General features: G+C 33.2%; 3 protein-coding genes and 1 long non-coding RNA gene across 5 annotated transcripts in view; 2 read left to right on the forward strand and 2 right to left on the reverse strand.

Annotated features, from left to right (window-relative positions):
• Positions 1–3224: 3224 nt before the first annotated feature.
• Positions 3225–4313, reverse strand: LOC132750007 (sporozoite surface protein 2-like). Its single transcript, XM_060739960.1, has 2 exons — positions 4295–4313; positions 3225–3541 (listed from the first exon to the last, which is right to left on the reverse strand). Exons 1-2 carry the CDS (start codon positions 4311–4313, stop codon positions 3225–3227), a joined length of 336 nt encoding a protein of 111 aa, XP_060595943.1.
• On the reverse strand, positions 3807–115598 carry LOC132749981 (mRNA-decapping enzyme 1B-like). 2 transcript variants are annotated; one of them, XM_060739931.1, is made up of 11 exons: positions 115453–115598; positions 107477–107517; positions 29129–29256; positions 26078–26141; positions 18852–19020; positions 18443–18566; positions 17169–17298; positions 13156–13858; positions 9821–9935; positions 9343–9452; positions 3807–8676 (listed from the first exon to the last, which is right to left on the reverse strand). In XM_060739931.1, exons 1-11 carry the CDS (start codon positions 115570–115572, stop codon positions 8599–8601), a joined length of 1782 nt encoding a protein of 593 aa, XP_060595914.1. In that variant the 5' UTR covers positions 115573–115598; the 3' UTR covers positions 3807–8598. The 2 variants fall into 2 exon arrangements, with proteins under 2 accessions (XP_060595914.1, XP_060595922.1); XM_060739939.1 differs by lacking the exons at positions 107477–107517; positions 115453–115598 and adding an exon at positions 52333–53051.
• LOC132749974 (uncharacterized) lies at positions 66838–67702 on the forward strand. Its single transcript, XR_009628484.1, has 2 exons — positions 66838–66974; positions 67398–67702. It is a non-coding gene; the product is annotated as an uncharacterized LOC132749974 (long non-coding RNA).
• A 3919-nt stretch (positions 115599–119517) lies between the features above and the next one.
• Positions 119518–144179, forward strand: part of LOC132749996 (muscle calcium channel subunit alpha-1-like) — a 122525-nt gene continuing 97863 nt past the window's right edge. Inside the window, 3 exon segments of the mRNA XM_060739949.1 lie at positions 119518–119842; positions 139721–140081; positions 141833–141938. Coding sequence (XP_060595932.1) covers positions 119803–119842; positions 139721–140081; positions 141833–141938 — 507 coding nt within the window. The 5' untranslated portion in view covers positions 119518–119802.

The following is a 144179-nucleotide window of genomic DNA, read 5'->3' on the forward strand; positions in this document are numbered from 1 at the left end:
GTTCATTTCAAATGTCATGAAGTGGGCATTAGATTAACAAAATGACCTTTAACCTTTAATGGTGACCTCATAAAAAATCCTCCCTATTAGGATTCCATATTCTATCACAATGCTTTGGCTACCTCCACAAACTTCCAAGATTTCATATTTTACTTCCAAGGTCTTAAAATAAATCGATTCAACTGTATCCCTTCTGGCTTTGTTTTGATAGGCTATCAACATCTTTACATAGCTCTCTTTTACAAATATTCACAGCTCTTTGGATCTGCCTTGTGGACTTCAAATTTCTATTAACTTTTGGGAATAAACACATGTTGCCAGTTTTGAAAAGGACAGCATCCATTAATAAGTTACCTATGGCCTTGACATAACAACAGTCCTTACATACAAATGTGATAGCTTTGATATAGACAGTATCCTGTATTAACCAATGCTTTAGCCTTGACATTGACAGCACTGCTTAGAAATAAATGCTTTAGCTTAGCCATGGAGAGCATGCCTTAATTACAAATGCTCTGACCTTGACATATTTAACATTCCTTAGATACCCATGCTTTGACCTTCCAATGCTTTAACCTTGACATACAAGCATTTCTTAGTTACCAATTCTAAAGTTAAGACATGAAGATCATTACCTAGTTACAAATGTTTTTAATGCTTTGACCTTGACATATTGATCATCACTTAGATAGGTACGCTTTGTCCTTGACATCAATAACATTTGTTGGTTACCAATGCTTTAACCTTGACATAAACAGGATATCTTAGAAACCAATGCTTTAGCTTAGACATGCCATTAAGAGCATGCCAGAATTACAAATGCTTTAATCTTGACATATATTGCTCCTTAGATACCAATGCTTTAACCTTGACATAAATAATGTTCTTAGTTACAAATGCTTTGGCTTTCTCTTTTCACAAATATAAACACAATTAGATCCCCTTAATTCTCAATCTCTTACTTACATCTATCATCTTTCCCCAATTTAACAACTATTCTCAATCTCTTACTTACATCTATAATCTTTCCCCAATTTAACAACTATCAAAACATATCATAGATAAACTCTTACTGATCAATACATAGAAAAAATATATCATTTCAGTTAATCCTCCATGAGGAACATATTTATCTTTCACAGTGGAAGCATTCTTGTCCTATTTTCACCATGACTGAATGCTTAACTTATTTCTTCCCCAAAATAATGGAATAAATATCAATTTTCAGGAAACCCAATGTGGTAGGCTATAACTATTCTGATATTTATTTCAATCAAGAGAACTTTTTCTTGGAACTTAAGTTACACTTGATTCATGTGAAAAAGAAATAACATAACAATTATGGTAAAATGAGAAAGAATGAAGAAAACTGACAAACTCATACTACTAAGTTTTGATGGGATATTAATTGATTTGTAAATCGCTTACCAAGAAATTTTGCTCAAAATTGTACAAAAAACAAGAGCTGTTTATAAGACACCATGCTCAACTTTTCTCAGTGCCTGACAGTATGAAAAGGGGCTTAATCTGTAAAAATGTTATGGGACCTGAACTAATCATGTTAGATAATCAAGTGTGTGAAGTTTCGACCCATTTCCTTCAGTAGTTTTAGAGATACCAAACTGCACATAAAAACTTAACCAGAGTGTGACAGTAATGCCGACACTGGTGTAGATTCAATAACTCTCCTAACTTTTGAATAGTGGAACTTTAAACATTTATGTCAGCAAAGATTTAATCACATCTAATTTAAAATAAATAATTTTGAGTGAAATTATGCTATTTTGAGTGAAATTATGCTATCCTATCATTTCGGAATTACACATGTGTAATCATGTGATTTCTGTTTTGAAAAAAAATCTTTGCATGACAAAATATTTGGAAATAACAAATAAATGTGTGAAGTTTCAAAGATCAGTGGGTAAAGTGCAACTCTGTCAGCCGAGTCTTACTATTCTCTAGTCAGGCTAACACAGCAAAGCTAACAATTAAAGTAATAAACTGGAGAAAATTCAAATCAACTTGCCCTATTTTCTTTCCTTAAAGTATAAAACTATATACCATATTTTGCATCTTTTTAATACCAATAAAAGGTACTGATCATGTTTTATACTAAAAACAAATTTTAAAGGATAATTTCTTATTTTTCAAAAGGAATAACAACAAAAATATTTCATTTTTTTTGTTTGTTTTCAGAGAAATGTCAACTATCCAAATATATATTATGCATTTATAATCAAATGAAACAAAAAATATCTTGTTAAATGAACTGATACTCCCAAATCTTGCTTTGACATAGATAAAAACACAGCCTAACTAAGAACAAAAGTAGGACTAGCTATCTTTAGCCTTGGTGTCCTTGACCTAATTAATTTGAAAAAAAAAAATCAAAAAAATCAAAGGCTAGAGGTCTAAGGTATTATTCAGTAAAATATGTGCTAGAGTTATGTGTCTTGAAGAGTTACTTTAACTAATGATCCTGAATATATACATGTACCAACTACTTCAGACATCAGTCAGTAAATGAAGGGACATAAAAAGACATCTAAGTAAATGTGAAGGAAGTATGGGAACAAGGAAAAACCAGTTTCTATCATGCTCCAATAAAAATCCTGGGAGCACAATGACTAATCAAAACACATACCACTGTGACCACAATCATGTAGTTCAAGATCTTAAATACTTTTATGTTAAACTTAAACAAAAATATAATATCATACTGATGAACAATTTAATAAACATTTGTATGATATTACTGTAATTCATATATCAGTGTGCCAAAACATGTTATGACACAAATCAACTTGTTGCAACACCCAAAACTACACACCATCAGATCAAATTCCAGTCACGTATATAATAATTCAGATTTCGTAATAACCTATTTTTCAACATCACTCAAGGGTGTACAAACATCTTTTATTTACTGAATTTGTATTTGCACAAATCACCATATTATTGCACCAATCCACTTGTAATTACCTCCATCCCTTTAATGTACAATATTTATCCCTCAAACACAGAAGGAAGACTCCTTTATATACTAATAACTATCTCATTTATCCCTTCCCATATACTGATTATACAATTGACTTGACAATTCTTTTTTTAAACCCTTACCCTAAAATTTTTGTAATAGATTTACCCTGCCTAGAATTTAGAAAAGTCCATTCAAAGTTGAAGGGATTTCAGTATCAAAATACAAAAATTGAGCTGCCAACAGGTTAGAGACCAGTCAGACTGCATGAATGTTCAGACTGGCCTGGTTCTATACTAGACTGGCCTTTCTCTATATTAGGCTGGCTTGGCTCTGTATTAGGCTGGCCTGGCTCTTTACTAGACTGGCCTTTCTCTATATTAGGCTGGCTTGGCTCTGTATTAGGCTGGCCTGGCTCTATACTAGACTGGCCTTTCTCTATATTAGGCTGGCCTGGCTGTATATTAGGCTGGCCTTTCTCTGTATTAGGCTGGCCTGGCTGTATATTAGGCTGGCCTGGCTGTATATTAGGCTGGCCTTTCTCTATATTAGGCTGGCCTGGCTCTGTATAAGGCTGGCCTGGCTGTATATTAGACTGGCCTGGCTCTTTACTGGTGTCAAAGGCTTGTCACATTTGGTTTCAGCTTGTTACGGGTTAAGTCCACTTTAAATTTCAGGCATTTTATGCTCAACTTTTGACAATATTCTACAACCTATAGTATAGCCTGTAAGTGTTCAGACACCACAGAAATGTGTAGCTCTAGACTGGTGGCTAAAAGCCAGTTACTGTCCCCGCTAGAGCTCACACAATAAATAACAACACAACATAAAACAATCTCATTATTAAAAACACAACATCACATAGCAGACGTACAAACATAATATTCAACCCCTTAACCTCCTGAATTTATATAATGGATTTGCCCAGCTTTCAATTTGGAACAGTCCAATTAAAGCTTAAAGGGATTTCAACATCAAAATATAAAGATTGAGCTACCAACAGTATAGAGCCTGATCAGACTATACGGAAGTTCAGGCTGGCCTGGCTCTATACTGGTGGCAAAGGCTAATCACTTTTGATTCCAGCAGGTTAAGGGTTAAGTTTATTCATCACGTTATTCAAATACACATTCAAAAACTAATCTGACACATCTGTGTATTTCTTGCTGATCATCTGTATCAAAATCATCCCAAGGTAAGGATAATGATAAATTTCATGTCAAACCTTACTTTGAGACCACCTCCAAATTAAGACCAAACAAATAAAACTTTACGGCACCTAAACTCACTATCTCCATTTTTCAACTTCTTTGTTACCTTCCATACATCTTGCCATTTTTCAGTACTCAGTTAGATAAAGTACAATTTGGCTGCATACCATAATGCAACATAATTTCAATAAATATCACCTTATTAAACAAATTTTCACAATAAACAAGGATATAGCTTGTAGCACAACCATACAAAGCACCAATGAACATCATATCAATTTAATTTCCTCCATCTTTAAAAGCACCATTTCTGGCACGAAACAGTCAAATACTTTTGTCAATGATATAAATGCACAAAAGATTTCACAAATTGTCTCTTTTTTATAAGCATATATCCCTTTTTCAAATCTTGAAGATTTTTTTTTATATCAGTGTTAAGGTTATATACCTATGTATACCTCTTTTGTTGTAAGAATGTTCTTTATTTAATGTAAGAATGTCCTTCATTTAATGTCAGGACAAATATCATCAATGTCACTTGTCTCTTCTTATAAGCATATACAAATGTATCCCTTTTCATCTGTATAATTGACATTCATATCCCTTTATCAATGTCAATATAGAATATCAGGATAAAATTCTTTTATAGTAGATCAGTAGACTTGAATATCCCTTCATGAATGTCAGGGTGATGTACCTGGATATTCTTCAATAAATGTCAGTTTAAGAGACTAGAATGTCCCTTAATGAATGTCCGGGTAATATACCCTTGAATACTTCATTTAATGTCATATACCAGGCAATACATCATCTTATTTCTGGGCTGTAGACTTACATATCTTTGTATGGATGTCCGGGTAATATACCCTGGAATACTTCATCTAATGATATATGACTTGAATATTGCTGCAGGTATGTCAGGATAAAATACCTGAATATACTTAAATCAATGTCAGTTCAATAGACTGGAATATTCCATTATCAATAACAGGGAAATAGTTCTATTCTTGTTATCATGGCAAGACCACACTCATAGTTTCCCATTTCAAGTCTTTTTCGTGGCAAAATCATACAAATAGTTTCCCATTTCATGTCTATTTCATGACAAAGTCATACTCAACATTTACCATCAAGCCTAATTCATGGCAAAAATCTTACTCAAAGTTTCACATTTCAAGTTTTAATCGACATGAAAAAAAAAATACTCAGCATATCCCATCAAGCTTAACTCATGGCAAAATCATGCTCATAATTTCCAATTTGAAGCCTTATTTATGGCAAAATCATATTCTTAGTTTCCCATTTCAAGTCTTTTTCATGGCAAACTCATACTCATATTTTCCAATTTCAAGTCTTATTCATGGCAAAATCATACTCATTGTTCAATTCATGGCAAAATCATACTCATAGTTTCTCATATTAAGTCAATAGACTAAACATCTCTTACACAAATCTGAAAAAATCAAAAGATACTTTAAACAACCTTAACCTGAACAACAAGCTTCCAACATTGAAGTTTCAGGACCAGATATCATCATAATAACAAATACAAAAGCAAGACTAAATAATTTTGTACATAAATATAAGGTTATGAATCATCATGAAAATAATGCCATGAATCATTATGAATATAATAATGCAACAAATCATCATAAATACAATGTCATAAACCATCATAAATATAAGAAAATGAATCATTATAAATATAAGATCATGAATCATCATAAAAACAACATCATGAATCATCATAAATATAAGATCATAAATCATCATCAATTAAGATCATGAACCATCATAAATATGATAACTATACAATCATGAACCATCATAAATATAAGATCATAAATCATCATCAATTAAGATCATGAACCATCATAAATATAAGATCATAACATCATGAATCATCATAAACTTATCATCATATCAATCATAAATGAGGGTTGATAAAAATACACAAACTTTGTGATATCATAAAAAAAAGAATAATATAAAACAACAATAAATAAAACACTTTGTATTTCATAATGCATTTGATAAAATCATGTGGACACTTAATAATCTAAGAAGTAACAATGTCGAGAAAATTCACATTGAAATCATCTTCAATTACTTCCCTTTACACAAGATGAATAAAGATATTTTATGATAAGTCATGACAAGTTACCAAAAACAACAACAACAACAACAACAACAACTTCATGTTATTTAATGAGCATACAATTAACTAAATGTTCTGAATTATTTACACAAAATTTACTAATTCAATGCTAATTTACATATCACAAAATAAAGCATCAATATTAAATAGAAACACATTTTTGTGTGAACCTTGATTGCTTACTGACATCTGTTTTGTTTTATACAGAATTTATTTTAGATTGTGTAGGAAGCTATAAGCTTATAGACACACTTTCGAATCCGTTCCTGGAACCAAACAGTACAAGCAATGAGTATAAAGTTTCTTGCTCAAGGAAACAACGGCTTGCTCCTGACATGGTTCGAACCCATGCAGCTAGCAATCATTAGATTACTAGTCTGACGCGTTAAGAACTCCACAATGCCGCGACACCTGTATTAAAAGCCCATATAAACTAAAAGCTTAAACCTTAGTGCACTTATGGGATAACTCCTATTAAAATTGTATAGAAGTTACCCGGTAACTGTACCAAGGCGACAAAAAAATGACCTTGGTCTGACTGACTGATTTAATAACAACATAGAATTCATATTTTTTTTGACCAAGTCTTAAAATTGGGACAGAAGTCTTAAGAGTAAATTTTATTCCTGATAGGTATAAATGATCATAAATGTTTGGGTAAAAAAGTTTTCATATTTTATTGCAGATGGTCACATAACTTTACTTCGAGCCCAGTATTAAAACAAGAGCCTGAAAAATAGAAGGAATTTTAAAGTTCGCAAAGGGGAATAATTCACTGGAAATCAATGCTAGAGTTATGGGTCTTGGTCATTTACCTAAAGCTATTACACTGAACGAACATGTGTGAAGTTTCCAAGATAATCTTTTTTTATCAGTGGCTTCTTATTTCTTCCACTATAAAAATTCTATCATTAGGGTTTGCAATAAAATTTTTGGTCACACTTTATACTGGGAATAGATCAGACCAGCACATTTTTTTTGAACTTGGCACATTTCTTTTTTTATCATATACAAACACACTGTGGGGTTTTCACTAAAACTGACAATATTAAAGGAAACACAATAGAACTGCATGCTGTTGTTACCACTTTTGACAAAAAAAATCTAAATTAAAAAGGGGGATAACTAAGAAATCTATCACTTTCAGAATTATGCCCCTTACCTCACATCTGCACCTTGTCATGATAAGCAAGTAATCCAAGTTTCATGTAGGCACCCAATGTTTGAGTACTGGGCTACATTAAAGTTTTTTTGCACGATAACACCTCCACCACCGCAATCGATCATAATCGCTCGACTTTTTATTTTTTTCAAACAGATGAGCTAAAAAGAGCCACATAACATAAACATCTATTGAACTGTTCATCAATATTTATCTAACTTTGGCAAACCAAACATGAGGCCATACTTATAGCTTAAGATAATAAAAAACATCAACAATAAAATACAATTATTACTAAAAAAAAATGTACAAAATGGCACTTTACAAATACCAGGAGGCATGTAAAAATACATAGGACTTACTACATAATACTATATCTAGAACACAAATGATAAATATATAACAAATTGAACACAATTGTCACAAATCTGAAGCACTATATCATGCTTTAAAACATTTATAGTTCAAGGAACATAACTCTTCTTTGCCCAATGAGACTAGGTTGCCTTAGTATGTAAAGGTCAAAGTTCATTTCATACTAAGGACAGTAACTCTAATGAATTTGCCTTAAAGGCTTAATATCTCCAATAAAAGGGGAGATCACTTTGTAATGTAGAGATCAGTCTGTATTGATAAGGTAGATAACTCTGTTGAGCAGACATGTCCATGAAAAGGGAGGTAACTTTAAGTAGTATGTATTCAGGGGATATCACTCTGTAAGTTTTAACACAAAAATTAGTTTGTGTATATAAACAGGAAATCACTCTGTAAGGTTTAACAGAACACAAATCCTCAAAAAGTAAATATATAACAAAGAATCATATTCATCCATCCTAGAAGTCCAGATAATTCATAAATTGTAAGGGAAGTAACTCTTCAAAAAGTGCAGGGATGTTAAAGATAAGTCATGCAGATTGGTATGATAAATGTGCAAACACTTTGGCAATAAATGACCACAAGTTTTCACACAACAAATTGATTTTTTCTAAAATATGCATTGGTAGCCAGCGGGTATTTTCTCCAGCGGGTACAAGATTGTCATTTTCTTTGGATCACAAGACGTTGTAGTGGTGGTGTCCATGTTCTACTGCTATGATTTTTGTCCCGAGAGTTCTTGTAGACTTTTAAGGTAAGCTTCGTGAATAGTACTGATAAAACTGCTGTCGTTCTGAAAAAAATAAGAAAAATGAATGCTACTGTCACTAAATACCCTTATAACAAATGTCCAGTCTCATCAAAGTGAACATTTACATTAAAATCCCTTAAATAGTTTAGTCGTCTTTATTTAGATATCATCTTTCTCGCAAAAACTTAACTGAAGTGAGACAGTGACTGTGACTCCAATTCTTCGAATAGTGGAGCTAAAAATGACACAATTATTGTTATGATAAACCAACTCCATGCTAACATGAAGGCTGATACTAGCTAAGGTGTTGTTGCCATGTCCAACTTGTAAAAGTCACTGACTTTGAGAATCACATTCCCCTCACAGTTATAGGCTTAGGGCTTTGTGTTCTTTCATGTGAGGAAGCTATCCAGCCACCTTACAAATGGTTGCAAATCATGCTGGTGTCCGGGCAACTTGGGTATACCTACATCAGTTACGCTGAAAACTTGCCATTTGACATTTTTGTCAGTCGACATGTTTGCCAGTAGACATCAAATTTTACTGGTTCAATGTTAATTAAAACTAAACCGACCAATTTTCTACAATAAAACCAGTTGAGATAGACCTCAGGTGCCCTAACATAGATTATTTCTGGCACATGTTGAGCACTTGTTTGAAGATAAACTTATAGTTTGTAAAAGAACCCCTAAAACAAATGAAACTCACCTTTAATAAATACAAGAGAGCTTGTTGTAACTGCTCCTTTGTTAATGCAGCTACAGGTAACATGTCTGAATCCTTGCTGTGGTCAACTTTCTCCTCAAATGATGATCTTTCTACAATACATAATCAAGAGACATATATTACTGGTATCAATTACAGATTGAAGGCCATTTGTCACAATTTGATTCAGCCTAATAATTAAAGGGCTGGAAAACTGCTAGGGGAGGGAGGCTGCTAGGAAACCAGTATAGGTCATATGGGGACTTTCCACTTTTACTGTTGGAGGAAGACCTCAGGTGCACTTCCATGCATTATTTCGGGCACCAGAGTAGTAGAACCACTGACGTTCCATAAACTACCTGGATAGCTACCTCACTTGGCTTCGCTGTCTGCCCTCTATATTGATGGCAAAGGCAAATCACTTTGGTTCTAGCAAGGCAATGGTTAAATGCATTAACAAGACATAAACGGAAGTACCAACCTGAAACACTGGTAGCAGGTGGAGTTTTCCGCACTGATGATGTTAGGAAAGCCATAGGTGATAGTAATTCTGTTGTAAGTGAGGCCGCAGCAGCAGCAAAGTTTGGATTCATTGGCTGAAATGAACAAATACAACATTAATGTTGAAAAAGTGCAAAATATAATTTTAAAACCTTGCTCTGTATCAGGCTAAAATTGCATAAAAACTTTTTTTGTAAGTATAGAAAGTTTGCATGAGCAGCATCTTGCCATTCCTTGTGGTGTAAAAATAGACTTTTTTTTCAGAATCATTTTGTTAAACCTGTCATAATGTCAATAATATTAGCAGTAACTCTTTATTTGCTGAATTTGTGTAATGAATTTGGAATGATCCAATCAAAGATTTAGGGAGTTCCGTATTATAAAACCAACAATTGAGCTACCCAACAGTATAGAGCCTGGTCACACTGCACAGGCAGATATACAGGCTGAGTGGCCCTTTACCAGTGGCAATGTCTTATACCACCTTTTTTCCCCAGCATGTTAAGGAATAAAACAAATTAACAGTTAGTTTTGGTAACAGAGTAATTGACATTAACTTTTTCATATTACCAACAACAAATGACCCCCGACATTCAAGTTACGACCTTGTGCCTTGTTTTATGACATCATTTCTCTGACATCACCAGGTAACTCCACAAAAACCAAAAACAGAAAACTTGCTAGAATCGGCTCAAATAAATTCTCTAAAATTTATCCAAAAAAATTTGGTGTTTTTAATCTCTTTCCATTAAATTATCAACAAAAAAAGAAAAGAACGTGCAAAGTGAGATGTTTATAATCAAATCTGCGTAGCATCTGTTATCATCTTGGATAAAAACTATAATTATGTACCTAATCACCTTACAACATTCTGACATCTGACATGCTAAAAGAGAAATTTTATATCTAATGAATTCATCCTGTTTATATGCTATAAACAAAACATTGCCACCTACTGGTATAGCATAAAATGTGCAAGAACTCAACATTAGTTAAACATCTCTCTTACATGCAAAAAAAATCAAATTAAACAGGAAATTCCTGACAAAAACTGCATTATCGTTAAAATATTTAGAGACTCTTCAATGCTTGAACTTTGCTTGAATCTAATGACCTTGGAACTTGGTCTATTCTCTTGCATCTAATTGTCTATTGTAACTTGACATTTTTTATTAAGTGCTAGCCTTTTTTGGTTTTATTTCTATTTTCCACACTAATAACATTAATGGTGTCATGACTGAGTAGTTTAAGCGTTAGACTAATGATCTAAGGATCGGGTTCAAATCCCATCAGGGTTATGCCATTGTTTCTTTGGCAAGGAACTTTATATTGATTGCTTAGTACTGGGTAGTTCCTAGAAAGTATTCAAGTATGTGTCTATAAGCTTATAGCTTCCTATGCTATCAAAACTCAAATAAATTCAGTATAAACGTATTATAAGAAAACCATTATACTAAAACAGAGCAGAGATAAGGTTATCAATATCTGTTCAGATCAAAGGTGCTCCTTTTCAGTTTCGTTCTATATCTCAAAACTAGGAAATGCCAGGAAGGATATAGAGCTCAAACACTTGTTCAAAATTTTTAACACATATATTAATCTAAACTCACTCCAAAACAAGACAAAGACATAGATTAAATTTTTTCAACAGCAAATATTTATCTTAACCCACTCCCAAACCCAAACTGGTTCTTAAAATAAAAATTGATCAAAAAAACAATGCCAAGTCATTATTCCCTAATATTTTTTTCTCACAGACCAGTGGTCAACTTTGTTTGGTCGAAATATTGAAAATTCAATTATTAACATGATTTCCAAAAATATGATAAGAACCCCTCTAACAATATTGAAAACAATAAAGATTAACATTTACAAATTATCATGAATTACTCACAGCTGCACTTTTAATATTCTTGTGAAATTTGCAGATTATAGATCTTGTGAGGTTTATTTATATATATAAATATCAGCATTTTCGTTGATTGGCCAAACACCAAATGTCATATTTTCACGTACCATCTTGATATTGCAGTAAGTGTATGCACGTGTTAACGAATATCTTAGATTAAAAGGCTTTCTTTTTTTTTTTGCTAAGATTAAAGTACATTCTTGATGGGCAAAGTAATGGATGAAGCATAAAATTGTCCTTGTTTATTTCTAACTCTTGAATTAAATAAAATTCTCTACATATTTGTTAGTAGTATCTTTGGGAAAAATTACATGAGTTGAGGAAAATTAAACTATGAATGGACCCAGTCGGAAAAGGGACATTTGCTTCCTCAGACAATCATTCCCCCTTGCACCCCCGAACATTTCCCTTGCACCCTTATTTATTTTGAAAGGGTGAACATTGCCACCCCACCCCCAAATGTTGAAGGGCCAACATTTGCAAAATAAGGGGGCAAATGTCCGAGGGAACACAAGGCATAGAACTGACTCAGCACTATTCTTCAATTTAGAATGGAGATCTAACTATTTAAACAGGGAGAAAGACCTGTAAAATGGCGATGCAATACATTATTTTCAACATCATGCTTAATCAGATTTATTTAACTTGTGTAGTGGTTACACCATGCTACAAACTCTTGACTATTTAGACAAGATTGTGTTTTTCCATGTATTAGTGACCCCAAAATAATGGCCAATATTACACTCCAGAGGCAGTGTAACTAAACAACTGAGTTTTGGGCCATGTAGTTTTTGACATGAAGATGTATAATCCAATAGAAATTATTTTTAGCTCAAGTGACCTTCTTATGTATCAAACCATAACCATTTATAGAACACATGTACAAGACAACCTTATTAGATCACATATATTTGTTTAGTTGAAGCCTACATGAAGAAATATTGTTTACTGAAATTGACAATTATACTGGATGACAAATGATGAGGCTATTGGGTTTTAAACTCAAATTTAGTATCATAGCCATCAGGCTAGTTAAAAAAACACAAAAATTTGTATGATGGTCATCAGGCTATTAAACAAACTCAAATTTAGTGTAATGGCCATCAGGCTATTTAAAGAAAACCCCACAAATTTAGTATGATGGCCATCAGGTTTTTAATCAAACACAAATTTAGTATAATGACCATTAGGCTATTATACAAATCATATTCAGTATTAATTAAACAAACTCTTTAGTATAATAGCCATCAGGCTTATAAACAAACTCAAATTTAGTATGATGGCCATCAAGCTATTAAACAAAACCTAAATTTAATAAGATGGCCATCACGCTCTTAAACAAACACAACTTTTAGAATTTTCAAAAATATTCTTAAACTTTGATGAATGAAAATATATCAACCCACCTTGTCCATTACAAGAGATGATGAAGATGTTGTTGTTGTTGTGACTGTTGCTGATGATGAAATTGATGATGATATTAACAATGATGATGATTGTAAAAGATCTGCTGGGGTCAATAACGGCGCTGATTTTAATACTGAAGATGGGTCCACTTTTTGTCTTGGTACCAACTCAATATCGTCCTTTGGTGACTTCCTACTCCGAAACATTGTTTCGGGAGAAAGTTTCTTTGATGAGGGCATGGATTGAGCATTCATTGACTGACTAGACGGTACAGAACCACTAAACATAGGTAATATATTCCCAGACAATATCTGAGGAACTTGTCCTTTTTCACTTTGTAAAACTGTTTCAGCGTAAGAAGCACTTTTAGGTCTTCCTCCTCCGCCACTATACATGTCCATGGGAGATTTTCTAGCTTGAGGAGACGGACCTCTGTATGCCGGATGATTCGGAGGGGGTTGCGTTAAATCGGGAATTCCTGGAGTAAGTTGGGCGAGTTTAATCCCTGCATCATCGCCAGGTCCGTCGCCACCAGGAATTTGCTGACGTTCAATGTCCTCAACCATCGAGCCTGTCGACATGATGTGTTTCAGAAGTGGCGGCAGATCGTCGCTCTCACTTTTGTTTCTGTCGACAGAAATCTGCCTGCTGGGAGCTGTTGCGGACCTCACTTTTTGTTCAAGGCTACTTGTCTGGAAATAGCTGAAATAAAGAGATTAAAATCAAGTTACTTCAAGAAAAGAAGAACATTTCAAGTCTAAGAAAAGAAAAGAAGCCATCTATATTTATTTGAGTGCAATTCAAATAATGACTACATCTCTATTTTCACATAATTACACCAACAAAAACATAAAACTGCTAATATCAGTAACAGTTTAGCTAACAACAAATGTCTGTCTCTCCTGACAAATATTCTTAGCGTTTTGTTTTTAATTTTGATGAAGTATCTCAGTATACTATAATAACATGGAAGATGACTACTTAAGTAGATTGTCATTTCAATTAAGCAAGCACTTATTTGCTAAATCACAAAGAACAAGAGAGCCATGATGGTCCTAGATCGCTCTTTTAAGATACATTGCTAGAAAAGGGCAAAGGTGGTTTCGGAGGTATGATAGAAATTGTGGAAATTGATGACAGACAACACTCTTACATCACAACAGCACTTTATGCTCAGGTGAGCTAATAAGAAAAGTAATGAAAAAGTGATAATTTTAATACATTAATATATATTTTTTTTTTGACGGTGCATTTTAAAATCTCAACATTCAATGGTCTATTGATGCATAAGGTAGATAACAAAGGTAGGTGTTTTAACCTTGTTAACTCTTCCCACACTAAACATCTTCGGAATAAAATCATTTATCTTTATAATCGAAAATTTCAAAATATTAACTAACCAAATAGCAAACAGTGCAGGTCATGATCACACAGCACAAATGTGCCAGTTGATCTTTGTCTGCACTGGTCACATAGGTAGATTCAGTTGCCGCCAGTAGGCTGAGGGTTAAACTAAATTTCGAAAACACTGACAATAACTTTTCAATTCCCTAAAAACATAGATTAAGATTCAAAGAAAAGTAAAATAGATAAAACCAATCTCTTGATTTTCTGGTTTTAGTGTAAGCTGAAAACAATTTCAAACATATTTTCACAAGTCTAACCTAAGAAACATAAACTTTCAAGATTTTTTTTTGCACCTCTCTTTTTTTTGGTATTTTTTTTTAGTTTGATTTCTTTGAGTACTAGTAAAAAACCACACACACATCACGTCAGGTAAACTTTAAAGATTTTTTTTTGCATCTTCTCTCTTTTTTTTTTTTGGTTTGATTTCTTTAAGTACAAGTAAAAAACACACACACACACACATCACGTCAGGTGCTTAGTGTACACATTCAATGCTATAATGCACATCTCTAATGTGGCATTTTTTCACCTCCTATCTTGACATACAAGAAGTTCAAGCAGATCTATGTTACAATTACAGACACCATCTCCCGTGTGCTTTTTATACTTTTTTTTACGATAATATATATCTGGTAGCTATTATGCACTTCACTGCATGAGACAAGATACCGGTAATTTTTTCTTATCCGAAAAAATGACAAATCTTTTTCTTTCTTTAGCTCTTTTATGAAGATAGTTACAACAACTATGGAATGTTAATATATAAATGATTAAATAAATCAAAATGTGAGAAGGTTTTGTTTTTTTTAAAGTAATTGATTATAATATTTGCTTTTGTTGATTTTAAGTCTCAGGGACAATGTGAAAGGTCTTAAAAATCATGGCGACTTTGCAACTTTATTTGTGGAGGAAGACCTCAGGTGCATCTTCCAGAATTATTTTTCTTTTATGCACAAACAGACACCTGTGTAAAGCCATTGACCTAGTTTCGTAATATGAAGTCAAAGACTGTGATACGAAGTATAGTATCATTTAAGATATAAATGAATTCCTGAAAAAAAAAATGGTTACCATATGATACTGTAACACTTAAATAAGCTGTGGGTAACACAATGATATTTTAATAAATGGTCATTATAATCTTTCCCATCCTATATTTGCATAATATAAATCTTCTGCTTTTATTTTTTTTCCAATGTGAATATGAGGGGTTTTGATGTCTACATTCTCCTCAAATAAGAAATTTTGACCTTGAAGGTCAAGGTCATTAGGCAATTATGTCATATTTCAAAATGAGGCTTTTGCCTTGAGATATGCAGACTGATCAAACTCTTAATATAATAGCACTGGCAAGATTTTGCCAAAGAATCTGAAACAGTACGTGTTAAACATAGGTCTAACTGAAATTCAAATCTCCGACACCTAATCAAAATTGTCAAATTTCAGAAAAGAATTAGACAATAAAAATTTCAATCCTAAATAAAGTTGTGAATTTCTATATACACAACAATTAAACGTATAAATTCACAATTCTCATTTTAAAACAGAATGAACAAAGATTTATATTTTCCCCCCATAATATCTGTGAACCAATTAATCAATTCTTTACCCTACATTCTATAAAACAGGAATAGTTTTTTTAAAATCAGTTTCCAAAAACCTGATCCAGATTTCCACTATGTCTGGTTAAAGTCTTAACTCTGCCAGATTACAACCATTGGACAAGTGCCTAGATTACATGTTCTTGCATTAAATATGTCCGTTATAAATGAGGCATTATAGTAACATGCAACTTTACTGGGATAAAAGTTATAAAAAAATGTTTTTATCTTTTATAATAATTTATAATGTCATTCAGAGAAACCAATATATTGTAAATGGGTCTGAAAACCTACATGATTTTTATCTATCATTTCTAACCAATCCCTATAACCTCCACCTCTCTCTCCCCCCCCCCCCCCCCCCCCCTCTGAAAAAAAAAAAAAAAAAATCTATGGGTCATTGAAATAAATCTTTATCCTTGAAGCTCTGCTACTCCAGAACAGTGAAACTCAAATCATTTTAAATAATTTGGTCACATGATAATAGTTCAAACATTCAGACAACTTTCTAAATTTTCATGAACATGATCAAGGATCTGGAGGTGGGATGATATAAATTTATTGCATTTTTATTATATTAGAATTTTACTGCTTACTCCAAAATGTTCTTGCGGGATCACATAGCAAAACTTATCTGAAAATTTATTGTCTGAAAACTGCATTCAACCTTTACTTTATCTATAACTGCTTTAAAAAAGAACTAAAGATCCTCCTCTATAACTGTAAAACAATACCAAAGTCTATGTTATGTTGTTTTTTAAATACATGTATATAATATTAAAATTAGTTTATTCTTAGTGTTTACTTGCAATATAGGCTTTTCAATTCATTCAACATTTCTCAAAAATTGCCTTGCCTATAAATAATTCGTAACTTTTGTTGAAGTAACGGGTATTCAAACTTAAAACACCACCAGACCAATGCCCCTGGCTTCAAGTAGGGAAGCTCTTATATTTTTAGTATAATAAATCTATAGTAACAGGCCTATTATCAAGCTAAAATACCTTTCCATTTGTGCTTGACTTGCTGACGGTGTTTTCTGGGTACTGGTTCCCTGCTGTAAACTAGCAGTGCGAAACAAAGCATCCAAAGTTATGATACCGGTACCAGGCGTCACACTTCCAACAGCATCTTCTAAAATAAACAACAAAGAAATAAAATCTCAACTAAGCTGTCTCCTGTTTTATTTGGTGGAGATAGACACAAGAAATTCTGATGTATTACTATTTTTAGATACCAAATACCAGTTTGAAGACGTATGAGAAAAATATAACTAAATTTTTGATCGAGCTTCTAGATTCTTGACAAGGAAACACTTGATTTTCAACCTATAAATCTAGAACTTCTGATTTTAACATGAGAATGCAAATATTTTATATTATATACATGCATATTACACAGTACAGGCTAGCCTTCTCATTGTGCAGGCTAGCCTTTCTCATTGTGCAGGCTAGCCTTTCTCATTGTACAGGCTAGCCTTACTCATTGTGCAGGCCAACCTTTCTCATTGTACAGGCTAGCCTTACTCATTGTGCAGGCCAACCTTTCTCATTGTGCAGGCCAATCATTCTCATTGTGCAAGCTAGCCTTTCTCATTGTGCAGGCTAGCCTTTCTCATTGTACAGGCTAGCCTTACTCATTGTACAGGCTAGCCTTACTCATTGTGCAGGCCAACCTTTCTCATTGTGCAGGCCAATCATTCTCATTGTGCAAGCTAGCCTTTCTCATTGTGCAGGCTAGCCTTTCTCATTGTACAGGCTAGCCTTACTCATTGTGCAGGCCAACCTTTCTCATTGTACAGACTAGCCTTACTCATTGTGCAGGCCAACCTTTCTCATTGTGCAGGCCAATCATTCTCATTGTGCAGGCTAGCCTTTCTCATTGTGCAGGCTAGCCTTTCTCATTGTACAGCTAGCCTTACTCATTGTGCAGGCCAACCTTTCTCATTGTGCAGGCCAATCATTCTCATTGTTCATTGTGCAGACTAGCCTTTCTCATTGTGCAGGCCAGCCTTTCTCATTGTGCAAGCTCGCCTTTCTTATTGTGCAGGCCTACCTTTCTCATTGTGCAAGCTAGCCTTTCTCATTGTGCAGGCCAACCTTTCTCATTGTGCAAGCATGCCTTTCTCATTGCGCAGGAGAGCCTTTCTAATTGTGCAAGCTAGCCTTTCTCATTGTGCAGGCTCCCCTGGCTCTATCCTGGTGGCAAAAGGCTAACACTTTCATTTTTCAGCAGGTCATGGATGAAGGATTTAAACGAGCAACGCCTGTCAACTTACCCGAGATTTCAGTAGCCTCAGAGTCTGGCATTTTCAGTGGCTGCGGTCTAATAAGGTTAGTGGATTTTGTAGCAGACGCATTCGGATTATCAATCATGGGTTTTGGCTCAGTCTTCTTAGACCCCTGAAATATAAAGAAAGCATTGACCTTTAATCAAGCTATATATATATAATATATGAATTTTTCATTCATTTTTGATTCAATTTATTTAATTTAACCTTCAAAATAGCATGAATTGATAGTAAATTTCTTGCCTGGCTTGAAACAGATGGCATAGAAAAAATAGAAAGAAAGTGATACCTGAAAGTTTGATTTTCTTCAAATTTTTTTGTTCATCTGGAGACGTGCAGCTTAAATACTGATCCTTATACTTAATTTCAAATAAATGAATACAAAAACCTGGCTTACTGTGTCATATTCTTTCTGTGCCTTTGACAGCATTTGCATGATGTCAACTTGAGAAACTGGCATCATGCCAGCCATACTTCCGACGACGTGTCCTGCTGTAGCTCCGCCCACTCCACCAACTGCTGGAGCTTCTTTCTTCTGCTGATCAGCTATTATATCCTGTACATAACTGAAAGATAACAATCATATCAATGTACATGATGTGTATAATATAATAATTATCAAGTAGAAATATTGTCAAAAACTTGATGACCTTTGGTTTAGTATATTTCGCTATTAAAATCAAAATCTTCGTTTTTCCAATGCTGAAATTTTTATGGTAATGCTAAATTTGTATATAAGCTTTGCTAATCTGTTTGGTTTTACAGCGCACAATTTAGGTTTCTGGTGCCAAAACAGGAAAGATGGTTTCGGCTAACCTCAGGTGTTATTTAAAGCAACGCCAAGGATCAAACCACCTAACTTGCTGGAGTTAAGAAATGCATAGACTTCAGTAATTTGACTCATTTAGCTGCCTCTAAGATCAAGCAGGGATAAACAGTGGCTGCAATTCTGATGCCTCAACCCTTAAAGGCCCCTTAGCCACAAGGGGGTATAATTTTATGTCCAGTTTTTTTATTATATAGTTATGTCTTATATCCTCTAGAGTGTCATAACTTCCTACATATTCTCACCCCTGTAGATCAGTTCACAGACAAAAACCTTACCAACATATTGTACAACCTTAAATATTGTGTTGGAGTCAACATCTTATAAGTCAAATTTAATCAATTTTAATTCATTACATGAACTTCGCTTCCCGCTTCTTTTAGAGAACATAGTATCTAATAATAGCAATAATTACATCTAGTTTTGTATAATTAGAAATGTTGAAATATAATTAAGTATGAATAGATTTTACTGTAAAATCATTATCAACTGTGGCTTTATAAGCCAATCCGCATATTTGTTGAAATTTGTACATTGTACATATATTTTTATTAGTAAAGCCTAACCATTGATGATTTACTTATTAAGAAAGAAAGAATGTTTCCTCCCAAAATATACAAATACAGTTTCTAAATTCAATTTTATTTAATTCCGCCCATTGTTTTTGTCATTTCAGCCAAATACCCTGCTTTTAGTGGAATGGCACATTGAAACTTCTGTCATGATCTCAATATGAACACATCTGCTAATGCTTTTAGATTAAATTTCTCCATTTTCATGTTTATATGTTGAATTTTACAAATAGGGAGTGTGGACAGTAGCTTGAATTAACAACAAATACCCGTAACAGGCTAAATGAAACCAAGTCCGCAACATTTCTTATTTTGCCACTATGATTTCCTTAACATTTCTATTTTTGACCATTTTTTTGTAGATTTCAATTTTACCTATGTAACCAGTATAATATTATATGTTTATACTTGTGTTTGATGTACATACATGTGTTTTTTATGTATATCAATACAGTGATATATTGTTAGGACTCAGCCAGATACAATATGTATCCACGCTCTGGCTTAAATCTATTACTCTTTGCTGCACAATATCACTAACTGTAAAATCAGTTTTATATATTAGGTAAATTTAGGACCAACTCATGCTTATAATCCTACCCGAATTAACAAATGGCAGGTAATAATAGTTTGAGTGTTCAGGTAAACATAGGATGAATATAGGACGGAAGTACAAAAAATGTATATGACAAACTTCCAATTTCATTTACGTGATATCAATACTAGGCTGTTATTGACTAATACCCGCAAAACCTTTATTTAACATGAATTTTACTAGTAAAACCAATAAGGCTGAAAGGATTAACCCTTTCAGTGTATATCATGTGACCAATTAAAAATACTCATGGACGTGTAAATCACGATGACAACATCTCACCTTGATGTCGCCGACCTTTGATCAGTCGTCTGTTTTCACACTTCGACTAATTGAAATGAAAATATGTTGGACTTTAATTGACGGGACCAAATTTTCTTTTCGACTAAACAGGAGTCTCGGTAAGTCAAAATTTGACCTAAGCGGAGTTAAAATACAAAGATAAAGAAGGAAATTTGCAGGACTTTAAAAATTCTTCGACTAACGCGGAATTTTGAGTAAAGCGATTTTGACTTATTGAGAGTCAACTGTATATATTGTTAGGCCAGCCAGTACATGCATGTAATCCACTCTGGCTAAATCTATTACCTTTGCTGCACAATATCATAACTGTAAAATCATTATTTTACTCCCTAAAATTAACAATGGGCAGGTCAAAATTTCAAAATAGGGCAACTCCATTTCTTTATAATCACAAAATTTAATACCCGCAAAATTTAACTGAATTTACAGTAATGAACAGGTGAGGTTCAGGTATACTAGGATGTAATTAGGACAGTGAACGGTAAAACCTGAATCTGTGCCAAACATACAGCTGTCGGAATGACAGTCGTAGAACAATTCCTATACAATATTACCTGACAAGACAATTAATATACAGTCATACATTTCACACTCATGTAACACCATTTCTGCATCTCCTATCTAAATTGCTGACTGTATAATGCAAGTCAGTTCTCTTTCCTAATCTTATTACACTTAGTGTAAGGTATGATGTCACAGCTTTGGAGACAATTCTTGACACTGATATTTCTACAGAACAAATATGTTCGTTTGGTTGTTTGCTCTTTGTGCCAATTTTGAACACATTTTTGGTCATATCTTGAAAGGTAACCAGCAATAAGCACATTCTCTGAAAGTGACTAATCCCACATCATTATTTAGTTTATACAAAATTTTAGTTTGTGTTGGAAGCTATAAGCTTATTGAAACACCCTCAAATCCGTTCCTGGAACCAACCAGTACTAAACAATGAATGTAAAGTTTCTTGCTCAAGGAAACAATGACTTGCCCCTGATGGGGTTTGAATCCATGCGGTCAGCAATCCTTAGATTACTAGTCCGACATGTTAACCACTCGGCCATGCTGCCACTATTTATTTATAAACAGTGAGACCAATGAATAGCCATGATCAATTGCCACAGAGAAATTTTGCCTTGCCTGAGTATCAAACCAGAGAACCTTTGATTGCATGTCACAGAGAGGGCACAGGGCATGGGAAGAAGATTTGGAGCTTGGCTGATTTTTCATTAAGGACATGTTGACTGGTTAAGCTTCAAGCGCTGTTGTTGTACATATAGGGTAGGTCCTGGAGACCAAACTACCTCTTCATCGCTGGGATATCTGCTTCTATCACAACCTTTGACTAAACTGCTTGATGTCCTGCCCTACAACGTAGGAAGAAACAATGAGGAAAGTCTGCTGGGGTGTGTGAGCCCCTAGCACAGAGTGACGGCTCGAAATGCAGGCCCTTTGATGGCATAATAGGCTCAAAGTTCATTTCTGGCTACAGTTCTCCATGGAAATTGCAAGGAGGTAAATTATCATCACTTTTGCTTTAAAATTAATCCTCTACAGGCATGACTAGTTACATGTCTTGGGTCCATATTCGACAACGAAAAAGCTGCTTTTTGTGCCTTTGCAGATGGACCCTCAATAAGCATAGAATTAATTAATTCATTCATTTATTTAAAATGTATTTTTTTCTATAAATTGCCCTTTTAAAGTTAAGCTAAACTATTTCAAGTTTTAATTGAATATCTTTGATTTTTTTAACCTTAGCAAAAATCTTATAGGACAATGAAAATTCTAAAATTGAAAATATTCATGGTTTCCTGCTCCTTTGGCCTCATTTTTGATGAGTGGGGTTATGACAATAAGGTCATTTTTTTTTCCTCATTGTAAGCAGAGCTAAAAATGTATGGTAGAGTACATTTCCGGAGAAGCCTTTCTGGAGTATGGCGAGACAGTATAGAAATAAGGTCCCACACATAAAAAGCAGACGGACAACAGCACTTGGTATATTTTATTTGCCAATAATCTAAATCTCCTCCTTTATTGTGCGAAAACATTTTAATTTTCATTTCTTTGAATACTCGACAAAAACAATACAAACCTTTTCCGTTCAAATCAGGCTTTCCTCACAATGAATTAGCTGAGAAGTAACTATGGATTTTTGATTGCATCTAATAATCAGGTTATGCAAAGAAAAAGACAAACTAATTTAAAAGCAAAAGAAAATTTATCGTCTCGTGAATATTTCATGTTTAATCAATCCCAACAGAGATATCTTCACTAAAAAAACAAGGAGACAAATTGGTGTTTGTGTTTTCTATTGAATGGTGTTTCATTTTATAAAATTTGATTGGAAAATTACCATACATCTTCATAAATAATTATTTAACAACTTAAGAGAAATATTTCCTCTTTTACTTTTAAAAAAGCTATTAAACGTCACTTAATCCATACTGCCAGCTTGGTAAAATAATACGACATAGTTTTAACTTCATCCTGAAATGACTTTTCTGCACTTATGGTAATCAAAGAAGCCAAGTGGACAAAGAGCCATCCATTCTGAGGCCACTTGATGAAGGACAAACAGTTATCAATTCTGAAGTCACTTGATGAAGGACAAACAGTCATCCATTCTGAGGTCACCTGATGCAGGACAAAGAGCCATCAATTCTGAGGCCACTTGATGGAGGACAAACAGTTATCCATTCTGAGGTCACTTGATGAAGGACAAACAGTCATCCATTCTGAGGTCACCTGATGCAGGACAAAGAGCCATCAATTCTGAAGCTACTTGATGGAGGACAAAGAGCTATCCATTCTGAGGTCACTTGATGAAGGACAAACAGTCATCCATTCTGAGGTCACTTGATGAAGGACAAACAGTCATCCATTCTGAGGTCACCTGATGCAGGACAAACAGTCATCCATTCTGAGGTCACCTGATGAAGGACAAACAGTCATCCATTCTGAGGTCACTTGATGCAGGACAAACAGTCATCCATTCTGAGGTCACCTGATGCAGGACAAACAGTCATCCATTCTGAGGTCACTTGATGGCAGGACAAACAGTCATCCATTCTGAGGACACTTGATGAAGGACAAACAGTCATCCATTCTGAGGACACCTGATGAAGGACAAACAGTCATCCATTCTGAGGACACTTGATGAAGGACAAACAGTCATCCATTCTGAGGTCACCTGATGCAGGACAAACAGTCATCCATTCTGAGGACACCTGATGAAGGACAAACAGTCACCCATTCTGAGGACACCTGATGAAGGACAAACAGTCATCCATTCTGAGGACACCTGATGAAGGACAAACAGTCATCCATTCTGAGGACACCTGATGAAGGACAAACAGTCATCCATTCTGAGGACACCTGATGAAGGACAAACAGTCATCCATTCTGAGGACACCTGATGAAGGACAAACAGTCATCCATTCTGAGGACACATGATGAAGGACAAACAGTCACCCATTCTGAGGACACTTGATGAAGGACAAACAGTCATCCATTCTGAGGACACTTGATGAAGGACAAACAGTCATCCATTCTGAGGACACTTGATGAAGGACAAACAGTCATCCATTCTGAGGACACTTGATGAAGGACAAACAGTCATCAATTCTGAGGCCACTTGATGGAGGACAAACAGTCATCAATTCTGAGGCCACTTGATGGAGGACAAACAGTCATCAATTCTGAGGCCACTTGATGGAGGACAAATAGTCATCAATTCTGAGGCCACTTGATGGAGGACAAACAGTCATCAATTCTGAGGCCACTTGATGGAGGACAAAGAGCCATAAATTCTGAGGCCACTTGATGGAGGACAAACAGTTGATGGAGGACAAACAGTCATCAATTCTGAGGATACTTGAACAATCAATTATCAGGACACTTGCTGGAGGACAAACAGCCATCAATTGTAACTTCTGACATCAGAACTATGTGTTTAGGTGAAATTTTAAATCATTCATCTTAAAAGAGAGAAAAAAACTTGATGGTCTGCTCATACATATACATTTATGGAAATCTTACACAGAACTCTTTTTGAGATTATGAATAAAGGACAAAAACTGACTGATATTTACTTATATATAAAGCTCTTTAATATATAGGTTTTCCGAAGTTTGTATCATTTATGAAACTGTGATAGGGCAAGAAACTTACAATTTTACATGAAAATCCTTGGCTGTTGTTCAATAGAAAAAATGTCAATAAGATAAAAATATGTCTAGGTGACAAGTGATAATCTTGTATACCCCATGAAGATGTCTCGCCAACATTCTGCAGAAGTTGTTTAGTGTCTAATGTACACAAAATGTTTATAACACAGACACCTAAGAGAAAATATATTATGTTTTCTAAGGGAAAAAAATTAGATGTGACAATAAACTCCAGGGAAAAATTAGACATGACAATAGGCTGAAAACTGGATAAAAAGTATAAAAACATAAGAAAACTTTTTTTGGCAACAGTTTGCAGTTGTCAATTTAGAATAAAAAGTATTACAATCATGTAGCCAATTTGTCTAAATATGCTCAATCTAGCAATATTCCTTAATCTATGATTCTTGCACAACACTGTTGAATATGTGTGACTGTAATAAATAGGTTTCAAGAGATATTTGACACTAGCACAGTATTGCTGTCATTCTATAGAGTTATCTCCCTTTGGTCTAATATGTTTTAACACTAGGTATAATAATACAAGATTCCAACCTTGAAAAATGACCCAAGGCCTGGTTTCAATAACTTGTAAAACCAATCTCAGATACTAAATAAAATAGTCTGGCATGTTACTCTAAATAAATTCAGAGTTCATACAGACATTCAATGCCCAAATTCAAGCACTATTTAAGCACATTTTCCTATTTTTCAAGCACTTTTTGTTGAACACCTATCCCCCAATTTAAACCAGTTGCAATTTGTTCCAAAAAAGTTACTTAACCTACCTTGAGCAAATGTTTTTATCAATATTGGTAATAAGTAAGATAGTTTGAGGTGACTATTAACATTTTACACCTGTTCATTTTAAAGCACATTTCCATACAAAATTAACCCCTTTATGCACTTTTGAGACATTTACCAAATTCAAAGACTTTTAAGCACTATTTTTCATATCTAAACACTTTTTCAGAATGGGACTGAAATTTAAGCACTTTTTCAGACTGCAAGGTTAGTAGTCTTAAAAAGTGCTTTAAGGACAACACACGCTTTTTAACTGTACGGACTTTGCAGTCTTTTCCTAACTCGAGCTCAACTTTTTATTTTGCTGGGTATATTTACATATATGGTGGAGTTTGAATAATCAGTTACTTGACTTACTTGTTTAGTTTTTGTCCCAATCTTTTACATTCATCCTTATCATAAAACCAAACACCATAGATACCTGAAATCATACCAATGTTACCTTTACTGCCTGAAATCATACAAATATCACCTGTACTGCCTGAAATCATACAAATATCACCTGTACTGCCTGAAATCATACAGATGTCATATGTAATGCCTGAAATCATACAAATCTGAAATCATACAAATATCACTGTAATACCTCAAATCATACAAGTATCATATGTAATGCCTGAAGTCATACAAATATCATATGTTATGCCTGAAATCATACAAAAATCACCTATTTTGCCTGAAATGCCTATATCAGAATGTCTAACTTAGTGATATCATCATAAGGGGTGTGATATCAGTAATATATTAGAATGTCTGACATCTTTATATCATCAACAGATGCATTAATTATCAGTAATACATATCATAATGTTTGATATAAAAGTTTCATTAACAGCTATGTATGATCAGTGCTATACATTTAAAGCTTTTCATACAAGTATAAAAATTTGGAAAACGGTGATCTGTCGGAAGCACAAAAAAAAAAGAAAACCCAACAAAAACAACAAGATAAAAGGAAAATCAACTTCATTTTCATATGACATTATTTTTAATTTGAAAGAAATAAAATATTCTTTAGCGCATGCTGCACTTACTTAATAACCTCTCTAAAAATTTTGAATTAATTAATCTGCCTTTATGTTTATAGCATTCCAGACTCGAACTTCACAACATAAAAAGTTTTTTTTTCATATAAAATCATGGATATCACATGAAAAAGTCTATATGCAGAGATTTTTTACGAAGACAAGATATCTAGCCATTTTTCCCATTAAAGCAAATGTATCCATTAATTCCCATAGGGAATACAGCCTGATATACTCTCCATCATAAATGAAAAGTCAATTTCCATATCTAAGTTTCTACAGTAAAGCATAAATCAGATCGGGTAAATCTTTTAAACAGGCATTAAACGACTTAGACAGCCTGATCGTATTTTGATATTGTGGAAACATTTCTTTTTATCCATCTATATAATTCACGACACCATAATAAAACCAACATTATAAGTGCGTTTGCTACCAGCCTGGATCAGGATCCATGCTGTTCGCTTACAAACCCTATTACAAATAGAGAAACTGATAGCAAACAGCATGAATCCTGATCAGACTGCACGGATGTGCAGGCTGGTCTGGATCCATGCTGGTCGCAAACGCACTTGGTTTTGTCATGGCGTGGCTCAATTATGTTAATGTTCTATTTTTTTTGGTTGGATTTAATATCATAATGAAATTTTAAAGCAGGGTTTTCACTTTTATTGTAGACAGCAGATGTGCGAACTAAAACAACCGATTTAGCCAAGGGTCAAGGGGATATTTTCATAGACAGGCTTTAATACAATAGATTTTAACAGAATTTCAACCAACTTGATATGGATCGCCAATCAGTTTATAATAATAACCCTGTTAAAAATCATATGATGACATTCTAGCTTTACTGGTGAAAGTGGGTCTCAGGTGCCCCTACTGTACATTATTTTGTGTATGGTACTCAACCATCGGTACTACTGAAGTTTGGGTAAAAAATACTTTTCATATTTGGTCAATTAATTTATCAACAGTTATTGTGACCTTGACCCAAAAAGACCAAAATAAAATTTCAATTCCCTCCAGTATACCCAGATTGATTACATAAGATCAATCAGTAATAAATATACCAAATTAGAAACCATTTCCCGAATCTGCATCCCCTGAAAAATGAGTTGAAAATCTGATGATTATCTTCCAGGCAGAGAAAACCAATATAAACTGAAATATTAAAATGAAAACAAATTTAAATTCTACAAAAACAAATGAAAACGTATGCTGAAAAAAAAAATTGGTATGTATCTGCAGTCATTAGTTACAACCCCTTCCCCAACCCAGCCCCAATTAAGTAGAAGACTGGGGACCAGAAAATCCCTAGTCAGAGGGTCAAATTTCTGCCCATTCATCTCGACTTATTATTTTAGGGATGAGAGCGGATGACTGTTAGTGTGAAATAATGAAATGGTAAAAACATGTTAGAATCTCCCAATATCCACCATTAGGGATCCGGTCGCAAATGCTTCACCGGGTGCAAATTTACCATACAAAATACTAAGAATCTACCTCATGGTTTCAAAAATTTATCATTGAACAAATTACTGTAGCAGTAATTACTAATATCTCTATGGTGGGTTAGTAATTTATTTGTACTTTTTAAAACATATGATTTTGTTCACTTTCATCACTATAAAACACACTTTGAACTCCAGGGAACACACCATGACTGTTTTATGTAACTTTATCAAAAGAAAAAATAAAACAGATCATTTTATTCACAACCAAAAATAATTCGCTGATCATACCCCTAAATTTGTATAATAAACTTTACCTGTTTTGAATTTGGGACTGTCCATTAGTAATTATTTGGGGTTTCTGAATTTAAAGTATCTAAAATAACCTTTTATATCTAATGAGGGAAGCTTAATATTTTGTATGTTGATATTGAAATCCCTAAAACTTTGAATAGACTGTTCCAAATTCAAAGCTGGGCAAGTCCATTCCACAAATTCAATAGGGTAAGGCCATCCTTAAAAAAATGTTTGTTTGCAGTAACGCGACCGACTCACAAAATTTGCCCCTACTCAAAAGTTTTTTTCATGGTCTGGATAAAAAATTTTTTTTTTGAATCAGAAAATTATGCCTTGTGCTTTGTTTTTGTTCTTTTAAAGGTTTATAGAAGAAATAAAATGTAGGTATTATTTAATTAGAATTCATTTATCAATTTATTAATTGTTACCAGATTATCAAAGCATAAATTGTCCAGCATTTTGAAATTCCATGTTTATTTGGGAGTACAGTTCAATAATAATAATAATAAAAAAAAAAAAAAAAAAAAAAAAAAAAAAAAAATCGACCTACCTACCCACCTTGAAAATTCTGGGTAGGGTTACTGCAAACAAACATTTTTTTAAGGATGGCCTAAGGGTTGAAGGAGAGCACCTACTTTTAGCATTCCTGTATAGAAGGAAAGGGTCTTGTTGTTGGAACTCCAGGTCTTTGGTTATCGGTTCAATCAGATTGTTCAGGCCTAGTCTGTTTAGTATCATAAATCCATTCACAGGTGAAGCTGACCTGAAAATATATATAATGATGATTATATATTAATATATAGGTTAATGCTGTGAATAAAAATATGAAATTAGGTATGTATGTCACACTTATTTTTTGGTTTTCTTCCTTCTTTTTTAAATGCCGAATTTTACATGTTTTGGTCATACATCGGCAGCGGGTTTACCTAACTGGCTTTTAATGGTAACTAACCAGTATTTACAAATTTTACTGCAAGTGACCAACATGACTTCAGCAATGACACACAAATGATCATAAAACTCAATGTCCCAGATCAATAGTCAAGGAGAAGTTTCACCTCGCCCAAGGATCGAACCAGCCTGACCCTTGGATTACAAATCCGATGCTCTCCCTATTGAGGGAAACAGACGGACCTGTATGACACGCCATCACAGTCATGTGGTGATTGACCAGCTTTAGTTGTAAAAGATACCTTAGCTGCCCATTCAGGCATCAGTAAAATGATCTATGAGTTTACAGCTGGATAGCTTCTTACATATTATGAAAATGGGCATTATCTGGATTTTAATGGGTTCCCACACAGATATTATAAAATCATATACATTGTAGCATAAAAAATGGAAAAAATTAAAATGCCTAGTATATCAATGAAAGTACCATGAAAGAATCCAAGGTGAAAAACTGATTCTAAGTCAGCAACCTACAGAAGGCCCTTCTAGTAAGTTTTCCTTAATCATGGTCATTTCTTCACAATTTTTCGCAGTGAAGTATGTGATCTTACAACACTATCGGTCCAAGAAGATCAGTTAACTTTGTAACAACTTGAATTTCAAGTTTCAAACATATATGCACATTCCAACAAATCAATGCACATTCCAACAGACATTTTGCACAAGCTGAAATATTGTTCAAGCTTTATTATATGTTATAAACATGCTTTTTCTTACATTTCATTCAGTCAGACCACCATTGTATGTAATTAAGTGTAATTATGTGTTTTTGTTCACAAATCATTACAACTGGCAGTATAAACAAAGAAAATAAAATCAGGATCAGTTGAACCATATTATCAAGATTTTTATAGGTACATCGTGAAAACCATTGTTACTGCACTGCATGAATTTGGCAACTTTTATTTTTGCATTGAAATTATAAACAGGTTGACTGAAAAATTACTGGCCTGACTGAACAGATAAACAGACTGTTCTGATTGTAAGAATAAACAGGCTAGCCTGACAGAACAGATAAACAGACTGACCTTATTGCAATAATAAACAGGCTAGCCTGACAGAACAGATAAACAGACTGGCCTTTTTGCAATAATAAACAAGCTAGCCTGACTGAACAGATAAACAGACTGGCCTAATTGCAATAATTAACAGGCTTGCCTAATTGAACAGATAAACAGACTGACCTTATTGCAATAATAAACAGGCTTGCCTGACTGTATGAATTAAAAGGCCAATCTGTGCATCATTATATAGATAAACAGGCTAGCCTGTTTATTCTTACAATCAGAACAGTCTGTTTATCTGTTCTGTCAGGCTAGCCTGTTTATTCTTACAATCAGAACAGTCTGTTTATCTGTTCAGTAAGATTAGCCTGTTAATTCTTGCTATCAGGACAGTCTATTTATTTAGCCTGACAGAACAGATAAACAGTGGCCTAATTGCAATAATTAACAGGCTTGCCTAATTGAACAGATAAACAGACTGACCTTATTGCAATAATAAACAAGCTAGCCTGACTGAACAGATAAACAGACTGGCCTTATTGCAATAATAAACAAGCTAGCCTGACTGAACAGATAAACAGACTGGCCTTATTGCAATAATAAACAGGCTTGCCTGACTGTATGAATTAAAAGGCCAGTATGTGCATCATTATATAGATAAACAGGCTAGCCTTACAATCAGAACAGTCTGTTTATCTGTTCTGTCAGGCTAGCCTGTTTATTCTTACAATCAGAACAGTCTGTTTATCTGTTCAGTCAGATTAGCCTGTTAATTCTTGCTATCAGGACAGTCTATTTATTTAGCCTGACAGAACAGATAAACAGACTGGCCTAATTGCAATAATTAACAGGCTTGCCTAATTGAACAGATAAACAGACTGACCTTATTGCAATAATAAACAGGCTTGCCTGACTGTATGAATTAAAAGGCCAGTCTGTTCATTATTGCAAACAGGCTTAGGTCTTTTAAATGAACTAATGAACACGCTGTCACTGTTGTCATTATAAGGCTTGATAATTTCATAATGATAAGGTTTGAATAAGTTAACAAACATTTGGTCAAACTGCACACACCTCATCAGTGCTTACTACTTTTAATGACCTCTTTGAATTCAAGCAGCAAAAATAACTTGCCACAAAGCCAGTCTCATCAAACCAAACTATATATACTATCAGTTTAACAGATCTCTGGTGGTAAAGATTGCATTGTTTTTTAAAATTCCTCCATGACAATTCAATATCAATAATAATTCTGTTACCAATCTCCTCATGTACAATTATATGTGTGTATCTTATATAAAATGCCTGTCAATCTACAAACTGGCAACATAAATCCTAGCCTGATAACTCTATCCACAAACTGTCACAATCTTCCCTCATATTCCACCAACAATTCCTAATGTGGAGACATACAATAAGCTGGTTATCAGACTGAAACTTAACCTTTACAACAAAACCTGTCACATATCTCATACACTATTACAACTAGCCCTACATGGAATCAGTTGGCTATATTTTGTCTTTTCTTGTTGTTGTTTTAATCTAACAGGAGCTGTCCCTGAAGCAGGGTAGCTTCAATTTTCTCAGTGGAGGATAGTAGTCTGAACATAACTAGCACTCACACTGACCTTTGATTTTTTTGGCATTGAAATGGGTGTGGCGGGCTGAGCTTATCAAGGCACAAGTACATACAAAGTTACAAGTTCCATCCTCAATTTACTTTGTTTTAATGGCCAGTTTAATGTTATATTATTACACCTCAAAGTGACCTTGACCTTTAGACTCTTAAATGGATGTAGCAAGAAGTCATCAATGTGCATCTACATGTACTCACTAATTTGAAAATAATCAGTCCATGCACTTTGATTCAATGACCAGTTTTATGCTTTGTTGTTACAGGTCCCAGTGACATTGACCTTTGACCTGAAAATGGGTACGGCATATAAAATTAGGACGAGGAAAAAAGTCTGGACTCCAACATGACAGTCAAAGCTATTTAAAAATGTTTTTTGGAGTTTTTCATATAGACATATAGGCAAAATTAAAAACTGTTCTATAGAATTTCTTAAAACTTGGCAATTTTAAGCTAAAAAAAAATTGCAGATCTATGCAATTGTGATGATATGTAGAAGTTCAAGTTTTACACTCTAGAGTGAAACCATTAAGACTGGTTTGTTCGTACAGCAAGGTCAGCAACTATCTACAAAAGACCAAAGGGTACAAAACAACATTTTGTAGATAAAAACCGGGTAAGTGAAGCTTTCCTGACCTAAAAATATTTATGTATGACCCTTTTTTTTCGAAAATCTCAATATTTCGCTTAAATCTCAACATTTCATACATTTTATTGTCCAGATAAAGACAGTCAAATGATTTGTTTACTATAGAGCAATCATTTTAACGCAGGGTTTGTACAGACATCCAGTATCAAAATTCAAGGACTTTTTAAGCAGTTTTTAAGCATGTTTTTCCATTTTTCAAGCACAATTCGTTGCGTCTATATCCTACACAATGTTTAACCAATATTAATTTATAAGTCATTTCTTGTTGAAAATACATTTTTTGGCTACAGTTTCTATAGAATAACAACAAAGATAGCAACAAATACAAACTTAACTGCCACCCTGTTGTATGGCCCCCTGTTAAACCCCTAACTTCAATATATCATAAACAAGATCGGGTTTTTTTTGTTTTTTTTTTTTTATTTGTTGATTTTTACCGACACTAGTCTGTCATTCAATTATTTTCAAGCACATTTGTAGCGAATTTAAGCACTTTTTAAGCACTTTTCAAGAGAGTTATCAAATTCAAGGACTTTTAAGCACTTTTTATTATTTTTAAGCACTTTTTAAGAAAGGGACTGAAATTTAAGCACTTTTTAAGACTGTACGAACCCTGTAACGACTGTGAATTACCAATAACACTAAATCTGTCAAAATTCTGCAATTTACTAATTTCGTTCCATGAAGTCATAAACAATATTGGAAAACATAAAACAGACTTGATGGTTTTTTTCCACCTAGTATTTTCTCAGTTGCTGAAAACGAAAAAAGAAAGAAAAAAATTCCCCTACACTTTGCACTGACAAGCCAAATCACTAAATATAAATCACCCATGTAGGGAAAGTGTAATTAAAAACAGTATAATTGATTTGGAAAAGTGCCTAAATATGCAATTATAGCACATGTGAGTCTTTAATCCCTTTCTTACACATAATTTACATCATCATCAGTTAAGATCAGTCAGATTTTAACAAGAAATTACAAACATTTGGTCTGCATTATACGAAATAATAAATGAAAAATCTTTGAAATTTTAAACTGCTAATCATCAGCCCAATAGACGTTTTACATTGATGAATTGTTATAAATTGAAAACATTTGTTTAAAACAGTGAGAGAGTTTGTTCACTGAATCACCTTTAGTCATTGAAAAGATCTACACTTTTATGCATATATTAAATTAAACTATTCAGATGTTTTTCTTCATATTTTAATTGAAGCTAAACAGTTAAAATAATGTTTCAGAATTTTAATTCATTTGCGATCAGATTAAATGGAAATGATAATTAAATTGTAATGATAATTCAATGGCAATGGTAAATTATTTGCAATGATAATTTAATTAAAATGATAGTTTAATTGCAATTATGATTTGATGGCAAGGATAATTTAGTGCAATGATAATTCAATGGCAATGATAATTCATTTGCAAATGATTTGCAAATATTCATTTGCAAATGATAATTAATTCAATAACAATAACTATTTATTGGCAATGATAAATTTAAGACGATAATAATTCAATTGCAATGATATTTCAATGGCAATGATAAGTCAATGGAAATAATATTTATCAATGAAAATTATCATTCAATGAAAATTATCTTCAATGGCAATGATAATTTATCAATGAAAATTATCATTCAATGATAATTATCTTCAATGGCAATGATAATTTATCAATGAAAATTATCATTCAATGATAATTATCTTCAATGAAAATTATCATTCAATGGCAATGATGATCAATATCAATGATAATTCAATAGTCATGATATTTATCAATGAAAATTATCTTTCAATGTCAATTATCTTCAATGGCAATAATGATTCAATAGCAATTAATGATAAATCAATGAAAAATCAATTTTCTTACTGTTAGTTTGTTTGTACCCCTGGATTAGCTGAGAAAACGTAAAAATATTCTTAATTCCAAAGTATTCAGTCTATTGACATTACTAATAAACTAATATCTGCCTAGCAAAGACTGAACCTGCATTGTAAGTTAAAATAACAACATTCTTCCCCAACCATGATAATATATAAATATACAGATAATTCCTGGACAATCATTCAGCTTTTATATCATTAGAAAGTCATCAAAACTCTGGAAGCAAGACAATATCTGCAGAATATAGTGAAAGGGATAGTTGGAATGATATTTGAGATAAAACATTCACACCTTGTTTGACTTCTTGTTAAGTCATTATTAAAGGGACTCCACTGAGGTTTTTTGACATGACAGGACTGGAAGTACTTCATGGTCATGTGTCCGGATTGAAAAATGGCAAAGTCCATTTTTGATATTTAGCATGGTATGGTAAATAGCAATAATATTATCATTATTTTTAAAATTGATACAGAAAAACATAAGTTGATCCATTTGGCAAAATAACCAAAACTTAACCAACAACCCAATTGACATAATTAACTAAGACTGAATTTGACATTATTAACTAAGTGTTTATTTAGAAAATAACTTATCTGATTGCCTCTAAGTGGCTTTGAAAACCATCTGTACTAAATGTGTGAAAGTTTTTCATTAAGACAAACACTTAAATGGGATGAAGTTATTCCAATGGGTGTCCTGAAAGCTGTCAAGGAAGAAATGAAGCAAATTACAGCATCTGACAAGTTAAGTTTTTGTTCAATTCCTGCCATAATGCAGAAAATTCTTTTACAGAACTGAAATTTTCTTGGATTTAAGTGTTTGTTATCTTGGATTTTATTCATGAGACATCAACACTGTTAAGGTCATACAGTGACTTTCCAGGTTTATTAGTGAACGAAGACCTCATAGGTGGCGCCCTTCGTGCATTATTTAAGTCACAAGAAGGCACCCTTCCGTAAGCTAGCTGGATAGCTTCCTCACATAAAAGGAATCCCTGACAGGATTCAAACCTACAGAGGTGATTAGCAAGTGATTTGAAGTTGGCAACCTTAACCACTTGAGGAATTCAAAAATATCTTACAAAATATTTGTGGAATATACTTCAAAAACATTTTATCATAGTTTTTTTTTTTTTAATTCATGTCAAATTTAAGACATTTTTTTTGGGTCATATCTTGACTGTTAATCTCCCTAACTGACTTTCCTGGATAACTAACCAGTAAATTATAAATAATCAATTTCTCCAGAAGTGACCGGGGCACTACAAATTCAATTACTAATTTAATTTGATTACTTATTACTAATTTAATTTGAATTACTAATTTAATTTGATTTCTGAATCAGAAGTGATAAACAAATGAATATTAACCTCATTCAGAGATCAATTGCCAAGAAGAAATTTCACCTCATCCGAAAGATCGAACCAGGCTCTCTCCCTATTGAGCTAAGCTAAGCTAAGCGGACCTACTTATCATCATTATTTATCATGATATCTCTCTTAATAAAAGATATATTTACGTAATACCTTAGATCATTATTTTCTATTAACAGTCAATCTGATTATACAACATTTTCGTAAGAACATGGGAATAATTCATTGTTTTACGAACTACTATAGTTCTAAGTGCTTTACAATTTCCCCAAGAAAACATCACACAAACTACCATATATATTTCCTCTCCCCAAACAACCAGAGAAAAAAAAACAAAAAACACTCAAACAAAATGAAATAGTGAGACAATTTCTTGCCTGAAATTACTTTGTATATTGCAGGCATACCTCCATGGGGTAAATAGTGTTCTTGCCTATACATTCTGGGACCGTATGACGTCAAGCCAGCGTTTCACACTTATCTCTTATTTACCAATACACTGCACACACTAAATCAGAGATTGCCTGTGTTGATGTACATAGTAAAAGATATTTTCATGTTACCGTTATAGATGCTTCATTATGTTTGTTGTTGTTTTTTTTCTATTCATGTTATTGCCGCATCAAATATATACTCCTAACTTTGGTTTTTGATTGGTTGAAAAGATTTAAAAAATTTCTAATACAGTAAAGACTGTCTTAGCGACCCCCTGTATATAGCGACGTTCTGTCTTTAGTGACCATAGTTAGGTGCGCCGAACAGTATTTACTATATAAATGGTCTGTATGTAGCGACTCCCTGTCTAGTCCGTACAACGACCATGATTTAGTCACCCGTTACGGTATTTGAGCCGTGAACAGCGACTTTTGCAAGGGGAGCAAGGCTTGAACTAGGTGACGACTTTGGCGAAGAAGTCGCCTTCGGATCAGCGACTTTGCCTAAAACAAACTTCAAACTTAAGAGATTTTGAAGTCGCCCGATTTTTATAATTTTCCGTCATACTTATTTACGCCGCTAGGTCTGTTAACAATTTGTTTACCTCTCAATTACAACCAATTACCGTTAATCCGCTAATTAAGAACGCGTGTCAACATCAACAAAGTTAAATACACGCCGCAAGGCAAGAGTTCAATATGTTTATCTTTCTCATTACGTTTTCATGCGACTGACGAATCAGAACGCGCGTTGTATCTACGGCAGGTTGCATTGACCAATCGGCGACACGCTAATACACTGTGGCTGTTTGTTGACAATTACACAAAATGGCGACAGATTCAATAAATTTCGCCGATAGAATGATTAAAGACACCTGCATGTACATAAATGCTGCGGTGTTTTGGCGAGTAAAGATAAACAATGCCAAACGTCTCAAAGGTGAGGTTATGTTTGAAACCTCGATTGTTAATTTTTTCGGAGCACTTATCTGTAGAAATTATGTGAAGATTTGTATCTAATGTTTTATTAATACATTGAACTCCGTAAAGTTAACAGGCTGATTATACAAAATTAAATGTCTCTACAGTAACATCTCATTAGTAAAATTGAAATTAAACATTTTTTTACAAACAGATTTATCAATATAAATTACATTTTCATGAATATGTAACTTTTAAATAATAATGTTATGGTGTAGTTTATAATCTTAACCAATTATACATGCAATTTTAATACTCTCTTGTTTTTTATAAATGATATTTGGTATGTTAGATATCAATAAAAATATAATTAAACCCTTAGTATGGTACTATCCTGCTTTTCAACATAATATTGGTATGATATGTTCATATATCCGAATAATGTAGAGACTGTCCACAGTGACTCCCTGTCTATAATGACCTTTTTTCTTTTCTCCCATCGAAGGTCACTGTAAACAGTCTTTACTGTAGAATTTAATAGTTTTAAACATTATTTATTCAAAGATGATTGTAAAACAAAACGTACAACTTATTTGAACTACCCTGACTAGGACTGTTTTCATAGAACAGGGATGCTTCAACGCAGTCTTAGGTACACCCGAATCCCTTTGCAGCTAATTGAATGCTCTCCGTTACTACGATAGTGGAATATTCGAACGATTCGAGGGAGAGTAAGTCTAAGGATATACAGCAGGACAGCATTATCAATGGGATGGGTTGACAGGGACAAATCTATATGCCCCTTCCCCATCCCTGTAATCCATTATTAGTGGGGGCATAAAAATTAAAGGAAGCAAATACTACAATTATCCGAATATTAACATTAATTTTGATTGTTTGTTTGTTTCATTTTACGCCTTTTCCCAACAGTATTTCAGTCAAATAGGTGGGTAGTTTCCTAATCATCATTCCTGGAGAGTTACACCAGTACTAGACTACCTTCCTCTGTGCTAAACTAACAAAGCATCTGGATTAGAAGTCATCCACTCTAACCCCTCGACTATGGAGGCGGTTATATAATAACATATTTCAGGTAATTTTGAATTTTTGTTTTTGATCAACCCTCGTGTTTACCTTTGAGCACTTGGAAAATGTAAAATTTTAGTATATGATATACCCCCAATTAACAACAATAAGCTAGTAAATGGGAAGAGTGCCTACTAAAAAGTCCTGAATAATTCAAGAATATGGGACCATGTGAGGTAAAATTATCACCATGTTTTCAAGTACAATGTACCTAAATTGCCCCAATAAAACTATGTAATAAACAGCTTACATTTACATTATTGGATAAATTTAGTCATATAGCTTGAATTATATACCAATATATAATGTATAACAACTGAAGTATACCCTTGTCAATATAAGCACTCAGAAAAGTGCAATATTTTTATACACACTACAATTGAAACAATTTCACAGAAAAGTGATAATATTTAACATTTTTACAAACTTGAATATTCCATAGAAAAGCGATAATATTTAACATTTTTACAAACTTGAATATTCTATAGAAAAGTGATGATATTTAACATTTTTACAAACTTGAATATTCCATAGAAAAGTGATAATATTTAATATTTTTACAAACTTGAGTATTCCTTAGAAAAGTGATAATATTTATCTATGTTTGCATGGTCTCCATGATGTCATTGCTTTTCTACCAGGGGTTTTCACTGCCTTGAAAATACAGTCAAACTTACTCAAAACCAACCTGTCAACAGCATAGACTCTAGTCAGACTTCCTGGATGTCAATGCTGCAGTTAAAGCTCTAAAGAATACTGGTGCTTCAGGGCCTGTCAGTATTGTACAGAATGCATTTCAGACATAAACACCAAGTTATCTATCAATACTTACAGTTAATCCTATACAGATAAGTTTAAACATTTTCAAAAATTCTCCCAGGCATCAGAGAATCTTCCAGCCCTGACAGAAATCTTTTATCAAAACAAATTCAATGGCCTGTTCTCAACATCTGTTTGAAAAAACAAATTTCGAGATAAAAAAAGCCTTTTAAAAAGATCATTCTTTATCTTGCTATTACCTCTCATCAGCAGACGTCAGTAACTGATTGATCTAAACATCTTGAAAATGTACAATGTCTAACCATTCTCACTGTAAGCTTTTTTTTTTTTATACATATATTTGTGTATTTCAAGACAAATCTTTTTTTTATTGTATGAATTCCATAATCCAAATTAGGTTTATTGAAATAATAATGTAACTGAAAAGAACATTATGCATAAATAATCTAAATAAAATCATGTAATTTTATATACATGTAACTGATGCTGTATTACTTGCATTTATTCAGGTACCAGCATGGAAACCTGAGCTAAGTCGAGACATCAACTATCTGAATGCTAACTGTTGACTGCTTCCTCGCAATTATTGATAAAATAGAAAAGTTTCCAAACAATAGCCCTGAGAGACAAATGGGTCAATGTCAACAAACTTACCAACTTGACTATACACGATACCCTACAATATGTATTAACCGAAGAACCCAGGTGGGATAAAGCCTGAACAACCAAAGAGCCAAGATGTGATAAAGCCAGTAACAACCAAAGAGCCCATGTGTGATAAAGCCTTTAACAACCAAAGAGCCCAGGTGTGATAGCCAGTAACAACTAAAGAGCCCAGGTGCGATAAAGCTTGTAACAACCAAAGAACCCAGATGCAATAAGGCCAGTAACAACCAAAGAACCCAGATGTGATAAAGCCAGTAACAACCAAAGAGCCCAGATGTAATAAAGCCAGTAACAACCAAAGAACCCAGATGCGATAAAGCCTGTAACAACCAAAGAGACAAGATGTGATAAAGCCAGTAACAACCAAAGAGCCAAAGTGTGATAAAGCCAGTAACAACCAAAGAACCCAGGTGCAATCAAGCCAGTAACAACCAAAGTGCCCAGATGTAATAAAGCCAGTAACAACCAAAGAGCCCAGATGTGATAAAGCCAGTAACAACCAAAGAACCCAGATGTGATAAAGCCTGTAACAACCAAAGAGACAAGATGTGATAAAGCCAGTAACAACCAAAGAGCCAAAGTGTGATAAAGCAGTAACAACCAAAGAAACCAGGTGCAATCAAGCCAGTAACAACCAAAGTGCCCATGTGTGATAAAGCCAGTAAAAACTGTGATAAAGCCAGTAGCAACCAAAGAACCCAGGTGCAATAAAGCCAGTAACAACCAAAGAGCCCAGGTGTGATAAAGTCAGTAACAACCAAAGAGCCCAGGTGTGATAAAGCCAGTAACAACCAAAGAGCCCAGGTGGGATACAGAGCCCAGGTGGGATAAAGTCAGTAACAATCAAAGAGTACAGGTGTGATAAAGCCAGTAACAACCAAAGAGCCCAGGTGGGATAAAGTCGGTAACAACCAAAGAGCCCAGATGCCATAAAGCCAGTAACAACCAAAGAGCCCATGTGTGGTAAAGCCAGTAACAACCAAAGAACCCAGATGTGATAAAGCCTGTAACAACCAAAGAGCCCAGGTGGGATAAAGTCGGTAACAACCAAAGAGCCCAGATGCGATAAAGCCTGTAACAACCAAAGAGCCCAGGTGGGATAAAGTCGGTAACAACCAAAGAGCCCAGGTTTGAGAAAGCCAGGAACAACCAAAGAGCCCAGGTGTGATAAAGCCAGTAACAGCCAAAGAGCCCAGGTGGGATAGTCAGTAACAACCAAAGAGCCCAGTGGATAAAGTCAGTAATAACCAAAGAGCCCAGGTTTGATAAAGCCAGGAACAACCAAAGAGCCCAGGTGGGATGAAGCCAGTAATAACCAAAGAGCCCAGGTGTGATAATGCCAGGAACAACCAAAGAGCTCAGGTGGGATAAAGTCAGTAACAACCAAAGAACCCAGGTGTGATAAAGTCAGTAACAACCAAAGAGCCCAGGTGGGATAAAGTCGGTAACAACCAAAGAGCCCAGGTTTGAGAAAGCCAGGAACAACCAAAGAGCCCAGGTGTGATAAAGCCAGTAACAGCCAAAGAGCCCAGGTGGGATAGTCAGTAACAACCAAAGAGCCCAGGTGGGATAAAGTCAGTAATAACAAAAGAGCCCAGGTTTGATAAAGCCAGGAACAACCAAAGAGCCCAGGTGGGATGAAGCCAGTAATAACCAAAGAGCCCAGGTGTGATAATGCCAGGAACAACCAAAGAGCTCAGGTGGGATAAAGTCAGTAATAACCAGAGCCCAGTTGTGATAAAGCCAGGAACAACCGAAGAGCCCAGGTGGGATAAAACCAGGATCAGCAAAAATCTAACCTAATTACCTGCTTCTTAATAATCACATTGATTCCTGGAAGCATCTTAGATAATTATAATCTGGTATAAACAATGATAAAATTACTGCATACCTTTGTGCTTTGTCATAATAAGAAATCTAAAGAGGCCCTAGGAACCAGGTAAATATTCATACTTTAAAAACATGTGCAAAACTTTGATGAAAAATTAGTATGATGTAAAACTAATTGATAGAATAGTAAATGCAATTCTTCTCGCTTGTTCAGCAAATGAGCATGCAGACCACAATATTATCTTGCTAAAGCACTTTGCTATACTTTAAGAATTTCCATTAATTTTGTAAGAGTATGTATAAGTTACAAAGCATAATTAAACATAAAATGTTTCATTCAATAGTTGAAGCTAGAAATTAAAGTTTAGAAAAATATGAAGATTTTAAGGGAAGTATAAAAATTCTTAAAGGATGGCCGTCTAAAATCCTCCATTAACCAGCCTATAACCTCCTTAAGAAGTTGGCCCCAAGAGGCTGGTCATTGTACCCTCTTAGAAAGATAGCCCTCAAAATCCCCTAAAAATATGGACATTTTAGAAAGATGGACCTTATATTATCCTACAAGGATGCATGGCCATTTACCCTCTTAGAAGGCTGGCTCTTGACTCTTAGAAGTATGGCTCCCTCAAAAGGATAACCCTTGCCCCCTTCTTGAAAAGGATGATTTAAGTTATATACTTGGACTGTAATATTTCAAGTTGAATAATTGGTAAAATAATCTGTGACAAATATTACTGAATCTACCGAAATTTACTGGAAAAAACAATGACATTTATCAAAATCTGAAAATTTATTACAGGCATTTTTCCTCTTTTGTTTTGAGATTGAAAGTTTTTTTTAAAGATTTTAATTGAATTCCATAAAAGTCTAATAAAGATTTGAAAGGACACACATCTGCATTCTAAGATTGTACAAACTGCAATATCTCTCTCATTGTAACCTATAAGGAAAAATATCACAAATCTTATAAACCTTTGATCCTGGAGCGTCTTTCTGGAGAGAACCAAAGCAAAAATAATTGAAATTCTAGAAATAATAGGAAGTCACATTGTCTCCACAATTTGCTTGTTTCAGATATCTCTAATTTCACCCCCGGTAAATAATTTACCATTGCATCTAGCTTGAAACAAGAGGTCTAAGTTTTGAATATTATGCTAGCACATTTATATAATAGTCCTGCACTGCTCATTTGTCAGACAGCATGGATGTGCTGGCTGACCTGGCTCTATATACTGGTGGTAATGGGCAATCACTCTCAGTTCCTGGTTAAAGTTATCACTAACATCCAAAGTACACTTAACCATTTTTATGTAAAATATCTTAAATGGACTTCTCCATCTTTCAATCCAGACAGATTGATTCAGATTGATTGATTAACGATTCATTATTTTAAGGGAAATTTTCAAAATATGTTATGAATGAATAGCGCGTGTGCAGACAGATGCTCGGGCTGACCTATTTCTGTACTGGTTGAATGGGTAAATTCAATAGGCGCCAACGGGCAAAGGGTTAAGTATGCTATGGGTACAAGTACAATAACCTTACAAGTCGTAAATTATAATAAGCAATATTATGACATTTAATGCCTCCTAACTGAATAAATGACATTTTCTTTTCCCCCATTCTGAAAATCTGGTATTTGTTATATAATAGGAAAAAAAAACAATGCATTTACTAACACAAATGACTGTCAACTTAAATTATTTCAGTCTAGGGTATAACAGTACACAAAAAGTCCAATTACTGCATAATTAATCAGTGTTTATAACTGTCAACAGAGTTTTCTGCTCTGGCAGGCCACACACTGATGCCCTGGAATTATCTGTTTATCTGCCATGCAAGATTATCTAACAACTAATGCCCCAGTATTTTTGCGAGATACCATCTTTCCAGACAAAACCGGATCAACATACATACTGATGTAGAATCATAATAATATGTAGAATAACTATAAATATATATATCAAATTTCCCTCCTTAAGATATTGTTAATACCCTCCTGTTTGTTGTAACAACCCAACGTTTCTCATAACATTATAGTTATTACTGTACTGCTTGAAAATTAGCACCAAAGCTTTCTTCTGCAATAAGTGGATCCTTTTTTTTTGTAAGACTTGCAATATTTTTTTGAAACTCATTTTACTAACCTTTTTCAAATTGTGTAATTGCCTAGGACTCAATTGTGCTCTGGTGAATTAAAAATGGCTTACTGCTGTGATCCAGAGGGTATACTACAAAAACCACCACCATTAAACTGTGTAATGTGTTTGTCCTACTCTGACTTTGAAAGAGTTAATGTCCTTGTTTTTTTTTGTTTGTTAAAAAAATGTTTGTTCTTACAAAAACGGTTACATATTACTTAACATCCAATTGTCAAAGATAACAATCTTACATTTACATGAATGCCAATCTTTTAATCTTTAGTATTTGTCTCAATGTATAGTTCGGTCTGAAAAGCTACAGGTAAAAGCTATATATTCCTACACAAACAGCAGCTATGGCTGTAACACCTTAACATTTACACAATAGCTATATATGGCTGTAACACCTAAACATTTACACAATAGCTATATATGGCTGAAACACCTAAACATTTACACAATAGCTATATATGGCTGAAACACCTAAACATTTACACAATAGCTATATATGGCTGAAACACGTAAATACATACATCAGATATATCAGAGATGTAGATAATATGTATGTCTCTGGATATATATATTTATATATATATATGGCTGGCATTTACAATGGCTATATATGTTACGAACAACTACATGTAAATACATACACACACTATATCTGGCTTGAACACATTAACATACACCACCTATTTAAGGTTCTACACCTTGATAAACACATTAAAATGGAACACTTTCATCAATACATCAGCAAATATATGGTTGGAACACCATTATCAATTTACATGTATCCACAAATATATGGTTGGAGCAACTAAATCAATACATCAGCAAATGTATGGTTGGAACACTTTAATCAATATAACAGCATAATTTAATTATGGTTTGGAACAACAATAAATTTATGGTTGGAACACCTTAATCAATACAACAGCAAATATATGGTTGGAACACCCTTATCAATGTACATGTATCGGCAAATATATGGTTTGAACACCTTTATCAATGTACATGTATCAGCAAATATATGGTAGGAGCAACTAAATCAATAAGTCAGCAAATTTATGGTTGGAACACTTAAATCAATACATCAGCAAACATATGGTTTGAACACCCTTATCAATGTACATGTATGTATCAGCAAATATAATTTTATGGTTGGAGCAACTATATCAATAAGTCAGCAAATTTATGGTTGGAACACTTAAATCAATACATCAGCAAATATATGGTTTCAACACCTTTATCAATGTACATGTATCCACAAATATATGGTTGGAGCAACTAAATTAATACATCAGCAAATGTATGGTTGGAACACTTTAATCAATATAACAGCATAATTTAATTATGGTTTGGAACAACAATAAATTTATGGTTGGAACACCTTAATCAATACAACAGCAAATATATGGTTTCAACACCTTTATCAATGTACATGTATCGGCAAATATAATTTTATGGTTGGAGCAACTATATCAATAAGTCAGCAAATTTAAGGTTGGAACACTTAAATCAATACATCAGCAAACATAAGGTTGAAACACATTAATCAATACATCAGCAAATATATGGTTTGAACACCCTTATCAATGTACATGTATCGGCAAATATATGGATGGAGCAACTAAATCAGTAAGTCAGCAAATTAATGGTTGAAACACCTTAATCAATACATCTAGAACACCTTAACCAATACATCAGCAAATATATGGTTAGATCACCCTTTATATTAATGTACATGTATCAGCAATTATATGGTTGTAAAACTTAAATCAATACATCAGCAAATATATGGTTGGAGCAACTACTGTGAATTCACTTATATTCGTGGGCATGAAATTTCATGGTTTTATCAAAACGGGCCTTTTCATGGGTTCTTAAATTCTTGGATTTTCATTTTCTTGTAAAAAAAATAAATAACCTAGTGAAAAGTAATCTTACAATTAATCGCTGCACATTTTTACTTACCGCATGAACATATCTTTACGTATCACACAGCGCTTGTCAATAATCTAATCCTTGCCTCTAGGCATAACATAAAGATAGCAGTTACTGCCGATAATTGACTGCAATTAACACATTTTGATGACATGTTATGCAGCTCCATTGTACACACTGTCCCTGTGATTCGCCGATGTAAACATTGCATAATTTATACGACCCCTGACACGTTTTAACAAGCGAGTTTAAAAAGTTTACACCCTGAATCGGTCTTACTATATTTGACAGTAACTACACGCAACATCACATCGACTGTGTAAATTTACATGCATATAAATTAATATGTGTAAATAAAACAAGATTGTGCGGATATATTAAGAAGTCGGCAGCGTCTTTGATGTTTACGGAACAGCAGTCGCACAAACACAGATTAAAATTCATTTAAACTGGATCATTTAAAGACGACAAAAAGATGTACAATTCATCCGTTTTAGTGATTGTTTATTTTTTTTTGTGTACTTAACTTACGACATTAATATCAAAGATTTGTTTCATTATATTAACAATTAAAAAGAGCAAACTGACAATTTATATCATCGCTAATTATTGCACTGGTTTCCCATTTTTACTTGATTATGTCAAGTATTCTGGATAACATAATCAAGTAGCCTACAACTCAGTGATGTGTATATACGACCGAAATTCAGGACATAAATTCAGGACATATAATCGATTCTTAAATATTGCAAACCTAAGCTATTTATAGATTTAATCTGTCACTAACCTGATAATATGTATACAATCATAACACAAAAATCGACCGGAAAAGCGGCAACGCATGTATAGAATAGAGACATAGTTAGAAGTGATTGTTGGGATAAAATTTGTTGGATCTTAAATTCGTGGATTGACCTACCCACGAAAATTTGTGCCCCACAAATAATAATGATTTTACAGTAAATTATGTTGTCTTTGAGCAGCAGTTATTGCAATTAAGGTGAAAAATCCATCATTATTATTATTATACATCAGTACATTTATGGTTGGAACACCTTAATCTATACATCATCCATTTATGGTTGGAACACCTTATTGATAATATAATAGCAGATGTTACCATTAATTTAACAAGTATCTGAGAATCATTCTCATTTGGAAAACTATAATCCATTTTCTGGCACCAGCTGGGTACACTGATAGTATTATACAAATCAGTAACATTATGGTGTGATACAATTTTCTATACTAGATAGTTACAAGGTTATCTTTAGAATTCCAGTTTAAATATAGTTACCAATCTAAAGTTTAAAAAGAGAAATTTGTGTTGTTTGCTGACATATATCTATATTACGATGTGGCCTAGATGAACTTAAAATGCATTAAAACAATATATACTCTGCAAAAGAAAATAAATAATAATAGAGCGGGTTCGGGTATTTCTGAACATGTGGTAGTTTCTGAACACTGTCATATTTTCGTGTTTAATGAACATTGTTCTGAGATTTTAACTCAGAATTATGTAATCAACCACACCCCTTTCTACTTCCGGTAATTTTTTTGCAGACGCTGCCCAAGGTGAGTTTTATTTTTTGAAAAATAAATTTGAAGTCATCGTTTTTGCACCTTTTAACTACATGCTTACATTGTAACACATTACTTGCTAACATTACCTGTTGTTAACTTTTGTTGATATTGGCTCTTTAAGTGGAAAAAAACACATTGTACATCTTACTTGTAAGTGTTATTAATGGATTGTGTCCCAAGATGCATTTGATTTTCATTTAAACCATGTTCAGAAATACCCGAAATAAATTTATTCATTTCGGGTATTTCTGAACAATTTTCTCTCACTTAATTCATCAAAATTTAAGAAGAACTTGTTTTAATATCTAAACAATAGGGGTAGGCCTTTCTTACTGTTTACATTTGTTCTTTTCGTTTTGTGACATTCTATTATTGATAATCATTTTAATAATATCATTTTTTTCTAGTTTCAAATGAAAATTTATATTTTAAGACAGCTCCTCCTAATTCAAATGAACAGATGTTTAGAGCGTAAGTTTTTCCCCCTATATTAAGCTGTTTTTCTGATTAAACTTTTTCAGATGAGTCGCCAAATTGGATCAAAGAAGTATCGTTCCTATACTGTTGACACATTGCAACATGCAGTGAACTTAATTCGGAGTAATTCTATGTCACTAAATCAGGCAGCTGCATCCTTTGGTATTCCAAAGAGCACTCTATCCGACAAAGTAAACCAGAAGACCGTTATTGGTTGTAAAAGCGGCCCAGCTACCATACTTACTGCAGAAGAAGAATCTACTCTTGTAGATTGGGCTCTACATATGGCCAAAGTTGGGTTTGGACGAACCCATAATGAATTGTTAGACACAGTAAAGGTTATACTGGATAAAGATGGTCGACCAAACCCACTCAAAAATAATCGGCCGGGAAAAGACTGGTATAATGCATTTGTTAAAAGGCATCCTCAATTAGGAGAACGAACACCAAAACAACTTGCTAAAGAACGAGCCATTATTACCCCAGCTAAGATTGAAAGCTGGTTTCAGGAATTCTGTTATTTTATGGCCGAGGAGGTATCTGATTCTTCCATATGGAACAATCCCGCTCGCTGGTTTAACGCAGACAAGTCGGGATTTCCATTGTGTCCAAAAAGTGGTAAAGTGTTGTCGCCAAGGGGTGTTCCGAATATATACAACTTCACTGCTTCTGATAAAACACAGGTAACTGTATTAGCATGCATGAGTGCGGCAGGTCACTTTGTAAAGCCTTTAATTGTTTATCCAGGTGTAAGGTTTAATTATAACCCGCTGGAAGGATCTGCTGACGCTGTCTTTGGTAGGACAGAGTCCGGATGGATGGACTCTGAACTTTTTGTTACATGGCTTACTGAGGTATTTGAACCTGCGCTGTCTGAAAGGGAAGTCAAAAGACCTGTGGTCTTGTTTGTAGATGGTCATTCTACACACTGCACATTAGAGGCCTCCAAGTTTTGTAGAGATCACGAAATAATCCTTTACTGTCTACTTGAGCAAGCGTCCCACCTGCTGCAACCTTGCGACCTGAAACTTTTCAGCTCACTGACAGATTCCTGGAAACAAGCAGTACGTGATTTCCAAATAGCCAACATAGGTGAATACGTCACAATACAAAAGTTTGCTGCCGTTTTAAGCATGCCTGGGAAAAGTCGACTACTGTTGACATAGCTGTAAAAGCCTTTCGTGACAGTGGACTTTTTCCAATGAACCCAAAGAAGGTTTTAGGTACTATTAAGATGGAACCAAGTACAATCTTTTCCAAGGCCAATACAACAGAAGCTGCAGCATCTTCCCAGGCAAATACAACAGAAAGTCCAGCACCTACAAATAGAGGTGACAGCACCTCTGACAAAGTTGACTCCGACAACCCACCTGAAACACTTGTGTCAGATAAAGGTAGCAGAAGTTGTACATCTTAATCTGAAAGTCATGTCACGCCTGCTTCTAATGCAGACAACATTCTTGCAAGCAGTTCCGTTGAGCGTGTTTCAGGTGAGAACTTACCTCAAGCAATTGCAACTATTATGTTGTCACCTTCTTAAAACGTATCACCAGCCTTCACAGATGTGTTGAAATTTCCAAAAGCAAAACAATCTGCTTGCAAAAGTAAACAAAAGCGAATACCACTCCCAAAAGCAATCTCTGGTAAAAAGTTTCATGATCTGCTTGAACAAAGAATTTAAACAGGAAGAAAATGCTAAAAAAGAAGCACGTAAAGTTAAAAGAGAGGAACGCAAGAAGGAGCGACAGGAGCAGCTGAAACAAAAGCAAAAGGATAAAGAAGAAAAGAAACTACAACGAGAACAGCAGAAGGAAGAACTAAAGAGAAAAAAATAAATTGAAAAATTAGAGCAAGAACTTAAAAAGAAACGGAAATCAAAGGATTCAGATATAGATAGTACAGATGAAGAAAATGAAGCTATTAAAATCTCCCTTGCTGATGACGAAATGGCCGATGTAGAAACAAGTTTTTCTACCACCAAATGCTATTCTTGTGACCAGGCATTTGATGGGGACTCCGAAAACTGGATAACATGTCACAAATGCCCACGTTGGTTACATACAGCTTGTGTGAAAACAATTAATTTGCTTTCATTGTCTGAATGTGAAATTGCAGATTTACAATTTGAATGTGACTACTGTTGAATTACAAAGTGAATTCTGAAAGACCCAGTTTTTCTTTTGCTTTATAAACTGTTATAAGCACAATTATGTTAACATGGCATGAACTGCATTGTGAAACGTTAGGATATGTTTCTGATACTTAATAGTTTAATAGTTACGTTTTAACTATTTTGAGTATTTAAATTTTATTTGAAAGTGTGTTTATTTTGATGAAATTTACCTGAATGTTTATTTTCAAATTTGGTTGTATTCACTATATGTTTAACGTAAAACCGTTTAAACTGAACGTATTTAGTGTTTGTGTTGTTTTTTTTAAAAATGTCAAAATTGTTCAGATTTACCCTCCGATGAGTTCAGAATCTCCCGACGTGTTCATAAATTACCTCCATCAAATGACATAATTTATCTTGTTGTACTGCTTTTGAATCTACAATGTATCATGATTTGTTCGAAATATCCCGCAGAAAAGTGAGTCCGTGTCATTTCTGACTACTTGAGAAGTTGCCAAGACAATCTGTTTTAGTTAGTTAACAGATTTTTGCTTAAGTGTTCAGAAATACCCGAACCCGCTCTAATAAAAAAAAAATTAATCAAACAAAAAATGTTGACATATTGTGATGTAATACCATTTTTATTCAAAAGTACCTGAAATTCAATGTCTTGAAAAAAAAAAGAGGATTCTTTTTTTTATACAAAAATGGTATAGTTACTTTTCTCTCCTTTCAAAAGATCAATTTCATTGTCAGTCACTTCTGGTAACTTTTCATGCACCTGATAATAAAATAGATTGACTGTACATAGACAAAAAAACTGTCTAATCAGCATAAAATGAAAGTCGACAGTTTAAATACATTACTAGTAAACATCTTTCCATGGTAATAACCCTGAAGGCAAAGTCAATACGTTTAATGAATTAACTTGCAACCAATCTAGACACTGCCAATACCTCTAACACTATTTTAGAAACCTGAAATGGAAATTAAAACCATCACTGAAATGTATGTCTTCTAAAACCTTCATAGAAACCCCCATACAGCTTTCCGTTCTTTACCTTCGGCAAAAAGTCTGGAACATTTTGGCAAAAATTAAGTTTCATAAATTTTTGGGTAATAGATTATACTCATGTGACCAGTGTATACCAAGATTGGCACATTTGTGATGCCTTAGCATGGTCTACAGAGTACTCTCTATTCAGTCTGTAGTTTTAAAAATGTTCCCTAAAAATGCTAAATGACTTTCCAGATTTTAAGATAATTAGCATGGTGAGCATTTAAAACACAGTATTTCGCAGGTCTTTACCTCATTTATAGGGTCATATTGCACTCATTCCAAATGCCAAATATGGACTTTTCCACCTCTCAAAGGAAACAACTAACAAGAGTAAATATTGATATACTTAACACTTGTCGACTTTCTTTAGAAATGATGAAAGTGTGAAAAAACTTACCTCATGTGGGATTCAAACTCAGACAAGCAATAAAGACAAAGCTATAGACCACTGAGCTAAAGAATTCATTCTAAGTCCCTAAACCAGCAGAATCCTTGTATATTGGATATGCCTAGTTTTGAATTGGAACAGTCCATTTTAAGAGTTTAAGGAATTTCATAAATAGGCTGGCAACAGTATACAGCCTAGTCGGACAGCACGGATGTGCAGGCTGGCCTGGCTCTATACTGGTGGCAACGGCTAATCACTTTTGGTTCTAGCAGGTTAAGGGTTTAATTATTTTGTCAAATTCCAGGCAATCTCACAAAGCTCTAAACTATTGCCAGATCAAATTTACGAAACCCCTTTTTATTATCAATGGACAGCTCTAAATTCATAGAAGGACCAGTCCACTACACAAAATCAGCAATGTCAGGTTTAAACTTACAGCAGTATCAGGTTTAAACTTAATACTATATAACATAAAATATAGGCAAAAAAGAAATACTCTATAATGGCCTTCTACCATTATCCACAATTATCCCATCTCAAAATTTCAACCACCTATCCAGAATAATGACTTCATAGTAAGCAGACTATTATCAATTATATTAAATGATTTTTATCAACCATTGCTGCCGGTCACAGCATGAGCTCGCCAACCCTACATTACCTTCGAATAACCAATATTATCACCATACCTAGAGGAAAAAATAAATTCACAAATATCAACAATTTACCTATATTTCGTTTTACAATTATTTTACGATTTAAAGCAAACAAATAATGAAAATGTCCTGTTTGAACTGCGTAAGCTGCGACCACAAAGTTAATATAACAAAATTTTTTTTTGCAAGACATGCTCCGTCAAGTTTTTACAGCACCGAGAGTGAGAGAGAGAATATATTAATTTTATAATAATTACCAATATCTCTGGTCCCAATATATCTATGTATATATACACCACACTCTCTGACTGCATGAAGTGTTCCGCTATCTGCAACTGTTATCTTTACTTTACTATCATATATGAGGAGATTACTACCTGTTATTCCAGTTTCACCAGGTTTAAATGTGACTTTTTCACATATAGCCGTTTCTGAATCTAGTAACTCTTACAACTATTTATCGGCAGATCGGAAGCTCGCCATTCAGTATAGCTGTATATGTGTGTAAAAGGGATAGCTTTTTTTCCAGAGTTTTTTTTTCTTTCCTAGATCTATATTATTATAGTATTTCTTATGGAAAAATAATTACTGCTACGGATGTTTCTACACCATTGGATTAACGCATTACAGTATTATATTTTTGTGCGAGAGAGTTTTGAGTGTGCAAAGTGATCAGTTTTTCTCCTATTGAAAAGTCTTAATATCAGCTAACTCAGTAGCAACTTTTCTGCAAAAAACTGCTTTTAAAAAAAAATCATCACAATTTACAGAGGATTACAGATTAACACAATCTGGATATCTGGATTTATTCGCACAGAAAAAATAAGAAGTGTTGTGTTTTTTTCCCCGCAATTAGGTTAAGTCGGGAAAATAAAGCATTTCTTTTCTTTTCCTAGGTTGTATTTTATTTGGATTAATTTTTACATTTGCAAACTATTGGGAGTACAACAATAGGAAGGTTCCAATAAAATCAAACATGAGGTAAGATTTCTTATAAAAAAACATTAAATTGTAATAAAAAAATATTTTTTTCCCCTTAAAATATATATTGATGCCAATAAAGTAAATTTTTCAATAGCTTTCCCTTTGGTTTCCTTTATTTTTATAGAAGACAAGATTCATTTACCAAAATATGTCAGCCATTGTGCTTTACATTCTATTATTCATCATGGCTATGACCAAATATTAAGTAGAAATATTCTTAATAAATTGAGACCATCTATCATATAAACAACTAGAACCTTTCCATTTCCTATATAACACACATACTAGAACTGTTATTAATGGCATATACCGCATTATCACAAAATCACCATTCCCCTATATTTCCCCCATAAAAAGGCATTTATCATGTGCCTCTAAGAGCTGTGCACACAAAAATTAATTCTCCAGGGAACATCTTTGATTTTCTTATCCTCCTATTTACAAAAATCTATCCATGGACATGCTCCAGAATACAGGATGGTGTTATAGAGCCCCCAGGTATAGTAAAAATGTGCCATCTTTGTCTTAAAATTTCCTGATTTATATTCTTATCTCCTACTTCAATGATGTGAACCAACTTATGCATTCAGAAATTTCCCCCCCTTAAAATCACAAGATTTGGTACCATTCTAAATATTATGTTATTTCATTGGTCAATTTCTGACGTAAAATAAACCAATCAGATGCTCTGATTTTAGGTTATGGTACATAAGATTTGAAACCTCTACTCATATCACTTTCAATCATTATCATCAAAATTATCAGCATCATCATCACCATCATTCATCATATCAAAATTATCATCATCAAAATCATCATCCGCATGACAAAAATTGATCAGGTTTCTTCACATTTATATCTTGATCTTGAACAATATCTTTTTTTTTCTTTCAAATGAAAAAATTAACAACAAAAAACATGTCATTAGTGGTAATTTTACAAAGAGAGATGTTTGATAAATTACTTGCGTAATGGGCTAGAACATTAGATGATTTATACATCATCGGATATATATTACATATACATTTGTATGTTATAATTATACAATCACTTCCATTTCATACCCCCCTCCCCCCACTCCCTTACATACATTCTCCCACCCTGAAGTTTATACCAGGCTCATATATTTACATCATTGAAGGCTTACTTTCCCCCCCGTTCTTCATGCATCACATTTACCAGCAAAAGAAAATCCACACAAATCATCGTAATATATTTTGTAAATATATTATATCGTCATAACAGCGATATAAAACACGGATTTAGTGACGTAAAACCTGGCTAATGTGCTAATAAATAATCACTTATAGCGCAAAAAAATCAAATGACGAAAGTGCTATTTTACATTTAGTCGACAATTTGTCAATTATGATTAAGATACGTTTTAAGAAAACATGCGAAGACGGAATCTTACGTCGAGAAAAAGAATTATGGCCGAAGGGATTAAATTGGTATGAATTTTTATCCATATAGGAAGTGACTGAAAAAATGCCACAATAACTCTGAAATAACTGTGCAGTCTTTGAATTGACAATGTTTCAAAAATCATTTCTTTAACCATTATTACCCTCCTGCATTTTAAAAATGACCTTTACTTGTTTTCAGTTTGGAACAGTCCACTAGCAATTTAATGGTTTCATTATCTAAAAATAGTAAAATTAAGCAAATAGCAGAAAAGAGACAACTGTATACAATGTACATGTATATCGGAATGGTCTGGTTCTATACTGGTGCTGTAATTCTAGTTACTTTAATCATTCCTGCTCAAAGGATCAATCACTGTCTGTGACAATATCAAATATTAGTTTGGTTAATTTAATAAACGCAGTTTTGACATGCCAAAATTACCTGTATCAGTTTCTTTTTTTCTCTCTCTCGTAACATTTCATTATTAATATTATACAAGACACAACACACTGGTATATAGATTATTGCAGGAAAACCTGTTACAGAAAAGTTAGCGCAGAATAAAAAGTCACTTGTGTTTCAAAATTTTAAATATTGACATAGTTGTGTTGCCTATTCAAAAACGTAATAACAGATATAGATTTTTCAAGTTTCATTTCCAATTCAGCCTTTTGTTATGAATGAATTGAGCTCGTTTTATCAGAGAGGTTGATTATTGAACAGCTGTTGAAGTATTAGTGTTTGTTTCCACTGGTTCCCGGTTTAGCTACATTTTTTCGAATTTCGGTCGGTAAGTTACATGTATTGTACATGTAGCAATTGTACTGGAAAAATTTATGTATGTCTTATTTTTTCTCGTGTCCAATTAAACTTTTACTTGAACCTGCCAAGATGTCTTTGTGATGACTGAAGGGGTTATGTTCCTACGGCTGGAAACATGAGAAATTTTGCAGACTGAATTCTTTAAAACATACGTTGTAGCATCTAAAGTCAACTTTTACTTTTCTGTACTTTAAATCATTCTGCAAAAGGTCAGATCTCCTAGCTTTGAGTTTAATTCTAAACAAAAATAAATAAATCAAAATTTTTGACTTAAAAAGTGTTAAAAAGTGCAACATCTCCCTTGTATCACATTGGCTTATTAGCAGTATTCATTTTTCAACACTAAAAGAAATACAATCAATGATTAGGAGGGACTAAAAAAACATTACAAATGAACAAGTTTTAGTAAAAGTATTGCTTGAATTTGAGGGAAATGATAAAAGAAGGTAACTTACTGAGAATATTGTCACTCAGTGCATAAACAGGTTAACTCCTATAAAATATATAAGGAGTGAACCCGTTACTGCACTAAGGTGACAATATGGACACAGAAAAGTATCACAATTATAATGCTAATGCTCAAGCAATCTAAGAAGAATGACAAGAATTTTTGTTTCCATCATAGTACTTAGATTTGCTTACATATGAGCCGCGTCACGACAAAACCAACATAGTGCGTTTGCGACCAGCATGGATCCAGACCAGCCTGTGCATCCGCACAGTCTGATCAGGATCCATGCTGTTTGCTTACAAACAGTATAACAAGTAGAGAAACTGATAGCAAACAGCATGGATCCTGATCAGACTGCGCGGATGCGCAGGCTGGTCTGGATCCATGCTGGTAGCAAACCCATTATGTTGGTTTTGTCGTGACGCGGCTCATATGTTACATGCATAATTGACTAAAAATTTGCTGAAATTGGCCTTTACTAGTACTAGTACTGTCATAGTAATTATAATTATATACTACATGAATACAGTGTATATATACATTTTAGGTCTATCAGTACAATCAATTAATCAAATCAATACATAATTATAACTACATTAAAGTCATAAATCAACAATTGTGTTTCACATATTGTAAACGAGCAATCAAATACGTTTCAGACAATTCCCTATAACGTGTACTTTGTAACAGCTGTTTAAAGCCAACTGTTTGTTTTCCACCGTTACACTAACATAAACTACTGTCCAACATATGTTATAACATTCCTTCTCCTCGCTTTGCTTTAGAAAATCCTACCTACGTATTCATTTTTGAATTATCATAAAGTATATGATATAAAGATATGAATGATTGACAAAAACGAAACAGAGATGAAATCTGCAGCAGGCTTTATATTTGTGGCGGCATTATTATTTTCACTCTTTAGAATATTCAGAAAATGTAGAGTGCAGTTATTTAAATGTTCCGCAACTGTGCTTTGTAAGAAGGGGTTGTTTCCTCATGGTCATTGTTGATATAATTACACCTGTGTACTGCTGAGCTGGATGTTTCCTTTCATTGTTACTATTTTGGGCATTTATGCTGATAGCAGCAAATATCACACTTGTCACTGGCTCGGTTACACTTGTCACTGGCTCAGCAAACGTTACACTTGTCACTGGCTCGGCAAACGTTACACTTGTCACTGGCTAAGCAAATGTTACACTTGTCAATGGCTAAGCAAATGTTACACTTGTCACTGGCTCGGCAAATGTTACACTTGTCAATGGCTAAGCAAATGTTACACTTGTCACTGGCTCGGCAAACATCACACTTGTCAATGGCTAAGCAAATGTTACACTTGTCAATGGCTAAGCAAATGTTACACTTGTCACTGGCTCGGCAAACGTTACACTTGTCACTGGCTCGGCAAACATCACACTTGTCAATGGCTAAGCAAATGTTACACTTGTCATTGGCTCATGAATGTAACACTTGTCAAGTTGTCATTGCATTGGTAAATGTTACACTTGCCACTGGCTTGGTAAATGTCACATTTGTCACTGACTCATTGAATGTCATACTTATCCATGATAGGTTCGTTGAATGTCAATCACACTAACCAAAGGCTCAGTGAATATCACACTAGCCAAGTTAATGTTACACTTGCCACTGTCTTGGTAAATGCTCCATTTGTAACTAGTTCAGTATATGCCAAACTGTCAGAGACTTGGTAAATGTCACACTTGCTGCTCACATGTTAAAATTCTACTTGATCAGTGAAAGTCACGATGTCCTTGTTTTGGATAACAATGAGTATTCAGTGTAACAAATTAAAGGCTTACAAACAGTCTTAGCTATATCATTTTCTTTTTCAATCAGTGATGCCAGGAGGTCATGAATCTTCTACACTCTATTTAGAAATGGTGTAAAAATGTTTGGTTAGAAACTTTGCTTGGTTAGTTAGTTACTTTTGAAAGATTATTTTTTAAAAAGCTCTTCTATTAAGTTTCATATTTTATTATCTAAACTGTTCCTTTAAAACTGAGTAGTAAACATTGTGAATTCAGCAGCAACAAAAACAACAACATGAACAAATTTGACCCTCTTAATTCTGACAACTGTCATGTTTTTCATCTATAACTTATATTTAAGCTCGATCAGATATGTACAGTTGGGAATAAAAGTCTACGGCTATGACTTATTGAATTTTATTATCAATATTTCATTTCTTTTGTCTCAAATTCAGAGATATTTTAAAATTTATCTTTCAAGGCTGATACAGCCAGCGTTTCTCATTATGATTGTAATAATGGAAGATTAAATTGGAAACCCAACTTAATTTGTAAAATGAACTTTTTTTGTTTTAAACTGCCCGTTTCAAATATTAAACAATGCTAAAAGTTGACAGACATCAATATATTAAGGTATCATGACAGGTGTTACAATGCTAAAATGATTCAGTCAACAATATATCAAGGTCTTGTGTTACAATGCTAAAATGATTCAGTCAACAGTATATTAAGGTCTTATACAATGCTAAAATGAAACAGTCAACACTATATTAAGGTCTTGTACAATGCTAAAATGAAGCAGTCAACACTATATTTAGGTCTTGTACAACCCTAGCGAAAAAGAAATCATGTTATATGTACAAACATGTTTTTGCCTCATTGATCACGTTGGTCAATCATGTCTTTTAAACATGTTTGACCATCAAGCATGATTGTGGATGAAAATTACAATTTGTTGTATAAAAAAAACATCTGTATTTATTTCAACTAATATTAAAATGTCTTTCAGGGAGAGGTAAAAATCATAAGGATTTGTTTTTCTGCAAACAATCTTACAAGAAATCAACATATTCAATAATGAATTAACATGATAAATTTATAAAAAAAAATAATCAAACAAATCTCTTTTTTTCTTGTTACTTTCATCAAATAAGTTATTCTTTTGGATAAAAAAGTATCCATACATTTCAACTTTGTGTAAAAATAGCCTTAAACGCTTTAATAATTACTGACACATTGACCCATTTACTACTAAGAGAATAACATAGTCATACATGATCAAACATGGCTGAACATGATAAATTCCAAGTTGATATTTTTTAACAAATAAGCATTTTTTAAATTACATCTTACAACAGGATTTTACTTTCTGTGAAAACACTGATAAAAAGAATAGTTTCAGTTGTTTTGTTTACAATTTTTTTATAGGAAAGCAAACATGTTTAAACATGACTGAATTTTGAATATAACAAAATTTTCAGACAGCTCAGAGCATGATTCAGCATCTCCTTGGTTATAATCCTAGAATCCATCTGCTAGGCCATAAATGTAGGTTAAACATATTGTCCCCATTTTCAACAGTTTTACAGCATTTATCGGAATATAAGATAAGCATTGATATAAAGCATCAAAGGGCACTGGGAAGAAGTAAATGTAGCAAAATTAATTAAAATGGTAAATTAAGGTGGGATCTTAATTTCAGAAGCCGGGGATTATGTACCACAATATGAGGCATAAATTGATAGTGGGATATATTACCCTTAACTGTAGCCATAAAAGCTAAGTTTAGGTACAAAAATCACATTATGTTCCTACCAGTTACAAATATACAACAGGCAAAATAAAATATTCCATACAGGACGCGGAACTTCAGTTCGGCGAAAGTAAAAAAAAACTCAGTTAAGAATTACCAATTTTTCCATATGAAGGTTATGGTTGCAAAGCAGAGCTCAAACTCGCCATCCACCATTTATGGCAGACAAGAGTTACTGCAAATACTACTTAAACTTGAAAAAATTTAACAAAACAAAGGAAAATATCTTGGAATAGAAAATATTTTCATGAAATTGAACACCTATTCAAGAATCTGAATTTATTTGTATCCAAAATCAATACTTTTTAGTTAACATATCATTTTAGTATCTATTATATAAGACAGATTTGAAGAAGTGACCCGTAAATCACTACCACAGGGATTGTACCTATAATAATTAACACTAATTGTCACATTAAAGTTGTATTTTGTAATATTAGACTTATATTTTACTGTCTCAAACTGCGATTCAAATGATGCAATCTAAAATACGCCAGTCACTTGAACAAATATGGAACACAACTAACTTTAAAAATTGTATTTTCAGTTTGAATAACAAACACTTCTTCAATTATCTTATCTACAAGAACAACATGAACATCCTCTTCAGTTTTCATTCTTAACAGATCATGAGATGGCATCCAACATCACAAAAAGGATGTACTTGTTCTGTTATTGTACATATGTCCAACAGCAAACAACTTCTCATCCACAATATTTTCTATGAAATATGATATAGCTAATATCACACTATCCAGGCACAAAACAGTGTAACAGTTTTTTCATTTGTTTGTACTTTTCGGAATAAAGAAATTTTCCTTTGTCTTAATATTCTGTGTGTTATTCTATAATCTTTTACATTGTTCAAACCAATCTTAGCAAGAACATAGCATTGTTCTTCTTTAGATGCAAAATTTCCTTTTGAATATTCAGTGCCAGAGGGTTTTTCATCACCTGACATAAGTTAACCAGTATTATTTGGACAAACTCTTGATAGAAAATCTAACCAACAGGGTTTGCATCAGCAATCATTTCAGTACTTTTAGTCCAGATATACAGATCTGTTAACTTGTCCGAATTACTCTTCCTTGTAATTCCAGTTAATTTCAAGTTCCTCAGCCGTCAATGTCCTACAAGCAATACGTCAATCTATTCTGATACCAAACTACACAACCTGGAAAAAGAAAACACATTTTGTTGAGAACGTATCGATGCCTTGGTGCGAAAGGGTTGTAACTCAATATTTTGAAATTATTCAGGAGAGACAAAAAACTTATTTATTCTTTTACGTTCTAATAAATACTTCTTTAATTTTGGTTTTTGGCTTTCATTCATTTACTGATATATAATTGATTGGAAAGGTTATTTTATTTTATCAGCATAAAGAGATAATTGATAAAGTTTCAGTTACAACCCTTTCGCACCAAAAAAATAAAAAAATTCAAAAAATGTTTTGGTGCGAAAGGGTTGTAACTAAATTTTTGCTTTAAATTCTGATAAATGTAATGGGTCAAATGAACAGATCCAAGCTTAGTTGTGTTTAGTATGAACTAATTTAACATATGGCCTGGATATTTCAGTGAAAAACCTTCAAATCTTATGTTTTTAAAATAAAATTTCAGTCAAATGATTTTTTTAAAGAAATTCACTTTATATATAATATATTTTTCCATGTGACACACAGTTCAGATTGTCAAACCCATCATAAGTACCAAATATGTTTGTTTTGCAAGAATCAAAGTTCAAAATGTAAACTTACATAATGACAAAACCATCTAAGATGTTAATATAAGCCTTTAGAAAATGAGAACACTCATTTTATTTTACATCTATTCTATACATAGGCTTTTCTTAATTTGAAAACTTAGATAATTTCCAGGATGTGCTTTTGTGTACAAATTATATTATTTAAGCATTATCCAGGATCTTCTTTACTATTAAGCCAAAAGTATGAGAAAGATGATAATAGATATTCTAAGCTTCTAAGCTCATGCTATTCTTACAACTCTACAGTCCCAAATTTCATTGTTTATTATGATATAAATCAGTCAGTAATTAAATGAGAAAAAAATAAGGTCTGCAAATAATAACAATTACAAAATGCAATCCCCCACCCCAATAAAATTCACAGGTGTGCACACAAACACACATACAGCTTAGGAAGAGATTAACATCTTTAAGAATGATTTTAAATAGCAGATAGAATATATCTGATAATTTACTTTTATCTAACAGAAAACAAAGGGTCAATAACATATTTTACTTAATATTCGAACACGACCCGCATTTTTCCCTATTGAGCATAGATGATCGAAAGTATGAGTTATTATGCAATAAAATCACTGTTTGACATTCTACATTAAGACAAATGACGTAATCATCATACACACAAAGTAACCACTAAAAATGTGACGCGCTGAAAATGAGTACGGAAACAAATCAGGCGCAATTTAGCTATATATAAGGTACAGCATTAAAATTTTATTTGTTGATGTCGTGTTAGAATCAAAATAATATATCCAAATTGGTGATTTTATCACTTTATAAAATCACTGTTTGTTGATTGAATGTGCATCATTATATTACTCGGGCTACTCCCTCGTAATTCCACACATCCGACCTCCAAACAGTGATTTTATTGAGCGATAAAATCACAGTTTGGGATATATTATCTTAATTATCTACACATAAACACCTTTTATTTAAGAAATAATATATCCCAAACTGTGATTTTATTGCTCAATAAGATCACTGTTTGGAGTTTGGATGTGGGGAATTATATATAATGATCAGCATCCGAATGACAAGCAATAAAATCACCTATTTGGATATATTATTTTGATTCTAACACGACATCAACAAATAGATGCTGCTGTACATGGTAATTAGCTAAATTGCGCCTGATTTGTTTCCGTACTTATTGTCAGCGCATCACATCTTTAGTGGTAACGTCAGGTGTATAATGATTATGTCACATGTCTACATATAGAACGTCAAACAGTGATTTTATTGCATAATAACACACACTTTCGGTTTTTCTATGTTCAATAGGGAAAAATGTGGGTCGTGTTAGAATATTTTGTAATACTTTTGTCTATACATATGTATATGTATCTAAACTTACTGTTTACAATATGTTTTCAAAGAAAAATTTGTTCACATATCTAGTCAGACATTGTCTTGTAATGTAAATAAATTGTAGTACAATATTAATTTATACAATTTGTCTTTGACAAAACATGAAAATATTCCAATACTAATACATGTAAGTTATAAAAGTAATTCATGTAAGTTTAAAACCAAATAAAGAATTGAGTAATAATTGTATAATGTCTTTAAGTTATTTTGATATTTAGTTATTAAAAAAGCATCGAAACACGAGGCTGTCGGATTTGTATGAGAGTATAAATCAGATTGCCTATTGTTTTGATGTTCTTTCTCTTTTGTTTCTTAGGCAAAAAAACCCAACACATTCCCAGTCATCCAAGAAAAAAGTACCAAATGTATAAGTATCTGAATATGACTTTTCTACTGTTATCTCCTTCCCTGTCGTCACAATATGTAATCAAAGCACAGAAGGCGCTGAATTTGTTTGGGTCTCAGAATGTTAGAAAGGTGAAGGTTGTGAGATTATAAAACAATTTTTTTTGTATAGCACCACCAATGCTTTCCAGCGTTTTAATTGTAGTAGATTGGCTATAAGACTAATTGCAACACTAATATTCAATCCAATGTTTATTTGACTTAAACAATTTGAAAAAAAAATGAGTTGCCTTAACTGGGATTTGAACTCCAGACCTCTCACTTCCTAAGTGAGCGCGCTAACCCCTCGGCCACGATGAATTTATATGTTAACAGCCTGAAGAAAACCATATTATTCTAAATTAGGGTTATAACGACGCTAACTGTTGTTTAACACTTGTGTAAATAATCATGGCGCTTACTATAAGCATGTATATCTATAAAGAATAAAACAATATTAGAAATCTTCGACCAATCGGAAATTATTTTGCTTGAAAATTAATGCGCCCGTCATGTGACCATATTTACGTGATCTCCCCTGAATTTTTTGGCCTTAGTGTTACATATAAAGGGAAGTAACCGCTTCAAAAAAGCGGACTACTTTCGGCATTTGCAATTAACAGCATTAGAGTCTGAAATTTCACTACCATTATTTGTTTGGTCTGACAACCCAAACAAATAAAAACCAGAAAAAATGAACCAGTAATCAAGCAAGCTCCAGACTGACAGTGAGTTAAAGCAATGTGCATGTATTGGTATGCAATTTAACTCTGACTTGTTTTCAAAAGTCTCCAAACTATGATACAATCATAATATATTGTATGACAATAATTATTTATAATAAATTTTTTTTGAGTTACGGTAATTTCATTTTCGTAAAACCAAAATAAGTCCATTACTTTTACTTGCTATTTTGCAAACAATGCAACATTATACCAATGACAATTTTTATGTTGAAAAAAAATCACTACAACAGTACTGTTAGTCAAATAAAGCAATGTACTATGATATTGTTTCTTTAACAAGCATTGGAATTGATTTATGTTTGAAATATGTGTAAGTTATTCAAATTCTTGTATTATGTCTGAATGAAAGCTTACCAATTTATAATGTAAATAACAAGGAATCAGAAGCTGAGACTGTTTTATAAACTTGTCAGTTTGAAAGAAATAATCCACTAAATATTTCACAGAATATGATATAAGATATTGAGATACAACTGTTTTGCACTAGGATTTATTCAAAATATTTTCAAAATGTTGGTGCGAAATGGTTGTAACTTAAGTTACAACCGTTTCGCACCAACAAAATATGTCTGTTTGAGTTACAACCTTTGGACATATATACTTTTTTGGTAGTTTAATTTTAGCTTTCAAGTTCAATATTTTTACAACATGTGTGTATATTGCTCCTACATTGAAAAATACCATAAAACCATTTTCGGTGAAATTATGAGTTACAACCCTTTCGCACCAAGGCATCGGTATATGACATAAGATTGCAAATCTACAAAGAAATTATCCCATCTGCATTAGGCAGGCAGTAAAAAAAATGCAATTCATTCTGTTGAAGCCCAAAATCTACAGTGGGCGGAGACCCAAAACAACACATTTCGTCCCTCTGGCAAAAATCAAATATACAGGCTAAAGGAATACCGTCTCTGCTTTAGCTACTCTCTAAACATGCAAAATATCACAAAGTAACAGGTGCTCAACCTTGTAGATTTTTTGCTACTGCTAAAAGTTGTCCTTATAAAATTAAATTAAAAAAAAATAATATGATGGACACTTGTATGAAATAACAAAAAAATTATACCCTAAAAGTTTAAATGTAGACAACAAATATTATCATATCTTTATCTTAAATTGTAATTAAATAATGAATCTAGATCAGCAAATCAAATGTCACAAGTCAGGGTTGTCATTAACATTTTTTGCAGAAGGTTTGTTTTGAACTTGAGGCGGTCATTTCTGTCTTTATCATGCATAACAAAGAGTGTTTTCTTAATTTTGAGGCGGCCCATAATGCATTTGAGACAGGCATTTTGGCCTCCTGCCGCCTCTTAATGACAACCCTGTGTGACAAGTTAATTTTCTTAAAAGGAAGTGGCTAGCTGTACGGGCCCGTACGGCTAGCCAAAAGTTTTATCCGTATGTGAGTCACGTACAACTAGCCTGGACAAACTGTATTGGCTAGCCGTACGGCACTTTTCAAAAATAAATGGAAGTCGAAAATGCATATGTTATTTTGTGTCTTTAAATGACGATTTTAATCAAATCTCCGCATTTGTCCTAGTTTGTTCACTTCAATAAAGATGCTCCGCAATTTTGCACAAAAAAAATGAATACGAGTAAGCGTTGTATAATCTAGCTTAATAAAATTAAGTGTCAAAGTTGCATGTTATATCGTCCTTAATGTTCATGCTTATGATTTGTATGAAAGATGAATTGTTAAATCTGTTAAGCACATGGATCGAATAAATAATGATTGGAGGGGAATAAATAAATACATGTAAATAAAAAAAAAAGAATATTAGAAAAAACGGTGAAAAAGAAAAATAATTTAATAATGCAAACTTTCCTTAATGATCGACGATGGACAAACTTCTATACAGACGGTAATTGACGCAATTATCAGTGCCCAACAACAATTATTTTCGGTGTTTTTTTTTTTCAATTTAAAAATTAAACTTAATGAAACAAAAAAGGATTATCATCAAAATTTTGTAAACTATTTAAATTGATGTTATGTAACTGCAACCAAACGCTATTTTTTCTCGACGTCTTGAGAGGACAAAGTACATTCTTTACTGTAGCCAACGTGTCGATTAATCTCTAAAAAGTAAACATTCTTGACTAAAATTCTCACTTTAAGTCATAATTAACATATGCACTTTCGCCTTCCATATATTTTTGAAAAGTGCTGTACGGCTAGCCAATACAGTGTGTCCTGGCTAGTCGTACGTGACTCACGTACGGCTAGAACTTTTGGCTAGCCGTACGGGCCCGAAAAAATGTAAATGAAAGAAAGTTACAGCCGGCTTATTCAAGTTATTTTATAAAAATAATTTATTTTCTCATTACAAAAATATATATTTTAGGCAAACAAAGATGAATATTACTATATTTGCCTTTTATTTGGGTGTATCTATTCTGGGTATAGTCTGGGTACTTCGTGCGGGTCGATTTGTGCCGCCGATTTCCCATGTTTCCGTAGCCAAATATCCCCATAATAACCCCTCGGAATTAATTTCATTCAAGGACGGCAATCGCCAAATATTTGCAACATTGCTTTGTTTCTCTAGGTCTTTGGTATTTTGCCTCGCGGGCAGAAACTTCATGATGAGAATTTTTTTGTTGTTGTTGTTTACGGAAGTACAAACTAGCCGGTCACTTGTTTTCTAAAATCTGATTCGACAATCACAACTTGTTCGACCAATCAGAAGCGTTGATTCATACCAAGGTGCGTAATGCACACAATCGCTCATAATGCACAAAAAAAACTTTTTGAATTTAACGAAACGGACAAAAACATCACCTGTTTATAAAATCAAATGGGCAATAGAGTTCTTTCAGTTCTCACTCGAGATAAGAGGCAACCAATACCCTCAGAAATCTAAACGGATTTACGTGATTCACAAAAATGATCCTGGAGGCTGGCTAAAATACGGAACTTACGGACTTTTCCGGATGTTATTCTAATAATAAATATACAGCTAGCAAACGGGTTGTAGCACTTACCGTGGTGTCAGAACAAAACATATTGTTATATATAATGACATTTACCTTCTTCAGCTTCTGAAAACCTCGAAATCCACCAAAATCGCATGTTTACAGTTTCTTCAAGTGTTATCTTTCTATACTTCCGGTTTAGAAAATCACGTTACCTTCAGCGCCACCTAACCCAAAGTTTATATTTAGCAACCAATAGATTACACGAATACATGTGCGGTTAGTTTTAAACGAGGGAAAAATCAAAATGGCTGAAAAATGAAAGTGCTTGTTTATTGGACTTTGGCGAACAACTGGTCGTTTGTCAGCACTGCCGCTGATCGGGGAGGGTCAATGCCTGGGACAAGAACATTTTCCAAGTACCAGGAGAAATGGTATCCTGCTATACCCATCGCATGTAAGTTCTTCATCTGCACGCATGCTTCCGAGCACAAGGACAGTCTTGATAATTAAAATAAGATTGCTCTTGCTTTCAATTAAAATTCAAAAGGTCATCCAAAATACCTAGCAAAATGCCAGTCTTCTGGAAAGTTATCGGTCCGGACGGCCGACCGAAAATTTGGCATCTTGGCCGAAATGGTTTTTAAGGAACAATCGACCATATATCTAGAAATTTTGGAGGAAATTATTTAAATTCTCATAGCCACAAAATTTCCACTTATAAATGAATGAAACTTAACTTAAAAAAGAGATTTTAACTGTTAAATTATTAAGTTTTTTTGTCATTTATTAACATTTTTTCGGATAACACGAAGTCCGGATAAGAAAAAAAATAAAATGATTTATTTTGCTTATTCAAAGTCAGTGTTTCCTTTGGCAGGTTTGCAACATTTGATCATCTGGAGGATGTCCTGGAGAGGTATGTTCTTCACCATCGAAGAAATTCAAAACCATAGTGCAACTGGTAAAAAGGCCAACAAAGACCAAGTTTGATCCTGCCAAATTTAACTTAATCAGCAAGCTCGTTCAGAAACATTTTGATATCAGGAAGTGGTCATTAAGACACAAAATGTGAAGCAGTTAGTATTCCAAGTGACAATGTAAATCAAGTATTGACATAATGAAAATTACTTTTGTGCTGAAAAAAAAAGAAAGAAAAGAAATAAAAAAGAATTGTGTCCAGGGTTCTGATCTCAAAAGTTGTAATTTAAGTTTTACCTCATCTGAGCGTACTCGAGATGAACTTTTGTGATTGCCTTTGTCTGTTGACTTGTGCTGATGTAAAACAATGTCAGCTTTGTTCTTTTGAAAATGTTTGAACATGTTTGAAAATGTCAAATGACCCCTTGATTTGGATATATTAACATGTTCGACCATGTTATGGAATCTTTATTTGTATATGTTTAAACATGTTTAGATGTGTTTGGATCGTGGTGCCATTTAATGTGAATGTCTAAACATGTTCCATCATGTTTTGGGAACATTTTTAATCATGTTTAGATGTGTTTGACAGTAAAGTAGTAGTAACATGATCAACCATATTAAAACATGTTCTGTGAACGTTTTCAAACATGTCCAAAACATGATAGCTGGATAGAACAAAAACATGTCAAAATGTGATTGACCATGATACTCTTTTTTTGATCATCAAACATGACTAATCACGATTGTTGACTGATCCTGTTAGATCATGGTGCCATTTCACGTGCATGTTTAAACATGTTTAAAACATGTTCAAAACATGTTCAGACATTTCGAAATAACATGTTAGAACGTGTTTAAAACATGTTTAGACATGTTTCAATCATGAAATTTTCGCTAGGGAATGCTAAAGTGAGACAGACAACAATATATTTAGGTTTTGTGTTACAGTGTTAAAGTGAAATAATCAGACAAGCCACACAAACACGAACATTAAGTAATTTAATTTAATTGCAAACGTTTCGGCTATATGCCTTCATCAGTGCAAAACATAATAAAATTACCGGAAGCGACGTCATAACGGAACACGCGTTAAACGCGCGAAAAACGTTATGGCGTTTAGCGGCAAAACTATGATAACATGTAGAAACAAATATTTATGCTATAAATAAAGCTGGTACATGAATTAAAATGGATCAACAGTGATACAGATGTCTATTAGACAGTGGTAATAAAAATAAGATAATAGACAAACATATTAATATTCATGTATTTTTTTTTTTTTTTTTTTTTTTTTTTTTTTTTTTTTTTTTTAGTGTTAAAGTGAGGTAGTCAACAATATATTTAGGTCTTGTGTTACAATGCTAAAGTGAGGCAACCAACAATATATTTAGGTCTTGTGTTACAATGCTAAAATGATTCAGTCAACAATATATATTTAGGTCTTGTACAATGCTAAAATGATGCAGTCAACAGTATATTTAGGTCTTGTGTTACAATGCTAAAATGATGCAGTCAACAGTATATTTAGGTCTTGTACAATGCTAAAATGATGCAGTCAACAGTATATTTAGGTCTTGTACAATGCTAAAATGAAGCAGTCAACACTATATTTAGGTCTTGTACAATGCTAAAGTGAGACAGACAACAATATATTTAGGTTTTGTGTTACAATGTTAAAGTGAGGCAACCAACAATATATTTAGGTCTTGTGTTGCAATGCTAAAATGAGGCAGTCAACAATATATTTAGGTCTTGTGTTACAATGCTAAAATGAAGCAGTCAACAATATATTTAGGTCTTGTGTTACAATGCTAAAATGAAGCAGTTAACAATATATTTAGGACTTGTGTTACAATGCTAAAGTGAGGCAGACAACAATATATTTAGGTCTTGTGCTACAATACTAAAATGAAGCAATCAACATAATATGTAGGTCTTGTGTTACAATATGCTAAAATGATTCAGTGAACAATATATTTAGGTCTTGTATTATAATGCTTAATAAAGTGAGGCAGTCAACAATATATTTAGGTCTTGTGTTACAATATGCTAAAATGATTCAGTGAACAATATATTTAGGTCTTGTATTATAATGCTTAATAAAGTGAGGCAACCAACAATATATTTAGGTCTTGTGTTAAAGTGTTAAAGTGAGGCAACCAACAATATATTTAGGTCTTGTGTTACAATGCTAAAATGAAGCAGTCAACAAAACAGTGTTTGGTCCACATCTTGGACTTACATGGCTGCTGATGTATAATATTAAGAAGCATTATACACTGACCGACAACCCATGATTGAGATTTAAAAGGCCAATTTTTACGGCACTAATGACTCAGATGTATAACAATACATCAGTATAGAAATTGACTAGTATTGATGAGGTTGTAGTCATTTAAGATCTTATATGCTGAATTAACTGAATACCTTTCATTCAAATCATAAGTAATACAAATAAAATGTATCATATTATATAAGAATAAGTTTTTTCCTCTCACCTTAACATATGTAGCTAATGGATTTATGCATTCAAGAGAATATTAATCAAATGCAGTTGCAGAACTTTTCCCATAATCATTCTAATATAAATTAATCATAAGCTCTTAAGACTGGCACCTGATTTTCTACCAAAAAACAGGACTTGTGCATGAAGAAAATCCCTCCGGGCATAGAACCAGTCTCGATGTTTGAAGATGATATACAAATATAAACATGATTTGCACGTAACACGTATATTACAACAGCATTTATGTAAACAGCTGCAATTATTACAGATGAGAAAATACAAAATGCATACTATATTAACAATAATTGAACGTTAATCATACCTACGTTTTGTGACGATAACAAATTTTATAACATCTCTACGACTGGTATTATGCTAAGCTTGCGGAGATCTAGAAAATGATCGTAAAACCCATTTCGCTACATTCTACAAAATACATTAATGTGCTATCCACTTAGAACAGAATATTTTTTCAGCAATTTGCTATATATAATGATATAAAAAATATATGACCTTAGAGGAAAATTTGCAAGGAATTGTGATGTAATATAGCCAATGGCTCTTTACATTTGGAAAGCTTTCGTTCACTTCATGGACAGATAGTTTGAAGGCATTTACAATTTTCTGATATCAAGAAAGCATTATTAAATAATTATAGAAATATTTGAAGAGCAATAAAGAAAATTACCATACTCAAAGACTGCAAGAAAGATGCTAAAAAATAAAGCTTCTTCACTAAAGAAAATATTACATAAACTGCAAGGATGGTTTAAACACAACAAATGGACAAAAAACAATAAAGGGAAGTAACTCTTGAAATTCCATAATTCTGTCTTAATCCCTAATTGAAAGTGAAGGACTCAGACACAGTATTAGGTAAAAACAACATAAAAGAGAAGACTAAAAATGTGTCCCTAGGACATGGACAACTCCACATTTCACTATAGGTCTACAAATGGAAAGCATGACAGTGGGACAGACGAACGGTTACAGAAAAAAATGAAAAATGGGCCCTAAATAGTGGGGACATAGTAACTAAAAATACTATTCGATTTCAAGTCATGTTTCTGAACAATTAAATACTGTCTAGTTAAAGTAAAGTACAGGAATCAAATGAACTATTTTCACTCGCAATTTTTGTCAGACATCAGTCCCAATACAGTAATTTAGCACCCCCTTTAGAAACTGACTGAATCAACCCTTAATTGTAAATTACAACATTTCGATGATATTCATGCAGGGAAAAATGGGGACACATTATCATTAAAGCAAATTTTCTACGTCTGCTATTCCTGAATCTGAACTTTTTCAACGAAGTTAACTCATCCATTTCAGAATAATCAAAATCTTAGAACTTGCCGAGTAATTAAATTTGACCAAATTGATTTTCTATTTTAGAAACAAAAGTACAATAAAATTTCCAGGAAAATTATGTTTCCTGTATTTGGGTCAAATTAAAGTCGATAACTCTTTTCAAACAAGTTGTGAAAAGAACTGGAACTACTATAAGACTTTATACACATTCAGTGGATGTTTCTAAATTCAAAATTTCATCATTCCACGACTGCTTACGCCAGTGCCCTTACGCCAGTGCTAAGGGGGGAGGGGAGGGGGGGGGGATGGTAGCCTGCATGTACCACTACCATCAATCAATCTGAGTCTGCAATATCTTCAATTTTGTTGAGGTATAAGGTGTTGGTTCTAAAAGATTTTTATAATTATTTTCTATTTCATAATACATATGTTTTTTTTACATACTACTTCTACAATCATGAACTTCAATTTTAACTAGGTTAATATTTCTTTTAAAATTTTGCTCACATTTGTTGGAATTTTTTATTTCTGTTTAGTCCAAACGTCATAATAAGCCGAGTAGCAGTACTTACTGATAAATCATTAGTTTTTGGATATACTTTAAAAAAAGAAAGAAACACAGTTCAGTTACAGTTTCAGAGTACTTGTCAATTAGTAATTTATTTATCGTTAAATTCTAATACATTTTACGGGACATAGTTTCCCATGGCAACAGGGGCAAAAAAGTCACCTTGGGTCTCTTTCCATGATTATAATTTATAATCATAAACATGCATAAAAACTGTGCAAGAAATGATATATTTCACCCACATTTATGCAGTAGTACTATTGTAACATCAACTGATTCCTGGATTTTTTTTTTGTTCCATTACAAGTGTAATGTTTGACAGATAGATTCTGGCAGGGTTTCAGAGATCCTTGTCAACTGGAGCAAAACAAACCCCAGCTACAAAACGCAGATTATCTGCTGAGCGAAACACTGCAATGAAACACTGCAATGACTTTACAACTATTATTATATAACTGGCCGTCTTTATTCATTATTCATGCATAATACTGCCTGTACAGACACAGCAAAGGTGCCACCAAAAGGAGGTTAGGTGCTATCAGAGCTGAGAAAATGATACCCACTTTTATAGGAGGCAATAACCAGAAACAATGGAAATTATGCCATAAAAATTGTCAGTTAGTGTCCCCTGACGTTTCATATAAAATCATTACAGTTGGTAGTTCAGACAATTGGATCTTACTTTTCTCCCTCATGTAAAATCTATAATTTTTTTACATATTTTCCAGGACTATCATTGCTAGCTGAAGTTAAATAGGAGTATAGTTAACTGTTTATGAACAATAAAGTTATTACCATTTTCAACATGTATTTACCCAGATCATTTAAGCCCAGGTGACAAAAAAAAAAGTCGAGTCTATACTTCCATCAGAAGGAGTGGATCCATGGCGCTGGACTTGTTATCCAGGGCTATCAAGTTTAATGCCTCACTCCACCACTTACATCAAGGGGAGTGGATCCATGGTGCTGGACTTGTAACCCCATGGTAGCAAGTTTAATGCCCCCCTCCACCACTTACATCAAAGGGAGTGGATCCATGGCGCTGAACTTGTAAACAAGGGGTAGCAAGTTTAATGCCCCTCTCCACCACTTACATCAAAGGGAGTGGATCCATTGTGCTGGACTTGTAACCCCATGGTAGCAAGTTTAATGCCCCCCTCCACCACTTACATCAAAGGGAGTAGATCCATGGTGCTGGACTTGTAATCCAGGGGTAGCAAGTTTATTGCCTCACTCCACCACTTACATCAAGGGGAGTGGATCCATGGCACTGGACTTGTAATCCAGGGGTAGCAAGTTTATTGCCTCACTCCACCACTTACATCAAGGGGAGTGGATCCATGGCACTGGACTTGTAATCCAGGGTAGCAAGTTTAATACCTCGCACCACCACTTACATCAAGGGGAGTGGATCCATGGCACTGGACTTGTAATCCAGGGGTAGCAAGTTTAATGCCTCACTCCACCACTTACATCAAGGCAAGTGGATCCATGGCGTTGAACTTTTAATCCTGGGCTATCAAGTTTAATTCCTCGCTCTTTCACTTACATCAAGGGGAGTGGATCCATGGCGCTGATCTTTTAATCCAGGGCTATCAAGTTTATTGCCTCGCTCCACCACTTACATCAAGGGGAGTGGATCCATGGTGCTGGACTTGTAATCCAGGGGTAGCAAGTTTAATGCCTCACTCCACCAATCAAGGGGCGTGGATCCATGGCGCTGGACTTGTAATCCAGGGGTAGCAAGTTTAATGCCTCGCTCCACCACTTACATCAAGGGAAGTGGATCCATGGCGCTGGACTTGTAATCCAGGGGTAACAAGTTTAATGCCTTGCTCCACCACTTACAGTACTAATGGTATTCTAATGGTATACAAACCGATGTTTCAGTGCATGTCAGGATCACCACTATAGAGCAAAGCCTGCCCGCATATCAGTGCAGTCTGTCCAAGCCATAATACTTCTGGCTGACTAACTTTCAAAATTTTCATCTTGATATCCCTAAAATTGATAATGGATAGTTCCAAACAAATATGCTGGACAAGTCCATTTAAGAAATTCATCAGATTATGGGTTCAAACCCATTCATGCCATACTGTACCTTCCTTTATATGCATTATATTGGACTGAAAAGTTTGTACATTAAAATACCCTGTAAATTCACCTTGATTTTTGTAAGTCTTTCTTTTGAGTTATCTGAAATTCAAGTATTTTTTCAATTTCTGTTTGTAATCTGAATATATCATACAATACCATTCAATTAGCTGCAATGTAATATCAGCTTAGCTAAACATTGAAAGATCAATGTAAAAAGATCGTGTGATATAGTATAATGAACTGAGGAACCAACAAGATGTTGCCATACAAAGTTCAAAAGTAAGTTAATAAATCATATTAGCTCGTTTACATTGAGACAGTTTGTCAATTCATAAAACAAGTAAGTTCAACAGATATATCTTTTATCACATGTGAAACAAGACTTATATTTATGTGAACTTCATGTTGTCTTATTAGGTGTCATGCAACACTGTCACATGTTCTATTGGATTGCAAACACGCCCTGCCATCTTTGTAAGATGAAAGCTAATTAGGTAAATACTCTGAGAATAAAGTAATTAATCAAATGTAATGATAACAATGATTGTTAATGCTGGAGATTACTTGCTCCTGATTGTCAAATTCTTCATTCAAGTGATGGCTTCTTTCTCACATACATGTATGAATTCATCGCTGAATTATAAACTAATTGCTGGCAACGACTTTTTCCTTATGATCAAATTCATCGCTGTTGCTGTTTTCCTAAAATATATCTTTGGCGATGGTTTGTTCCCGACAGTTTCATACAAATTCATTGCTGTCAATGGCATGTTTCAACAGCTGTCAATGGCTTGTTCCTCATGTTTAATTTAACTGCTGGCAAAGGCATGATCCGAAGGTTAAATTCTTTGCTGGCAATGGCATGATCCGAAGGTTAAAATCTTTGCTGGCAATGTCACGAAATAATTATTTTTGGCAATCTCTGACAATTTCATATAAATTCATGTCTGACAATGGCATATTCTTGATAATTAAACCACCATCACTGGCAATGACATGTCCTTGGCTGATGGTTAAAATTATCACTGGCAAAGGCATGGTCCTAAGGTTGATGGTTAAATTTATCACTGGCAATGGCATGATCCTTGGCTGATGGTTAAAATTATCACTGGCAAAGGCATGGTCCTAAGGTTGATGGTTAAATTTATCACTGGCAATGACATGATCCTTGGCTGGATGGTTAAATTTATCACTGGCAATGGCATGATCCTTGGCTGATGGTTAAATTTATCACTGGCAATGACATGATCCTTGGCTGATGGTTAAATTTATCACTGGCAATGGCATGATCCTTGGCTGATGGTTAAATTTATCACTGGCAATGGCATGATCCTTGGCTGATGGTTAAATTTATCACTGGCAATGGCATGATCCTTGGCTGATGGTTAAATTTATCACTGGCAATGGCATGATCCTTGGCTGATGGTTAAATTTATCACTGGCAAAGGCATGTCCTAAGGTTGATGGTTAAATTTATCACTGGCAATGGCATGATCCTTGGCTGATGGTTAAATTTATCACTGGCAATGGCATGGTCCTAAGGTTGATGGTTAAATTTATCACTGGCAATGGCATGATCCTTGGCTGATGGTTAAATTTATCACTGGCAATGGCATGATCCTTGGCTGATGGTTAAATTTATCACTGGCAATGGCCATGATCCTTGGCTGATGGTTAAATTTATCACTGGCAAAGGCATGGTCCTAAGGTGATGGTTAAATTTATCACTGGCAATGGCATGATCCTTGGCTGATGGTTAAATTTGTCACTGGCAATGACAGGATCCTTGGCTGATGGTTAAATTTATCACTGGCAATGGCATAATCCTTGGCTGATGGTTAAATTGATCACTGGCAATGGCATAATCCTTGGCTGATGTTAATTATCTGGAATGCATATCTAAGATTATTCTTTGCTTGGCAATACGTATTATAATTCCTGGAGGATTACTCTTTGCTGACAATGGCATCTTTCAATATTGCTGTTGCTCCAAAATGTCTTCAAAATCAAGCTCTTATAGACAGTACCATTAGACTTTACTTCTCTGACAACTTCATAAAATAGTACAATGTATTTGTATACAGTAATTGATTAATAATCTTAGAAATGCTAAAAAAAAAAAGAAAAGAGAAAAAAAAGAAAAAGAGAAAAAAAAAGAAGAAATATGTGTAAAATGCTCAGAATTCAGTCAAACATATTTATTATCAGCATCTTCAGCAATTCCAACTGATAAATCTCCTTGATTTACTCTTAATTAATTGATTCATTGCTGTACCATCATGATAAAAACTGCTGTGCTTCTTTAACATGGAATGATGTTTTTAGATAATACCATTTCCCAAACTAAATTATTCTCTTTGAAAAAACTAAAATAAAACTATCATGATTACCTATTTTTACTGACTTTACAGAGGTGTTGGTTATTTTTTGATACATGACCAAACTCAAAATATTTTTTCAAGATTTTTTATACACTTTGATGAAAATCTAATTACTTTTGTCCAAAATTCCAGATCAATTGCCCAATCAGGTTTTTCCAATATAATCTTTTTTATTTGCAAAAGTTATCTAAAAATAAAAAGAACTTTTATAAAAATGCCTTCAAGTCAAATTGAGCTAAGAATCACAATGAATACTGATTTTCAATTTCATTCTGGACATATTAGTTTCATCGTCTTTTTCACAATTTCCTGTTAAAAGGTAACCAGTTGCTCTATGTAAGATTTTCAAATTTTTCGTTTTTAGGCTCAGTGAAGTTCTTTTAAAACGTGCATGCACTAAAAAAATCCAAGATATACTAAAAACAATAAACAAATATTCAAAATCCGTAGTAACAGTAATAGCTTTTAGAATGTTAAAAGAATTATTTTTAACACCAGGTCTCTCTCCTTGGTGAAGTTTATTAAGTTTTTTATAAAGCAACTTCAAAATTTGCTCTTACATTAATGGTCACCAAAAGTAAAGGTTATGTTTACATGTGCAAAAAGGGCATAATAATCTATTAATTTGTAATGTATTACAAATATTTCTTTCAAAGTTAGTTGTCAAAAGAAGTCCAAATACAATGTATATCAACACATGATTGCATTGATTGAGTGGAAAAGTGGCTCATTCAATGTACTTTGAATCAGAATTTTTTCTGTCTTTAGACGGTCTAGTCATCGGACCCAATTGGCAAAAATGTTGTTTTTCCCCCAAGTGCCATATCACTTGAATTCAAATTAAGAAATTGGTCTTTTTCTGATATTTGTTTCTATTAAATTTCACTAATTCATGCCTTTTTTCCAACAATGGACAATGAGACTTCTGTTCCAAAAAGAGTATGACAGTAATAATTCATATACTTATAGCACTTGGGTTTTCACTGGACTTGATCATTTTAATGGGAGGATATTCATCAAAGATGACATCTTATTTATATAAGATATTCATCAAAGATGGCATCATTATCAACATTGAATATTCATCAAAGATGGCACCATAATAATTTTATTTATATAGGATATTGATCAAAGATGACACCATTATCTATATTGAATATTCATCAAATATGGCATCATAATTCATATAGGATATTCATATAGGATGACACCATTATTCATAAATTATAGGATATTCATCAATGATGGCATCATTATTCAAATAGGATATTCATCAAAGATGGCATCATTATTTGTTGATGGCATCATTATTTGTCCAGCAAAAGGAACCTAATAAAATATTTCAATTCTCTGAACCTAATAAAATTTTTCAATTCTCTATCATCGTTAAAGCTACAAAGCCAGAGTTTCTATAGACTGAGGTCTAGAATTTTCTTCCTGAACTTTTAAAAGTTAATTAAAATACAGAACATAATGAAATAACCATCGACATAAATTCCCATGCAGACATGCAGCTAGTGGCTACAACATAATTGGAAAAACAAATACATCTTCGCCCTACTCCTTCCTTCTAAAACCAGCATGGTTCAAAACTGTATGCAAATTCTTGCTAATTCAAGACACTAAAACTGTAGAAGTTTGTCGTCTGCTTCAAGTTTGTAGTCTGCTCATAATCCAGCAGAAGACAATTAAAGAGAGAATATTGTGAATATTGTTCTTAGAAGTGCAACCAGTACAAAACAGGCGATAAAGAACATCAAAACTAGGGCCAATGAAGGACCAAGGTGGGTATTAATGCCATAATGATCTAATTTAGTAAAACCAAGATGAAGAGATTTTTTTTATGTACATCTTGCAAAATAATCTATAGAATCTGATGGCAATTGATTAATGGTAAAAGTAACAATAAACATTATTTCATAAATTATTCTTGCACATTGGAATGCTTACTTTGCTATGCCACCTACTAGAATTGAAAGTAGATACACAGAAGTGCAATTTGTAATTACTCAAACAATATCAATGGACACTTCTAATTACTCAGCAAAGTAGGAAAGTCTATAAACAACAAGATATGTTTGTAAAACATGTATGCCCCCTATCAGCAGCCAATTAGTCATGTGAAAAGGTTATTATGCATGACTTCTGACCCAGTGATCAAACAATTAATAAGGGTTATCAAGTATCTACTGGTCATGACCTTAACCTTTGACCCCTTGACCCAAAACTCAATAGGGGTCATCTGCTGGTCACGACCAATCATCATACAAAGTTTGAAGTTCCTAGGCCTAAGCGTTTTTAGTTAATTGATCGGAAACTGTTTTAACATACAAGGTCAATGTGACCTTGACCTTTGACCCCTTGACCCCAAAATCAATAGGTCATCTGCTGGTCATGACCAATCACCATACCATGTTTGAGGTTCCTAGGCCAAAGGGTTCTTAAGTTATTGATTTGAAAGCATTTTTACCTACAAGGTCAATGTGACCTTGCCCTTTGCCCCTTAACCCCAATATCAATAGGGGTCATCTACTGGTCATGATCAATCACCATACCAAGTTTGAAGTTCCTAGGCCTAAGGGTTCTTTAGTTATTGATCGGAAACTGTTTTTACCTAAGAGGTAAATGTGACCTTGACCTTTGACCCCTTGACCCCAAAATCAATAGGGGTCATTTACTGATCATGACCAATCACCATATCAAGTTTGAAGTCCCTAGGCCTAAGGGTTCTTTCGTTATTGATCGGAAACCGTTTTTACCTACAAAGTCAATGTGACCTTTACCTTTGACCCCTTAACCCCAAAATCAATAGGGGTCATCTGCTGGTCATGACCAATCACCATACCAAGTTTGAAGTTCCTAGGCCTAAGGGTTCTTTCGTTTTTGATCGGAAATCGTTTTTACCTACAAGGTCAATGTGACCTTGACCTTTGACCCCTTAACCCCAAAATCAATAGGGGTCATCTGCTGGTCATGACCAATCACCATACCAAGTTTGAAGTTCCTAGGCCTAAGGGTTCTTTTGTTAATGATCAGAAACCGTTTTTACCCAAGAGGTCAATGTGACCTTGACCTTTGACCCCTTAACCCCAAAATCAATAGGGGTCATCTGCTGGTCATGACCAATCACCATACCAAGTTTGAAGTTCCTAGGCCTAAGGGTTCTTTTGTTAATGATCAGAAACCGTTTTTACCCAAGAGGTCAATGTGACCTTGACCTTTGACCCCTTAACCCCAAAATCAATAGGGGTCATCTACTGATCATGACCAATCACCATACCAAGTTTGAAGTTCCTAGGCCTTAAAGTTCTTAAGTTATTGCTCAGAAACCGTTATTGCTTACAAGGTCAATGTGACCTTGACCTTTGACCCCAAAAATCAATAGGGGTCATCTACTGATCATGACCAATCACCATACCAAGTTTGAAGTTCCTAGGCCTTAAAGTTCTTTAGTTATTGATTGGAAACCGTTTTTGCTTACAAGGTCAATGTGACCTTGACCTTTGACCCCTTGACCCCAAAATCAATAGGGATCATCTACTGATCATGACCAATCACCATACCAAGTTTGAAGTTCCTAGGCCTTAAGGTTCTTTAGTTATTGATCGGAAACCGTTTTTTGCTTACAAGGTCAATGTGACCTTGACCTTTGACCCTTTGACCCAAAATCAATAGGGGTCATCTACTGGTCATGACCAATCACCTTACCAAGTTTGAAGTTCCTAGGCCTTAAGGTTCTTTTAGTTTATTGATCGGAAACCGTTTTTGCTTACAAGGTCAATGTGACCTTGACCTTTGACCCCTTGACCCCAAAATCAATAGGGGTCATCTACTGATCATGACCAATCACCATACAAAGTTTGAAGTTCCTAGGCCTAAGGGTTCTTAAGTTATCACTCGGAAACCATTTGGTCTACGGACCGACGGACCGACAAGTGCAAAGCAATATACCCCCTTTTCTTCGAAATGGGGGCATAATTAACCTATTTTATCCAGGTGTGAACCTCCGTGCCGCCTGATCATGGTCTGCACAGTTCCGCTATTCAGTCAGTACATGTTTTGAAATATTCCATAAAAATGACGACCAACTTCATTCTGACTAAAAGATGGACAAGTCCATTTAAGATTATAAACAAGGTAGGGGCAAGGAAATGGTTTACATATATAAGAGCTAAATTATCATATGGGGCAATTCAAAACCCAAAACACATCATAAAAGATAACAAATATGTCTATATTCATAACAAGCATACAGTTATCACATATACTTTACACACTATACCTGGTTGACTTAAAAAAATACAAGAATGCAGGACAAGAATATTTTCCCCTACTTTTCTTTCAGTGAGTAATGTTCTATGGTACAGGGAACACAAAAGCTAATGCCAGAAATGGCAGATTATCATGCTGTAGTGAATATCTTCTTGCTCTAAGTCCCATTAATCAATCTGAAGGTGTTTTTCCTTGTCTTGTTTATGTAAATTATCAAGTTGTTCCAGATAGACATGGTTTAGTAACAGCTGGCAGAATGCTACACACCCTGTGCAATGCCAAGCCATTGTGGGAAATTAGTTCAAATGGTGTAATACTGAGCCAATTATAAGAGGAGGTTAGTTCAAATGGTGTAATACTGAGTCAATTATAAGCGGAGGTTAGTTCATAGAGTGTATTACCAAGCCAATGTGGGAAATTAGTTCAAATGGTGTAATACTGAGCCAATCATAAGAGGAGGTTTAAGTTCAAATGGTGTAATACTGAGACAGTTATATGAAAGGTTAGTTCATAGGGTGTATTACCAAGCCAATGTGGGAAATTAGTTCAAATGGTGTAACAATGAGCCAATTATAAGGAAGGTTAGTTCATAGGGTGTAATACTGAGTCAATTATATGAGAGGTTAGTTCATAGGGTGTATTACCAAGCCAATGTGGGAAATTTGTTCAAATGCTAATATGGGAAATTAGTTCAAATGGTGTAATACTGAGCCAATTATAAGAGGAGATTAGTTCAAAGGGTGTAATACCAAGACTACAAGGGAAATAAGTTCAAATCTATAAAACTGAGCCAATAATGAGAAGAATTTAGTTCAAATGGTGTAATTACTTCATAGGTGTAATACCAAGTTAAAATGGGAAATTATTTCGTATCTTTAAGACAAAAGACAAATTTTCTTATCTTCTTGTACAAAATCAATTCATAAGCCCAGCAATTGAAACCAAACTAAACATGCAATAAGCATTTTCCAAATCTGTGACAAATTTCTATTAAGGTCAATCAAACTTAAACACATATTGTTTGTATTTCTATTGTTATAGATGACCAAAACTCATAATATATGCCTTACACTGTAATTTCATACAGTATGGAAAATATTTAGTGTCATATTGCCTTGCAAGTGAGGCATACATTTATTACAACAAAACCTTTTAGCACCTGCTTTTAGGTCAATACCCAAAGGTAAGAAAGCTTTTATAGGACTTTTTGGTAATAAGTGAAATATAATAATTGGTAGCAAATGTTGCCGCTTTGTTAAATGGAAGGTCAGCCCATTATAACCCAGCGGTAGCACATGGCCCTAGGAAACATAACTCTGACATTCTGGATAAATACTAGGGGTATTACAGGCATTCCAGCTAATATTATCTTACAAAGCAATGATTGAGTAGATTAACCTTATTAACTTCATTCCGAGAACAAATGAAAGGCTGTGTGTTCCTTTCATTCATCAAGTGAAAAAATCAAACGTAAACAAATGAAGCCAACACATTGTGTTCATTATCACAATTATAAAATGGCATTCCTAGTGGTTCTCACTAATTCATCAATTTTTTTTTCAAATTATTCATGGATAAAATGGTTTTCTATACAAGAATATGGAACAGATTTTTCACCCCTAGCTTGCTGATGGCTCAAGATTTTACCCAATGCTACCAGTGCAATTGACATATAATTGCCATCTGATCTAGGTTTGCACTCAGTGCTCACTATTCAAATAGTACATGGCTGTGTCCAGAATGAAAAACTCATTGAAAATATTTAGCAGTTTAAATAATATCTACACATATACTTTACATCTTATGTTTAAAAACAGAACAATTGGTCAATTGTTTTGTATCTTTTTTGTGAGGGCCTTTTTTCTGCTTCTTAGGAGGTCTTTTTTGCCCATGTAGCATTTTCCAATGAATTTTTTGTCTTATTGGCCCATAGGCTTTTAGCATACACTTGTCTCTGACACCTTAGGAATTCCAAAAGAAAAATGGCTTGCTATTAAGAACTCTCAGTTTATATTACAATTCTCCTTCAATTTAGGCTGGTTGCACATCTTTTTGTATGACAAGTTAAAGAAAAATTAATGAAGCAATCTCTACTCCTTCAAGTACCGATAGTGTGCAAAGCGTACAAAAAAAATCGTTCCCTCTTTAATCAAAAGTACTCAAAAACTTGTATGATAAAATATAATGATCTCCTTTAGACTAGGAAAAACTCTTATGCACAATTAAAATATCATTGTACAGAATCTATTGCATGGAAATTTTATAAAAGAATAAGCTGATACTTTGAAATTTTGTTGATGTATTTTTGGCTGTTGTTTTTCTTGCGCCTCTCGCCAATGGCAAAATATTTTCTGCCCTAGAGAGACGAAGAAATCTTAATTTACAAACACAATTGCCTCGGAACTGATGTTAATGCAGATTATAAATGATGAGATGAAAGTCATCCCTCAACAATAGACAACTTAATAATATCTTAATACAGTTCTATCACCAACAATCCAAATTTCTCGGAAGGAAGTTTGTAAAGACAGGATCTAGACTCCATTAATGCCAATCCATCATGGGGAGATAGGGGGAAAAAATCGCCTATACTATTCTCTTCTTCAGTTTTATATGAATTGAAAAGCAAAACAAAAACAAAGATAAAAACTATTATCTTCCTCTTCCTTCATAGAATACTGACATAATGATATTAAATAGACAATATCTATATACAACATAAGCAGAAAAAAAGACAAGGTAAAAACATTCTGGAGGTAAAAGCTGTTCTGGAGGTAAAAACTGTTCTTGAGGTAAAAACATTCTTGAGGTAAAAACATTCTAAAGGTAAAACTGTTCTTGAGGTAAAAACATTTTAGAGGTAAAATATTCAGGAGGTAAAAACATTATTCATGAAGTTCTTCTGAACTTTAGTTATTTTGTTTCAAGGTTGAATTTTATAATTCTTCCATTACTAAAAAGACTTACATGCATCCAGAAGGAATTGCATTCAATATTTAATTTGCAACAATGTTTTGACTAATTTAATAGTGCAGTACATGTAACTGTTGCTATTATTTGAAAAGTTTGTATGCTCATCTTTACATAAATGGCAGGTTTTTGACTCCCCTACTCCGTTGTCCAAATCTGCCAAGGGACTTTATAACCCTCTTATTTTCGATAGTTTTTGTCTTCTTATCCATTTAATCTATCATGCAGCCTTTGATTTTTTTTTCATTCAAATTGACAAAATAGATTGTTTTTCTATTGAAATCTACTGTTTATTAAATTTACCAAGCTTTTCAAAATTTACAATGGGATTTTTGTTCACCTACTTATTACACACACACACACATGCAAAAAAAATATGCCAAGGTATGTACTTATCTCGATTTTATTATTAAATCGTAATTTACAAACTGTATTTCAGTGAAATTCTCTCGATAAATTCTCAATTTACAAAATGCAAATCAATGTTGTACATAGAGATTGGATGTACTGTTGAAACAAAACATGCTGCATTATCCTGGGGCATCAATATAAATGGCTTATTACATTTTGTATCTAGCAAAACGCATATGTAATATTCCATGCCCTAGATTAGACAATACACCAAGCGCTGCATAACTGCGAAGTCATTCATAAATGATCAATTTTTGTAACTGCACCAAATTCCATGATTTGCAGCCTAAATGACAAAGTTTTGTAACTGCACCAAATTCCATGATTTGCAGCCTAAATGATCAATTTTTGTAACTGCACCAAATTCCATGATTTGCAATCTTTATCACCAAATTTTTGTCACTGCACCAGATTCTATGTTATGCAGTCTTTATCACCAAGTTTTGTAACTGCACCAAATTCCATGATTTGCAGTCTTTATAGCCAATTATTGTAACTGCAACAGAGTCCATGATTTGCAGCCTTAGCAACCAAGTTTTGTAACTGCACCAAATTCCATAATTTGCAGCCTAAATTATCAATTATTGTAACTGCACCAGATTCCATGATTTGCAATCTTTATCACTAATTATTATACCCCCGCACAACAAAGTTGTAAGGGGGGTATACTGGAATCAGCTTGTCCGGCCGTCCGTCGGTTTTTTCTTGTCCGCCCAATAACTTAAGATTCCTTTGACCCTTAGTCTTCATATTTGGCATGGAGGTTAGTCATGATTAGTAGATGACCCCTATTGATTTTGAGGTCACTAGGTCAAAGGTCAAGGTCACAGGGACCTTGACTTCAAAAAGCTTGTCCGCCCAATAACTTAAGATTCCTTTGACCTACAGTCGTCATATTTGGCATGGAGGTTAGTCATGATTAGTAGATGACCCCTATTGATTTTGAGGTCACTAGGTCAAAGGTCAAGGTCACAGGGGCCTTGACTTCAAAAAGCTTGTCCGCCCAATAACTTAAGATTCCTTTGACCCACAGTCGTCATATTTGGCATGGAGGTTAGTCATGATTAGTAGATGACCCCTATTGATTTTGAGGTCACTAGGTCAAAGGTCAAGGTCACAGGGGCCTTGACTTCAAAAAGCTTGTCCGCCCAATAACTTAAGATTCCTTTGACTCACAGTCGTCACATTTGGCATGGAGGTTAGTCATGATTAGTAGATGACCCCTATTGATTTTGAGGTCACCAGGTCAAAGGTCAAGGTCACAGTGGCCTTGACTTCAAAAAGGTTGTCCGCCCAATAACTTAAGATTCCTTTGACCCACAGTCTTCATATTTGACATGGAGGTTAGTCATGATTAGTAGATGACCCCTTTTTATTTTGAGGTCACCAGGTCAAAGGTCAAGGTCACAGGGGCCTTGACTTCAAAAAGGTTGTCCGCCCAATAACTTAAGATTCCTTTGACCCACAGTCTTCATATTTGGCATTGAGGTTAGTCATGATTAGTAGATGAACCCTATTGACTTTGAGGGCACCAGGTCAAAGGTCAAGGTCACAGGGGCCTTGACTTCAAAAAGCTTGTCTGCCCAATAACTTAAGATTCCTTTGACCCATAGTCTTCATATTTGGAATGGAGGTTAGTCATGATTAGTAGATGACCCCTATTGATTTTGAGGTCACCAGGTCAAAGGTCAAGGTCACAGGGACTTTGACGTCAAAAAGTTTGTCTGCCCAATAACTTTAGATTCCTTTGACCCACAGTCTTCATATTGGGCATGGATGTTGATCATGATTAGTAGATGACCCCTTTTGATTTTGAGGTCACTGGATCAAAGGTCAAGGTCATAGGGACTTTGACTTCAAAAAGTTTGTCCACCCATTAACTTACGATTCCTTTGACCCACAGTCTTCATATTTGGCATGGATGTTGATCATGACTATAAGGTGACCCCTATTTATTTTGAGGTCACTGGGTCAAAGGTCAAGGTCACAGGGACCTTGACAAAAAAAAAGCTTTTCTTCTCAATTGCTAAAGAATGTCCTGTCCGCAATGTATTGATTTTGACATTTTCACATTTGAAGCATGTAGAATACATAACTTAGCAATGCACTGGCTTAGTTAAACCTCAGATTTGCATGGAGGTTGTTCTTGAGCTCTAAATGGCCACTGTTGATTCTGACAAAGTGGTATGCGGGGGTATTCACGCCATGATAGTGGCAGTTCTAGTTGTAACTGCACCAGGTTCAATGATTTGCACCCTATTTTGTATTATGACTTTAAGGAAAATTGCATGGATTTCAATAAAAACATTAAATTTTTTAAAATTTCAAAGCAAGCATTAGTGAGGACGGCCAGATTTCAATGTGATAGCCTGTGACTTTAACACACCGCCTGTATTGGTTGGCAGCAATCATAAATTTTATTGTCTACATCAATAGTTTTGGTGTTAATAATCATATAGCTAAGCTAGTCAAAGCACCATAAAAGAACACCCTCTATAATTGTATTTCAAATAGAACAAAAATTATTAATAAAAAATTCTGTAAAAAAGTTCTCAAAAATAATGTGCCAACATACATCAGTTTACAGTTCAATTAATTGGCTATAATAAAGATAGCCAGATCTGACATTTTGAAAGATATGAGGTAGATTGCGTTTATAATATTGCTGGAGTGATTTGTTTGTTATCTAGCCAATGATGGCCCATGGCAGGCCATATGTAATGGATCAAAACTGAAACGTTTTGGTAAGAGGTTATAATGAAGAAAATGGAATCAAAATGTAAATACTTCAGGACTTTGATCTGCCATGAATTTGACCATCAGGACTTTGATCTGCCATAAATCATCAAGACCTTGATCTGCCATGAATTTGACCAACAGGACTTTGATCTGTCATAAATTTGACCATAAGGACTTAGATGTGCCATGAATTTGACCATCCATGAATTTGACCAAAAGGACTTTGATCTGTCATAAATTTGACCATAAGGACTTTGATGTGCCATGAATTTGACCATCAGGACTTTGATGTGCCATGAATTTGACCATCAGGACTTTGATGTGCCATGAATTTGACCATCAGGACTTTGATGTGCCATGAATTTGACCATCAGGACTTATGTGCCATAAATTAGACCATCAGGACTTTGATGTGCAATAAATTTGACCATCAGGACTTTCATGTGCAATAAATTTGACCATCAGGACTTTGATGTGCCATGAATTTGACCATCAGGACTTAGATGTGCCATAAATTTGACCATCAGGACTTAGATGTGCCATAAATTTGACCATCAGGACTTGATGTGCCAGAAATTTGACCATCAGGGCTTTGATGTGCCATAAATTTGACCATCAGGACTTTGATCTGCCATAAATTTGATTATTAGGACTTAAATCTGCAATGAATTTGACCATTAGGACTTTGATCTGCCATAAATTTGACCATTAGGACTTTGATCTGCCATGAATTTGACCATTAGGACTTTGATCTGCCATAAATTTGACCATTAGGACTTTGATCTGCCATGAATTTGACCAAGAGGACTTTGATCTGCCATAAATTTGACCATTAGGACTTTGATCTGCCATGAATTTGACCAAGAGAACTTTGATCTGCCATGAATTTGACTATAAAGGGAGATGATAAAGCTTGTTCATCCATTAATTTTAAGCAAAGAGGTAATAGGAAATTTGGAAAAGTATGTTAACATTCTGCACAAGTCTTAAATATCTAAAAATCTGAAAATGAAATAATGACATCTTATTTTCAAAAACACATAATTTCAAAAGAAAATACATGTACTCCAAAGTTTTATTGTTGCAAGATGTCCTAGTTTCTGTCAGCAAAATAGTGACAAGAAGCATATTCCCTATCCAATATATCTTCAGCGAAAAATATCTTCCTGTGATGAAAAAGAAAGAATACTCCCTCATCACAGTTAATGTTTTGTGTATATAATGAATCTAATAGATTGATCAAATGATGTCTATATTCGGATATCGGGCAGAATCCGCATCGCACAAACTAATCAGTATGGTCAGCCGGAATCGTTGATTAATTTCCACGCCTCAATGCCCTTGAACCAATACTAGCCCTCGACTTCACTAATAAATCAATCATTCTGTAAATTCTGATCACCCTGATTTTTTGTTATGGACTTGGCCTTCTTTGAATTCGGAACTACTCATTGTTTCATCAAAGGTATTCAAAAATTAAAATGCATTAGACTTCAGGAAGTTACACCTGCCTGCGCACAACATGGATGTTGTCCCTGGGATGATTTTATACTGATAATTTTATGTTAGCTTTTTTTTTTTGGTTGGGTTTCACGTCGCACAAACATAGTATAGGTCATATGGCGACTTTCCAGCTTTACTTGCGGAGGGAGACCTCAGGTGCCCTTCTGTGCAATATTTCATGCACAAAAGGGCACCTGAGTATAAACACCAACATTCCGTAAGCTAGCTGGATAGCTTCCTCACAAGAAGGATTCCAAAGTTCCAGACCCATATTGCCACAGGGATGAGAAGCAAGTGGTTTTAAGTGAATTGTTTCAAAGCAAACAGATTAATTGGACCATGTCAGTGCTGAAAGAGCAACTGAATAGATAAGCCATAGGCAAAATATATTCAATCAGTTTATTTGAACATGTATAACAGCAGGCCGTATTTACTTTAATTAATGAACTTGTAATGCAATTGGTAATTAATATCTGCATTATAACATGCCATGTTGTCACTTCCTTAATGTAGTTTCTCATGCCTGTTTAAGTCCTATGCGGCTTTGTGGTGGTTTTCCTACAGATATTCTATCAGCATTAATTGTACCAATAATCAGCCCAATGTCAGTACTGAAACATCATAAATAAATTCATGCTCCTTATTTTCATTATGGCTTGACATGTTTTTAACTTACCTTTCTGAATGTTTTGTAATGAATTTGTTTTACTAAGGATTTGAGATTGTTCATTAATTAGGTTAAACAACATTGAAATTGAGCAATGCAACAGCAGTACTCTTGATCAAAGATGCAGACCGAGCTTCTTAATTGATTGTAATATCAGGTAGGCCATATCGCTGGTGGCAACAGATTAAGCCCATGTGACCAGTGCAGACCAAGTTCAGCCAGCACATCTTTGCCATCTGATAACAGTCTGCACTGTTAGCAATTCAGTCACTTATTTTTGAAACTGTCAGGTGCGCAAAGTATGATAAACAAAATCAACAAGGAAAGGCCGCATTCAATGAACTCAAATCTCATTAAGTGTGATAATTCACATAAAATATGCCTTGATTATGCAAACATTGTTAAATAATACCAAAAAAAAAAAAAAAAAAAAAAAAAAATACAATTTTGGAATTTCTATCTCATTCTTTAATTACCATAGCATCAACTAAGAGGCAATATAAACCATAAAAAAACTTAACAGATAAAACCACACAACATAAGAAATGCTGCAGAGAATTATTTCACAATTTAAATATGTGAAGAAACAAACAAAAAATTTCTGCAGGTTTCTAAATAAACTTCAAGGCTCATTACCCACAATGCTTACTTTAAAGCATTTCTGGTGTATCCTTAATGTGTGTGTGTGTGGGGGGGGGACCTGTGTCACACTTAATAACATCTTACCTACATAATTAGCCCATCATTATACAATGATTATAAAATTATATCTAAAGTTAAGTAGCTAGTTCAGGCGAGCCAAGAGTTATTGTTAGGATCAACCATGGAGGAAATCATATCAGCATATGTTTTCAAGAGCTTAACAAGCATTCTGGCATGAACGCAAAGAAAACAGCCCATTTTCCCATCTTCAGAAACACTACAAATGAATACAACAGAACCTGTTGACAAAACACAGGTTATAAGTCTGTCAAATATATAAACAAATCTCTCAAAACCAACGATCTTTAGTATGATTAACCTCATACTTCTTAATGTTTGGTTTTTTTGGTGCTAATGTATGAACAAGGTCACAAAGAGGTCAAAGAAGAATTTTTTTCCCTCTTACCTTTTGTTTATTTTTCTAACTGTACAAGCATATATTCTGAAATTTACTGTAATGGTTTGCTATTACATTGCCCACAAAACAAATATACATTTGACAGATTCAAATTTTTCTGTTGCTTTACTTTCATATTGCTGTGTAGTGATCAGTGTTTTGCGTAAGAAATATTGCCACTGAATGCATCATTTGTGTTTAAACTGTCAATATTATTTCCATAATTATATCTAATGAAAGTAACTGTCATTTCTTTAATTCACTCATTGCCCATCTGAATGTTGGTTTGGTTTTATGGTGCACCAACACAATTTAGGTCATATGGCAACGAAAAATGGAAAGATCACCCCACCTGCTGAAAGACTCCAGTAATGCAAACCCATTTATTCATCTCATACGACCATGTAGGGATAAACGGCGGCTACAATTCTGATGCCTCAACCCTTAAAGGCAACCTCTTAGCCACAATGGGAGCCACATATGAAAAATGTGAAAATTTATCCTGTTTTCTTGATCATCAATATTGCAGATATTTCTTCTATTTGGTGTTTTACACTGCAATGAAATTCTTCCATTTCACAATTTCAAACTACCAACCAGGTTTACAAAGTCAAGTTGCAGTATGTTTTATATATTGACATGATGAAACTTTTCTCTCATTAAACTCAAATGGTCAAGTATTTTGATAATAATTAATTCAAGTTCCTTAAAAAAAATTAATATATTTACATATAACTGGAATACACCTTTATAGACTCTAGTTTGTAGTGAATGAATATTTACCAAATACTATAGTGCCAACAAGAAACCAAATATTTCCATAACATTTAAATAAGATCAACAAGATTATTTCTGTATGTCTCCTTATTCTATGGTAATATTCATTACAAGAAATCTTCGAGAAATCATCACTGGTTTAAACAGGATAAACCTTTCAATGCAGGGAGTAGTTGGTGATACATCCAAATAGATCATCTTCAAATATGTGCCAGGAATATATAGAATCTAAAATTACAATCATAATATCACTTGGCAGCACAAATAAATAGATACAATCCTATTTTGAATTTCAATATTGTATCTCGAATTTCTCTAAAAAAAGAATTAACCACATTCTGAGGTCAGGAAATACAATTAATTTTTTTTTGTCATTAGATTACAGCTAAATATACTGTAGCGTTAATACCAAAAGTGCAAGAAAAGAATGATACGCTATATTAAAAAGTACTTTAGACTTAACATCTTTACATAGCAGCTTCATTAATATTGATATATCATTATAAAAATTACATTCGAGGGTGAAAATGTTGTAATGCCATATAACAGGACACTTATAGTGCCTCTTATGCATTACAACCTCTCCTCCACATCCCTCCCCACCTCAAAGAGTGTAATTCTCCCTGCCCCAAGAACAGCCCCACACCCCCAAAGAACATAATTCCACCTGATCGCCGTTAAAGGAAGGTACACTGATGCTTATAGCAAAGGATCTTTCACATTCATGACCATAATCATAATTCTTCTGTCATTTTATTAGTCTCAATATAATATACTTTTCCTTTTATAGGTTTTTACCTCAACAATAAACTTCCTTCTTGGGAATATGAATTCTAAACTGTGCATAATATTTTATGCAGTTCAACTATATTGAAAAAAATGTTTGAATTCTTAAAACATTACTGGTACGTCCCAATGACAAATAGAACTGTAGATTGGACTTAATCAGATTAAAAGCCCACCGACCTGACAAAGCAGGTATTGTAACGGCTCCCTCTTGGTGCATACCAAATGGATTTCTAATCAAATATGTTCACTGCACTGTGCTGTTTTTCAATGTAATATTTGCAGGAGTAGCAATAAAATATGGTTGAACCAGTTCCACACTGTGATCACTATAAATGATTTATAGAACCTGCTTTCATTGATAAAACAGGTTGCTTCATGAAACTTGGCAATAACTTCTCCATTTCCAAGCAATGTAACATAAGCCAAGTCAGTCAACTTTTATCTGTACTCATTAACATAATACAGTCTATAAGTACACCAGTTTAACTACAAATAAAGCTATTTTTAACCAAACAGGGGCCACAACTCTGAATAAGAGTAATAACTCTTGCAATTCTGAAGAGATTTCAACAAGATTCATTTGCCAGCAACCTGGCTAAAGGTTAAGATATTCTCATAATTATATTTGTTTTTGTTTTCATTACTCTCCTATGTACAACAAACAACTCCCGGAAAATGTTCATATACTCATATATACATATAATCCTAATAATTTCCACTCCAAGACTTATCAATCTAAAGTATTTTATCAAACAAAACATGATACTTGGATAGAAAAAACCTTTGGAAAAATCAGAAAGAAAGACATGATATCAAAAATATTATCTAAATGAGCTGATACTCTATGTCAAACAAATTTTTGAAAAAAATGGATAAGAAAAAAAAAAAAATCTTGATACATACTTATTTTGTAATGATGATGTTCACAAGTAAGTTTTGCTGCAGAGTGCTTAATATATTATATATAATTTAGTTAATCATCATGACTGTATATTCCGTAATAAATGCCCCTCCTATGCAACAAACAACAACTTTGTCGCAAATATATCAGCCACTTATGACATTTAATTACCAGCGTGTTGCCGAAATTGGTACCGAGGTACTTATTAATTGCTTTGAAGGGCTAATTATAAATAGCTTTCAAGAATGTCAGACCCAAGTGATATAATAATTTAGACCCTTGAATCAACAATACATTCTTTTATTTTTAAGGTACGTGACGTTCTTACAAGTCAATTCTGTGTATCAAAATAGAAAATGTACGTTGATCATTGCCGACGGTGTCATTTGTCATTTCTATCTTAAAATGAAATACCATTTTCATTTGTGAAGAAATGAAAGATTATCCGAAAATGGTTGAACATTTAAAAATTCTAAGGAAACTTCCGAGTAGCCAAATACTTGATCGGAACAATGACCGAGTACTTGAGTACTGAAATCGGTACTCGTTGCCATCCCCTATTGTAAATCAAAGGAAATCAGCACAGTATTACAACGCAGTTTGTGCTTCCAGTAAATACATAAAAGCCAGCGAAAAAAAATAACACAAAAAAACAGTATATTTTTTTATTTTGAAGATATTCAACATCTTTTATTACATTAATTTACAACTTTATGATGCCCCCTTGGTGCCAAAGAGGCATAAACTGTTAATCTTGTTAATAATTATTTTAAACCTTTTTTAGTACTTTTATTAACAATTAACACCCCCCTCCCCCTCCCACACATACAGGGACATTTATCAGAGAAAATACAGTAACAGTGTTACTAACTTTGTATATTTTTTGGTTAAGCAGATTTTAATCAAACTTTGTTTCTTGCATGTAGAGATCATTCCACAGATTATCAACATTATATTCTTTTCCTTATTATTATCATGATGAGTCATAGTTACCTATGAGAATTGATGACTGTGTATGTTGTGTGATATGAATAATGCATGTGCATTAAAAGCAAACACTTTAAACGTGTATTAAGTGATATAGATTAAATCAGATTTACACCTTTTTTGCGCTTACTTTACCATATTGTATGATGTGAATTTTAAAGATTTGATACACTATAACACATAAAATTGCATCTATATTGTATTCCAAGGGCAATAACTCATGCAAACCTTTTAATGAGAGCCTCGTTAGAACGCGGTGTTGAGACATTGGACCCCAACATGAGCGTTTTAATGAGGCTGAAAGTGTATCAGAACATGGACAGGACCTTTGTAGTGGGAAATCAATTGAGTTTTCAAATTTATTGGACTTTGAAGTGGGGAAAATGGAATTTCACGTTTATGGGAATGGTTTCAGAACCTTTGGAGTGGGGAAATGAAAGTTTGCACATTTAAAGGAATAGTAACAAGACCTTTGGAGTTGGAAAATTGTAGTTTTTACATTTATCAGACTGACAACAGGACCTTTTAAGTGGCCATTATCATAAAAAACCTTTTTTTCATATTACAAAAACTGGAGGTCATAAAAATTCAAACCTCAACTTAACCATATTAACATAACCAGGGACAACAAATAAACCATAAAAACACACACAATCATATCGTTGGACTTACATTTTTTAGGCTTTTTCTTCCATTAATACATGTGCAAAGTGAGTAATGAAAGCAGAACTTCTATTAGCACTTTCTATTGATATTTAATGGGATTAACAGACAGACTGATTCATGAAAACTGTCTGAAAAATCCTGTAAAGTAACCTCTAGAAAAACCAGGTAACCGGCATTGATGTAGATAGGTGTATATATAAGTAATATGACACATAATTGGCAATTACAGTAGCATCTACATACCCTATCAAATAAACATACAATTTTTATAAAGCCAATCAAATGTTAAGGAGATTTATGGTTACCATGATGTATATCATACCGAACCTATTCTGGTTTTCTTGAAGCCTTCTCTTTAGGCAGTGGCAGATTGCCATTTTATTCAAATTATGTAACTGAGTGTCATAATCTTTTGATAAAATATATCATTAATGAAGAGAATAAAACTTCATGAAAACAGTATAAATGAGATGAACCATGGACTTTATGATTTCAGTAATTTAATCTTTTCTTGTCACTTTTTTTGAATTACGTAAGTTTTGATAATGATTTGTTATAATATGAAAGTCAGGCATGCCAACACCAGATTCTACAATGCTCGATTCAGAATTTTGATACGCACAACCAGTACAGTGTCAGGCAAGTCAGCACATTCATTCAATCTGACCAGATGCTAATTACCCACTTAATTACACAAAAATTAATACTGTCAGTGTGTTGCCAGTGTGCTGTAAATTCATTTCCTTTGCCTTTCCAGTTTAATTCCAGACATGACATTAAACTTACATACTGCATTGTCAGTTAATTTCCTTTGCCGTTCCAGTTACTTTCAGGTCTGATTCCAGACCTGACATTTAACTTACAGAATGCATTGTGTGTGAATTTCCTTTGCCTTTCCAGTTTCTTTCCAGTCTGATTCCAGGCTTGACATCAAACTTGCACACTGCATTGTCAGTGAATTTCCTTTGCCTTTCCAGTTTCTTTCCAGTCTGATTCTAGACCTGACATTTAACTTACATACTGCATTGTCAATCTGTTTTCAGATCATTTACATTTGTGTAAAAGCGTAAAATGCAGTCCAGTTATAATAATTTTTACAACTTCATGTAGTATTTAATCTATCTGCTGTACAAATAAAGCTGGAAATAGTTTTTGCCAAAACTTGAGATTTTTATCTTCGAGACACACTGGAAACTGTCTGGACACATGAGTTGCAGGTGTATTGTCAATGTATTGTCAGTTAATTACAGAAAAAAAACACTGGAAAAACTCTGGATATATTTTTTTTTCTGATAACACACTGGATACTGTCTGGATACTACATGTAACTGAGTATTCAGTGTGTTGTCAGTGTGTTACCAGATACCCGACAGAGATGAATTGCTTTTGTGATTTTCTAATTGATCTGCTTTTCAAATGTTTTTTCCTGTTCCATAGACAAGATAAGAAACTAAATGACAAAAGTTAATTCTAATTTCTATCTTGTCATTACAATGTAACCTCAAAATAAGAAATAACAATGGACAAGATCATTTTTTATACTCATGAAGGCTATGAATTGAACTAAACTTAGAAGACAAGATCTTTGGGAGCGAAAAAATCACTCAACTTGTATAAAGTTGACTTATCCCACAAAAAAATGCCTCTTATAACAGTTATCTAATTAACAGAATAAGGAAACACACAGTAATAAAGTCATAAGCTATTAGATCAAAAGGCCTCCATTATTTCATCACAAATAACTATATCATTAGAACGTTATGACATATTCATGACTTTTCTGCCTGGTAACAAAACTGTAACAAAATATGACAATAAAACGAACAATGTTCATCAGAAACACCTGTATCAATTATGTAATAAGCTCTATTGTGTGAATTCCTTCATGTGGTCTCCCACTGTTTAGAATCAACTTTGGAATTTCCTACAATTACCATGAATGTTATTAATAAGGCCTTTATCTTGATAAGTTTATGTACCCTGCTCTAAATTAAAAACTGTCTATTGAAAGAGTTGAGGAGGTTTCAGTACTGAAATGACATTGCCACAGATGGTCTGGTTAGACTGGTGTGGAAGAAACAGCAAGAGGCCTGGCTCTGTTCTGACGGCACAATTGGCATAAGTTACTGACTCATTGCTAAGTCAAGGGAACTTACACTGACTGTCAGTACAGATCAGAAAATCTGACTCGACAGAAACTGTTTAAGAGTCAAAGCAAGGCTCTCAAAGATGAGTATAAAATTTCAACTTGTTTCAAAACCAATGGACTTTGAAAATATTTGAGGTATTACAAAAACTTTAACATAAGTGGTTATGCCGACGCTCGGGTGACTATAATAGCTCTACTTATTCTTATCGAATAGTCGAGCTAAAAATGATTTTTTGTATCTAAATTAAATTTCTTGAAGAAGACTTTAATTGGCAGTCACAATGATTTTTGATTCAATATTGACCTACATTTGACAAAAAGGATAAAACTTGTATTCAACAATCTTTAGATAAGGTTTCAGTTTGACTGTAATTCTCAAATCATCAATGGTCTTTTGATAAGATTTTAATGTATTTCTCAGTCATATCAACTGTCTTCAGATAAGGTTTGACTGTATCTCTCAATCATGTATTATCATCAATGTTCTTCAATGAAGTTTGACTGTACTTCTCAAATACATTTCTCCTTATCAAAGGTCTTTAGATAGGGTTTTACTGTATTTCTCAATCATGAATTATCATCAATGTTCTTCAGTGAAGTTTGACTGTACTTCTCAATTACATTTCTCCTTATCAATGGTCTCAAGATACGGTTTTACTGTATTTCTCAGTCATAAATCTACTCATCAAAAGTCTTCAGATATGGTTTCACTATATTCCAAGTCATATCAGTGCTTTATGAATAACTCTTATTAAGTGAACTTGGTCAGAAAGGTCTGATAGGTCTTTTAAACTTTCTGCTAAATGAAGCATAAAATAATTAAGATGAACATTCAGATGAACATTCGGTAAATGTAAAAACCAGTTGCAAAAACAGAAAACAATATATCTATATCTGTTCTTGAAAACCAAAACAAAAATCACTGGAGCCAACCATTGGAAGGAGATGGCATTGTCTTAATTACATACCTCATTTTAAAATAGAATTTAAAACATTTATCATTAATATATTGAGGCATCTGTTATTCTCAAATTGCATACTTATTCTTAGAATAATTCAATAAGAAGCAGAAAAAAATACTGAAAATATAACAAAAACATGTATAAGCCCACTATACAGTGAAACCTTTGTAAAAAGTCACTGTTAACCCTGACTGTCTAAATGTACATGTTTTTCCACTTTCAATACATCTTAAAGGGATACTCAGAGATACTCAGGCAAATTAATGACAAAAATATCAAAATTATCTTATGTACTCAAATTACGCTAAAATGACATTTGTAAAAGGCCCGGCATGAATTTCTGTATATTTTGGGTTTGAAGTGTAAATATATTTAGATATTTTTAAACGAAATTTAGACGCCGACACAATCACCAAGTAGTTTAAAAACTAATCATGTGACTTGAACAACCCTGGAAGTTACAATAACATATACTGTGGATATAGTATGATTGAAAAAAAACCTAAATCATTCATTTGACATGTTCTTTAACGTTTCCAGAGTTCACTGTGACTTACTATTGTGAAATCCTATCGCTCTTACCTGACCCACGTGGGTCAAGTTTGGAAACCACCATTTTAGTCTTTATAAGGAGAAAAGTTTTGTTCCTGCGACTGCCTAGTGTATTCATTTTGAGGACATTTACAGATTTATGAATGAAAAATTCAAAACGAAGAAATGAAAATTTTGCATGTGTCTCCCTTTAATTATTCTGACCCTTTACAATGCTGGTGTGGTGACTGAATCTACCAATCCCAAAACCAAGACATTCTGGAATTTTAAACAGTCCTTAGCCTGCTTAGCAGCATCTGAATTTAGCAGCATTAGAATCTAACCATACAACCAGTGCAGACCAAGATCAACCAGCACATCCATGACATCTGATCATGGTCTGCACTTTTCACTATTCAGTCACTATTTATTTTTAACTATTTCCTAAAAATAACTTAGTAATGGGTTAAATAATGCTGTCCTCGTAAACAAGTTTTACTGTATTATAAACACAATAATTCTTTCCACAGACATAACTTTCTTCACATATCTTAAATATTCAATACTTCAAAAACTTAGAAATTTACGACCAATAAAAAGTGCATCTTCTTCTGAAACAAGAATTACAGCTTACAATGCACTACAATTCACATATCTACTCTCTATTTTATAGCATTTTCTAACATCCGACTTCCATTTCGATGTGTAGTTATGTAGATTTAGTGATGTTTCCCTTATTTTTTTGCATGAAAAATTAGCCAGTCAGTCAATAACATACTTCTATCAAAAATGTTTAGCTGCCTGATGATTAAGAGAAATGTTTGTACAGTGATTTTTAAAAAAAAAAAAACAGCTTGTCCGTAAGAAAGCTCACTTGACTATTATCAGTACTTGACAGTAAGACAAGGGGCATAACTCTGTAAAAAATGTAACTTAGAGTTAAGGGACTTTAGCTCATGATGACATGACAAGAGTGTGAAGGTGTGAAGCTTTAACATATTCCCTTAAGGAGACTAGAAGAAACAAATAAGCAAGTAAACACTTTTTAAAAGTGTGAAGGCAATGCAAAAGCCAACATCAGTACAATTGCTCTCCCTATTCTTTGAATAGTCAAGGATAGAATACTAATGATAAGCTTTCCCCACTTGTCGGAAATAGCAGAAACTAATATTCACACTTGGACTAGCAAAACCATGTGGTAAAATTTTCTCCCCAAGAGGGAGGGGAAGGCACTACTGGGGCTTGGTGGGTTCTGATACATTCCTGCCATTTTAAGAAATTAGGGTAATGCAATATCCCTGGCTTTTCTTTTTGGGAGCATAATTAAAATTGTTTAATGCCATGTTGAGGAGATATCTGAAAAGTCCCATTCTCTTACTATCTTCTGCATAAAGGACAGTTCATTATAAGAATGAGGGTGACTTTTAGTTATTAAATAAAAACTTTTCCTCCAGACTTAAGGAAAGTACAAGCAACTTCCCATCCCATCTCTCCTTTTATGAGCCGAACAACTTAATCACCCAATAAAATTAACGGCCAGGCAATCTCCCCAGATCTCCCCAAGTCTGTCAGAAAATAACATCCCTCTAAGAGATGAGAATATTAGAACAAATGAGGAACCTCCTAAATAATTATTATAGTAGTTGTAAACACTATAAAATACAAATAAAGTCCTACCATAACTATGGATGAATGAGACAAGGTGATAGATAAAATTATTGTACATTTTGCTATTTGTCTGGAATATTACTGCAGCTACAAAATGTTACCAAGATAACAACTATATGAGAACAGGCGCTTGGTATACAACATACTCAAGTACATTTGTATTTGGAAAGAACAATATAATTCTAATCAAGCGAATAATAACGAGATACAAATCAATTTTCTGAAACATTTCTATGAAACAAGTGTTTAGAATTTATTATCATCTGTCCAGAACAAAAGGTTTCATCATAAAATGGTGCTTTGATTGATTTTTTTTTCTTTTCAAACACTGATTTTATCATATTTTTGGACATATCTCGCCACCTAAACGGCTTTCCTGGAAGAACCAATTTGCAAGTGACCAACTATTAATCCAACATGATTTCTTAATCAGTCGTGCAAGACCAATGACCATAATACTCAATTTTCTGAGACCTTTCGTCACAGAAAAATTTCACCTTGCCCGAGGATGGCACTAGCACCCCCTGGATTACTAATCCGATGCTCTCCCTTAAATATGAACTTAGTAGCTGAGTTGATAAACTGGCAACAAAAGAAATATCGTCTTTTTTATGAGCAGAAGATTCATGTATATAATTATTTTATTTTCTAAAGGTCAAATTAATTTAAATCTAGAAAATCTCTATTCAACTGCTTGAAACATTTTTACAAGTGAAAAAAAAGGCACAATTAATGTTTCATTAGGAACTGTTGTGACTGGTTCATTTTGAATTATAACTTTAAATCAGCTGATGAAAAAAACAGCCTGAATAGACTGATTTAAATTGTGAACAGAAACTTTTATCATCTTATAGAATTATTTCAATACTTAATCCCATCATCTCTAGCTGTGTAAATAACTTGTTCATGCAGCAAAACATGACAATAGGATAGAGCTGGGAGACAGCCTGCATCATCTGTACCACCGGCTGCATGAATTTTAGCAATTTATATTGAAAACCCATATTGACAATGGGTTGTTCCAAATTTAGAGCTGGAAGAGTCGATTGTACAAATTAAGCAAAGGAAACTCATAATGCTTTGGAAAAACTTGGCTCCAGAAGCCAAAACGCATTTTTAATTTTACCTTGAAATTAATTCAGTGCAAACGTATTTAAGACACTTAAATTTTACTTACCTGGATTTTATTTCTTAGACCACCTACTGTTTAATAAGTATGTAATTAAAACAACAAATCTTTACACATTACCATTCATAAATCCTCGAACACTCAAATTATATCCAACTTACGATTTAATTGAGTTTTAACTACTTTCACTAATAACAAGAGCTGTCCGTAAGACAGCGCGCTCGACTTTTTTATTGCTTGCCAATAAAAAAAGTTTTTGCAGTAAAAGGCAATACAAGAATCTCTGTATTTTTAAAGTGAACAATGGCCATGAGCATTAAGATATTTAGTGAAGAATTATTTTATTATGACATAATTTATGGTAAAGTGAACAAGTGGATAGGAATGAATTTTTTTAGATTTTTTAAGTTTTTTAGTGCTTGCCTATAATACAAAACATTGACAGTTAAGGGCCATAATTCAAATAAAATCTTTGACAGAATTACCTTCTCCTGGACATGTTTGGGAATCATGATTGTAAACAAGTATTCCAACTTTCAAATTAATATCTCAAACAGTTCAGTCAAAAAGTGGACTGGTACTAAAAACTTAACCAAGATTCTAAGTCGATAAAAAGGCCTTAATTTTTAAAACAAATCCTTGACAGAGTTACCTTCTCTTGCGTACAGATGGGGGTAATGATGTGAAATAGCATTAAAAGTTTCAAAGCAATATCTCAAAGGGTTAAGGCAATAAGTGGATTTTACCCATATTCAATGTATTTTCTAAGTCAAAAAGGGGCATAATTCTGTCAAAAAACCTTGACAGAGTTATGTCCTCTTGTCTGTTGATGAAGGTCGTGATGGTAAACAAGTATGGTCAGTTTCAAAGCAATACCTCCAATGGTTTTGAAATAAAGTGAGGTGGTACAAAAAACTTAACCAAGCTCAATACACTTTCTAAGTCAAAAAAGGGCCATAATTCTGTCAAAAACCTTGACAGAGTTATGTACTCTTGTCTGTAGATGGAGGTTATGATGGTGAACAAGTATGGTAAGTTTCAAAGCCATACTTGTAATACTTCTGAAATAAAGTGGGGTGGTACGAAAAACTTAACCAAGGTGTGACGCCAACGCCGACGCCGACGCCGGGGCGAGTAGGATAGCTCCCCTTTTCATAGAAAAGTCGAGCTAAAAAAGGGCCATAATTCTGTCAAAAACCTTGACAGAGTTATGTACTCTTGTCTGTAGATGGAGGTTATGATGGTGAACAAGTATGGTAAGTTTCAAAGCCATACTTGTAATACTTCTGAAATAAAGTGGGGTGGTACGAAAAACTTAACCAAGGTGTGACGCCAACGCCGACGCCGACGCCGGGGCGAGTAGGATAGCTCCCCTTTTCATAGAAAAGTCGAGCTAAAAAGGGCCATAATTCTGTCAAAAACCTTGACAGAGTTATGTACTCTTGTCTGTAGATGGAGGTTATGATGGTGAACAAGTATGGTAAGTTTCAAAGCCATACTTGTAATACTTCTGAAATAAAGTGGGGTGGTACGAAAAACTTAACCAAGGTGTGACGCCAACGCCGACGCCGGGGCGAGTAGGATAGCTCCCCTTTTCATAGAAAGTCGAGCTAAAAACGAGCACGAGGCATTTATGTGGAGAGCTTGAACTTCTTTTGATTGAAATTATATTTCAATAAGTAAATGGTAAGCTATAAAATATCCAATTTATGGTAATATTTTCGGATTGATTGTATGAATTTAACAGTTCCATGTCTTTATTTCTGTTATCATCATATGATACATCTTGGTTTGTTCTTGAACTTCATGTGATAATTTCATTACAAGACAAAATATAATGTTGATTTCATTATGTTCTGGTGCATATCAGGACCCTGTTGGCTACACATGTTACCAGTGCAGACCCAGAAAAGTCAGCATGTCTGTGCCATCTGATCATGGTCTGCACTCTCCGTTATTCGGACAGTGCGTGTTTTGAAATTTTCCCTAAATCTGATCAATGGTAATACAGACAAGACTAGGATGATATAGCATGGTAAGAGGTTTGGTCCATGGTTGACATAACTTTTTCAACAGGGCCTCATCTGCTGATATTTTTGCTAGATAATGCTGAATTAGTTACAAAAATAAAGTTGAAACAATCATAAAAGATGGGCAATCTTACGTTGCTCTAGTGAAACAAATGGGTGGGGTTAAATATTTTCAGCAACTTTTCCAACTCTGTAAAAATTGAATGGCACGGCCGTGCATATATTTTGATGCGTTAACCAAACATAGTATAAATAGTCATGCTAAATGTCAGTATTACAGAATCAACGTGTCTATGAAAAGATTCTGCTTTTATATTGAGTATGTGGTAAATAGAATATTATATTCATACAGCTTCATTACTGTATTCTTAACAAGAGATGAACGCAATAAAATTTGTCAAAATTTTACAATAATAATATCTAAAAATAATACATTGTTCATCATACACACAAACAAACAACAGGTTGTTGTTCTGATGTTAGGACCCCCACTATTGCCAAGTTTATTAATGTTATCAATTTCGCCAAGTTATTATTATTATCAATTTCGCCAAATCTTATTCACTTTCATTCTGTTAACACTTGGCAAAGAAACCTCTCTTAATAGCATAAAGGTTAAATAAAAATAGTTTAAAGAACAATAACCGTGATATGTTTGGCATACGATGTCTTTGACCTGGTATTAAAACGCATACCTTCTACCATAAACTAATGATAAACTCGGCTTTCATGCGTATATATTTTGTAAAACAGTACTTTACCGACCATGACTTCAATGTTCATAGGTTAAGTATGATGATGAATAAAACAGATTGTAAATAAGTCATGAAACAAAATATTAATCGAGGGCTGACTGCCAAACTGCACTACCTTTTTATGAAAAAAAAGGAAGGACTTACAACTTTTTGGGGGTAAACCCTTTTTGGAGGGAGTGAAAACACTTTTTACCCTTTTAAAAAAATTAGGGGGAATTTCCCTTTCATCTTTTAATTAAAATATTGTCATTCCAAAAAACATGCGGGAACCCACTAGTAAAATTTGAAAAGGGCCCTTTTGGGAGATGGGGGGCCTGAGCTATTTTACGGGCGGGGGTCAAAAATTCTTTAAATTGATTTTATTCAGAACTTTTTTTAGTTTGATTTTGTAGGCAACTATCAGCTTAAAGACACACTCTAAAAATTCCTTTCCCAAAAACCCGAACCAGTCCCTAGCAAGGGAATGTATTTTCCTTTTCCCAAAGGGAAAAAAAAGGTTTACCCCGGGATGGGGGGTTTCGAAAAAATGAAAAAAGGGGGGGCAAATTTGATTTTAAAATATATTACTGTTTTTTGATGTTTTAATATTTTGGGCCCACACTGCCACATTCAATTTATCATTGTCTATACCCATGATAAACAAATAAATAGTAATTAATTAGTGATTTAAAGGGTAAAGTCAAAATATAATACAAGAATTTGCCTGGATTGATGTATGTAGCAAAACCATCAACACCATGTTGAACATAAATTATAAGAATCTTGACAGTGACTAAATTCATTATGGTGTTGGACATAGTAAGCTAATTACCTAAAGCCAAGTGCGCCACAACACTTTTTTCTTCTCTTCGACATAAATTGCACATTCAAGATTCAACAAACAATAAAAAATCAGGACATAAATCAATGATACTGTATATTGTAAGAGTTGCGATCTAAAACTATTCTTTCTACATTCTCTCTCAGCTGTTTTACCTATGTCTATAGAATGTGCATGAGCTAAATCAGTATTGTAGGAGACTATTACTACATATCCTGATGCCTCAAGGTTGTTTCAATGATAATACCTCAATGTTATTCGCTCAACCGAACATTTTTTTTTACAGAGGGAAAAGAAACAATTGTTGTGATGCAGCAAATTTATCTTGGAACTACTTTTTTTAGCCCATGTGGCTTTGGAAAATGCATTAACAATATATGTTGCAGCAGTAAATAGTACAGCAGTAAAACTATTAGAGAAAAAAAGTCACCGAAGAAAAAAATCTAAACAAAAAGCAAGTTACTGATATTAGATTTTGATTTGAAGAAATAACTTGGTTCACCAAGCACAAGAAAGTACATGTACAATGTATTAAGAACTTATTTACACATCTTTTCACGCCTGGTTTGATTAGGATACAATATGGAAATGCCTGTTGAAGTGTTAACGATTTTCTGATACCTTAATCCTAAACGTCAAAGCCTTATCTAGATCTTATGAACTTGTGATCCAAAATATGACGTTTTCTTACAAAAGTCTACCAACAAAAATCCTCGTCTTAGACAGGTACTAAAGAGCATATTAGAGTTGTGCCAACATTTCATACATCATGGATTAGGCCATTCCAAATGTAATCTTAAAGCCAAGTCTGATTTTCTAGACATGTCAACAACACTTTGTCATATGTTTATCTAACCCTATGCATACAATATAGATTTTAATGCTTCAGATGCCATTTCAATCATTTTCAGTAGTTTTCAGCTAGTGAAGCACCCTGTACGAAAAAGTCTGGGCAGAATGCAGACAGAATCTGTACAGACTTTATTTAGAAAACTCTGTACAGAGTCTGTACAGAAAAAAATCTGGTCAAATGAAACAAAGTTGAACCAGAATTCTATTAATAGATTTTAGCAATAAGGATAAAGAACGAAATCTGTACAGATTTTTTCTGAAATATTTAAATTAAGCCGATTATTTTCTGGGCAGAAAAAAAAATCTGGGCAGAAAAAAAAAAATCTGGGCAGAAAAAAATCTGGGCTTCTTCATATTCTGTACAGAATAACCCTGTCCATAGGAAATAATTATCTGAAAGGGAATTCTGCACAGAAAAATTCTGTACAGAAAATATTCTGTACAGATTTTCGTTTTTTTGGCTAAAACAAAATCAATTTTCCTTTTGAACATTTCTTATTTATTAATTTCAATTAACAATTTTATTCATTTCTTTCCTGGAGAGGGTCTATCCAATGAGTAATAGCCTTGTTGAGAGCACTGTCATCAGGAATTTGGCTTGTCTCTGTCTTTGCACCACACACACATCCTGACATAATCTAGAGTAAAAAAAAAAAGGAATTTGAATTACGTTCATTCTATTATTAAATGATATGCAAAAATTTGTAAAATATTTCAATGTGTATATAAACCAGTTAAAATTGTTATCCCTATATACCTTAAGTTTTTTTTGCACCAAGTAACATCAAAGTCACTGACTAATAAAACTGTTTACATAATATCATCCCTGACCATAATATCATCCCTGACCAACGCTTGTGTTACAAATCTACACAGTCATGTAAATTGCAACATAACTTAAAATAGGAGAGATTTACAAGTGGCCAATATTCTAAAAATAGAATTGCTGATAAGCACTGACCATAGCAACTGTTGTTGGTTGTACATTCTACACAATTTCTGGGAGTTTTGAATTGATTAATTTAAACTAAATGAATTGAATTATAGAATAGCAAAACAAAAAGCTAAACTATTTTTGGATAATAGAGCAAGAAATTAAAAAAAAAAATAGATCTTGACCTATCAACTGATCAAAAAGCAATTTATGAACTAATAATTTCACTGGCCCAGCTTTGACCTCAGTGCATTAAATTTATACTCATTAGACCTCAAATCAGAGTTAATTTAACTAATATAGATAATTCACAGACTATTAAAAGATGTATAAATAATTTTCTTTTATTTTACAGTGGAAGGTATAACCAAATAATTCAAAGAAAATTCAAAGAAAAACACTGCAAAATCTTACCTCTGGTTTTGATTATAATTCCATCATAATTCCTCTTTGGCCCCTCAATCTGAGAATTTCAAGTCTCTACATGATTGCTCTTCACAACAACTAACTTTTTAACTTATCATTAGAAAAATAAACTAAACAAAACATATTAATCTTTGCCAATGCTTTAATCTCTGCCAATGTGAAGACACTTTGTGTAATAAAACCTCGTGTGGCAGCCTGAGAGATTTGAATTGACCAACAGGGGTTACATGGGGGTTACACCTGATATTACAAAATATCTATCTACTACTCTGAGATTAACTCAGAGTGAAATTCTGGCTAGAAAAGTAAATTCTGTCTCAAGATTTATCTAAGTGTTAAAATTCTGTGTGTCTATGTAAATTCTGCCTCAATTTTTTTTCTAAGTATTGAAATTCTGTCTTGTAAAAATAACTAAGAGCAAAATATCTGTGTGAAAATTTTTCTGTACAGAAAAATTTTTGATTCTGTTTTATTCTGCACAGAAAATCACCTATTTCCTAAGCCGATTCTGTGTCCAATTCTGTGTCGGTGTCAACTCTGTACAGAAAAATGAAAATCTGCCTCTATAACAACCAGAGTTGGTACAGAGTCTGTACAGAATTGGCTCAGAATTTTCGTACAGGACTAGCAAAATATCAATATGACATAAAACACATATCCAGTTTGGATTGGCCTAATGACTACATTTTCAAGTCTCACTATGGAGGACTCCGCAAATATCATTATTCCACATATATCATTACATTAAAGTGTCCTGTGCATTGTGAAATTTGACTGGTTCCACTCATTACATCTGTATATTCATGACTGTGTACACTATGAACTGTATATTCATGACTGTGTACACTATGAACTGTATATTCATGACTGTGTACACTATGAACTGTATATTCATGACTATGTACACTATGAACTGTATATTCATGACTGTGTACACTATGAACTGTATATTCATGACTGTGTACACTATGACAAAACATTTCAAATCTGGCCGAATACGGCATGAATGTAAGAAAATTCACACAATGCATTATGCGAAATATTTCGCAAAATGAAATTGATCAGAAATTTGAAAATTTGGTTCAAGATTCACAATGTAAAGGAAATCTAGATAAAAGACTAAGGGACTTACCGTTTATAGATGAACAGTGATCCCTCTATGGAGGTCTTTTCCTGAAAATTTAAAAATAAAATATGGTTAAAATATTAACCCATCATAATACTAACTATTAGCCAGCTGTCTGTCCGCAACTAGAAGTAGAACCAGGGCAGACCAAAATCAGACACAGAATTTTTACTGATTTTATTTCTATTCCCTATATATTTATATGAAGTTTACTTATTAATTTTTTATTATTTCAAATATTTTTTGTATTTTATATACATGTACATGTATTTTGAATTTTTTTTTTATTGTATTATACTTATGTAAGCTTCAATGCTGAACTCTATAAACATATTATCTTATTCATTTTTATTCTAATCTGACTTTGACCAAATTCGAACTTCAACTCTAAGCCTCTCACATAAAGTGATCAACAATGTTTTTCTGGTTTTTATGCAGATTTTAGTGCATGTTTTGTCATGAATATCTCAGCTGTTGTTTCACTGAAACGGCTTCTGGATAACTAACCAGTAATTACCACTTTCTTTGCAAATGACCTTCAACTAACAGGGACTTATGTTTGAGGCTTTTTGGCCTCAATGGAGTTTCTTTAACCTAGATGATTTCTGAATCAGTAGTGAGACAGGAATGACCTTTAGACCTAATGTCTGAGATAAATTGGTCATAGAGAAATTACCAGTATGCTTTGCCCGAGGATCGAGCCAGCCAGTCCTGGATTACTTATTAGAAGCTCTCTCTTTTGAGCTAAGTGCGCAAACAGTGTTAACAACAATCATAGACGATAATATTAATTCTAATCAAGTCTCCTTCTTTTGCAATTCCTTAATTTTACTAGAACAAAGTTCCTATGGCTGCATAAACATTGGTTTTAAATGGTAAAACCTTAATCGAACAATTCTGTACAATTTCATACGCCTGTAATTTTATTTGACATACTATAATACAACATCCATATCCCAATCTTGATTCCATTTTTCAATAGTTTCGAATGCATTTCTCTGCGCTTTTCAGGAAGACATTCCATTTGTATTTTATTGTTTCTTTGCATTTTCAATGAGCAATATTTTCTGTTTTTCCCCAATATAACTGTCTCTTTTACAACATAGTTCATTACTCTAAACCAGCTGTTTTCCCCTATAAATATTTTATATTGTTCATTTTCACAACACTTCTGAACAGACAAATAGCTTGATTCCCCTTTCAATTCATCAATAAATGTTTCTAACTATTTCTTGACATCAAGCATTTCTTCTTGTAATTACTTCCTTGAGTGTCAAATTAGTTCCTTTTTTTATATGTTTTTTCTTTCTTTAGTGCTTTTAAATAAATGATGGGGTAAAAAATATGACTTTAAATTTTGAAAAAATTCATAAAAATCCATACAATTTATATCGCTAAATAGACTAAGATGAAATGTATGCATCAATCAAATGATTTGGTTTCACGGAATAAAAATTTACTATTATATAGTTATCTCCCTTAACCCTTAGCCTGTTTTCGGCAACTGCCTCTACCTGTAAAAACAGTGCAGACCAAGTCTCACACTGTGACTGATCATGGGCTGCACTGTTCACTACTTAGTCAAAACATATTTTGAAATAACTTTTTCCCTAAAAATTATAAATGTTTAAGTCCAGATTAGATTAAGTTCATGTAAGATATTTGGCATAGTAAGGGTTAAAGAGAGTACAGTAAACTTCACTTGTAACAATATCTCTTATAATGTTATACCGCTGCTAACGATACTGTTGCCGCGGTCAAGTCTATTATTTTCAAATCGATTGACTCTCAGATACAACGATATAATCCATATATAACAATATAAATTTGGTGGTCCCTTGAAAATCGTTATAACTGAATTTACTAGTTACCTCTTCATGCATGCCTTCCATGATTTTTGTATATATAACAGTCAAATCTTTTGATTAGGCAAGCAATAAAGACAAAAGTGTAGTTCAAACTGGCTCAATTTAAAATTGAACTAAAATAAAACAGTTAAAACCAACTTGTATTGTCTAACAGAATTATGTCAAAACATGAAATTATTGCATTTGCTTTTTTTGAACCATAAGGGAAGTAACTTAACAAATTATATATCAGTTTTAGAGACTGTGTTACCTCCCTTTTGTTAATAGTAAGAGATAATTCATTTTATATTTAATCTCATCTTTGAATGCCCTTTCAACACATCATGAATTTAATGTTTTTTCATGTCAATGATTCATGGTATGTTTTTGTACATGTATTTAGAATCTAAAATTTTTGCTAAAAATATAGGAAAATTTTTATACAAGATTATAATTTTGCTCAAACCACATCATCTATTTTCTGATTAATTTAACTACCAAGTATATACGAAGAAAAGATAAAAACATATTTTCAAGACTTAACATAATAATTTTGGGATTTTGTATGGAAAAAAATACAAGTGTACTTTTTTCATCCAGGATATGACCGAATAATACTTAAAAGCCAAAACGGATTGCTAATTAAGTATATTTCATTAATTTTATCTATCATGAGATTCACTTATTGGCAGGTATGATGACACTTAATCAACTGATATTGAATGATAGGCATACTGGTACTAAATTTCACACTGTAACACTTACAAAATAAAAAGAGAATATCATAGGAAACTGACAAAGGTTGTATGTACAAAACCAGCAATGTACATTTTATATTGCTACAGTAATTCATTTAAAATTCTTCACTATTCCAATAACAAATGACATTTTCCCATACCTATATTTTTACTGAGACCTATTTCATTAAAGTGCACCATTTGAAAGTTTAAGAGGACACTGAGAACTAACACAATATAGAGCAAGTGCAGACAACTGATGCTATTTATTTATGAAAATGTTTTCTGACTTCTCTCCCTTACATGAAATACACAGACTTGACCTCTGACCCTATTTATATCATTTCTATAACAGCTTCTTTCTAAATAGTTTATATATACAATTACAGAATCATTCTTTTTCCTTGGTAATTTTGATATTGGTACTTTATTTACACACCTACTACATTAAATTTATTTAATGAAATCCAAACATTATATATTATGTCTTGTTTGTAAGTTTTCATTAAAGTGACCAAAATGTTAAACTGGTTAGCTTGCTTGCTGAACCTGATTCTACCCATTATATCATTGCAGATCAAGATCAGTCTGCTCTTTTAGTATGCCATCTGATTAAGGTCTTCACTGTTCACTATTCATATTTTTAACTTTCCCTAACAATGATAAATTGTTACAGGTCCATTTGATGGCCAATATCGGGTTGAGTTCCCGATGCCCGATGACAAAAAGTATGTTTATTATGTCCCCCCCCCGTTGCAAGGAGAAAAAGCCCAATTCAAGGAACATAAAATAAAATAATTCAAAAGTAATTTTATTACATTTAACTATACTGTGCCATAGAAAATTGTAATCTTGCATGAGTGAAATATAAAAGGAGTTTAATTAACCAAATTTTTATTGTATATAACATGTTACCAGTTTTTCCCAATTTGTCTAAAACATTGTAAAAATTCCCAGTTCTGGGGGGCTGGGTGACATGTTCCCAAAATGCTGAGAAAAAAAAACCCTGGGCCATGTCTACATTGAAAAATGGTAAGGGTTAAATATTTACCAATTAAAAAAATTCTTACATGTATTATCTAAGCAAACCCTGTTTTAACAATTAGAACGCTATGTTGTTGCTCATTCACAAATTGATAAATCTTCAGACTTTTCTTTTTCTCGAAACTGAGAAAAATTAAACAAAATTAATGAGATTTCCAAAAATATCAAGCAATCAATTTAATTGTAACTTAAAAAATGATCAAATATAAGTGCAATCTCTTTAAAATGTGATTTGAATTACTAAATTGACAGGTTTTATGCTGTTAAAATGGTTTCAATTAACAGAAAACACAGGTACAGGTGCACTTAAACTATAATAACTGTTTCCATGAAAAGTTTTGCTCAACTGTTTAAGCTACCATTATCTATCATGCTATAAAATATAAAACACGAAATATAAAACTAATTATGTTTATCTTTTAAATTAGATTCAATTAATCGGCCAACATTGGAATCTATACCTCTCAAAGATAGAATGCATAATGATAAGAAATATTAGCTTTTATAAATGTTCAATTATATATACATATTTTTTAAAGTTATATATTATCACATTACTTCCCTTGTTTTCCATTTAATTTAACCATTATGTATTTCTTTTATGTTGCACGTAAGCATAATAACATATGATCAAAACAATTTTATTTTAATTCATTTCCATGACTGTGCTTAGTCATGTGATAAAAACAATCATTGTTATATAATATCAAATTTTATTAAAACTTGTTTAAAAATATTATAAACCATGCCAGGGCTTACTTCATAACAATTTCTTGATACCATTTTGATATGTGGCAACTCATGCGAGATCCTATATTACCATATTAACTGCTGTCAAGTACTCTTCCTAAACTAACATCGTAATATACATAATATGTTAGCCAATGGAAGAAAACCTGATTGTACAGGAATTAAATTTAACTTGTCTTTGCACTTTCAAATGTTTGATGATATGTCAGATTAATAATTCTGGCTTAAAATTATTTTCCTCATGTTGCTTGTGATATGGTTCTATTATTACCACTTCCAGTTTGACAACAGAAACAAAGCAACACAAAATAAACTTACATCTTTATGTGATTAAACAATTGAAAAATTTGCAAGTATATTGATTTCTTGCAGAAATGCTCTTTTAAGGTTACCTCTAGAATGTATATGTACATATACAACAAATACATGTATAGAGCACAAGAATAATTTTACGATCATTTTTTTTTAATCCAAAAAAAAATTATAAAGGACAGTAAATGTTAAAGGAATATAACTTGGATAAATCATAAACAGTAGGTAGAACAGCATTTCTACCCTGATTAACAGTGAATTATTTACTAATGCTATCAATTGATGCATGTAAAAGAAGCTTGACTCTGATTTCACTGTTCCATCGTTTTCCTAACCTTGATAATCTATTGTAGCAACTGATCTTTTTTATAGCATCTAGAGAATGTGATCAAGTGTCGGGTCTTTGTCATCTTAGCCGCACTTGTCTTTTTCTTTAAAAGTGTCACATGGAATATAAAAATATACCTCAGGGCATTGTACATTTATATCATGCAGTCAATATACCGTATGTAATTCTTGCATCCTTATATGTTGGAATGTCTGATTATATACAATAATCAATAAAGGAACCAAATGAATTGAAGGCTTGTTAAGCACATTTAGGATATCCTAAAAATATGCATCATTCAAGCATAGCACCCTCTTTCACAATCCTTGGGAATAGTAATGACCATAACTTTGGGATTAACAAAAAAAAACAACAAACTACTCTACTGGTCGGTAAGGCTCCCACGTTTACAATTTTTTGTAAACGTTTACATGATTGCTAAGAACCGAAACGATACCGTTTAAACGGTGGTACCTCTAAGTACTATATACACCATGTATATATGTCGCCAAATGATGACTTACTTTCTATTTTTAATACATGTATAAATAAAGAATGTCCAGGGCTCATCACGATTGAGTCATCACACATTTTCTGCATTGTATCCCCATTTTTTACCAAAAATGTATTATGTCACAAGCAACTTTTGCACGGTAATGCTGTGTGGAGGGTTGTAACCACCCATTTTCCGTTTTTTACTTTGGAATAAACCACTAGAATTGAAAAAAATCCATGATTACAGGCAATGATTAAGAAATTTTGTAAGACAATATGGTCATTTCCATTAAGCGGTAAAAAATTTCGTAAACATTTACGAATGAAAATCGAAACGAATCTGTTTAAACGTGTAACCGTGGGGGCCTTACTGGTCGGGGACCATCAACTGGACACTTTTTGAACATTTTTCTGTAAATCTGTAAATTTGAAACCTTACAGCTAGGCTCTTCTTCTAACTAACAAACTAGTTTGTTTAGTTCTGATTATGTTGACATTCATGTATAAGGACCCTCAAGGAGGGTATCTAAAGTACTTAAATTGTACGAAGTACAGTACCATGTGTCTGGACAGATATGTAATGACATTGATTTAATTAAGATGAAAGTTTGTAAGTTTTAATTTTAAACTTTAAACATGATATACAATATATCAGGAGTACATGCTGAAGTTTTGGATATTCTATTGTTTATTCTGCAAATGATTTAATATAGCTAGTGTAAGAGGTCAGGCATTGCAGTATTGATGCACTCTTGATGTCCAAATTTCCCACAACAACGTTATTGAAATAGACATTAAAATATTACCCATTACGAAAGTTGAAATAAATTTATTTACTAAATTATAGAAGAAACCTGTATTTATTTTTGATAAAAAAGTGACTCATAGATTGACAACAACTGAACACAGAAACCAACTAAATCAGTAATTTTTGGGGCCATCTGTGTTTGGTGGTTGTCAGGTTTTGGTGGTCATCAACCAGTAATTCCCATTAACATTCACACTGCCCTTGTGGTAGGGTAAGCAGGTTACACCACAGGTATATATCATTTTCAATGCAAGATATATGTAATATTTATTTTATACAGTCTGGTACACAGTGTACACAATATAGGCTCTGAAATCCTACATATTCCACCTAGACAGGGTTCGAATTTAAGCTGGCATACTGGCAAAATGCCAGTTAAAATCTAATAATGCCAGTAAAAATTATTCTAGCTGGCATTTATTTGCAAGTGACTGTTGATTTTTGACGTTTACCTAATTGATATCTTCTGAGCTGATGATGATGCTTGGCAATTGCCCGCTGCAGAACCTGATGATGTTTACTGACTGTGCCGGGTGCAGTAACTGATGACATTTACCTAAGAAACTTAAAAATCAATTTTTGGTTGCCATAATTATTTTTTCTGCGACTATATTTTGATGGACTATTTATAACAGCCAAACACTATTGGTTAGAGCATCCATATTGCTTTATCAGGGTCCAATGTAAATGCGTAGCTCTTGTCTGTAAAGTGTTAACTTTTAAGCTGAAATATTTATTTAAGTTGATAAGTACCTCTGAGTTTTCAGGATGTTGGTGTAATCTATACAAAATATGCTAAAATTAATGAAGGTCCAAGAAATTACATGACATGAACAAGTTTATAACTTTAGGCTACATTGTCATCTGTGGATGTTCCTCTGATATATCTAATCTGATCCCTAAAACAATTGTTTATCATTTATGATATAATGTGTTGAAATGCTTTTGTTTCATTACAAGAAGAGATCTCGCTCTGTGTTTACTAGTGATAAAGATGTTTCTTACATTCAGTAGACATTCAATCTTATTATCATTTGTTATACAAAAGATAATTAAATTATTAATTTTGTCATTGTGTATTATGATAATAATAAGATACGTGATCATGGAAATGCCAGTTGACTACCTCATATTGCAAGTTAAACATTTGATCACTTGCAAAAATCTGCAAGTAGAAAATATTGCTAAATTCTAACCCTGCTAGAATTTAGAATATATCTGCAGCTATTTTTAACTTTTTACACAAAATTGTTTCTTCAGTATTTATCATGTTTATCAGTTAATGTTTCTCTAAACATCATTTAGATTAATTCTAGTGTTATGGTTAAGGGCGAGTGTTATGGGTTTGGGTTAATTTTATTGGTGAGGGTTAAAACACATGAATTTGCTGCAGATTCTAAAATTGCTCAAAAACTATTTCAAATACAAATTTATGTCTATTATGAAATGCTGAAATAAGTCAGCATCAATGTTTGAACAACTATCTAACGAACTTTATTTAAACCAGTCTCAATCGAACGAAACATGTACCTTTACCGAGGTTTAATCAACATCACTAAACAATTATCATAAACGTGCTAAAATTACGGCAGCATATTTCATACAAATACACGAAATAACTCCATTGACAGTTGTAAAACATGACATATAACGATACTTACCCATTCATTTGATTTAGAATTAAACGAATATAATGCAACTTGCGATGCAGTATCCAATATTTCGGAAATATATGGATCTCTTTGCTGCAGAGCAGCTAAATTCATCCTTCCTTCCGCCATATTTGAAAGAATGCAGTGTAGCAGAAAATACAGCTTCGCTCTGATAGGTCGAAAATAAAACAGTAAATTTAACACAAGTAAACTACAACGCGTGATACATTTTATTATACAAAAATTGTATCAATATTATAACATGGTGATAAAGTCCTATTTATTTCATGAATTAATTAGAATATTCACTTCATTCTTTTTATGGTTCAGTGATCAGAAAACAGGTCATCTGTGACAGAAGCCTTGCGGTGAAATTTTCACAGATTTTTGCACCTTTTGTTGATGTCTGGTACACTGTAATACCTGTGAAATGTATTGAATTAAAAATCCATTATTGATTTATTTGCATTTAAAACATGTGTGTGGTCAATTTGTGTCATTGTGTTCTATTTCTATTTTTGAACCGTGGATGCTGAATTCCAGCGAAAGGGATGCTGATTATTCGATTCTTTGGATAATTTTATAACGAACACAATTTCTCGGAATTTTCATGATGTCCGCTGTTGAAAAAGGTATCTTATGTCTCTATATGTAAGGATATTCTCGTGGAAAGCAATAAAATATGTATTAAGGTTTATAATAGGTGGGAATTTAGATTTAAAATAGAAGTCTAATCAGAGATAGAGCAAAACATTGATTGACTGGAAATGGAATCTCATGTTTATATCATGATAATATGGAAATAAAATAGCAATAAAATGATAAAAGTTAGTGTTTTGTACATGAATTCAACTTTGTTTCATACCAGTTTTTATTGCTGAAATTAAAATAAAAACCCTTCATTTTGTAAAGAATTAGCATTATATTAATAAAATGCATTGAAATAGAGTTTATTGGCCTAGACCAAGTTGTATTTGAATATTATGACTTTATATAAGTCACTTCATATTAACTCAGAGGTCACTTCATATTGATTCAGCATGTATCTTATTTGTTTAAAATTTACACTATATGAATGGATACATGCTTGAAATAAGGTACAGAAAGGACACACTTGGCACTGCCACCCTCTTAAGCTACGACCCAGACATGTCTGGCATATGAATATATTTAATCAGTTTTACTTATCAGCCCATATGTCCTGTGAACAACTATTTTATTTACTTTTTGTTATGTCATTGGTCAACATTTTAGGGATGTAGCTTTAGGGGGGGGGGGGGGGTTTGGTGGTGCCACCCCTTTATGAGGGATGACATTCTTCCCATTATGATTTATGAATGAATTTTCACTCATGAGAGCTTTACAATCCTTACTTACAAATAAGTTTCTACAATTCATTGGAGTTAAAAATAATCAGGAGAAGGAAACAATTGAACAAATGACAACAATTGAAGAAATATGAAAATCTATTCCTGATTACACAAGAACAGACTCATTAAGAGTTTTAAAATATATTTATATTTAAAACCTACACATTTACATAAATTTTCTTTGTGATATATTTACACATTTTACAGATCTATCTTAAGTTTTTTATAATTGTGTAAAGTACAAAAAAATCTTTTGGTTTGATATTATAATTTATAATAATTATTATATACTCTGACATCTACATTCACATATATATGTTATAATATTTAACTTAAGTACCTACCCAGTTGCCTTCTTGGTGCTGAATTAATAAATGGAACACTGGGTTCTTCCAACATAAAAGCTGCAAGGGAGTTGCAATATACATATATAGATGAATTTATCTTATGCCATTACATATATATGAAATTATTATTTAAGACATATAATTAATTTCATTAATGTATATATGCAACTAATGGCATAAGATTAAAAAAAATAAGATCATCAGTTCTGTTTGTTGACTTAATGTAAAATACAACCATATTTGTTAACATATTGTAAATTTTCTTGGTGGTATCAGGCCTGTAAATCCAATAAAAGGCTTCAAACAAATTTATGACATTTTGCAAAACAATAGGAAAAGAGTCTGCATTAATCTCCAAGAAATAAGGCAATGGATAGTTCTTAAGTTACAAGAAATCTGCTTTGAAGTTAAAGCCTGAGAAATAGAAAAAATGCTTTGAAGATGTGTCTGAGAAATCTCTAATTAAATGTCAGCTTTGATAAACTTGTTTTAAGGAAATGTCTGTAGAAGGGAATAGGTTGTGTTCTTTTATGAAGAAGATGCAGTTTTTATTGAAACTCATAAGGTGGAATGTTTTATTATTGAAAGTAATACAAGAAAAAGAAACAGCCACTTAGGAGGTCAAATCTTAAAATTAAAAAGCATAGTTGTAAAAGCTGACATTTTATCGTTTTTTTTTTAATTTTTAAAACTTAATAAAAGTCTTCCTCTTCACTCTTTTGACAATGGCTTTTAATACTGTGGTGTCAATTCCTACCTTGCTACCTGAACAAATATTATAAACATGAACCTGCTGAATTTGTGCTGTATATAGTTTGGTCAGACAGCACAGATGTACAGGCAGGCCTGGTTCTATACTAGTGCCAAAGGTTACACACTTTTTTTTGTATCAGTCCCATACATATTTAAAGTTCATACAAAATTTTGGAAAATTTAAACAAACATTTATGCTTACTTTTCACACATAAAATGAAAATCCTATAGTATCATATGCCTAAAGGCTGAGCTATTTAGTGGAAATATATTTACAAATTTTTATTAATTTTCAGGATTGAATTGAGAATTTGAAAATTCTGTAAGCCTTTTTCCAATTGACAGATATTATATCATTCAATATATGATTTTACATGCTTAAGAAAAACTTTTACTTGCTTATATGTATACATGCAGAAAACTTTTTTTAAGCAAAATACATGTTACGATGTAAATGTTTCTACATTTTCTGTTGAGATTAACTATAAATAACATAGTGACTGGTACGATATACATGTATGCAAAACTAAGACATCTGTTGATAATGTACATACATAATTATATTAGGCAAGTTTATGTAATCATAGATATCTCACAAGTACCTGTTGTTAATTAAGATTGTTATATAATTTACAAAGTGATTCCATGCCAAGAGACTATATTTCATATAAATGATAACAGTGAACTCAAGAATTGACTCTTTAATAACTGTCATTTAGACATTATATAGGAGATACTTGGATGCAGACACTGAATGATTTAAAGCAGCTTGCCTCCGGATTCATGCTAATTTTCATCAAAAGTATTTAAAAGTATAATATTGTGAAGTAACCTAAAGGAAGCGATTTGCACATTATCAATGGCACTTACATACATACAAGACATGTTAACTACCAAAACAGGTTGAAATATGGTTTAATTATTTATTTGCATATATTGGATAACTGTTTAATATTACCCTACCTCCAAAGATAATTCATGTTATCAGCTACGTGTATATTGCTTTGAAAGTGAATTTTTGACAAAGAGCCATAACTGTGCATAGAAATGTATTTTTTGATAATTGTTACCCCTGTCGGTATACACAACTGTTATTTTTGGTTTCTTGGTGTATTTTTTTTTATCAAAATTGATATAAACAAATTAACAATTGCCTTTCCAAGTTCACTAGAAACAAAATTGTATTTACACGTGTTAAATTATGTTTGTACATATATCATGTCTGAGTAACTGATGGTCAGGTTCAATAAATTTTCCATTGCAGTTTTGTAAGAAACCATGGGTTTTCTAGAAAAAATATTTATTGTTATAATGCTGCAATTATAGATTATAAGAGTTTTTTTTTTTTAGCTAGATTATGTTTCTGTTCTTTTAGAGATGGATCTTCATTGATGTTCAATCATGCCAAAGTTATTTTTATGTAACAAAGCAGATAATATAGAAAGTTTTCATGTATATATTAACATTTACCTTGTTCTCCTTTAGATCTTTCTGATAAGCCACACTGGCTTGCAGTGTTATGTATAAAGCAACAAAAGTTATCATAAATTATCAAGACAAGGATCTTGTAGCCACCTACAATCTGGCACATCACTAAACATTACCTCCCTTTGATTCGTAATCTTAATTGTGGAGTTTTTTTTGTAGGGTACTTTAACATTATACATTGTAATTTTGTGAGGAAATGACTAGTGTTCAGTGTTATTGTTTCTTTATTCTTAAAAAAAATTCTTGTGTTGGATAGATTATTGAGAGTGCCTTCTTGTGTGCTGAATATTTTCCCTTTAGATTTAGTTCAGAAAGCCAGTGTTAAAACCAGGAGATAAATTATTTATAATTGGGGAAAGATTAATATAAATTGTGGATATATATATTACACCTGTATGTAGATGGATGCCATAGATGTGAAAGGCAACACAAAAATGCCAGGTAATTCATTTGATTGGAGTTTCTTGGTTTTTGAAATTTTTCTTCTTCTTCATTTTGGTATATATTTCATTTGGCAATCAATAATACCTTTTTAAAATATTGTAAAAGATTTATCATGAACTGTAATTTCATGTGCTATTTTAAGTTACACAATACATTTCATGATTTTCTAAGCTAGATTCTTTATATTTAATGACTTTTTAAAGAGATGAGTCAGGGATCAGAACTTATTAAGATGGTTGAATGATTCATTAATGAAGGATCATAGAAGCTGTTATTTTCCTACCTTTGTAGTTGTATACCATTAATCATACATAGTGGGATAGAAGCAAAAATTTCCAGCTGAGTGGTCCTTGAAACTTACTTTGAACTTCTCTAGATTGTTGTTCTCTAATCATTTGGTTACTTTTGATTTAGAAGTTTGTCTGCTTAGCTCAGTATGGAGAGCATAGAAATAGTAATCCAGGGGTTGAATTTGTTATCCAGGGATTGTTGGTAAATGCATCCTTAGATGGATGTAATGGTGTAATTTTTCAGTGAAAATTGATCTCTGAGATAGTTTCTTATGGTCATTTGTCCTTCACCTCTAATTCTGAAATAATGTGGGGTTAGTAGTCTGTTATATAGGGAGAAGTTGGTAATTACTGGTTAGTTATTCAGAAAAATATGGTCAAGTGGATAAACCGCCAAGATAATTTTGACCAAAAAAATGTGTTAAAATCTTGGGTAAAAAACCAGAAAAACAAACAAATTTGTTTTGTTAGGAAGATTTGGTCCCTTCTAAATTAAGTCCCTTCAAACCACTCCACTCACCAGTTTGTTCCAGTTGGTTACATGAAATTGTTCAAGGACAATGTCACAAAAACTGATTTATGAAGTCATTGCACAAGGCCGCCATGTCTCCATCAATTCTTAATACTAAAACTGCTATGTGTTCAAAATCCAGTGCTTATTAGATTGAAATTTTGTACAACAACAAACATGTTTACTTGTTTTTGTGACTTGGATTAATGAGAAAATATGGGATTCTCTGTATAAAAGGAAATTTCAGCAAATATTAATTTTGCGTCTGAGAATAATGCTTTTGTTGTAAAGTTGAGGGGTGAAGTTTTGTAAGCAGTGGTGGATTGTATGAAGAATACAATGATAAATGATGTATTCTCAATTTACTGTCTTTTATTGAAACTGTAGAAAATTCTTTGCCTTAATAAATCTTTAGGAAAAACATCAATTTTTTTTTTACGCCGAAATCTGTTTCAGTGCTTTTTATTGCGATTTTAGTTGTTTTATTTTTTTTCGTTTTTTTTTTAAATGCAGAATAAAAAAAATATTTTAAGTCTTTATCATGTAACAGAGCTTTGTTGATGTAAAATGGAGTGTTAAAGCTGCATGCTTGCAGATGAGCCAAAATATTTCAAGAAAATCAAACTTGAGTAAAATGTACCGAACTTCTTTTAAGATTCTAAGAAAAGTAAAAGATTAGAGATTTAAGTAATAATTTATGCTATATTTGTTTAATGACTGATCTTGTAGTATTCATCACCATAATTCTACTGAGTGACTAACAATTCATTAAGGGTTATTTTGGGCTATTTTTGCATATTCTGACCTATTTTGGTAATTTTCTTAGATTTTAAGTGCCATTTGCAATGTGTAAATTACTTTCTTTGTTAATTTGACAGAATTTTACTTTTTAATACATTTTAAAAATATATGAAATTTAGCATGAGTCTGCTGCTTTAAATTAAAATTCAAAAGAATGCCCTCATAGATAAAACTGAAAATTTAAGCATGTGAAAATTTTTAATTAATTAGTAAGTCAAGAAACAAGAAAATTAATGGAGTTTTGTTGTTGTTACACTAAATATGTATTCACAGTATTATAAACGTACACATTTTAAATATTAAAGTCACGTTAATAACTTGCTACATGTACATTCAATGTATATCTCCTCTGATGTTACATATAATAATGACATTAATTTGTTAGGAGTGCAGCGTTGCTTGGGAATATACATGTATATATATAACAAAAAACACAGTCTATGAGTTGACTTATTTAATGATTTGCCAACCGGTTTCTCCTATGATCTACCATCAGGGCAAATGTATATATATGATATTCTGCTTTACTATATTATAATTACATGCTGTTAAAATTAGCTCACACTTTGTTGGCAGAGTGTATTTATTTAGGAAAATAAAAGTACAAAACTGTGGTAATACAATGAATAATTCATTACAAGTCAGTATCACTTATATGACAACATCATGACAGTCCCACATGGTGGAAAGTTTGTAAATTTTCTCTAAATTCATGGTTGAATATTGTTGTCTCGATCTTCATGTGAAGAAAATTCATAAATTTTATGTTTTGCATGTTAAGGCAACTCACAGTATCATGTTTAGTATTTATTTAATATATATAACGTAATGAATGTTTTGTATATTTCTATATGGAAGGATAATTAAGCTGTTTGTAACTAAAATGAATACATTTGCGTGTTTACATTAAAACTAGTAAGAACTTAGAAGGAGGTGAATGGAAAAGGTTTAAAGACCTTGTTTAGTGTATATACTTCGCCCTCATTTCCCCCTAGGATCTTTTGCTGGACATACATGTATTAGGGGCCCCTAAAGTGGCCTTAAATCCCTAGCCCATCGGGCATCCCATTTTACCCCTCCCCTCCCCTGAAAAATAAGTCATTTAAGGAATGCAACATGTTGTAGTAAATCAAGCTTCTTTTTTTTCAATTGTTAATCATTTTGCAGTTAGAGTTACATGTAATGCTATAAAACAATGCAAAGTAGGTGTGTTTCTTTTGCCTGTAAGTTGTTTTGAGATAATTTAGTTAACTTGTCAATAACTGCATTAATAAAAGCAATTGTTTCAGACAATGAAATACCACGGAAACAATCTGGCTTGTAACTGACATACCTGGAAAATAATTGGAAACATTTGTTTATTTTTTATTTAGAGAAAGAAGTATCTGTCAGTTGCTGGAATATATATTGAAAAAGCTTCAGGCCAAGGAATTTCCTACCATTAGGAAGGTCAGTGTACCAAAGTACATTCCGGGGATAGGTGAAATAATTACTTGTTAAGTAGAGTTCAAACCGACTTTCTGAACTGATTTCTTTGGAATTTTTCCCAAAGTTATTGAATTCAATTCATTGTAAAGGTGTGTAGAATTTTAAAATTCATGTCATGAGGTGTATTTTCCATATGTACTTTGTTGCTGTTCTCTAAACATTCCCGTAAGTAGAACATAGAATGAGTCAAGAAAGCATGGAATAATTTCAAAGAGGTTGGCAAAATATATAAACATTTTTTCTTATTTAGTTTATAAGAATTTAAATGAGTTTGATTGATAAGCTTATGAAACACTCTTGAATCCTTTCCTTGAATTCAGTACGAAGCAATGAGTGTAAAGTTTCTTGCTCCAAGAAACAATGGCTTGCCCTTAATCTTTGCGGCCAGCAATTCTTAGATCACTATATCACTATATCACTCAGCCACGCTGCCACATATTTTCACATTTTAACCCTAATGCCATGTTAAAATTTTACTATGAATGCTGAGTGAACAAAATTATTTATCATTTTTAGGAAATTTTTTAAAAATATATTTACTGGCTGAGAAGTGAACCCAGAGGGCAAAAATGTGCCTCCTGATCTCGGTCTGAATTGGTCGCATGGGTAAAATTTGCTGCCTGTAGGAAGCTTAGGATTAATACAGACTGTAAATATTTAAGCATTGCAAAAATAAAAAAAAATAAAAGATGAGAAAATTTGTCCACCACAATCACTAATATTATAAATATATAGACAAGAATCATCTTAGAAAATATAATAATTAACCAACTTTATCCTGTAGTAGATAATTACCTTCTTGTGAGAGAGATGTCACTCGGTCATATAAAACATGTCTGAGACAATATTTTAATGTTATTTGGTCTGCGTCTATAAAATTAAGTCTTTGAGCCATGTGATGCATTATGTAGCAAATCAGACAGACTGAAGCACATAAAACTATATTGGTAAGGGAAACACATTTTTTTACCAGAAACTTGTGCATTAATATGTTTTGTTTGATAGGATAGGATATTGTTACAGTGCTTTTACAGTTGACAGATTGGACCAGTTTTACCCAAAGACCATCTGTCTAAGCCGAACAGTAAAGTATAACTACGGGTTACTTGGTTAAGTGTTCTTCGGATCAACATTAACATTTGGATTTAATATTCTGAATTGAAGTATTAGGACCTGTCCAATAGCTAAGAAAATTATGGTGGAGATTCAATAATATTTAAAAGTAAGCATCCGACAAAATGGTTTGGCCGTGCAGGCTGGCCTAGCTATGCTACTATTAGCTAGCTGACCAGTAAAATACATGTAAGAGTATGTATGTTTGGGTTTGTTCGCCATTCATAAAATAATGGTTAGGGCAAACATACAAGTCATGTAGGTTGGATTCTATTGATGATATAGCTCTCTAAGGGTTGGTATGAGGTTCAGAATAATATAGAGGATATTTGTTTAGTTCAGTGTAAGATCGGAATATATTTCACCGAGTGAGCACCAAAAGGTGTATTTCACGAGTGGCGCAGCCACGAGTGAAATATGAACTTTTGGTGTTCACAAGGTGAAATATATTTCGATCTTACACTGAACTAAACAAATTTTCTTTTTATTATATGCAAAGAAACGTTTTAAAAAGACATTAAACCTAATACTGAATGAAAAGCGCGCCAAATAATAATACAACGTGACGTCATTTACGACGTCACGTCATTAAGTTGGTTCCCATTACTGTGCACGCTGGTATTTCACTGAAACAAGGGAAGGGGCTTAAATTCAAAACAGTGAAATTATCAAAGTGGTAATTTCACCGTTTCAAACAGTGAAATTACCAGTTTTATATCACTGGTATATTTGTATAAACCACCGAAAAGCATGTAATAAATGCTTGTCAGTGTAACATAAGCACTATCTAATTATCTAAGGGCCATAATGGCACTGATTCAGAATCCAGGTAGCCTGGTATATCAGCTAGTCAGTCTTATTAAACTGTCTTACCATTGAAAGCGAACTTTCTTTCTACATTTTGTAAACCTGTAATGCACAAACAGATATTCCATAAGAATGACTAGAATGCGTGACAGCTGTAATTAAATACTTAAATTATGACATATGTTACTCTTGCTTGAGAACACAGTCTGTATTTAATCGGACACATATAATATGTATATTGTATGGCAGTTAGTTACTTTCATACGTAAGGTCACACATTATGTAAGGTGTCCCTGTATTTTGTCATGATTTGTCAATTGGAAAATTTTCTTCCTGTCATGAATAGTCATTAGTTTTTCAGAATCTGAGGATGTAGAAATAACATGTAACTGTGAATCCATTGAAATAAAAACATCAAAAAGACGCATCACCTGTCAAAAATGGTTTAACTGAATTGTCTTAAAGACTAGTCAATAAGTTTGACTCGTCAAACCATATGAATTGCAAACGGTTTGTCTTTGAAAAAGAAGAGTTTCAAATCTCATGAAATGCCCTCAGATAAGAGTATAAAATAAAGCTGTACTATACAATGTAAATGTAATTCTATTTCTCTTTAGAATGCACTATTTGATATTATTTATATAATACATGTATATATATATTTCTGTTCTGTGAATCTGTTCTCCTTAACTCTGTCAAGACCAATCTTCAGATTCTATGAATCCATTCATGTACATGTATGATATTTGCACAGTTGAACAATTCAAATAATGCAATGTTTTGAATTGAATTATTGAGTGATGTTTAGCCTTCAAGGTCACATCTGTTCAATATGACATCTGCCTGGGCAATAAATTGAAATATTAAAACATCTTCAACTTAACCAGGCTAAATTGTTACAATGGACTCACCTTTCTTTTATTTTAGAACTTCCCATTATTAATTTTAGGGATTATTTCAAGAATAAAATGCTTATACATGTATAGTTAAGTTCTTGGCAAGCCTTTCTGCAGCATTAAATAAAATAAGATGCTATCCAGAAGTTGACAAATCTGGGATTTTTCAATCTTTATAACCAAGGGTACATATTTTACCATTATAAAGGAATATTTCAATTTTGTCATTCCTTTAAGTTAAGAAGTATATTGATTTTTTATTGTATTTCCATGTAAATTATTTGGCAATCTGTCTGAAGATTGTAAAAGGTGGTCTTCAATCTTTATTGTATATTTTATAGAGTGGACTAATATTATGTTGTCTTATGTAAGGTTTCATCCCTGCCTTTTATTACCCATACTGTCAAGTTGAAATCTTTTACAAGCACCTTACCAACATTTAACAAAAAACAAATGAGGGGTTCAATTTACACTCCTACAATGCAATTGCACAGGTTTTTTGTCCATTCCTTGAGGACATTATTCAACTGTTTAAACAGAAAATGTGTTTCTTTATTAAACACAAGATGTGTTTTTATAAAGGAAACAGAATTAATCGGGAATTACAATGCAGAAAAAGAAAACCAACAACAGTGTTTTGCAAGTTATAATAGCTCCTGGGTGAACAGCAAAATAATGGGTAGAGATAGAGAGAGGTTTGCCAGACGTTATCCAAATTGATGACACATTAGGCCTAGTCTGAGTGATTAGCCTGAAGCCAAATTGGATTGTAAAGAATAACCGAACAAGATAATCTGATCTTAGATTAGATCAGTAACATCTCTTTTATATAACTCCTACCCCTTATACTATTTTTGCCTACTTTCACAAAGTTTCGATTGTACCATTTTCATGTGATATTGTTTTGAAATGTTACATATACATGTATATAAGTACATGTTGTTTTTTTTCCCATATAAAGTAAAAAGGTAAATTTCATGCAGCTGGACCACGTGGTCCTAAGAATTAATGTTCCCATTTTAGTTTTAATGCATTTACTTTAGCATCACTCAAATTGTGCAGTGTTAATGCTCAAGTTCTGAACATGAAAATAGTCACTTTGGTTAGACTCAATCAACCAGATTTTTCAATTTTGCTATTTTGGGCCTTCTTACAGGATTCTGTAATTTTCTATTTAAATTTAGTGCATTTCCTGTGAGATTATGAGAAAATATGGTTGCACTGTTAGAGGAAACTATGCCTTGACCATTATACAACATGTAGGCCACTACACCCCCTTCAATGCTATTCCCCATAGTTTGGAATGTGAACAAGAACATTTCTTTTTTGAAGAATACTAAGTACTTCTCACACTAAATGGCACTTATTTTAACATTATCATGTACAAATATAATTATTCAGAATTACTCAGATCAACATTAAATTTCTCATCTCACAAATGCAGAATTAGGGAAAAAAAATTGTATTGATTTATTAATATTCTAGAATTATTAATGTCATCATGTGACATACTTTTAATGTATGTAATGATTTATAAATTTATGAAATGAAATGTTATTTACAGTGAAATAAATAATTAATTATCTACTCGACAATTACTGCATTATGAATAAATAAGAATGGCATACATGTATGCATCTGTGAGTTTTGTTAACTGTGTCCGTTAAATATTTCACTAAATTTGATGGGGAAAAAAAACACATTGTTTATTGATTATATTATTATTAACAAAATATTTGTATATTGTAACTTATCTAGAAAATTGTTGTACTCAGAAGTATAGTCTAGTATGGGTTTTACATTGCACCCACACAGTATACCTGGTTAATGAGGACACCAGCTTCACTGGTGTAGGAAGACCTCAGGTGCCCCTCTTTGCACTATTTCAGGCACAAATAGGCACCTGAGTAGAACTTTCGGGCACCTGTCTTAAATTATATGAATAAAATTTTTATTTTTTTTTTTTTTAATTTTAAATGACACACTGGAGGCATTTACGTTATTCTAGCTTTTTTTAACAATCAAGGGAGAATTGTTTCTTTTAATAATTGATAACCATAATAGTTTTTGTTAAGCAGTGGAGGCTTAAATTGAACTCCAATAAATTTTGTGAAATAATCTGTATTTGTTGTTGTTTTTTTAAATATGGAACAGTCAATGTTTTAGTTTGATCATCAGCATTGACTACATTTATTTAGATGTGCAGACCATCATTCTGGCATACCAAACACATTTTCTTGCCACCAGATGCTATGAAACAATAAATTTTATGCATTTTCTGTGCAAATTGCGTGCAGATTTTCTCGCAGTTTTACACTTACAATGTATTTAAACCCTCATATTTATTTAAATAAGGAAATATTTCGTTCTGTTTATCACATCTGCAGGAGATTAATTAAAAGTGATAATATCCTAAAATGATTACTTTTGCAGGAATACTTTGTTTTGCATGTTTACGGAAAAGTGAAGGCCAATTTACATCGCATGTATTCTCACGTCAGTGTTTTAATAACAATTTATTTTTTCTACAGACCTTTTCGTTGAACATTTTGGTAATGCCACCAACACTGGTTGGAATTTTGGAAAAAGCATCATAAAAAAGTCCTACTTTGTAATTTGCGAGTTACTTAAAAAAAAAAAACAAGTTGTTTCAAACAGCTGAATACATAATGAATAAAAGAATAGCTGCTATTGATAGCCTTTGTACTCCTACTTGTATAAGTAATTTCAAGAGATTTGATTTTGAAAGAAAATACTTCTTAAAAGAAAGTCAGCAACAACATTAATGCAGACTAATATTTGGGACTTAAAATAGATCCAGCCTAGGCCACCGAAATGTTGCGGTCAGCCATGAGACATTGTCACTGCAACAACTGATCTGAATTATAGTATCTTGATATTGATATTGAAATCGCCACAAATTACAAACATGAATGGAAAAGTCTAAATCAAAGAATTGGGCAAATCCATTAATCGAATTTTGCAAGGTAAAAATCAATTTATGCTGTAAGTCTGTACAGTAATTATGCTCTATAAACATGTATGATAATGATTCCTTTACATTACTGTAGATTTGTTTCACAATGTTACAGCCCATAAAAACGACTACAGAGACTGTACTTAGATATCATAGCAAGTAAATACCCGACATTTTCCCCCATGTGTAATAATGCTGCCGATTAATTAACGATAATTGATTAGTGATTGATAATTTTGGGTCACCTGGTGCATAGAGCATTATTTCGAACCATTTAGGAGTAAAATCAGCTCAAATTGCGTCCAATCATCATGAAGATAGTGAAAGCTCGTTGTGATTAAATGGTGTTCAATTATAATCTGTATTGGTCTAGATGTCGATGGAAGAGATCTAGTCTACGTTAGTTCTGTGTGACAAGTTTTTGTCATATGATCAATATTGTTGTAAGGGGCATTGATTTGTGTGCTTTTTCGCCATTGTTTTGATGTTGATAACTTTTAAAGGGAGTCATGTGCTTGACAGTCAATATGATAAGATTACAGTCTTATCAAGTATGAGAAAATAATGTTTGCTGCTTTCTGGTGGTCCTGACTGGTGTAGAATTTTTATATTGATACAGGTTAATTAGAATTGAAAAACTAAAGTTTTCATTAAGTTAGGAAATTTGTTATTCATTGAATGCAATTTATTTTGTGTCTTTGAAATTTTTCTTGTAAGGTCTTAGTTTAGTAAAGTTTAGTTGAAACCTATTTATATCAAATGGATTGCGAAACAAGTTCTTGCAACTCACTACTGAGTCTGTTTCCTTGAACCAACCATGCAGTACTGGTTTCATTAGTGTCATATGAAGAAACATGGTCATGAGCCGAGTAGAGCTCAAACCCATTATCCCTGGTTCACCATTCTCCTTTATATAATATTAAGATCTGTATCATCAACATATTATTTAAATCATTGGAAAATTTTGAACGAGTATAGATCCGTATAATTGTGCAGTCTGACCAGGCTCAACTTTGTTGGCTACCTAACATCTAGTCCAACTTACATTAAACGTGTCAAAGAGAAGTCGAGACAAGCTTTTTCTTTGGACGGTTTCACAGTTTGAAAAAAATAATCAGTAAAATAAGGCAACCTAACCTCATATTTCATCTGAATACTCCCAAAATTTATAATGAACTGGTCCGAAAATGGAAACTGGACACGTCCATTTAAACCAAAATCTAAAAACGGTGGCACCATTAGTCCATATTTTTTTGGCCATCTTCAGAACAAGGTACTTAAGTTCAAATATATCTTTTATGTAAGTATGGGGCACTAAAAGATAAGATCGAATAGCCTCTAGAATATTGCTATACCAAGAAAGAAAAAAGAAAATTCTGACTTTCAGCTATTTCAAAAATATGCAATGGTTTGGCAAAGATGAAGATATTATGCAGTCTTTATCTGTACAATTTCATAGCTTGCAGCCAATTATAAGCAATTTCTCCATCTTGTAAAAATTAAAGGCATACAATTGCTGGGAACCTTTGCCAATGAAAGCCGAAATAGAAATGTTTGTATATGTAGACTTAAAGGTGAGTCTGAGACTTTTACTGTATAGTTAAGTCCACCATTTTTTGTAACAATTCAAAGATGTTGACTGTGATTCATATAATATATATATTATAATATATAAATATATTTATTATTATTATTATTAATTCACTCAAGGATTATTATTACACGTTATTCAGAATTCAGCACTGGCCAAAAAGTCGGGGAAGGGGTGGTGGGGGTTACACAAACATTTCTGATTTGCCATAATATGGCTTCACAGTCCACAGAGTAAACATCATGTTGCATTCATTGTTGCTATATGTTAACCAAGTTTAATTCTAATTGTACCTAACAGAAAAAAAACCCCATGTGTAATTGCCCTATATTTGCAGATTTTCGGAGTATCTCAATTCTCAGTAAAATTTTATTATTTTGCGTAACTATTTCATTAGGAATGCTAACAGCGGACATTGCTTGATATGCTTTTAAAACATTGTATATGGTCAGGACAAGCTGCACTGTATCACTCGATGATTAAATAACAATGTACTTATAATCCAAAATTAAAAAAATATATATAAATTGAGCAGTGAAAATTATAAGACTGGTATATTGTTTACAGACTGGTTTAAGGAAACACTGACTGATGATTCTTTCTATACTTAAGTCAAGCTTAAATTAAATATGTTTACATGATTATATTTGATGTCATAGATACAATTTGAGTTGTGCATTATTATAACATTATTGTATAACAAGAAGTCATGTCATGACTAGATCTATTGAGAAAATTAATAGAAAGGTTAAAAGTCTTCTAGTAAGCTAATATCATTTAGTTTTTTTAAAAATAATTTTAGAAGAAGAAAAAAAATCAACATATTTTTTTATTAAAGCCTGTTTTATAGCTTTAATATGTTGCTATGGTAACAGTGTCGACTGTAGAGACATAAGAAAATGAGTGACTTTGATTTACTACATTAAAGATCAAGCATTACTTTAAAAGGCATTTAATTGTTGGGTTTCATTCCTCCAACAGTTGCCACTTGACCTATACTGTGTTGGTGCGATGTAAAACTCTACCCAAGTGATGGTTATTTATTATATTATCATTCTTTGTAAAATAGCTGCACTACCCGAGTATAGTAAAGAGAGATTATTATACTGTTACAGATGCATTAAAGTGAAGGGCAGCATGGCTGAGTGGTTTATATGCCATATTTAAGAAATCTAAGGATTACTGGTCGACTGTATCTTCAAGCCTAGTCAGGCATGAAGCTGTTTCCGTGAGCAAGAAACTTTACGCTCATTGATAAGTAACTGGTTTGTTTATACAGAATTTATTTTATTAAATTTGATCGTAAAGAAAGACACACTTTTGAATCCGTCCCTGGAACCAACCAGTACAGAGCAATGAGTGTACAGTTTATTGCTCAAGGAAACAACTTGCCCTTGACAGGGTTTGAAACCCATGCGGCCAGTGATCATTTGATTACTAGTCTGATGCGTTAACCACTCAACCATGCTGTCAACCATGCTGTCAATTACTGGTTGACATGCTTCAAGATTGTGTTTTAATAAGCTTTTATATAAGTTTCCTACTTAATTGAGCTAAAACGAATTCTGTAGAAACTATTAAAGAAAGATCATCCTTTAATTTTGATACTAAACTGCTAAAAAATACGTGAATACAAGACTAAAATAATATTGCAAGAAAGGGGATTAACTTTATGCACTGAATTTAATCTATTAATGTCTCTTATTAAATTTCAATTTTGCTAGCTAAGTATTTTCTGCCTCTTTGCAAGTGTCTTACTTCTAAATTAGATCCCTTCAATGACTGTGAAATTGTTTGACAAGAGATTATGAGACTATATGAATTGAGTGGTCAGACAAAATTTCGTTCAATCTGCATCACAAAATAATGTGATATTGTGAGAGGTTCTATTTATAGATATTAATCAGTTTTTCAAGTGTCATCACCTAATGTTTTTTTTTCACTCTTCCTTTTGAAGAGTAGTCTCATATTCAGGTTGAAGACTGCTATTTAATTTTGATGTCTGTGATTCTTTGATTGATTTTGGCTCACCAAACTATTTTTGTATTGATATTTCATGGCACTTGTATTGTTCGTTGATTTGATTGCTATTTTGTGGGACCTAGTTTTCCATGCCACTTAATATAACTTAGATGATCGTGTTCATTATTATCAAATGCCAGAGTTTTCATACAGTATTTTAGTGAGAATCTGACTTAAGTTGGCTTAAGTGACCAGTGTAAGACAGTCTTTATCATTACTATATAAAAAGTAAAGCCTCAGTCTGTTTAAGATTGTATCGAGGGGTTAACCGCAAAACTGCAGTAACTTAAAGAAATAAAGGAGGACTAACAACAGTTTTGAGGTCAACCCTCGATATAAGAGGTTGGATATAAGAGGTTGTGGGTTCCATCACCAGCTAGATCTTATTAAGTGTCATGAAATAGACACCTTCGTTCATATTTATGAATTTATCATCTTGATCCAAGAGGTCCTGAACATTGAAACCTGAGAACCATCAAACTGACCTCAGTGTTTGACATTTTGTTGTGAAGTCTGACCAGACTCTGTAGTGTTGGCTGACCATCTTCAAATTTTATCTCAATATCCCAAGAATTGACAACTGAATGATGGACAAGTCAATTTAAGAAATGATTTAATAAGTTCAGTATATTATTTTGAGAGTAAAGCCTTTATTATCATGCAATATATTAGATTTTTGAAGAATAAGCTAAAATCAAATTGCTTCCCATTACTCAATTTATTAAGATCTGGGTCATGAATACATGTAGTTTTAAACATATGTTTTCTTACTTATTTGTTAGTTTAATGAAATTGTTGGGAAAAAACATCAGGGAGTCTCTTATCTGGTATTTTCACTTACAAGAAAAGGTTAAAGGAAAAGCTGTTCCTGTTAATCGGCACTGAAGGCAGATAGGCAGATGGTCATACCAGTGATATCAATAATTATGTTAGTGCAAAGATATTGGTGATGGTTCATTACATAAATTTTTACTATGGAAGGAAAGAGAAAGGAAACAAGGGAGAGCAAGTTAAATAAAGGTGTTACTTATAGTATACTCACTCACTCACTCACTCACTCACTCACTCACTCACTCACTCACTCACTCACTCACTCACTCACTCACTCAATCAATCAATCAATCAATCAATCAATCAATCACTCAAGGGAGAGCAAGATAATTAAAGCTGGTACTTAATTACTCACTCAGTCAATCAATCAATGAATAAACAATCAATCAATCAAGGGAGAGCAAGTTGAATAAAGGCCATACATGTAATAATTAATCACTCACTAACAAACTCAAAGGGGGAGCAAGTTAAGTAAAGACGTTACACTCACTCACCAAAAGCAGCCCCCAAAAGAACATATAATTTACAGACTTACAACTGTTAGATTTTTAAGAACAAAGATGAAGTTAGTGGAAATTACAAGTCAGTTAACCAACCTGTTGATATCTTTCTCAGACGAAATGGAATCAAAAAGGGATGCTTTGCCATGCCTTATCTCTTGTTAAAGAAGACAATTCTGTTATGTCAGTCAATGAAGCAAATGATTTAGACAGAATCTACATGTATGTGATATGAATACACTCAAGTCATTGACTTTCTTCTCATTACACCTGGGTATCAAAAATACACTTTTTCATATTTTCTTTTTGTCTTACTAGAACTACATCAAATTTATAGCAAATACTTGAATTAACATAATCATATTAAAATACATCGTAAATCAGAATAAGATAAATTGAATTGTGAATTATTCTAATTCCTGAAAAGTCTTGTTTTGATTGCAGACTTGAAATTGTATGTTTTGAATGTGTCTTTCAAATGTTCAATTATTATATGTCTAGAGCTACAAGAATTTGATTTATTTAGACTGGATATATTATGTATCTTTATAATAAATTAAATTAGTCTATTATTAATTTTCCTTAGCCTGTGTTTAGCATTCAGGAGTCTAAGTCATCAGGACAAAAATTAACATTTAACCCCTATTCTCTAAGTATCTTAAATGGACTTGTCCTTTAGTTATGGGCATAACCATTCATTATTTTAAGGGAAAATTTCAAAATATTCACTAAGCAAATAGCAAACAGCTAGTGCAGACTTATAGGAATCGGATGGCACAGAATATGTAACTATAATGCACCGGTTGCATGGGTAGATCGAATAGATTCAACAAGCTAATTTAAATGTATGCCATATATTTAATTCATATAAATGTCTAGTCCAGATATTTAGATGTAAACCATGGATTTGAAGCTACAAATGTATTTTTTACATTGGCTATTTTTAACATTCCGATAAATGTTAAACTGTAAAAAATTAAGAATAAAGGCTAAGAAATATGTGGCTTAAATGCCTGCAATGTTGCGACCATTGCACAGCAAACAGCAATGTGCCCTGAGTCTCTACACTACATGTTAGCGGCTCAAATTTTATAATTTAGTGAATGAAAAGTAAAAAAGTCTTCTTTGCACATACAAAAAATCAGCTTCAATGAATTTAATGATATTACAAGCGTAAAATTCTCTATTTAACAAGTGCCATTGTGAAAGGATGAGCACTTGTTTACTCTTCTAGCTTCTGAATTCAAGCCATTCCATCTAGAAGATTAAAGAATGCTAGCTTCTATTTATTAGACTACACAGATTTTCTAGATTACTTAATTCGTATATAGCATTCCTTCCAGCAATTTTTTCTATTTAATCAAGCAAATTTAATGACGGGAAATTCTACTGGTCTTAATATCGGGGATATATTGCTCAGGAACTCTTATAAATGAATAGAGACCGAACAATGTGTACATTTGCATATTCTGATAAAGAAAAATCTCGCTTGTCAATCAATATGGGCAAGATTGTCAAACGCTTTGATATAGGTTTTCCAGTTTTTTTTGTAGTATAACATGTAAGTCAATGTTGTCCATCAGAGACAGTTATTACATTACATATATCGCATTATTTGACACTAAGATGATGCCGGGTGATGTCCGACGCTGAATGTCAACTGAGAGATTACGACTCTCGACTCGCGTTTTATTGATTAGGTTCAGAAATGGGAAAAACAATTACTGTCTGTGATTGCCAGCAATAGTCATGCTGATATCATTATGGGTTTTTCAAATCAAATTTTTCCAATTTATTTCCTGACCTTATCTGTTGGGCAAATTACAGAATAGACGCCTAAATAACTGATGGACATTTTGTCAGTTGTCAGCAGTTTTCACTGATTAGTGTACGAACATAGAATACTGGGTTTATATTTATATTTAACGATGGATATATTTGGACAACATTATATCTGTATTGTATATATAATGCAGGATTCCTGAGCTTAGCAGTGTATATATAAAGATAACCTTTTTAAAATGTCCAAGAGGGCTTCATGAACTGATCCTGTTGTTGACTGTTGACTGTTGGCTGGTTTTGGTCGCAAGTGAAATGTACTTGTAGATTTAGGGGCAGTGCTACACCCAGAAAAGTTGGAAAATGCCAAGAAATTGTTGGTCAGTTTGACATTCATTCAAACAGCCAACAAAAACGAAAAAAAAAAAAGAAATTAATAAGATTATGATAGGGGTAGCTAGGCTTGTATGGTATTTTTAACTTGTTTTCTTTAAAAAATTCTGCCAACTTAAAACCTGAAATCCTATATGAAACCTAAGTGAGCTCTATATTTAGAATTATTAGCTGTTCTGAAAGAAATAATGATATAAAAAAACAAATATTCCTAATATTCGAATAGTCCATCTATATTGATGTCTAGACGATAATCTTTCATTAAAAGCTGCCTGCAAAACTGCAGCTTTTTTTCTTGTGTGTGATAAGGGTTAATAAAGTTAATGATGACAATTTTAGAGAATAGCCACCCACGTAATTGTTATATTACATTATACATTGTATTATACGATAAAACAATACACACTGAAGCATCACTCGCTATATTAAGAGACTGTTTATAATCTCTATCAGTGAAAAGTGCCAAAATGAAGACAGGAATTTACATGTATCATGAAACAACAACATGTTGTTGTGTTATGTCAACATTTTGAGTACTAAATTAGAGAAAAGTAAATTTTTTTTGAAGTTTTTTTCTCACAGCTAAAGAAAAAAGCTGATGTCAGGAGTGTACCTAGTGCGTGTTGATCTTTAACTCTATGAACAAGTTCGTAATATGTTCATTCAGCATTTCCGATGACCTTTATTGAATGTTGCCCTTTTCACTATATACAGTATATGTATGAAAAACAAATATGTGCAGAAATAAAATATGATACCAAAAATCAATAAGTAAAGGCGATCCCTCAACTTCATGAATTCCACAGTGTTATGGTGAAAGTTGCAGGCTTTAAACCAGGGTTAGGATCTTGATGGTACCATAACATTTTTCATGTGAAGAAGCAATCCATTGAACAAATGGGAAATTTGTTGTACTAATTAGGCCACTGGTTACATTGTACCTGAAATATTAGAATAGTTCGAGGAGCACCCATGGTCCTCATTCACCAGTGTAAAGCTGGAGAGTTGGCATTTATGTCCTATTTGGTGTGCCTTGAAAACCAACCTCTAGCATTTGATATACATATTAACTCTTGTCATAAGAAGGATCTTTAGGGAAAATTTTTGTTATCTGGTATTTATAAGTGAATAGGGAACAGTGCAGACCATGTCAGATCAGGCAGCATGGATTTGTCAACTGATAATGGTCAGCACTGGCTACAAGAGTTCTATCGGTTTCTGCCAGCAGGCTAAAGGTTGCTATACATTGCAGCATTCAGTTGTCATTTTTATTTGGATTTTTTTAAAATCCTTCCTTTTTTTTTCTCCCAGCGAACTTCATTAGACGTTTTGTGAAATTCAGTGGCAGATATTGCCTTCTGGGGAAAATTACTGTGAAAGTGTTAAAGTGAGTCTCTCTATACACCTGATGTCTTCATGAAGTCTAAGTGCTGAATATGTATTGATTTTTATAGAGAAAATCAGCAAAAGACAGGAAAATTGTAATGGTAGCTGTGGACAGATATGACCCAATATAGGGTGGATTTTAATAGCTACTAAGAAACTGTTTTGTTTTTTTTATTTTATAAGTGTCATTTGGAAAATGACCGATAGAATTTTTTTTGTCTTGAACGATCAGTAATAATGTCATGTGAATTTACGGACATAAAAGTGCACAAACAATGTTTCCAATGGAGGATTTTAACGTGTGTGAAGGTTTGGCTTTACATATTAAGTGATATGGTGTCAGTTTACACGACTTGATTTTAGTTTTATGTTTAAATATGTTGACGGTTATGAGGTTTTGTTTAGGAACTGGTTATAAAAACCGGTTTTCTTAACCATCCTTCAGTTCTTTACCGTGATTCAAATTCTTGAATAGATGAGTTTTGATGATAACTATTTGTTTGTAATGAAAATGTATACTGTGCTTATTAAGTTATAATATATGCTTGTGATTTTGTATTATAGAATTCTGTCCGGCATTGTACATTTCAACAGCTTGGTGTGAAAGGGTCTTAACTCCTTTAATCCATATGAGTTACATTGCACCAAGCCCTGGATTTGCATGTGAAAAAAGCTTAGTGTTAATAATCAAGCAGGGCTCTTGCGGCTTAGTGGTTAGCACAATGGGACAAGTAATCTTAAGGACTGTTGTCCTTCTGAGTTCTACACCACTGTTTGAAGCAAACCGTTGTTTCCTTGAGCAAAAAACTTGTTGTTTAGTACTGGTTGGTACCAGGAACAAATTCAAAAAGGTTTCTGTAAGCTTATACCTTCTTGCACAATCGAACTAAACTAAATTCTGTATAACTAATTGCCAGTTGTACTCAATAAACAACTTGTGATTTATAAGTTGTCAGAGGATCATTGTGATGGTTTTAGCTTGGTTCATAATTGTTATAATTCTTAAGGAAGTGGAGACTGTTTTGCTCTTGGTTGAACCATTCTTGTTACTTTTATATTGCGATATCATCAGATTTTATTCATCTTTTCTAATTGTACCCATCTAAGGGTCTATAATGTAGTGGACAGGTGAAAGTCAAAATAAGTTTACATTTTGCCATAATCGATCTTTTCAATTTCATAATTTACTTGGTATGAAGGATGAATAGCAGAAAATAACTCACATGGCCCAATATGAGCATAATGTCACTTTAGATATGTTATTAAAAAAAAGAAAAATATGCTCCAAATAATCGTCAAATCAAAGGAATTATAAGGTGAAAAATGAAATTTGCTGATGTTAAAAAACATAAACAATAAGGAAACCCCTGCAATACCTCTAATCTATCAGTTCCCTGTCTAAACATAACCTAATGATTTGTTTCCTGGTTTTCTATTTTTAGAAATGAACATCACTAACACCTTAAAATAGCACTGGAAGATTTAGGCTTATCAGTAATATGATGCACTTTTTCAAGATAAAATTACTGAAATACTTACTTTGAAACAACACAGAATTGTTATTCTAACAAAAAGTAAAATCTGAAGGCCGCTTTAAATTGTGTGAGAATGTTTCACAGACTGAGTTGTTGTTTTGTATTAATGAACTGATTCTTATAGCAAAATTTGAACTAAATCTAGAAAGGAAAAAATGCAGTACTGTAATAATGAATTAAAATGTTACTGTGCATAAAGATATAAAAAGAGTGGTTAAGCTTTCAAAACAGCATAAATTTCCTCATTTTATCAACACACTTTGATATGGTATAAAATTTAAATGAAGTACCGAATTTATCCAAGAAACAAATTACTAGTTTGCATGCTGTTTGGCAATTTTCTCTTTTGCATAACAGATGAAATCTATTGCGTATCTTTAAAGCTTTTATGTCACTAAAAGTCTTATGCTGAGTAATGTTGTCACTCACTTAGGCAACTTTGAATAAATTTCAAGGAAGTGCATACAGAATATATTTACATTTACATATTCTCATAAAGTAGTATGTTCGAAGACTTTCTTATTTATAGAATGTTAAGGAATTTTTTATATTGTAGAAAAACAAAAGATCATTAATCTCAGTGGAAGTGAAATTGATTATTATTAAGTTATATGAGCTGAAAAAAATCACAATCGTTTTTCATTCTATATTATAATGTTACAGAGTCTATAATACCAATAACCCCACCACCTCATACTTTGAACCTATCCTCATGAATATTAGGTAGAGCCAGTCATGTGTATTCATGTACTCATTTATTCATTCATTCACTTATTCATTCACTTATTCAGTCATTCACTTATTCATTCATTCATTCTCTAATCATTCATTCAGAATTATTCTTCATGCTTCATTTAATAAACAATAAACATAAATCAGTAGGATTAATTCGTTCATTCGTTCATCCGTACAATTCATTTTGATAATGAATATAATTTATAATTATTTTTTTCAGGGGAAAACCATGAAAGACCATCTACAAATTCCAGCCCACCATCAAACAGCGTATACCAAAACACAGCCAGCAAACCGCCAGAGCCTGGTGGACAGAGGCTCGGACCCGGTCCCACCACAGTTCCCACACAGATCCCACAACCTGGCGGTGGTGGGCTCAATTTTCAATCTCCAACAGATGCCAAACCGCTCAGTCCTGGTTGGAGTGCTGCGATAGCAGCCGCACAAGGAGCTGCAAACATGACGCGTAAACGACAAAACAGAAAGCAACAAAATCAAAATGTCCGCCCTGTGCGGGCACTATGTTGTCTCAGCCTTACAAATCCAATACGCAAATTGTGTATACGGGTAGTGGAATGGAAATATCCTTTTTTTTTAGACAATTAAGATATTTAAAATTATTAATGCTTATCTTAATTGCTAAAAAAAATTTTTAAATGGTAGGAATTAAAAGAACACAACTGAATGATGGCTAATTCTATTTCGTCAGATGGAAAGTAAAAAATTGAAATGGTTTCTGCATTATTTCAAGTGATTTGTCAGTGAATCATAGCCTCTAGTGGTGATTTAGTTGCAGGCAATCTAGGCCTTTGTTAAAGAGAGCATTTCTTTTAGTTTGATTAATTGTTTATTAGAAATAATTACATTTGGTTTTTTGTAGCTTAGGACGTTGATCCAATTATTTTTCAAAATTTGAAAAAAACAAAAAAAAACAAAAAAACAATAAAAGATGTTGCATAAAAATCAATTTTGATACAACAGGCTTGTATGGTTTGTTAAAATGTAGTTGTAGAAAATCATACTTTAGGAATAGAATGTGATTACTAAATTAAAAATACATGATTTAAGAAACATTTTAGATTTTTGACAGCATTTGAGCCGTGCCATGACAAAACCAGCATAATGGGTTTGCGACCAGCATGGATCCAGACCAGCCTGCGCATCCGTGCAGTCTGATCAGGATCCATGCTGTTCGCTTACCAACCCTATTACAAGTAGAGAAACTGATAGCGAACAGCATGGATCCTGATCAGACTGTGCGGATGAGCAGGCTGGTCTGGATCCATGCTGGTCGCAAACCCATTATGTTGGTTTTGTCATGACGCGGCTCATTTGTTTCTAGGACGCAATTATATATTTATTATCAGGTTACTAGGGCAGCAGCCACTGTGCAGCACCAGCTTGTAATTCATTCCATATCTTCCCATATTAATTTGATAACTCATGAAATATTAAACAACAGATAAATACAGGATTTCCCAAAAAATGTTACAAATTTCAGTAGGAATTTTATTTCTTTCCTATTCCTGCCTATAATTTTTGTTAGGAATTTTATTTCTTTCCTTAGATTCCTGCCTATAATTTTTGTTACATTCTGTTGAATGAAGATTTAATGTCTAGTTGATGTACAGGTAATCTTGGGGCATCTATCATGGCTGATTGATTTAGGTGGCACACTTCAACTTTCTTGCTATTTACGGCTATAAGTTCAAATCTTGCCATTGGGTTGTTGAAGTAAAGGTCAAGGTGATTCTAGTTGTTGAAGTAAAGGTCAAGGTGATTCTAGTTGTTGAAGTAAAGGTCAAGGTGATTCTAGTTGTTGAAGTAAAGGTCAAGGTGATTCTAATGTCTTTTTTGGTTCACAGAAGTAAAAGTTTGTAGAATCACTAGGGCATAGTTATTTCAAAGCTTAAGGCAATGTCCTTATGTATTCATAACTTTTAAGAAATGTAAAAAAACTTTTAAGAAATGTTAAAAGATGGGATCTAGGAGATTTACCTTCTGTTTTTAGTCACATTTGTATGATTTTCCAATTTCATGGTGCACTACCAGTAACAATTAGTCAACCTGATAAGCTTATTTTTAAAGTTGTAGCTGAAAGACTTTGTTTGTATCCCTGGATTGCCTTGAAAAAAAAACAAAATATCATTAATGCCATAGTATTTGCTAGTATGAGTTGCAGAAGACATATTGCTCTCCTTAAGCAGTGTTATTGTAATTCATTTGTATAGAAAACTAATATTTATATATCTTACAGATTTAATTAGTTAATGAAATATGACTATTTTTATATTAATAACGTTAATACAGATTTTCCTTAACGAGTGATCACGCCTTTTGAATACCTGATTCTAGTGACTATATTTGCCAACTGTATAGCCCTAGCGGTTTATACCCCATATCCTGCATCTGACACCAACGAAGTCAACAAGGCGCTTGTAAGTATATCAAACTTTGTCTTAACTTTCTTATAACCTGAACTGAACAAAAGTTTATAATTACTTGCCCCTCACTACATGGATTCTGAATTGCTTTAGAAATACACACAAAGTTTTTCGTGCAAGGAATCCAGCTATCTCGTGTGAGCTTTCATGCCGAAGGCCCATGGCATTGAGTTCCAAGATCTTGCATGAGGAGCATCAGAGCTGTTTCCTCCAATAGTTGAGCAGGAGGGTAGTCACATGACCATTACCTGAACATAAAAGTTATTGTGTGAAATTGTTTCCTCATGATTTTATATACTTGAATATAATTATTTGTAAAACTCTTCTGATATACATGTACATACAATTCTGACTACAACTCAGTCAAAATGATAGAGTGATCCATTTGAAAGCTTAAGAGTGTGAATTATGGAAAATGTTCCTACATTCAAGCTCCGATGAGGGGTGAGCTTTTAGGATCGTTTAATGTCCGTCGTCAATTGTCAGCAAACTTGGTCAGGATGCTTGTCTAAACTTGGTCAGGATGCTTGTCTAAGTAATTGCTCTGATGAGTTCGATGGGTCAGGTGAGCGATCTAGGGCCATCTTGACCCCCTTGTTTTTTTCTTCTTCTACCCTACCCGTAATTGGTCAAGAAAGCTACACTTTAAATTATGGGCAATGGCTTATTTACGCTTCAGTGGAAAGGAGTGACCATGTGACTAAGGTTTCAGTTTTCTTTAATTAAAGTGCGTCTCACGCAACTATAGTCTTATCTATCATGCTAAGTGTACATGTGAATCAGAAAGCTTTTGCAAAAATAATATCATATTTGCCTGTCTAAACTGTCTATAGAAAGATGATTATGGTGACGTATTTTATAGAAGGTTAAATTTACTGGGTAATATGATTGATCCGATAATTATTCACAGATGAGTTGAGCAGTTGTAAATCGACTGTAATGTATCAGTTATTATTGATTACGAGCCTCAGTTCTGATTTTTGAATTGTAATATCAATTTTTTAGAATTTTTAATTTTATATGAACAAGAGTGTTCCGCAAGAAAGCTTTTAATGTTCTAGCCAATATATAATACAAGCTCACATTGGAGTTTCAGGACCTATTTTAGGTAACGATAGGTGGAAGCAAATTTCTCCCAATTTAAACATTTGTGATTTCGATATTTATATTTTACATTTACTTTGTTGTCGTTATATTCATTTGACCTTGCCAAGATTAGATCCACTATTTACAATCAACAAAATTACAATTTTTACCAAGAATGAAATGAACAAGAATGACTTGGTTGGAAAAGCTCTCCTCAGTAATTTCCAAGGGATAAGTCGGGATATTTTTATCTGGTGCCTTGATTTACATAGAATCTACATACATTTAACCAATCAAGCGGACAATGTTTTCTATGATGGTTATAAATTGTTTCTCATAATTTGTTACAGGCCATTTGTCACTTATGCAGATCTACACAGTTTATGTCTGGTTCATTTAATCCAATCAGGGATATAGCACGAAAGCACCGTTAATAAGCCGTGTTCCTGCTATGTAAAAGATATTTTTGCCTATATATCGACAATATGATAAAAGACAGAAGATAAGAAAAAATGGAGACCTACCTTATCTTTGCCTTCCGTCTGGTTGACAATTTTCTGGTTTTTTTTATACAGACAAATCTGGAGAATTTTCAGAATAATTCCTGGTAAAGGTTTTTGTAATATGTTTTTCTTGGGATAGGGCTTTCTTGGGGTCAACAGGATTGAAATAATTTAACTGGTTAGTGGTCTGGTAACTAACAGAGGCATTAGCTGTGCCAGATCATGGGCCTTATTTACGGCTTTCCTTAATTATAACTCGAAGATAAATAATCCTGATATGTTTTGCCTTGTCAGGCAAGGTCTGGTAGATCAATATATATAACTCCTTGTTTATATTTTTGAAATGTAGATCAAATATACTTCAAAATAAAAAAAATAAAACAATCTACGTTTTTACAAAATAAACATCCATTTTATCAGTATGGATAGAGCAAGGACAATTTCACCATTTGTTTGGATGTTTTTCCAGACATGAAAATAGAATAGTAGATGTTATTTTAAGATTTTAAGATCTGCTCCCACTGTTTCAGAAGGCTATTGTTTAGCTAGACATTGTTGAAATGCTGGCTGCAGCAGACACATAAAAACTGCTTGTATATGCTGAAAACCTCAGGTATTTTAAACAGATATCAATAAGAATATTGGC

The sequence above is a fragment of the Ruditapes philippinarum genome, unplaced genomic scaffold, assembly GCF_026571515.1.
Source record: "Ruditapes philippinarum isolate M1 unplaced genomic scaffold, ASM2657151v2 ctg531_1_1_1_1, whole genome shotgun sequence".
NCBI classification, from domain to species: Eukaryota; Metazoa; Mollusca; class Bivalvia; order Venerida; family Veneridae; genus Ruditapes; species Ruditapes philippinarum.

What these genes read in the sequence shown, in the direction of transcription:
- LOC132749981 (XM_060739931.1), bottom strand. Translation starts at nt 115,572, where the DNA reads ATGGCGGAAGGAAGGATGAATTTAGCTGCTCTGCAGCAAAGAGATCCA. An exon ending in AGTCAAGCACAAATGGAAAG is followed by an intron (nt 13,859 to 17,168) that starts GTATTTTAGCTT and finishes TCTTTATTTCAG; the next exon opens with CTATTTCCAGACAAGTAGCC. An exon ending in CATCTCTTGTAATGGACAAG is followed by an intron (nt 9,936 to 13,155) that starts GTGGGTTGATAT and finishes TGTTCATTTCAG; the next exon opens with CCAATGAATCCAAACTTTGC.